Source organism: Girardinichthys multiradiatus, chromosome 15, assembly GCF_021462225.1.
Source record: "Girardinichthys multiradiatus isolate DD_20200921_A chromosome 15, DD_fGirMul_XY1, whole genome shotgun sequence".
In the NCBI taxonomy this organism is placed as follows: Eukaryota; Metazoa; Chordata; class Actinopteri; order Cyprinodontiformes; family Goodeidae; genus Girardinichthys; species Girardinichthys multiradiatus.
Window position 1 is genome coordinate 21,677,366 of NC_061808.1, and position 139,166 is coordinate 21,816,531.

The window sequence follows — 139,166 nt, forward strand, 5'->3', positions numbered from 1 at the left end:
GGACCTTTGCACATTACATAAATCAAGAAGCATTAAAGGTCCAGCTCTGATGCATCTCATCTGTATGAAAAAGTTGGAGTTGAAGGAATTATGTCATTTTTAGTCCTTTTATTGACTGATTTAATGTCTGCTCTCTCTGCAACTGCAAACACGGCTGAATGACCATCCTTCATGTTTTTGTTTGTTTAAGTTAGAAATGTGCAGTGCCTTGTACAGTATTTATTACCCTTGAACTTTTTTACAAACACAAACATGGCTTTTAATTGGGATTTTAAGTGATGGATAAACACAAAGTAGTGCATAATTGTGCAGTGGAATGAAAATGGTACATGTTTTTTAACATTTCTAAAAAATCCAATACATTGTAGAACCTCCTTTTATTGAATAGCTACAAGTCTTTTGGGATGTGTCTAACATCTTTACACATCAAGAAACGTACAGTATTGCACGTTCTTTGCAAAATACCTCAAGCTCTGAAAACTGGATGGAGAACGTCTGTATACAGCAATCTTCAAGGACTTCCACAGATTCTCAGTTTAGGTCAGTACTTTGACTGGGTCATTTTAGCACATGAATATGCTTTGATATAAACAATATTTTTGTTGTATGTTTAGTCTCATTGTCCTGCAGGGGGTGAAACTCTGCTCTAGTCTAAAGTTTCTTTGCAGTCTTTAACAGCTTTTCTCCCAGGATTGCTCTCTAATCATCTCCATCCACCTTCCCATATACTCTGACAAGCATTCCCTGAAAAGCATCCCCACAGCATAATGATGTCACCACCATTTTACATGACAGAGATGGGCTTTCCTTAGCTGTGATTTCCTTTCACTTCACATTTCTGCCATTGGTTTGTGTCCAAATAAAATACACTGATGAAGAGGCAACTCAAGACGTTCGTCCTTCCACAGGAGCTGCTGGTCATCTTCTACACTGCCATAATTCCATCTGTCCTGTCTTCATCCATCTCAGTGTGGTTTGGCTCATACGCACACATGGACAGGTCCAGACTGCAACGAACAATCAGGTCTACAGAAAGAATCATCAGGGCTGACCTTCCATTCATCCAGGACTTATGCAGGTCTAGGGTCAGGAAAATGGCAGCTAAAATCTCTGCAGACCTCACAAACCCTGCACGTGATATTGGGCCTGAAGGTAAAAGCTATTTGCAAAAACCAGCCGCCACAGAGACTGTTTCTTCCACAAGGCTGTTTCTCTGACAGTCTGAGTACCAGAACAACACCGTATATATTGATTCTGATTCTGAAAATACCAGGGAAAACTTTTGAGATGCACTGTACATATATTAGCTTCCTTAAATATTTGGAAAAGTGATCAAATTAAGCTTATGTACCTGTTTTCTAAATATCCAATCAGCTCCTCAAAGGCAAAAATATGACAACATCAAACAGGGCAGTTATGGATATTTGGAAGAAACATCATTTTCTTTTTTCTTTTTTTTACAAATTTTAATCTGAATTTCCTGGCAGGCACACAGATTAGTATCAAAAGATGTTCCATTTAAAAATGTACAAATAACAACAAACAATAAGTTTAACGGTGAGATCCAATCCTGTCCTCAGCTCTAACCATCTATTGATGGAAGAAACCTGGATAATGTCTAACGTCTCTTTGATAATACTATTGCCATCACTAAATTAAGTTGAATTGAATTAAACTGGCACACTGGGGTTGCATGATGGTGCAGTTGGTAGCACTGTTGCATTACAGCAAGAAGGTCCTGGGTTCAACTCCTGGCCGGGGTCTCTCTGCATGGAGGTTGCATGTTCTCCCTGTGCATGCATGGATTCTTTCCGGGTACTCTGGCTTCCTCCCACAGTCCAAAAACATGACTGTTAGGTAAATTGGTCTTTCTAAATTCCCCTTAAGTGTGAAGGAGTGTGTGTGTGTGTGGTTGTTTTTCCTGTGTGTCTCTGTGTTGCCCTGCGATGGATTGGCGACCTGTCCAAGGTGTACCTGCCTCTCGCCCGTAGATTGCTGGAGATAGGCACCAGCTTCCCTGCGACCCACTATGGAAAAAGTGGTAAAGAAGATGAATAAATGAATTAAACTGTGCTAAGGATCGTTTTTAAAGAAGAAGCTGGGGGTTAGTAAATTCAGGCACCAGGAGTGGCCCTTAGGCAATAATCTAATAACGACAAAAAAATTAAGGCAAAATAATTTATTTTTAGACAGAGTTTCTGTAGCAACTGAAAACTGTCTAAATCACACATCCTGTACATCTAAAATGGAGACTAAAAATGGGCACAACATTTTTCTCATCTAAATATCTTTTACACAAGTGTAGGTTCACAGGTAGAATGCCCGACAAGTTCATCCGTTCAAGCAGGCAACATTTGAACCAGTTCTCTACAAGCTCATCGTTGTGCAGCTGAATAAACAAACCTTGGCCTGTCAGTCCAGGGCCACTGACTAGATTATCTACAGATCGTCCTGTTGATATGAAACCACTTCAGAAACACGACTGCAAATTGACGTGCTGCAGAACCACAGGGCGCTGTCCAATGAGTAAAGTGCTGAAGTGCTTAAAAACACCAAGCAGCATCCGAGGAGCTGTCTGTTTCAGTGTGATGCTGAAAGGCTCTCCGAGTCTAATGAAACCAGTTTTTCTTCAACACAGTCAGCTACAGAAGCCTTTGTTATTGGAAACAAAGACCTGTGAGATGGTAACATGATACCGACCACGCAGAGAGCTGCAGTGTTTACCGTCACAGCTGAATGAAAGAGCTTGATCTTGTGTTCTTAACAACCCCCCAATCAAACAGTGTTAGGTAACAAATACGTAACAAAAGGTATCATTCTAAATAACAAAAATAAAATTCTGTCCTGACTGCAATGTATTTTATACAGATTTTGTAGCGTAGGCCAACATAAAGTAGTGATTCAATGTAAAATGAAGGGAAAATTGCACCTGGTTTTTAAAACTAAAAACAACAAAACATCTAAGAAATATTGCTGGCATATGCATTCAACCCTCTTAAGTGAATACTATGTAGCAGCACCTTTCACTGCAATTATACATGGACTCAGTTTCTGGCTACGTTTCTACCAGATGGTTCATATTTCGAGACTGTCTGGAATATTCTAACACAATAATGTGATTTGATCTAAATAATCTCATCATAGCCCTCGCCATATCTGTAAGGTTATTGTCCTGCTAGAAGGGGAATCCAATCCCCCGCCCAGTCTTTTAAAGCGTTTAGGTTTTCATATTTAGCTCAGTCAGTTTTTCATAGGGTAATGTGCAGCTATTTCCACCACCCATATCACTTTGCTTGTAGGCCAATATCGTTTTTTTGCTCTCATCTGACCAGATCATCATTTTCCACAAGTTTGCTGTGTTCACAAGACGTTCTTTTTTGCCAGTTTTCTCCATTTGGTTGAACTGGATTTTATTTAGTGGTTTCAGCGTGCAGGAGGCCAAATACAAATGCACGGTAGGTTCCTCCAGATTTCAATCTGCAGAAAATTTCAAGACCATGTATCCTTTTTCCTTCCACTTGAGTATCTCTGGCATTTGCTGTGTTGTGATTTTGAATGTTGTATAAAAGTGGGAGAAGCTCAGATTTATAAGGTCATTGCATTAGATCATATGTGAGGTATCTGTCACTGACATGCGTACAAATCAGACTGCTGCTGTGGGGCTGGTTGAGTATATATGCATTGGTGGAAACCTAATGTGTCTGGGAGGATGGTGCTGGAGGAGGTGGGGGTTCCGTTACATCATAACCCATCCTAACGATTCCTTATTTTCTCCCTGTCTGGGCCCTCACCCGCACAATCAGACCAGATTAGGTAACAGCAAAACTAAGAGTGGATGCAGCAGAAATTAGATATTTAAGATGATTCAAATTCTGTTTTGTTTTTTTGTTGTTGTTTTTTTTAACAGAGGCCTGTAGAGGTTTAGGAGGGGCGCTTCTCCTCCTACTGTCTCCGTGTTGTTTTTCTACCTGATGGTCAGCAGTTCGTGCAGCAGATAGGCAGCAGCAGCCAGCAGAGCGCCTCCGGTCACATAAAGAGTCTTCCTCCACCAAGAGTCCGAGCCCAGCGCCGACATCATCCCGCCGTGGTCCTGCAGAGGCTGGGCGACCATGTAGCCGTAAAACGAGAGCTGCTCATCGAAGCTCCGGTTCCGGCCGAGATCAACCACACACGACCCCGTCCAGGCGAAGCCGAGGCGCCAGTACATGCTCTGTGTCCCCCGCCGCTTTCCGCCTCGTTTTGGCAGGTCGGGTCTGCATCAGCGGGGGCTTCATGGGTGCCGACTGAGGCGGGGGCAAAACAGCGGAAAGAGCCGGGGGGACACAAGCATCCCGTCCTAGGTTTATCCTCCAGCTGCCGGGGAGGACATAGTCTGAAGACCGTCCCGAGTTCTCTGATTTGACCCCCCTTCTTCTCTACTTTCTGTCAAGGCGCTTCAGCTGACACACGATTTTCCTGTTTTACGTCTTCAAAATAAAAGCTTTTTCAATCTCAAACTACAGACGTACACATAAAGAAGACATTGCCTTGCAAAAGTATTCGCACTACAGGAAACTTTTCACATGTTGGCAAATTACAACCATAATGTAGTGGAAGCATCATGCTGTGGGATCCCTTTCTTTAGCGGGGATGGGGAAGCTGTTCATGGGAAGATAGATGGAGCTAAATACACAGAAGACTACCTGTTAAATGAGTAAAATAATTACTCTGGTCAGATTAGATCAAAATATAACTTTTTGGCCTACATACAAGATGTAGAGGAAGAAAAAAAGAAACCTTATATCACGCTGAACACACCATCTCCACATAGCGACAGTAGCATCATGGTGTGGGGATATTTTGTCTACAGCTGATGGGGAGATGGGTGTAGCTACATACTAAGTAATTTTGCAAGAAAAGATTTTAGATGCTGCAAAAGGCTTGAAACCTATTTTATTTAAATCAAAGCATATTTATGTGTTAGAACAGCCCAGTTAAATTATTTCAGAATCTTTGACAAGACTAGAAAATTGCTGTTTACACACGCACTCCATCAAAGTGAACTTGAGCTATTTTGTTAGAAGAATGGGTGCAATATTCAGTCTATGGATGTGCCAAGTGTTTTTCCTTAAATTTGTTAGGGTTTACAGTCCATCACCACCTTATTTTTTTTTTTTTAATACAGAACCGCAATACCAAAAAATCCAAACAACCTTCTTTCGAATATCGCAAAGTAGACAATGAGTTACATCTCTTATTTTGAAGGACACGTAACTTACAACTTACTGCTTCCGCCATCTGCAAGCTTTGGGCTCTGAGTTATGTCACTAGAACTGTCTGTACCAACAAATCAGGGAATACAAGACGATAAAAACACGTTCACGCTGAAATAATTACACTTTTAACTTAAAACCTAACGCAGTATTGTTGGACCTTTGCTCTGTGTTTTTAGGTTTTCAACTGTTTCACGTGTCCTCTAGATTCACCAATAGGGGCCCTACCAAAGGCAGCACACTGCCCTGTCATTGAAGTTAGATAAACGGACTGCTTGGACCACTTTTATTCAAGCAGTTCTGGAAAATCCTTCTAACTCTTACAAGAGCATGTTTACCACGCCATGTTCAAGTGACAACACCGGAAATAGATTAAACCAATGAGGAAATAACAAAAGCCATTTTCACGTCCGTAGGTGCATTTCAACAAAACAAAATGTGTGAAAAATCAAATTCACTGATTCAGTTCAAAATGGGAAGCTTATATTACAAAGATTCATTACACACAGTGATATGTTTGATAATTATAGCAAACAAAAACCAATTTACATGAGACCAATAAATAGGTTAAGGGCTTCACTGCCAATTTCACAGTTCTTGAGCAAATAGTCATTGACACTCTCCACAAGGAGGGTAAGCCACAAAAAGTCACAGCTAAAGAAGATAGATGACTATATTCAAGAATATTAATGGAAAGTTGAGTGGAAGGAAAAGGTGTGATACAAAAGGGTGCCCAAGCAACTGGAATAACAGTGTCTGAGAGGACTAGAAGATTGTGAAGCAAAGCCCATTTAATAGTTTGGGGAAGGTTTAAAGGCCTGGGGTTAGGCTGGAGTCAGTGCATCAAGATTCACCACACACTGACGGATCCAGGACATGGGCTATAACTGTTGTATTTGCTTGTGTTAAGTCACTCCTGAACCAGAGATGACATCAGAAGTATTGTGTATTAGCTAAGGAGACTGTGGTGCAAAGTACTTTTTCCACATAAATTTCACATTTCATTGGAAATGGATGTGCACCTTGAAAGGACAAAGAACAGAGAAAGCAGTAGACCACTATTAAAGCCACCTAGATTTCCTCAGCAGTCTCACAGAAGTGTTGCACATTATAATTCAACAGACCCAACCAAGTAGTGAGTAGATACTTTACAGAACATGGACATATTTTTCAGTGGGCTGTTTGTTTTTGAAATCCATTTTTTGTTCATGTAATATTCTATTGTTCTGAGAAACTGAATCTTAAGTTTAAGCTTTAAGCTCTAACCATCAAATAACAGATATGACTGATATATATTATACTGTTATTAATCTAAACTTGGAACAAACACTAAATGTGTTAGTTTTTCCTTTGTTGTAACACATCTTCATAGTAATTATTATACTGTTGAAAAGCCTGTTTATTGCTCCTTAAAGGTCCTGCATTTGTAAGGAAAGTATGTTTGTTTGTTCAACTAGAGTTGAGTATGTAGGTTTGAACAGTGAAAAACTTGACAAATAAGGAAATGGAGAAGACTTTTCAACAGTACGATTTATTGGCAAGAACCAAAGAATCTACCAACCATTTTCTATTTGTTAAGTAAAGTATATCTTCCACTTTTTATATCAAATTGCTGGAATAAATGAACTTTTCAATATTCTAATCCACTGAGATGCACCTGTAATCACATCAAAACAAAATAAAATTTAAAAAAAGGACCAATTTCATTCAAATTAGTTACCGTCTGTTTATTTTACCCAACCTAAATAAGGGTGTGGGGTCAAACAAATAAGGATTCAATTTTACAACTTTGCAGAAAAAGAAAAACAAAGATGAACGCAAGCAATTTAATAATATCTTACATAATTTACATGTTACCTGAATGTATGTGCTTTTAGTAAGGCCCACTGAAGCACACCTTCCATTGAATCACATAACAGACATCTGCAGGTAAATGCACAGACATATTGCAACAATTTAGGGATTTATAAGCTGGCAGAGGGCAGATAGAATAAAGTAAAAATCTCGTAGAGCTCAGGGAAGTAGAGTTGGCATTTCCCCCAAATTGTTTGCAAAAGATGCTTTTAACAAAACTTTACAGCAAAAGCCAAACGTCAATGAAAAAAATAAAACCAACAGGTGCACTTTAATCCTTAGCACAAACATGAACCTAAATAGAAAATTTCCATATTTTTCTTTAAGAAAACCAAAACATAAAATTATAAAGCTATTTACAAAAGAGGAGGGAAGATGTGAGCCGTCAAACAAACTGTAAATTGTTATACACAGAACTAGTTTCTACTTTAAAGATGAGCTTTCCACTTCACGCGGAGTTAGATCAGGATCAAGACTTATCAGAAATGAAGAGTCTCCACACTGGGATATCTGAACATAAATCCATTCGAACAGCACAGAATCGCATTGATCCCTGAGGAATAGAACCCCACCCAGACGCACACACAGTACTTTTGATCAAGTTTTCCAATCCTATGGAGGTCCGCGTGGAATGGCTCCTCAGGGTGGTTCAAAGGATGTCAGGATCAGCACAATGAGTTTTTACTGAACGATCACACTTGCTCTCCCATCAGTTTCCTGCTCCACTGTTCCACTTTATGTCATGTCAGATTAATTGGCCTAATGGAGAAGGTTGTCTGCTCACTGGAGACTTTTCAGTTGCTGCCTGTTCAGCCCATGAATCCAGAATAATCAGAGAAGGGGAGGCTAAGACACACCTCTGAGAGGTCATAGTTGTGCTCATTTATGATGAAAAGACATCATGACAAGTTTCACTGCTAAAATTGTAATGTGTGTTCGAAAACATTGAACCCCTCCCAAAGTTTAAGATAATGGATTCTCATGGAAAGGCACACATGATGCTAAGACTGGCTGTAGGAGTTGCTCTGGTTCCCATTAGAGCTCTGATCACTCTCACTGTAGAAAGAAAACAGTAAGAAGCAGCTTATTTAAATATTGTTTATTTTTGTCATGAAACTTAATAGGGAAATATAAAAATAAATGTCATAGCATTCATGTATTTCACCCTGAAACTAATCCAGCCATACCTGTTTGGAGGTGGTTTGGGTTTGGGCATCTTGTTTAGAACAGCAGCAATCTCTTTCCTATCATCAAAATTTTTCCACTGGTCATAGAGCTTCAGAATGACGCGAATGATCTCCAGGATCTTAAACAAAACAAAGATTCACTTTTTTTTTTTTAAACAAAAAAATTTTTATGAGTGAATATTTAATCATACCTGTGAAAATCTGTATTTTATGCAAGACACATGTTGTAATATTTAACAAAGAAGAGCCTTCTACAAACAGGAATTATTGCCCGCTCCCCAAAACAATAAGAAACCAAGCTCAGATTAGCATTAGTTTATGGGGGAAAGAAATAAACCACCAAGGCTAATGATGTTTCAGAAGTCTGTATAAATATTATATTAATCCCCCCAAATCTATTGAAGGATGATCTGACAAAGATAACAATATACAGTGCCTTGAAAACATATATATACACCCTTTGAAATAGTTTACATGTTGTCATGTTACAACCCCAAACTATCACAATTATATGAGAGAGACTGCAAAGTGCAAGGAAAATTATGCATGGCTTAAAATTCTTTTTACACTTAAAAATCTAAAAAAACAAGGTGTGTTTATATTTTGTATGGGATTTGTATCGAGTCTGGCTGATCCAGTTTCTTGCAGAACCATCATTAAGTCCAATTACAGCTGCCAGTCTTTTGGGGTATGTCTCTACCAGCAAGAAAATGAAATCCAGCACCTAACACCTAGAGACTGGATAAATTTGTCAATTTTTCTTTGCAAAATCAGACTCGAGGACGACCATCTGTGACTAAACATCCCCACAGCATAATGCTGCCACCACCTCTGAAAGCATCTAACTGCACTGGACATTTTTTTTAGGAGTATCGTATTGAAATGGGTAACAAACGTCCTAGATTTTTATCTAAGATCAGTTTCTTAGACTTCACAATTACACGCTACCTTGTTCTGGACAATGATTACATGGTGCAGATGTGCCAAACTGCATATTTAATAGCTGTGTCTCAGATGTGTAAAATGATATGTAAAGAAAGCTAACCAAGTATGATCTTAAATCTACAAAGGGAATATCATTCTTACTTTGTCCATGTCCACAGAGAGCTCAGCAAACCACTGCCTGGCATCTTTTTGCTGCACAACACAGGCGACATGAAGACAGGCTTCAGGAGTAAAAAAGAAAAAAGTAATTAATTTGGATCCGACGTAGCCTATTACTAGTCTATAACCAGATTACAAAGGTGGACTAATAAGAAAAGGCAAGAGGGAAACACTGTTACCCAGGGCAATCATGAAGGGAGGGTAGAGCAGGCACAGATCTGTCCTGTAGGTGTCATTCACTATTCGCCTGGGGAAGGCATGACGGAGAAGACAGAGTGAGAACACCCAAAACAACTTAGGTGCAGGATAAACAGAACACAGAATCATACCAGGCCAGAGGCAGCAGCATGTCCTCCTGTCCCATATCCTGCACGTACTGCAGCAACGGTCTATAGGGGTGGTAGACAATCAGACAGCAATCCTGAAACACAGCAACCATCAGTTAGAGGACATCCAGATGATCAATTACAATGCCCTGCAAAAGCATTCATACCCCTTGATACGTTACACTTTGTCACGTTACAGCCACAAATTGTATTATACATTATAGTGTAACATGTAATTGTATTCAGCCACCCCAAGTCAATCAATACTTTTGTAAGGCGCCACAAGTCTTACAAAAGGGGCGGCCCTGCTTCTGTCAGTCTGCCCCAGAGTAGCTCTCACCACTGTCAGTGTATGAATGGGTGAATGACTGACTGTAGTGTAAAGCACTTTGGGGTCCCCAGACTAGATAAAGCGCTACACAAGTGCAAGCCACTTACCATTTACAAAAGGGAACAATGGCAAACATGCGAAAGAAGGTGCTTTGGTCAGATGAGAACAAAACTGAACTTTCTGGCCTACATACAAAAGCCATCACTGCACATTAGCCTGAACCCCACAGTGAAATACAGTGGTGGCAGAGTCATGCTGGAAGGCTTCAGCAGAGAGTTGGACAGAGCTACATACAGGACATTCCTAGAAGAAAACCTCCAAGCCTGTAGAAGGTTTTGAGAATGGGCAAGAAGTGCAGTCTCTAAATGTGCAAAGCTAGTCGAGACATAGCAAGAAAAAACTAGAAGCTAACTGGAGTGAAAAGTTAGTTCAACTAAGTATTACAAATGCACGCCACACTTTTCAGAATTTATTTTATTTAAACAAAAAAAAAGCCATGCACCACTTTCCTTGTGCTACTAAGAGTTTACAGTTTGAGGTTACAATGTGACAAAATGTTTAAAGGGTATGAATACTTCTGTGAGAGATTGTAATCAAACAAAAAACTGAGAGTTAAATAATCTACTTACCATCAACTCCAAAAGGTAGAATTCACACTCTAATATCTGGAAAGACATACAAACTAGATTGGAACAGTTTAAAAGAAAGCACATTCTGCAACCTACCTGTCTGAGAAATGGATAGTTCAGATCAAATTAGCTGCAAAACCTTAAGGAGTATCCATAGCTTGTGTTTGGACTTTGTATACATTCGGTACTTTAATGTGATTTAACAGATTCCAGTATTCTTATCTTCTTTAATTGTTGAAACAATTTCATGATGTTATTTCCATCATTTCCCTTTTTAGGACAGAAACCTTCTAGACTTGAGGACTATTCTCTTTAGCCCCAAACACCATCATCAATCTCTTTTACTATGTCTGTAAGGTGGACAAGAAAATATATGTTTGCGTGTCACAGGCCGTTGCTAACTCATTCTGCATTGTGTGAATCACTCCCTCCTTGTGTTGCTCCACCGTGGCCCGCTGTAATTTATAGCTGAGGCAGCAGTTTGTCAAAACAGTGCTGATGACGTTCTGAGAACTCAATAATGGCTAAAGAGAGGCGCCAAGCTTAATCAGTTTTTACCACAAGAGTGCCAACATTAGCTGTGGAATCTCACAGTACTGTAGCGACACTGTGACGCAGTGTAAGGGTTTCCTGGTAAGCTGCAAAAGCAGTACATTAATAAAACTGCAATGGAAGCCGCTGGATGCATAGCATAGCTCATCATCTGGCATTTGGTTAATTATGGGGTTCAATTTAGAGATTTTGATTATAACTTTGAATTCCCAGAATTAAAACTTCCTCTTTTGAGTCTATTTTCAACCCTGAATACGTTTACAAGCCACTTGGATATGAGCTTAAAACACACACCTGTATGCTGGTCAGCTACCATGAATTCTCAATAACTCAAAGCTCTGAAATCAAATTTAAAAAGTAAAAAAATCCCTTACATGATTCATTCTGTAAGGAAATTCCTTTGGAAAGGCGTAGGAAAATCTTGTTTTCACTGTTTGAGAAAAACTGGATGTTAACAAAAAGCCTCTGGTAAAGGAGGACTGCTCTATTCATTTCTATTGAATGTGTTCACTTACACACAGACGTCGCTGCTGAAATCAGCCTGGTGTTGGACACAACTCCGAATTCCTGAAGGAAGGTAGTAAATAATCCAGCTAAGCTCAGGCAAACCCATAACATCAGATAAAATGCAACTGGAAATAAGTAGAAGTCTGACAGAATAATGCACAAAATTAAAATGTTGCCTTTTACTTTATCACTGACAACGTGAGGTGGTAAAATGAGATAGCACACACCTTTTGCCTTAAAATGTTCTTACCTCCACTTTAGAGGCCAGGAAAACACAGGTAGGAGCCATGAGCACAGGATCTATACTTTTAAGAGAATACCTGGAATAAAAGAGGCACCGCATTACAAATGTTTCTGCCAGGCAGCAAAATTTAGAGAGCGAACATGGAGCAAAGATTTGGCTTGGACAAGAGCTGAAATGTAAGATGCAACAGAGGGGATGAAAAGGGAGGAGCATAAAGTTTCCATCTGCAAAAAGTCTGGTTTTCCTCTCGATGCTTACTAAAACTAAGTACACTCTATACTAATACTGATGGTGTACTTTAAATGCTGCCACTCACCTGAATGAGTTAAAAGGGGTGATTTTATATTACATGAAATCAACTGAGGGGATGTCTTAAGCCACTATAGACTAAGGCTGGACAATATTTCACAGATTTCTCTTTGAAATGCTCCTAATATCCTACAGAGGAGCTGCAGGCAACCATGCAAAGAGATAACATTCACTTCTAAATGCTGAAGATCTAAACGCCCAAATTATCAGGCTACCTGCAGAGTTTTAAGTCTGCACGGATAAACAATGTAAGCAGGTGCAAATAAAAAAGGAGATCCCTCAAAGGAGTATGGTAGGTCAAAACCACTTCTTCACATGCCTTTCTGCTAATTTGCATGTTTTATTCCACTGTTTGTCACATGTTCTAGATGCAGCCACATTCATGAAGTATAATGCAAACAATAAAATGTGGATGCCTCACACTGCAGTCGTAGCAGGCAGTAAATGAATCTCAAAAATGCCAAAAGTGTGTTTTTCATCCTATCTGAGGCATTTGTGAATACGATGAGCAACTCACTTAAGTTAATTTCAACAACACCCCAAATTTGAAATTAAAGTTTGAATCGTCATTTAGATTATATGCCAAATGTATTTTTACATGTAGTTTAGCTATACTGATTTATAAAGGAACTGAATAGGCTGCAACTCCTTTACAATGAAATATTAAAGCCACTGATTAAATATTACCCAAATAGAAACAAAGAGAGATGCTTCCAGTAGAAGAGGCTTATTAACCTGACATTAGCATAAATACTCACTTGTTGGACACACCATTAGCTACAAACACATATACACACTGCTTAAAATGTAATAAGAGGAGTGAAGAATGTTAAAATAAAAGCTACATAATGAATGTGCCTAATAATAGTATAGCAATTACATTTCAAATGTCACAAATTCAATCTTTGCAAGTCAAACATATTTTCAGCCAGACAAATGTCAGTAATCATGGTTTAAAGACAAGTGCTGGAGTTGGGAGTTTTCTCCGGCTGTGTAGAGCATAAAGTGATGCAGCGCTCCCACCTCCCCCCACCTGCTGCTGCACACTGCCAGCCTGCTTGCTGAAACAGAGCTGGCAAACTTTTGTAATGGCATACATTAGGACAAAATGTGGCTGTTTCAAAACATATCCGGTCACAAAAAACAAAGACAGTCATTGTGTTGAAACTAAAGAATACATTCCTTTAATTAAGCAACTCTTCCTGCAGTAGATCCGCACAAATGACACAAAATCCCAAACGTTGGAGACTAATTGAAGCATCTCAATGACAAATGAGAGAGGATACTAATATTTGACCTTAAATCACAATTTTGCATAATGTGTCCTTAAATCATACAGAACAATTTATAAATTAGGGTATGCTGTACACAACAGAGAACCTATGACAGGATGCCATCCAGGAGGAACACATTTTAATTCTCCAGTTACTAAAGAAAAACTAATGAATTAGAAAAAACAAAGCCTCGCAGTCCTATCATGACATTTTGGACAGAATATCTCTTAAAGGCACTTTCTTTACCAAGTTTAGGAGCTAGCAACAATAAAATATTACCAGACTCTAAAGTAGTGAACTAAAATCAGCTTACCTGGCATAGAAGCGTTTGAAGTACACTGTGGCAGTAGCAATAACCTGCTGTCTGAGCTTCAGGTGCTCACCCAAAGCCTGGATCACTAAAACACACAGCAGTCATTCATATTTTCTACTAAACAAGAACAACCATACCTCATCTATAGCTAAACTATGTACGATTGAAGTACTAAGAATCAACAGACATATTAAACACAGCGTATGGTGCCATGCATGACACATTTAGGGCTGTTGTTGAATTTAATTCAAAATACCGTTGGCGAAAAAAATCTGCATCTTCCAGTACTCCTCTTCTGTAAGGAACTTCAGGTCCTTCTGGCGCTCTTTCATCAGATCCTGTTTATCCAGCACCCACTGCAGACTTTTAGGAAACAAAATGCCATTTTAATAAACCACACAAACCAAGCCCCCCAGGCTGCCCAGCGGAAAAAATGCCAACTTCAATTAAAAAGACAAGGTTTATGGAAGGCTTGAATTTGTTACCTAAGTGTTTTTATTTATAACGCTATTTTTATACGCAGCAGTACCTAGAAACTAGTCCCCAGATGAGCCACAAACACAGCTAGGCCTCACAACAAAGACACGCAGTGACAAAATAAAGGCGCAACATGTCAAAAACTGCTGAAAAACTTACTAATGAGAACTCTGCCAGAAGTTTCCCGCCATGTCGCAAACGTTTGTGTAAAGGGAAATATTTTAATCGATAAAATCCCCCCAAAAAGGAGCGCATACAACTGCTAGCTCAGTTGGGAGTAACAGCAAACGTCTTCCGAATACATACTGGATACCGTTGACACTAGTTCCGGCCTTTTCTGCGTAATCTTGAAATTCTTGCACAATAAACTTGTGTTTTTCCGTTTAGCTTGATAGATTAAAAAAAATAATAAAACACGCTTTTGACAAATAGACAAATATGCAATCAGAGTAAACCTGACCATAGTTGTTATGCACCCATATGGTCATAAAAAGCATTTTTGATTATTTGGTTATAAAAATAGTGTTTTTTAGTAGGTTAAGGTTAAATGTAGCCATATTGTGTGGAAACACACAAAAGATGCCATGCAGTCCTTATTTGGAAAGCAAAGACAAATGTAACGTTGAAAATCTTTGTTGCCTTACATTTGACTCTAAAATACATTGTTATACAGAAGAGTTCAGGGACTCAAATCCTGTGGCTGCAACAGAAGACCAAATCACCATTGTGCTTGACAACTATCATCAGATCTTTGTGCCAGCATGCTGTTTTTGGTTTTTGCCAGATATCTTTACTTAAACTTGTCTGTTCAATGGATATTGTTCCAAAAGTCTTGTGCTTCATCCAGAAGCAACTTAACAAGCCTAAATCCTGATGTCTTATTTCCAAAAAGACTGAGTGCTCTCCTGGCATCTCCCCCCAACAAGCCATACTTATTAAGTCTTTTTTCAAACTGTACTGAGTTTAAAATAATTACTCAAGATTCAAATATCCAGTTAGTACAAGTTTCTAATTTTCCTTAAATTTCATAAAGACACTGAGATTTCTAAAGGATCTCATTGTATTTAAATGTACTTTAAACTTTATATGGGAGTATGCAGGATAATTTATCTTCCTGACAGTTCGTTTCTGTCATCAGTCTATAGGCTGCATGAATTATTTGACGTGAACTTGATAGATGCTTGTAGGAAGACTCAACCATGGGTTGGGAGAGGTTCAACATTCTTCTGTAGCGGTGAGGTAAGGACCATGAAAAGTATAAAGACCCCTTCACTGCAGGCTCAGAGGAGGAGAGTGTGACCATTTTTCAGTCTTCAGTTAAAGTTGCGTCCATTAAAGACCATTATCATGAGCCACAGCCCAGAGAGGATGTCCTCCTACCGTCGTTGTTTCGAGGGCACGTCCGTAAACCAACTTCGGGTGGCTAGTCCATCTCCCACCCGAAGGGAGACCCGCCATAGGTCAGCCAGCTTCAACAGGAATGTGGGGTGGAAGGTAACAGGCTGCAGGGCCCTCACCAACAAGCCTCGTCTGACCAGGTGGGTCAACATTTTTAGGTTTTCAGTTGTGCAAGTGCCAAATACAGTTAAAGGAAAACATTCACATCAGATTAAGTTAGGATAAAATACCCAACAGACATAGAACACTGACTGTGGTGGCTGCAGCATTATAGGAAGGTCACCCTTCAACAAACAACACTGTAGAAAGGTAAAACATCTTTCAGCAAGGAAATGAATACAATACAGTGACCTTTATCTATTCATCAGTGTCATCATAATTCAAAGCTCTTTGTGAATGGTCAACAAAGAAAGACATAATGCAGCTTGTTAGATCTAAACATGGCTAAACAGGTGCCAAGGGAAGAATCCTAACCCATTCAGCATTTCCACCAGCAGCAGTGCGAGTATGAACACATTGTGCATGGATGTGTCTACTAGACAAGAGGCGAATTTGGATCTGGATGCAGCTGCAGCGGAGAACCAGGCATTCAAGCTGACTCGTAGCAATGAGAGGCAGGAGATGGTGGTCCTCAATGACCGCCTTGCATCTTACATCGAAAAGGCAAGAGGAAATCTATACATGCAAAGAATAATCTTATACGTGTCCTCATGCTTTTTGTCTTGTATGTTAATTATGTATTTTAGCTTCTATATCTCTTGATTTTGTTTCGATAAAGTAGGTTTTTCGGTTTAATACATTTTCTTCAGTGGGACATTGCTTTTTTCTAAGCAGGTCTTTAACTCCTGGTTATGTTCCTTTAGGTTAGAACACTGGAGTCCAAGAACAAGATGCTGGAGGCTGACATCGAGGCCTTGAAAAGTGCCTATGAGAGAACAACAGGCCTCAGGCAGCTGTATGCATCACAGCTAAAGGAGTTGAACAGGGAAGCTGAGCAAATAAGAGAGCAGAGGGTAAGACAAAGGCTGCATCTAAACCCATTTCAAAATATTTACATCTCAGTTTATTTTTGGGCTTTTCATTGTCAGTTTCTCTGGTTTTATTCATTTTACTCAACTCCTTGTTGCGAATTGAAGAACAATTTCTCTATTGTACCTTTACAGGATGTGTCTTTGATAGCCAAGGAGGCAATGGCCTCTCAGCTGGATGTGCTGAAGTCTAAATATGATGAAGCTCTTGAGGCCAGGAAGCAGAATGAGCATCTCATTGAGGCTCTGCGTCCGGTAATAAATGAAGAAAGGATTCTTGGTTTATGTTCATGTTCAGCTTAGAGTAGAAGTGTGTTTTATTTCTCCCAACCACCCAAAACGATACATATCTGTTCATCCTAGGATGTGGACAAGGCCACTTCGGCCAGAATTAAACTGGAAAAGCAGCTGGAGAACCTGGAGGCTGAGCTGACCTTCCTGCAGAGAGTTCACAAAGAGGTAACAATACATCTGCTTGTTTATCAAACACCGCATGTATGAGTTAGTAGCTTGTGTTTGGCTTGCCTTTTATGTAGTAATGTAGGTCTAATGGGTCACAGATGATGTTGGTTAAATCAGAACTTTCATGATTAATAAAGTGAGTAAAAACACCACCATTATCAAGTTGAGATTCATGTGGACAGAGATATGGAGTGGAAGTGTTGAGAACATCAAACAACATTTTGGATGTTGAAAATGCATCAACGCAGCACCTTGCAAATTGTATCATCTAAACCTGTTCACATTTATCACATTACAATTACAATCCTGTTTTCTACTGGGATTATATGTGGACCAACACAATGCAGTGCCTATTAGGGAAATAGAAGGAAAATGCTTTTTGTTTTTTTATGTTTTTGAAAAATAAAAATCTAAAAATGTTTTCCATACATTTATGTTTATCCCCGTTTACTCTAAAGCCCATAAATAAAATCCAGTGTAACCAGTTACCTCCTAAAGCTTTAAACATCTTTAGCATTTTTCACTACATCCAAAAATAGAAAATGATTTTACAACTGCAAACCTACAAGACATGGCCGTCCACCGTCACTGACAGGCTAGCCAAGGAGAGCAAAAATCACATCTGCAACCAAGAGGCCCACGGTATCCCTGAAGGTTCTGCAGAGATCCACAGCTAGGGTTATGCACTACATGAATCTAGCCTTTATAGAAGAATGGCAAGAAGAAAATCACTGTTGAAAGAAAGCTGTGAGAAGTTCTGTTTAAAATCTGCAGAAAGCCAGATGCACATTACAGCTTCATGATTTTATTTGTTAAAATTAATTTATGGTTCTCTGTCCACATCTTAATTTTGCACTACATTTCGTTGGTCAGTCACATAAAATTCCAATAAAATTAAAAAATTAAAAATTAAAAAATAAAAACAAGCTCAAGAGATTGTAATACTTTTGCAAGGCACCGTCTATTTACCTAAACTTGGGGTCAGCAACCTTTCCAACCCTGAGAGGCATTTCTGCCTTTGGTCAAGCCAAACAAAACTTGTTTAAAGCCACAAATGCAACATGACTCTTCGAAACAAAATAGTTTATTTTTATAATACCTACTATAGGAAATTTGTCTAGATTTTTAAATTAAAAAAACACAGTTTTACTTTTGTATTTACATAAATTTTTTTCAATGGGACATACATTTTTTTAATAGAAACTGACTTCAAAAAAAGCACGTAGTTTACAACCTGACAAAAAAGATTATTCCTTCCATTGCAAGGATTAGATTCATTGTTTGTGGAAATGTTTTGCATATTTTGCACATAGTCGCCTAGAAAAAACTGCTAAAGCTAACATTTTAAGCACTTTTGCATTTTTAAACATGGCTCAATTATTTAGCATTTTTATCCAATGTTCCTAAGAGCCACAGTGTAGGGTCTAAAGAGACACATACGGCTCCGGGGTCGCGAGTGGCAGACCCTTAAATCGTTATTATAAAAAGAATCAAGAATAAACTGTGATTTAAGGTTTTTGTTTTGTACTCCACTGAAAGGAAATCGACGAGCTGATGCAGCAGATCTATTCAGCAGCCTCAAAGATGGATTTGAACTTCGACCTCCCAGACCTTTCCTCTGCTCTCACGCAGATTCAATCTCAGTATGACAGCATTGCTGCTAAGAATCTGCTGGTACTGTGGAACAGGAAAATCCTTTTTTAGTGACTTACAGTCGTCACTGTAGATAAATTTGAACAAAAGTGATTACCATGCAAGTTCAATCCACATACTGGTCGTCTGTTTTCATCCAGGAAATGGATGCATGGTACAGATCAATGTTTCAGGACATGAATGATACTTCATCCAAGCACGCTCAAAGGGTTCGGAGTCTGAGAGAGAAAATTGCTGCTTATAGAAAGAATGTGAGTATGATTAGTTTATCTATCTTGATGTGCACATAAATATTTTAGATCATTTTACCTACAAGAACTGCCAGGTCCTTACGCAATGTTCTTGTCAGACTACTGGTTTAGTCAAAATAACCCCTTACTCCCTCTGGTGATATCAGGGAATCTCCAAAATATGAGGAATACTCAACCTTGCTTGTTATGCTTGTACCCTCTGTTTATATGAAAGCTGCTGGCAAATGTAAAAAGTATAGCCCATGTAAATAATCTATTTTTGCTAATTTAGAAATGCTGTTAGCTTTATATCAATCCATAATTTGCAACAGAAAAAAATCCTTCTTCACTGTGTTAGGCCTTGAATTTGTGGACCGAGTTTGAATGGTAATGTGATTGGCTTATGAACAATAGGTCAACTTAAAATGCTGCATGTTTATCTCTGTGTGTGTTAAGATTCTGAGCAAAGAACGAGACTTGGAGTCACTAAGGGCAAGGAATGAGTCTTTGGAGGCTCACATCTGTGATACCAAGGAGAAACAAATGAAGTTAGAGGAAGAATTAGAGGTAACTGAGTAATACTACTTTGGCAGAAGTAAAAATAAAAACACATCAAAATATTACATTCTCATGTAAAGAAGTTGATTTCTTAACTAAGATCCATCCCAACAGGAGCACAAGGAGGCAATTAAACAAGATCTGAAGCTGACCAAGCAGAAGACTGCTCTGCTGATGAGGGAATATCAGGAGCTTCTCAATGCCAAAATGGCAATGGAGATTGAGATCGCCACCTACAGGTGAACAAAGCTTTACCAGACGGTTCAGTCACGCAAAGATAAATTGCGTGAACTGAACAAAGATCACATCAATTGTGTAGCACTGTTTCCAAAAGGATTGCACTGTTTGTTTAACAGAAAGCTGATTGATGGCGAAGACAGCCGTCTGAGCACCATGGTTGGGAAGTTATTCCTGACCGGTTACCCTCATCTCACTAACAGCAACCCCCCTGACCCTTTAGCATCACTCACACCCCCTACAGGGTCTTTGAAAATTAAAGGCCCCAAAGACACACGCACAATCAATGCTGAAACAGCTTCAGCTGCTGTATCTACAGGCAACCCAACTGATGCCAATGTACAGCAGCAGGCAACAGAGGAGTCTGAGAGGAAGACTCTCCTTATCAGGTAAACTGTGACTTTGGCCCTCAGTAAATGTAGACTAATTAATCAATCAATCATCTTTCTCATCCACATTTCTTCTTTTTTCCTAGAACAATTAAAACAGATGAGGACACCTATGTGAGCGACACACAGAAGTGCACCATAACCATTTCTGGAGCTGCAGAGGACACAGATGAAGAATAAAGACCTCAGTGTATACTCTCCTCAGGTCATAAGCTGCAAAATAATGTTCCCAAACTTTTCAATTACATTTTGAAAATCCTAGAAACCTGCACTGTATTCAACAAGGAATACCATACATTTTTATGACATCTGACCTTTTATACACTGACTCTAGGTGCTTTAATGTCTGCTTTGAACTATCCCTAAGCTTATCTGCTTATTTAGTCTTCTAGTGTGTTCTGAACTTGGTTTTGAAGATAACAAAATAAACAGCAAGCAAAAGTATTTCTTTATTATTTCAACTTTTTAAGTGACATGTAAACATTTGATTGGTTATGAAAAGACCCTTGGTTCAAACATGCTTAAGCCTTAGAAATAAGTTCAAACAATTGATTTGTTAATCATGCTGTTCATATGTACAATGTAGTGCAACCTTGAAATCCCACAGAAATCTACTTCAGTACATGATACATTCCTCCTCTATACCACTTTCCATGCTGTGCATTACTTAATAGTTATAAAGAAAGACAAAGAAGTACAAAGTGCAGTTAGACATGACATATTAGCACCTCCCTGGGAATAATATATATTAAAAAACTGATTTAAAGAAAGATAATCAACAGAGATTTCCTTCAAAATGTTGATTGGCAACATGATGAAGCTACAGTGAGGGAGTCAGCTTCTAATGTAAAGGTTTGGGTTCATCCCCCACTCCCCCCGCCAGGCTGTACACTGCAAGGCTGACTTCATGGGCCAGAGCATCTGCGTTCTCCTGAAGCACAAAAACAAATCGTAGTTATTCAGAATACTCCAGTTCTCTGCAATGACACAAAGAAAACAAGTCTAAAATGGAGTATTTCTTACCTGGGTGTCTGCCTCTGCATAGACTCTCACCACATCCTCGGTTCCGGAGGGTCTCACAAAGGAGCGAGCCTGTTTGTACTTCTTCACTAAGTCATCGATGGCGTCCTGCAGCCCTGCTGGGGTCACGGCCCGTCTCTCTGCATCGGTGGTCTCAATCACTCTGCGGTCGGATACCTTACAGAAAACAATAAAAATAAAATAAAAAGATACATAAAACACATGGAAACCTAAAGTGAGAAACCAGTGCTGTGTTTAATAAAAAATTGTTTATGAATCTCTATACAGAGTATATGCAAAACAAATCACTGGGCCACAAAAAGATTCATTTGGTTTTTTTGTTTGAGCCTTCAGAGGTGGGCTTCCTGGTGTGCTTCAGATCATTGTACTGATCTGTAACCCGCATAAGAGTAAGGCCACAAACTCATGTCCAGACATTCTTCTTCAGAGACCAGAATTCATGGTTCCATCCACATCAAGCCATCCAGGTCCCCACTATTGTGGGCTCTTTTGTGACCTCATGGATTTGTCGTCGACAAGCTCTAAGAGTATTTTTGGAAGGTCGCTCACTCCTGCAAAGGTGCACCTCTGTTCCACGTTTTCTCCATTTGAAGATAATGGCTCTTACTGTGATTTACTAGACTTCTAAAGCCTTAGAAATGGCTTTGTAACCATTTCCAGATTGATGACTTAGTTTTCATCTGTTCTTCAATTTGTTTCAGACTGGGTCATGATGTGTGGCTTTTTAAAATCTTCCAGCCTGCTTAAGTAATTTCTTGATTCTACCTTTTGTCAGTAATCAGACCTGAGTGTGGCTAGTAAAACATGTTAAACTGACAGTTAAAGCTCATGATTTAACTGTCAGGGGGGGCCATACATAGGCATGGCTGGTTTGGACAACATTTTCCCTTACTAAATGAATCTTAATTACAGTGTTACACAGGTTATCTCATAAAACTCTTACTCTCCGCTTTATCCAGGACCAGGTCGCGTGGACAGCATACTCAGAAGAGACGCCCATACGTCCCTCTTCCCAGACACCTCCTCCAGCTCCTCTGGGGTTGGCCCAAGGCGTTCCCACTATCCAGCACCCCCGATAGGGACGCTAAGAAGGCCGGATACTCCGCACTACCACTCGGCCCGTAGGCCGAAACAACAGTCAGAGACCTGTCCCCAATCCGAAGGCGCAGGGATACAACCCTCTCATCCACCGTGGTAAACCCCAACACGAGACGGCTGAGCTGGGGGGCAACAAGCAAACCCACCCCAGCCCGCCGGCGCTCCCCGTGGGCCACTCCAGAGTAGAAGAAAGTCCAGCCCCTCTCGAGGAGATGGGTTCCAGAGCCCATGCTCTGTGTGGAGGTGAGCCCGACTATTTCTAGTTGATATCTCTCGACCTCCCGCACAAGCTCAGGGTCCTTCCCCCCAGCGAGGTGACATTCCACGTCCCTAGAGCCAGCCTAAGCATCCGGGGATTGAGCCACCGAGGTCTCCACCTTCATCTTCCGCCCAATCCTCTTTGCACCGGTCCCTCGTGGTTCCCCCTGCAGGTGGTGGGTCCACTGGGGGATGGCCTTGCGTCTCTCCTTCGGGCTTGGCCTGGCCAGGTCCCGCGAGGAGCAACCCAGCCACCAGGTGCTCCATGACGGGTCCCTACCCCAGGCCTGTCTCAAGGGTGGGACCCCGGCTCCGCCACAACGAGTGACGTCACGTGCCTCGATCGTATAGTCTTCATGAGGGTGTCTTGAAGCGCTCTTTGTCTGACCCATCACCTAGAGCCTGTTTGGCATGGGAGACCCTACCACGGGCATCTAAGCCCCAGACAACATAGCCTCTAGGATCATTTGAGCACTCAAACCCCTCCACCACGTTAAGGTGGCAGTTCAAGGGGCATCTCATAATAGAATTAGCTTTTTAAGCATTTGTGTTGATCTATCACAATAAACCCAAATGAAATACATTATAGGTTGCTGCTCTTACAAGTCAAATTGTGAAAAAATTCAAGCAGTATGAATACCTTTGGAAGGCGCTGTATCCTTAACAGTTCATAGCTGCTTTGTTTGTTTACCTTGACTTTAAGCTGCCTGTTTGGCAGGTCACTGTAGATGGTGTTCCACTGCTGAACTGTCATCCCTTTGATGGCTAATATGGCTTCAATCAGCAGCATGTCAGAAATGGCATCTCCTACAGTCTAAAGAAAACACATTACTAAAGACACCCTTAAGTCTTTGATAACAGAGCCTGAGTCTTTGCTTTTTTTTAATAAGAGGTCAGTATGGTGGTGAATGTGTACCTGGTTGATGATGTTGATGGTATTCTGCAGCAGGAAAGCTGCTTTCTTCCTCTCATCATTGATGTTTGTGTCGGCGGCAAGTTGCTGGATTTTCCCCTCAGCTCCCCTACTGAACAACACCTGATCACAATGTAAACACAGTTTAAGCTTAAACACCAATTGGAAACATTTTACAGTCGTGTGAAAAAAAAAGTAAACCATTCAAAAGTTTTACATTTTAGGATGTAATTAAAAAAATAATGTGATGTGAAAAGGACTTTTGCAGTAGTTCCACTGACAAATGATAATTTATAAAACCAGCTGCCATTCTTTCCAGAAATAGACATCCTAGTTGGTTTTCCCTGACATCACACTGCTATAAGCTGATAACTCTTAGCAAGAGGACATTTCCTGAACTCTGTTTGAAACAGCATGGAAGCACAGTTTAGGTTTTCCTAAAGGCAGCCGTCCAAATTCACAAGAGTTCTGCAATAATGTCCAGATGAATAAGACTATAGAAACAAAAAACACATCAGTGAAAACCAACACTATACAGTCATAGCATGTTTTCTGAGGTTAAGGTATCAGAACGTGTTTTGCTAACCTTGACCGCTTTTATACACAAGTATCAACGGCTTTCAGTTATACCATCCTGATGCATAAAAATGAATTCAAAAAGATCAAACCTTTCTCACATGATTGTAGCTGCAGATTCATGAGACCAAACATGCAGAAAATTGAGGTTTAAACTGCTGCTTCCAATCAGACCTGTGTAGAATGTGCATCAATACTTACAGTCCCATGGCCGTTTGCCTCAAAGTAGACACCAATATCAAATTCTTGAGCTGCATGATGTAGGTGCTTCACTCCAGTCTTAGTACACCTCACGATTACCTAAATGACATAGAAATAAAATCTAATAAAACTAGCTTTTTTTGTGTGAATGCTAGTTTTACTTCAAGCGTTTTCTCACTTTCATGGTGTTCTCCAGGTAGTATGTTGAGCTTCCATTTGCATAAGCAGTTTGCACCACCGCTATCTTCAAGTCAAGACCAGCCTGTGTGTGTAAAGAGGTATTAAACAAGAGTGCAACTTTTTCTGTTGTTGTTTTTTTATACAATTTGGGAACAGACCTCATTGAGAAGCTCTTTCAGAAAGCTGCTGATGAGAGTAGCTATCTTGTCTCCATCGAGCAGGTGGAAGTGACCCTTAGAGTCGGTGTAGTAATAAACTATACGGTCAGCATCACCATCGAAGGAACAGCAGCGATCTCCAGGGTTGATCTTAATGCCTAAAAACAGGGGACACAGTCATGTGAGATACAGTGCTTGATGTGTTACAGGACTACATGTGCCTTGCAAAAGCATACCTACCAATCTATAAAACTACAAATTTTAATGTGTTTTATTGTAATTTTATGTGCCTGACCCACCAACAGCAGCTGAAGTGCAAACATGGGTTTTAGGTAATAATCAGAAAAGTGCTGGACACATTTGTATTCAGCTCTTTGAGTCATGCACTACAGCTGCAAGTCTTTTGGAGAGTCTCCAAGATTCCCAGCTACGCCAGATTTTGGTCTAGACTTTGAATGGGCGCCAAGTGTGATGTGCAATGTTAGTTTTCCTTTTTTGTATTGCTGTCAATTAAAGTTCTGTTTCTTACGCTAATTCTCTGCTGGATGCAAAACAAATTGGCCCTTGGGAATATTAAAGTTTATGTTGATTTGAACTGGTTGCATTTGATTTTATTTAGGGACATTGGTGAAATGAGAAATAAATCCAAACATGTGACCTAGAAAAAACATTACAGTGATGACAGAAACTTCTTTTGTTTTCAGTGATGTTTTTGGGTGTTTTTATGCTTTTATTGTTTTGTGCTTCGGTCTCTTTATTTGGATGTTTTAAAGCTCTTTATAAATCAATTAATGTAAAAAATGAATGAACTGAAATGGTTGTTGTATGATAAAATGAGCCAATGTTCGAGAGGTATAATACCTTTTGCAAAGCAATGTAAACATGTAGATTAGCTGTTGCTTTTAATTTGTGTATCTTGAGGCTGTACCTATTGGAAGTTTCTGCTGCACTTTGACAAAGTCGGCTCCGCACTGGTGGTTCAGCTTTCCTCTGCTGCCATCGTTGAAGATGGAAAGCTGAAGGTCTTTTTTCAAGTGACTCTCCAACTCGCGTACCTTTATGGCCCCAATGCCATTAGCACCATCAACACGAAGGTGCTTCTGGTCATCCGTACGATTAGACGCCTGCCACAAAGCGAAACAAAAAAAAAAAAAAAAAGTGGTGTAAAAAACAAGAGTGGAGGTATGAAACATGTCCACAACACGACCCATTTTCTTACATTTTTGGCGAGCTGAGAGAAAGCTTGGCTGAGTTTACTGTAGTATCCTTCCAGTGTTGCCTCTCCGTATTTCCCCTGTGTGTTTTGACAGCAAACCATGTAGTGCAGCTGTGGGGTGGTCACCAGACCATAGTCTGACAGGACAGAGAGACAGCATCAGAAGAGAAATAAATAGAAAGATGATGTAAAAACTGTAGAAATAGATATCTGACTCCACCTTTGCTGTGACCACCAAGGGCTTTAATTCCATCCAACACTGCTTGTGAAAGGCTGGCACTGCTGCTCCTACAGTCAGAGAAAATATTCATGAGGACACGAATGTGCTGGATTGATTTAATCTTTTTCATCATACCTGGTATCTTTTCCCACAAATACGTTGGCCTCATGGCTCATATCAATGGCCTCCTTCTCTACAATATCCTTCAGAGTTGTGAGTAACTCCTCCTGCTCGGTGTTGGCCAGCTGGGTGCCATAGCCTTCCCATGACGACGTCAACATCTCCCCCATGGGGTCAATAAGCTTCACCCCATTGTCCTCCTACAAACCAAGCGCAGATGTAAAGGCAGTGAAAAGCAGAACATTAAGAACAGTAATGTCAGTGTTTCTGAACCACTGGCTGACCTCCGGGTTGTGTGACGCCGTCACCATGACCCCAATGGTGGCTTTGGTCTTTTTGGAGCGGAGTGTGGCCAGCAAGCCCATCCTGAACATGATGTGGTCCAGCTGGTTGGCATTGGTCCTAAAGCCAGCCGTACCATACTGCAGAACCAACCCCGCTGGCTTAGGGTGCAGACCGGACTGCTGGGATACCTCTTTAAAATGGGCCATCTGTGAAAAGCTTCAAAAACAGATTGACAAAGTGTTTAGTAATTTACAGGGGAAACTATATAATACATTCTTAATTAAACTTGAACCTAATTTCCAGATTTTTTTGGATTTAAACAATATTGATTAAAATATTTATTCACAGTTTAAATCTCAAACTGACTAGTACTTCATGCCGGGGTTTAATTTTCTGCTCTTAGATTTTTGACAATAAGGTTACAGACGCTGGACCAAAAGATTATTTGTGTTATTTCAATCGGTTGTATTCAGGAGAAATATGAAGTTAAACATGTTAAACATTATTTGTGAAGGCAGTAAGTAAATATCTGAAGTAAAGTGTGGCAAAAATGGTGGCTACAATGTCTTAAGCTGAATAAAGTTTAGTAAGGGTACTTAAAACATCCGCAGAAAGCTGCCGACTGACTTGACCCCACCAGCTATATGACAGGGCAAGGTATACACCATCGATGGTAGACAGACAGCTGCAGGATGAGTTAATCGCTAACCAACTCAAAAATGAATATTACAACCAATCTGCTGGTGTGTTGATTTCAGATAAACCCTTAACTCGTGTTAAAAAAAAACAGCTCAACGTCGGGAACACAATTTACGCAATAAATTGTAATTAATACACTTACTGTTTGTGATTTTCAGAGCTGCATTTAAAACCTTGTAGTACTCAATGGAAGACTTCCTGGTTCCTCTGGTTCCTCTGGTTCCTCCTTCTCAGCGTGACAACGTGGCTGCAGACAGCGCATCTGCGGAAATCCCGTCTTCAACGCTTCCGCTTAGAGGGCTGCCATTTTGGTCAGGGCAAATCGTGCCCGGCAATGCAAAAATATGGTAGAGACAGACAGGCAGAAGGAGAGAGAGAGGGAGAAAAAATAGAATAGAATAGAATAGAATTATCAATTATTATCCTACAGTATCCCACAAAAGGTAAATGGAAGCATACAGGTATCCACAACCGTAAAAACAATATATACAGTACAGACCAAACGTTTGGACACACCTTTTCATTCAAAGAGTTTTCTTTATTTTCATGACTATGAATATTGTAGCTTCACACTGAAGGCATCAAAACTATGAATTAACACATGTGGAATTATATACTGAACAAAAAAGTGTGAAACAACTGAAAATATGTCTTATATTCAAGGTTCTTCAAAGTAGCCACCTTTTGCTTTGATTACTGCTCCGCACACTCTTGGCATTCTGTTGATGAGCTTCAAGAGGTAGTCACCTGAAATGGTTTTCCAAAAGTCTTGAAGGAGTTCCCAGAGATGCTTAGCACTTGTTGGCCCTTTTGCCTTCACTCTGTGGTCCAGCTCACCCCAAACCATCTCGATTGGGTTCAGGTCCGGTGATTGTGGAGGCCAGGTCATCTGGCGCAGCACCCCATCACTCTCCTTCTTGGTCAAATAGCCCTTACACGGCCTGGAGGTGTGTTTGGGGTCATTGTCCTGTTGAAAAATAAATGATGGTCCAACAAAACGCAAACCGAATGGAATAGCATGCCACTGCAAGATGCTGTGGTAGCCATGCTGGTTCAGTATGCCTTCAATTTTGAATAAATCCCCAACAGTGTCACCAGCAAAGCAGCCCCACACCATCACACCTCCTCCTCCATGCTTCACGGCTGGAACCAGGCATGTAGAGTCCATCCGTTCACCTCTTCTGCGCCGCACAAAGACACGGTGGTTGGAACCAAAGATCTCAAACTTGGACTCATCAGACCAAAGCACAGATTTCCACTGGTCTAATGTCCATTCCTTGTGTTCTTTAGCCCAAACAAGTCTCTTCTGCTTGTTGCCTGTCCTCAGCAGTGGTTTCCTAGCAGCTATTTTACCATGAAGGCCTGAGTCACACAGTCTCCTCTTAACAGTTGTTCTAGAGATGTGTCTGCTGCTAGAACTCTGTGTGGCATTGACCTGTTCTCTAATCAGAGCTGCTGTTAACCTGCAATTTCTGAGGCTGGTGACTCGGATGAACTTATCGTCCACAGCAGAGGTGACTCTCGGTCTTCCTTTCCTGGGGCGGTCCTCATGTGAGCCAGTTTCTTTGTAGCGCTTGATGGTTTTTGCAACTGTACTTGGAGACACTTTGAAAGTTTTTCCAATTGTTCGGACTGACTGACCTTCATTTCTTAAAGTAATGATTTCCACTCGTTTTTCTTTACTTAGCTGCTTTTTTCTTGCCATAATACAAATTCTAACAGTCTATTCAGTAGGACTATCAGCTGTGTACTGTGTCCACCTCCTGCACAACACAACTGATGGTCCCAACCCCATTTATAAGGCTTGAAATCCCACTTATTAAACCTGACAGGGCACACCTGTGAAGTGAAAACCATTTCAGGTGACTACCTCTTGAAGCTCATCAACAGAATGCCAAGATTGTGCGTAGCAGTAATCAAAGCAAAAGGTGGCTACTTTGAAGAACCTAGAATATAAGACATATTTTCAGTTGTTTCACACGTTTTTGTTCAGTATATAATTCCACATGTTAATTCATAGTCTTGATGCCTTCAGTGTGAAGCTACAATATTCATAGTCATGAAAATAAAGAAAACTCTTTGAATGAGAAGGGGTGTCCAAACATTTGGTCTGTACTGTATATAAAAAAAGTAAGAGCAGCGTAGAATAAAAAAAAAAATGCAACTAAGAGGTAGTAGTAGATGATAGATAGATAGATAGATAGATAGGTAGATAGATAGATAGATAGATAGATAGATAGATAGATAGATAGATAGATAGATAGATAGATAGATAGATAGATAGATAGATAGATAGATAGATAGATAGATAGATAGATAGATAGATAGATAGATAGATAGATAGATAGATAGATAGATAGATAGATAGATAGATAGATAGATAGATAGATAGATAGATAGATAGATAGATAGATAGATAGATAGATAGATAGATAGATAGATAGATAGATAGATAGATAGATAGATAGATAGATAGATAGATAGATAGATAGATAGATAGATAGATAGATAGATAGATAGATAGATAGATAGATAGATAGATAGATAGATAGATAGATAGATAGATAGATAGATAGATAGATAGATAGATAGATAGATAGATAGATAGATAGATAGATAGATAGATAGATAGATAGATAGATAGATAGATAGATAGATAGATAGATAGATAGATAGATAGATAGATAGATAGATAGATAGATAGATAGATAGATAGATAGATGGATGGATGGATGGATGGACAGGTTATTCTTTTTTAAATTGCATCTGACGTTTTAATTGCTTCTTCCTGTATCTTATGAGTAGTTTTATGCCAGTGACTCCATCCACTAGCAGAAATAAATTCACGTCCTGCAAATATTTATATTAGGCCTACTCATATTTCAATCATTTTGTTTACCTTCCTAGGGCTAAAAAAGCCTATACCAGGACAAGAGAGGTAAGATATAAGTAGGCTTTCGGTACCTTTATTGAGGATTATTTGTGTACATTTGCTACTGTCTGTGTTTTCTGTTGTAAAAATAGTTCTTGAAATATGCTTTGGTTAAAAAATAGTGCAAATGTGTGCGATGCCGTAATGTAACAAAAACAGATGTCATGGGTTTAAAGTTTCTCTTTGCGCAGAGTTGATGTGCAAACCCCTTTAAGATATCTTCGTGGGATGCGACGTGTGCTGCAAAAACCGCATAAAGGAGCCCGCTGAGGGAGGAGCTACTCGATGGATTGGCTAAATTGGCCGAGTAAGTAAACAGACGAAAGAGGGGAGGGGGAAAAAGGAAATTCCTCTTCTCCCCCTTCCTGTTCGGAAAATCTTGCGCTGCGCAGCGTTGGCGACACCACCGGGAGCTGTGCGCTTATTTTCTATCCGTGTGAGGAGCACTGGAGGCGAAGGATTTTGAGCAGATCGTCGGACAGTGCGGCCTTCTCCTCCTAATATAGAAAACTGGATGCTGGAGGAAATGCGTCTCACGGGGTGCTGATTTGCTTTTTGCAGTTTTTACAAACTCATATTTGTTTTTGCACGACCCAAGAGGCCCCGCTTACACTGCATCTTTCTGCAGACCTATTTTTTTAATAACTGCTGTAGGCTAAGAAACGAGCTTTCAGTGTCCGCTGAGTGTTACATAACCGAGTGGCTTTAGCTGTCCAAGGTGCTGAACCGAGCAGCCGAACCTCAAAACGGGGACGAGCTGTGAAGAAAACAGTCTTGCGTGAGTCTAATGTCATAGCCCACGTTTTATCGACCCGACCTACTGATTTTTAGCGCAAAGATACAGGTCATCTGCTGTTTGATCTCATTTCATTTGCCTTTTTTCCGCCCACAGAAGGTCAAAGGCCTGTAGAGCGCTGGATCCCACCTCGGTGAACAGAAGGGAAAAAAACACTGGGTGTTGGTGTTCATATTTTTTCTTCCCATCGTTCCTCGGGGAGAAATTAGTTTCTGCGGTGGTTGATTGAGCGGAGAGGGAAAATGTCGGGGCAGACGCTCACGGATCGCATTGCCGCTGCGCAGTACCAGCTAACGGGATCGGATATGGCCCGGGCTGTCTGCAAAGCCACCACTCACGAAGTCATGGCGCCCAAGAAGAAGCACCTGGAATGTAAGTACAGTCCTTTTTTCTCCATTGTCTCTTAATTTTTTCACATATAGAAGTCCTTTCCGCTAACATGCTTTATGCAGCCTTGCAGACATACAGTCCCAGACCACATGCCACCACCGCCATTATGAACAGCTATTTGATGATTCCTTCATTCTAATTGGGTGTGGTGCCATAAGAAAATGATGTAGCCATGGTGATGACCCCTTTGGTGACCCTTTGTGCCAGCCTCAAGTGAAAATGATGGACATCCAAGATCCACTATGGTGGACGGAGGTCATATTTTAAGATAGACTGACAGGTCCAATGAAATTCACTTTTTGTGGTATAATTCAAAGCCCTTCATGCTAACATACTTTGAGAAGGCAATATCATGATATCTGGACGAAAAAAATTAAAACAAAAATGTTTACCATGATCTATGGCTTTTGTTTAAGACAGAAAAGGAACAATTATTCTTATTGTTGCTAAAATAATATAAAATATCGATCTTTAGGCTTAAATGATGTTATCTATGGGCTTCTTTTAGTAATTGTGGCAAATGCAAACAAATCAACTGTAATGTAGGGCCAAAATGCACCAGAAGCCAGATGACACATTTAAGCACATTGATCTATGTTTTATTAGAAACGTCTCATTGCAGAAGAGCAGACTCCCAGTACGAACTGAAGGAGATCAGAGTGAACCAGGAACATGTGTTGGTAGAACTTTTTGCTGTGCTCCATTTACCTCAGAAATCATAACTCGGATCTAGGAATGAGAGTCGACCAAATTTAGCCGTGTCCCAGTTTCAAGATCAAAAAACAATGGGATTTCCTTATTGATATGTGCAGTGACCAGGCTAAACAATACCAGAAAATATTAATGTTTTCTATGTGTGTTTTTCTTCGAAACACTGTTTCTGTTCTTTAAATACAATTTTGTAGCACTGAGTGAGTGAAAGACTTCATGAAGTAAAAATAATCTGAAGTGCAGATATATAATTTTTTTACTGTAGCTATCTTGGCAAGGCAGTCATATTGGATTTTAAAGTCATGGTTGGTGGGAAACCTCCATCTTTCTCATTTAAAAACTCAAAAAGTCTACATCCTATTGTAAAATTGTTCTAAAATCTTTGTCAATGTGGCGGATGTTGGAAAACCTAGTATTAAATAAGTATTAACTAAGGTGTTATTTCTCATGAAGTCTAAGAACTACTGCCTTGTAACATTTTTGTGTTGTTTTAAGATTGATACATGAATGTGAAACAGAGAAAAAAACACCTGCTAAATTAAGTAGAATGTTTCAAACGTGGATTTTGCTAAATATGTATAACAAGCTGATATTAGCTTGTTCAATAATCAGGCTATCTGTTTAGACAAAGCTTGCAGTCAACTGCTCAACAGGCTTTACGCTTGTAGTCTGCCAGCTGTAGTTTTGAAATAGTCACCTTGATCAAAGTTATGGGTGGTGCTCCTTTTGTTTCCACATTATGGCTGTCAGAACCTACTTTCAAATAGCTGAAGGTATCTTTGTGTGGGAAAAGTGTGGTAGACTTCTTTTACTAAGCTGACTTTCAGTGTGCAGCGCATATGTGAGGCAGGCGAATGCTGCATGACTCAATGCTCCATACATCAGAGAAAACTCAGATCTTAGGGGTTTAAAACCAGCACTTTAAACCCATTGGTACGCCTTGATTGCAGTAACCAGCCCTTGCTGGTTAGATGCAGTAAAAAACAATGTACCAAACAAGTTAGTTTCTCAGTTAGTTTTGGCCCTAGAAACATGGCAGAAAATTAAAAGAAAAATCACAAACAGTTTTATTGACACATCTAGAGTTGACATCAGGGACCACCTTTAGATAAGTCATCATTAGTCACCATCATGAATCAAGTCAAAGCAGTGATGTGGCAATGCATACAGATCACTGATGATCTGGTGTTTATCTTCACGTCTCCCTCTGTTTCTATCAGTAACTTGTCAACACCAGGCAGCTTCTGATCTGTCGTCTCATTCCGGGGCCTTATATCTTGTGATCCGCTCCCCTACTGAATAATTTAATAATGAGCCAATGACTGCTTTGCATTATTTACTGGGCCAAAGGTGATGAGACTGAAGCTAGAAGGCATCAGAGACCAGTGCTTCTTCTTTCATTGTTCTACCACTGTATGTTCTCCAGTGAAAAGTGGACTTTTTAACAGTTTACTGAACTGTCTGTGTTACACATCTGTTTCTTTCTTCATCTTTTGCATATTATGTATGATTTAACTCCATCCTAAACACAAACGTTACATTTTATATATATATATATATATATAAATATATTTTCAACCATTGAGTTTATTTCAAGGCTATTTTTAGTGCAACTCAGCAGACAACTTGAATATAGGCCACTGTGCTCTTTATCCAGTTTTGGGATGGGGTGACACACTCATCTCAAAACACAGAAAAATGGTCCGATGGGAACAAAAATGAGCATTGAAATAACTGATGATCTGGTGTAAAGACACAGATTCAACCCACTTCAGCTGACTGTTATTCATTATATTCTATATAAAGCATAAAGTCAGATGGCTTAGCGTTACTGTTTTCTGACGTATGCTTAGCGACCCTTGGAATGGGCATGCTGAAGGGTCGTTAGGAGCCATAGACAGTGGCTGCCATGGCAACTGATTGAGACTTTCAGGGTGTGCCATAATGATGACAGAGGCAGAGCTCTCACACAGATGGTATTGTGCTTTGATCAGACACACACAAAAATCTGCAATAATGGTTAATATTATTGAGCAGTCTGAGTTTTGGCACAGGAAACAAGCGATTTGGTCATAGTGTGAGAAAAAAATTAGAAAAATAAAACAGTTTTGTGAAGAAATCTGAGGGTTTCAAATTGGACAGTGACATTCAGATCTGTGTTCTAAAAAATAATGAGGGAGAAACAAAGACGGGGCACCTTTGATGTGTTTTAAACAATGACTTCAGTGCAGAAACAGAATTAAGGGATGGTTTCCCAAATTGACATGGGACTGAATTTCAATATTTATTTTTTTGGTCACAACAAGGGATTGGTGCATACTTAATGGTATAAACTGATAAGTAAATATTACCAAATTCATAAATTTTCATCCCACTGCCTTTAATGGGGGAGACTAATGTTGGACTACTAACAGTTTGAATTCTGAATGGAAATCAGTGTAAAGTAATTATATTACATGATAGTTAGCTTTTTGAAAGTCTGACCAGAACTAAGTGTTTTCCTGGGATTAGCTGTAGCCAAAAACAAAGAAAATTCTGGTAGAAAAATGTTTGAAAATGCTGTCATATGAGACCAGGTCAATTTTTTATTTTCTGTTTTACAAGTTTACTACCAGCTGGATATGCTTTAGAAAAAGTAAAAATGACTTAGTTAATTATAAATATTGCAGAAACCTGTTGAAGAAACCTAAAAATCAATAAATATTCCCTGCTTTCCTTTTGTTTTCATGTACAGCACTTTGAATTGTCTTGCGACTGAAATGTGCTATACAAATAAACTTGCCTTGCCTTGTCTGTGACAACAGTAAAAATCTCATCCTTGGAATTTTTAAAATGCTTGCTTTATGTTGCTTCATGTCTTTAGGAGTCAGATTTAATTTAATTTAATGTGACTAATAACACCTCCTAAATATCCTTAAGTAACAGGTTGATTACAAAATGTGGCTCTTATATGGCTACCTACATTTTAGGTGCATTTCCTTGCTGACTGCACAAACTAGTTACATTATAGCTGTTAAGAGTCCATTTTTAATTCAAGACAGTATTGTGTGTGAAGATGCTAATTTAAATGAATAGTTTTTTTAAAGGGAGATTCTATTAAAAGGGTTTAAGCAGTTATCTTACCTGCAGTGAATGGTCCTTAGAGCACTTTATGGGAATGGTATTTTATTTTAATTGTCCCAGGTTTGCAGTGGCTGGTATTTACACAGAAACCAATGATTATTTACGCGGGAAATTGAGGTAGGAGAGGCTTTGGGTCTACTTCCTGTGTAAACAATCCTAATCCTAAATAATCCACACAAATACAACAGTAACTTAAAGGTTCATGAAATAGAATGTGCATAAGCGAATTTTTAAATAGGAGGTATTAATCAGTAGAGGTGCTTTGAGCGTGTCCCCTCTCAGAATAGCTGCTAGCTTCAGCTTTTGGGACCAACTAACATGGATTTATAATAAATCAAGACAGTATGAGATATTAACTGTGAGTAAGATATTAAAAGCTATAGCCTTTAAAAAAAACTATCCCTGAGAACAGGACATACAGGTCCTTCTCAAAATATTAGCATATTGTGATAAAGTTCATTATTTTCCATAATGTCAAGAAAATTTAACATTCATATATTTTAGATTCATTGCACACTAACTGAAATATTTCAGGTCTTTTATTGTCTTAATATGGATGATTTTGGCATACAGCTCATGAAAACCCAAAATTCCTATCTCACAAAATTAGCATATTTCATCCGACCAATAAAAGAAAAGTGTTTTTAATACAAACAACGTCAACCTTCAAATAATCATGTACAGTTATGCACTCAATACTTGGTCGGGAATCCTTTTGCAGAAATGACTGCTTCAATGCGGCGTGGCATGGAGGCAATCAGCCTGTGGCACTGCTGAGGTCTTATGGAGGCCCAGGATGCTTCGATAGCGGCCTTTAGCTCATCCAGAGTGTTGGGTCTTGAGTCTCTCAACGTTCTCTTCACAATATCCCACAGATTCTCTATGGGGTTCAGGTCAGGAGAGTTGGCAGGCCAATTGAGCACAGTGATACCATGGTCAATAAACCATTTACCAGTGGTTTTGGCACTGTGAGCAGGTGCCAGGTCGTGCTGAAAAATGAAATCTTCATCTCCATAAAGCTTTTCAGCAGATGGAAGCATGAAGTGCTCCAAAATCTCCTGATAGCTAGCTGCATTGACCCTGCCCTTGATAAAACACAGTGGACCAACACCAGCAGCTGACACGGCACCCCAGACCATCACTGACTGTGGGTACTTGACACTGGACTTCTGGCATTTTGGCATTTCCTTCATCATGACATTATGGAAAATAATGAACTTTATCACAATATGCTAATATTTTGAGAAGGACCTGTAGAGCCGCTCCAAAGCTGTTTATGGGGCTTCATCATCATCATGACTATTATTATGAATTATTATTCCCTTTATATTATCCATGTTCAAAGGTTTATAAACTATACAGATAAAACATAAACCGTATTATAGTCTACAACTGCCATACAACATTAGATACACAATAAATTGTGTTACCCGACTTTAGAACCAGATTTTGCTTAGATCAAATTTAGTTCACATAATGTATACAGGGGTTGGACAATGAAACTGAAACACCTGTCATTTTAGTTTGGGAGGTTTCATGGCTAAATTGGACCAGCCTGGTAGCCAGTCTTCATTGATTGCACATTGCACCAGTAAGAGCAGAGAGTGAAGGTTCAATTAGCAGGGTAAGAGCACAGTTTTGCTCAAAATATTGAAATGCACACAACATTATGGGTGACATACCAGAGTTCAAAAGAGGACAAAATGTTGGTGCACGTCTTGCTGGCGCATCTGTGACCAACACAGCAAGTCTTTGTGATGTATCAAGAGCCACGGTATCCAGGGTAATGTCAGCATACCACCAAGAAGGACGAACCACATCCAACAGGATTAACTGTGGACGCAAGAGGAAGCTGTCTGAAAGGGATGTTCGGGTGCTGACCTGGAATGTATCCAAACAACATAAAACCATGGATGCCCAAATCACGGCAGAATTAAAGGTGCACCTCAACTCTCCTGTTTCCACCAGAACTGTCCGTTGGGAGCTCCACAGGGTCAATATACACGGCCGGGCTGCTATAGCCAAACCTTTGGTCACTCATGCCAATGCCAAACGTTGGTTTCAATGGTGCAAGGAGCGCAAATCTTGGGCTGTGGACAATGTGAAACATGTATTGTTCTCTGATGAGTCCACCTTTACTGTTTTCCCCACATCCGGGAGAGTTACGGTGTGGAGAAGCCCCAAAGAAGCGTACCAGCCAGACTGTTGCATGCCCAGAGTGAAGCATGGGGGTGGATCAGTGATGGTTTGGGCTGCCATATCATGGCATTCCCTTGGCCCAATACTTGTGCTAGATGGGCGCGTCACTGCCAAGGACTACCAAACCATTCTTGATGACCATGTGCATCCAATGGTTCAAATATTGTATCCTGAAGGCGGTGCCGTGTATCAGGATGACAATGCACCAATACACACAGCACGACTGGTGAAAGATTGGTTTGATGAACATGAAAGTGAAGTTGAACATCTCCCATGGCCTGCACAGTCACCAGATCTAAATATTATTGAGCCACTTTGGGGTGTTTTGGAGGAGCGAGTCAGGAAACGTTTTCCACCACCAGTATCACGTAGTGACCTGGCCACTATCCTGCAAGAAGAATGGCTTAAAATCCCTCTGACCACTGTGCAGGACTTGTATATGTCATTCCCAAGACGAATTGACACTGCATTGGCCGCAAAAGGAGACCCTACACCATACTAATAAATTATTGTGGTCTAAAACCAGATGTTTCAGTTTCATCGTCCAACCCCTGTATATTAATAGTGTATTAGGTAATTTGTGCATGTTTAAAAGTAATTTCATATATATATTCTTCAGTCCTTACAAAAATAAGTCTGAAGCTTCCAGAGTTTGAAGTTGATGATGTCTGGGTTTTAGGTGAAATTATCCAACAAATTGCCATTTGATTTTGGCTTCTTTTTGCTCAAAATATTACCCAGATAATTTAAGAGAAATTATTTCTCCTTATGTTCACATAGTTTTTAGTAGTTAATCCTTATTTCTGCAGTTTTTATGTAGAAATGTTTACAAACAAATTATGTGCAACATCTTGAATATTAAGAATTAAACGTGTTTTGCAAAGTTAATATTTGTTAATCAAATCTAAAGAATTTACATTTGTAAACCTGACTTCCTTGACAGTCCTGGTGTTTTGGCGGCCGCCTAATAGGTGTAGGGAACCTAGTAGCTGCAGAGTTTGCTTATATGTTGGACCGGCTCAGTGTCAACAGTATTTTCTGGAATTTTCTGGGTACAACTGGAGTGATTTGTTGTGTAACACACAACATAATTATCACAGCTAGTCTCAGACACAGACACACACTTTCCCAGCATGAGGCCTCAGTTCATTCTTAGCACCCTTCTGTAGGTTGTGGATTACCGTAAGAGCCTTTATTTAGCACTGCCAATCCTCATTACGCATGTATATACACACAAACACACACGCTGTTTGTGTGCCAGTGTGTGTTTGCTTTAGGAGGTGACACCACAGCAGCAAGCATGGATTAGTGTGTGTGATATTGCCCATCAGGCAACACGTTTCACACCTGTTAGCAGATATATATGTAGATCCATCTGCACAGGGAAGAGGAGCTGAGGATCACATAAAATGGCTGTGTGGTGCTGGATTCACAGTGCTTGTAGAAATACCAAACTTCTGCAACATGACGTTAGATAATAACATTTCACCATTGTGGACCATGTCAGGACATATGTTTTATTAAAAAAAACAAAACAAACTTGAGCAGAGGGAGGGACAGAAATAAAACATAAGGGAAGAATGATGGATGTAAACAAATAAATGTGTAACAATGGAAATACTAAAGCATACAAAACTGTGGCAAAGAAGCCTTGCAAAAAGAAAGGAGTTAAAAAAGATCTAACTTTGCTGCAGTCTTTATCCTCACATAAAACATCAGGCATCGTTAAGAGCATTATCATCTGGTCAAGATGTTCAGAAGGTTTGGAGTCTAATTAGTTCCAAAAAGAGCACAAGGTCAATGATTAGGATATCAAAATAAAGCCAGATCTAATATTCAAATTCCACTGAATTCAGATTTTTCCAAATAACGCTCTTTAGCACCGACCTGCAGGTAAAAGTCTAAGCATTTTTTGTCCAGGACGTGTGGGTTCTGCAGAGATTTTAGCTGACCTTTTCCTGAATGGAAGGCAGGTCAGCCCTGATGATTCTTTTTGCAGCCCTAATTGCTCGTTATATTTTGGACCTGTCCTGTTTTGTGGTTGAGCCAAACCAGACAGGGATGGATGTGCACAGGACTGACTGAATAATGGCTGTGTAGAAAATGACCAGCATCCCCTGTGGAAGGTTGTACTTCTTGAGTTTCCAAAGGAAGTACAGTCTCTCCTGCGTCTTCTTCTGAATAGTGTCTATGTGTAAGGACCAGCTCAGGTCCTGAGAGAGGGAGGTGCCTAGGAACCAAAAGGGATCCACTGCAGACACCGTGTTTTAAAGATGGTGAATGAAAGGAGTATGGGGAGCAGTTCTCTGGAAGTCCACAGTCATATTCACAGTCTTCAATGGGTTATAAAGATGGGGGCCAGTTGGTCAGTGCAGGCTCTTAGGCATGAGGGGGAGACATTGTCAGGTCCTGGAGCTTTTCAGGGCTTTCTGATGCTAAAAGAGTCATCTCCCTCAGAGATCCTAATTCCAGGTAGTAAGTCTGAGGGGAGGAGGGTGCTTGGTGCATGGAGAACTTTTGTGTCAGAGTCAGATGTGGTCGAGTTGGTGGGAGGTGTGAACAGCTTCTTTTTAAACCTGCAGTAGAAACTGTTGCAGTGCTTAGTCAGTTTATTTCTTGCCTTCTTATACAGGGCTCTGCCCCATTTGCTGTAAGTTTCTTTCTTGGTCTGACGGAGCTTATTCAAAGGTGAAGTGAACCATGGTTTAGTGTTGTTGTAGGTGTGAAAGGTCTTGGTCTGCACACACGTCCAAAAACTGATGCAATAAGTCACAGTTTCATCAAGTATGTTCAGGTCAGTGGCTGAAGCTTCAAAAACACTCCAATCTGTGAAGTCAAAGCAGGCCTGTCACATTTGCTTTGACTGCTTCATACTCTTTCTAGCAGTCCTAAAAACAGTCTTAGAGGTTTTCAGTTTTTGCCTGTAACCTCCAATGAAATTAAGCTGACTGTGATCAGTCCCAAGGCAGCAGTGCAGTTTAGTGACAGGAGACTGCTCTTCTGCAGCTGTGGCTGATCTGCTTCACGTTTTGACTTATTTTGCTTTTACAAAAGCCTGTCTGGGACCAAAAACCATACCCTATTTAAAGCCTCTTGAATCCCCTTCCCTCCCTGATTCTATTGCTCAGTTTGAACTTCAGCAAGTCATCTTCTCCATGTCTAGATGAGTAATTGCATCGAGTTGCTGACATGTGATTGACTGATCCATGATTGAACACACGTCTAATAAATTGGCCATTGATGGTATAGTTGGTCTCAATTTCCATCTCAATTAGACACTGATAATTTACTGCCCACTGACACTCCTAACAACATGCATATGAAGAGTGACACTCAGTAATTCATGTTTTAATAAATTTGCCCCATTATTGGTGAGGTTTGAGATGACATATGGTATGCAGCTTCTTAAAAGAGACAAAACAGCCAGACAGACATATGGAAGTAGAGACAGAAAAACAAACAAGAGGATTAAAGAAACAAAGAAAGCAGCACTCTGACATGTGACAAATCACCTTTTCTGAATTATGTATATTACAGGATAATTCAGAAACACTTGACAAATGTGGCATGAAGCATGCATTAAAGGTATTATTTATTCATATAAAATATTAAATAAGCTAAATATTTTAATGTTCTGTTACTGGTATTGATTTCTAAAAAGGAAAGGTACCACTATGCATACTCATACAGAGAGCAAATCTGAAAATATTGGCGGTTATCACCACTAATGGAATGAGAGGAAGCTTGTTCTACTCATTAGGTCTCAAATACTTGAAGAGCATGCAGTTGAACTACTTACAAGATACAGGAAGACACAATTAAAACTTCAGATCTATCTATCTATCTATCTATCTATCTATCTATCTATCTATCTATCTATCTATCTATCTATCTATCTATCTATCTATCTATCTATCTATCTATCTATCTATCTATCTATCTATCTATCTATCTATCTATCTATCTATCTATCTATCTATCTATCTATCTATCTGTCTGTCTGTCTGTCTGTCTGTCTGTCTGTCTGTCTGTCTGTCTGTCTGTCTGTCTGTCTGTCTGTCTGTCTGTCTGTCTGTCTGTCTGTCTGTCTGTCTGTCTGTCTGTCTGTCTGTCTGTCTGTCTGTCTGTCTGTCTGTCTGTCTGTCTGTCTATCTATCTATCTATCTATCTATCTATCTATCTATCTATCTATCTATCTATCTATCTATCTATCTATCTATCTATCTATCTATCTATCTATCTATCTATCTATCTATCTATCTATCTATCTATCTATCTATCTATCTATCTATCTATCTATCTATCTATCTATCTATCTATCTATCTATCTATCTATCTATCTATCTATGTATCTATCTATCTATCTATCTATGTATCTATCTATCTATGTATCTATCTATCTATCTATCTATCTATCTATCTATCTATCTATCTATCTATCTATCTATCTATCTATCTATCTATCTATCTATCTATCTATCTATCTATCTATCTATCTATCTATCTATCTATCTATCTATCTATCTATCTATCTATCTATCTATCTATCTATCTATCTATCTATCTATCTATCTATCTATCTATCTATCTATCTATCTATCTATCTATCTATCTATCTATCTATCTATCCATCCATCCATCCATCCATCCATCCATCCATCCATCCATCCATCCATCCATCCATCCATCCATCCATCTATCTATCTATCTATCTATCTATCTATCTATCTATCTATTCATATAAGAAAATGATCAATACTACTTTATGAAATGCACAATCCAAATATGAAATGTAAAAATGATAAATAAAACTGGATTGACATATTTATTTATTTTGAAATTTAAGAAATTTACATTTTCTTTTAATGAAATGATGAAACATTTAAGTATTTCATTTTATGACTTATTTTAAATAAATGCTGTAAATGTTTCATGCCATACCCTTGGAGCAAATCAGGAATTTATTTTAGAGACAAATGTTGCACAGGAAAGTTGAAACTGTTTAATGCTGACATAATTGCATATACAATAAATTTTAAAACATAACAAACAGAAGCTAAAATGCTTTAAAATTCTTTATTTATTAGATTATTGACAAATTAATTTAATCATAAAATAAAAAAAATGTTTTATTTGTTTATCATAATGTTAATTAAATGAAGAACTAAAAATATTTGTTGTAGCATTTTTTGCCTTGAGATCTTTTCAAACTTAATATGCATAAAAGTTTGAGGTATTTACTTACTACAGCTAGGATCCTATTTATTTTCAGGATTCTTGTCAATCTGAGAGTTACACACCCACACTCACTACTGCTCCTCAGCAGTTTGTACCCAATGTAGTTACTTTTGCATACTTCTCTGTTTGGTTTAGTGTCTGATGTTACATCCGAAGGCAAAGGACATGACAAAGCATTTATTCATTTCTCTGCACTGTCAGTGTGTTTCTTTCTGCATGTGTGTGAGAATTTTGCCGACGATATCTCTTTGGCCTAAAATTGTGAGTGTCCAGAGCAGCTCTGCAGTAAAGAACACTCATTAAAGTTTAATTAAAGCACTTTAATTAAAGAACAAATTGTGCAGACATTTGTCCTAGGATATATACACTACTTTTAAATAACATGCACATAGCTGAAATTAGAAAGTATAAAATGTGAGTTTTTTTTAACAGATTCTTTAAAAATATATCTTTATCCTTGTGACTATGTTGCAGACCTGGTGTCAGCCACCAACACCACCAATGTAAACATCCCTCAGATGGCTGACACGCTGTTTGAGCGATCCACGAATGCCAGCTGGGTGGTCGTCTTCAAGGCCCTCGTCACTACTCATCACATATGCGTCCATGGTAATGAGGTTAGTAGGCTTCATTTTGATGTGAAGTTCTGAATGTTGAGGATGGTTTTTCCACTATAGAACTGATCATTTATGATTCTGTCCTAAAATGTGTATCTCATAAAAGGGTTGTAACATTGTATACAGCTCATAAGATGAGATGAAACATGAAATTGGGTTCACAAGAATGAGCAATATTTTGGGAAAAATTAACTCGCATAAGGTTTCAAATTGTGGTTCAAGAAGTTCAGATAATGAACAGCAGGCAGTACTCCTTAGATTAGCACCAGTAGGAAGCTTTGCCAACTTTAGCGATGGTAGTGATTAATACTTAACCATTTGCAGTATTCTCAATATGATTACAAATCATTTGTATCTAATCTCTCATTCTGCTACGATGGCATCAAAAATGCTGCCAGATAAACAAATATTAAGTCATCTTATAAGTCTTCTTTAAAACTAATGTGACTAAGAGCTAGGGCGGCCCAGCTGACTCTGTCAACACAATAGAGCAACTCGAGAACTTCAAAATAAGAGACTTAAACATAGATGCAACCAGATATCAGGCTTAAAGAATCAACTTTCACATCTGAGACTTAATAATAACTTACAGGTATTTGAACAGGTGAAGTCACATGTTGACAGCAACTAGATAGAGGTTTACAAGACAGATTTCACGTTGACAAGAAATATTGTGATGTTTTAATATTGCGGGATCCTTTGCCTCATAAAGCTTGTAAGTTGTATAAATGACATTATAAAGTAAAGATCATGTTCAACCACAGTTTGTGTGAGCATTTGAGAGGTTACTGCATCCATGTTTGATTATAACAAGATATATTTTGCTTTTGATGTGTTTTTCAGAGGTTCATTCAGTATTTGGCTTCCAGGACCTCCTTGTTCAACCTCAGTAATTTCATTGACAAAACTGGCTCTCATGGTAAGGCTAGCGAACTGTAAAACTAAAAAATATGAATCTAAATTAATATGAATTTAAATATTCTGAGTATTTTTTCAGTCTTTATGTTTTTGTTCAGATTAGCATGAAGGGGGTATACGAAATAAAGCCGAGCCCCAACATTTAAATAGGAGCATGCAACTGAGATTATTTTCATTTGGGATGTCCAAGACTTTTTGCTGACAATTTTGAGTAATTTAAAATGAAGTATAAATGAAATAATATATTGAGTTGCAAACCCAAGATGCTTCAGACATTCACAGCGATTTTGTTCCAATTGGAGTTTCTGCAAAACAGTCCTTAATATTGTACCACAACAAGTAGTTAATCAGGTTTTCTGACAATGCATTGCCTAAAATGCGCATTGCTGTGTAATTTTCTTCCAAAGATCTGTCGACACACATACTATTACAGTCTTCAGGACCTCAATAAGCTAATGTCTTCCCCCACTGACAATGTTTTCATGTGAATTAGTTTAATGGAGGGCAAATGCAATGTTTACTTTCTATTTAATTTGACTTGTAAACATATTTAATGACAGTAAACTCAGTGTTGTAAAAACCAGTGATTGGTATTTCAGCTCTTACCCACACAGACAGCTGCCTGAGCACAGCTAGCAGAATGGGTCACATGACACAGACAAAGAGGAGCACTCTTTCAGTTCGGAAACCATGTAGACTGTTTGGTTAAACTCAGATTTTCTGAATTAACTGAATAATAAAGACAATATTTTGTTTGTTTTGCAAGCCATTCACACAGAAATATGCCATGATATCTGAAAACTGGCTGTGCAAAACATGGACACACATCTCACTGGGGGTGCGACTGTTATAAAATCACAATCTACAAACAACAAGGATTGGGAGTTGAGGTTAGCCAGGGGTTCTCATACTGATCATCTGAAATGCCTGAATGGGTCCCCAAATAAGACACGTGGGATCAATTCATGCAGGTTACCAACAAGCCATGTTAGCTTCTCAGATGCTTGTCATTTTCCGAGTCATGCATCTCCAGAATCTACCACTTTAAGATATCTTAAGCTCTAGTTAGACCAGAATGTGATTTATTGCTAATAGAAAACGTAAGACATCTAAAAACACAGGGATGCTCTATTAAATGTCTCACATTTTAAAGCCTTTGGTATCAATGAGAGAGCAAATTATTGTCCTGTTGTTTTTCAAGCCTACCATTTCTTTATGGTTTTCAAGTTAGCTTTTTTAAAAGAAAGAAATAACAATTTATAGCCTTGGTCTAAATCCCATTTGACCTAAAGCATTCATGTTTCCTAAATCACAAAGAGACCATTTAAAACATATTCATTTGGCACAATGAACCCCTTTGTGTCTTGCAGAGAAGATAATGATGACAAATGTTTATAAAGTATTAAAATAGTTGTTTTTTGTTGTCTAAAAAATAAAAATGAAAAAATAACAAAGCTTGCCACCTCTGTGCTTTTTGATTTGAATGTGTGTTTAGGCTATGACATGTCTACATTCATCAGGCGATATGCACGGTACCTGAATGAGAAAGCCTTCGCCTACCGCCAAATGGCTTTTGACTTCACCAGGGTCAAGAAAGGGTATGTTTATACAATACCTCAAGCTCCACAACCGATTCTAGTGCTGTAGTTTCATCTCTGAAGTAATCATTTCAGTTTAAACAACGGTGGTACAACTATGCTCCTAGCACTAAGGTTCTCAGCTATGATACAAGTAGCACTGCTGGTATTTGGGAGGATTTTAGTGGTTCTCAAAATACATTTTCTCTTAGTTCTCCTAGTAAACACAGAGCTAATTAACTGTGATGTAGAACTAATATGCCACAGATGTAAACGGCAAACAAAAATGTATTTCCCCATCAAACACAAACCACAAACACAAAAGAGCAGTTCAGTGGAGAATATTTCAAGAACTGCAACTTTAAAAAGAAGCAGAAAACAGAACTGTGAAAAAGTTCTGCTGGTTGTTTATTTGTTTCTGAAGTCAGGACATAGATGTGGGAGCAACTTCAAAATACATTTCAGTTGCAAGTTGAAAATACACCTGTATATGCTAATTATATATATTTAATTTCATTTTATATTTTCAAACACTAAGGAACATATTCTCTAACCAAGGTTGGTAGTGCTCTATTAATTAGAAAGGTAGTGAGATATAAAGGCTTTTGCTAAACATGGGGCAGTTATATTGGATTTTGAGGAATGTGTGTTTATTCAGCTTGGAACTTGAACATTTAGAATTCTGAGTGAAAATACAGTAAATTAAAGAACCAATAATTAATGTAATTACTTTTATTTGTATCTTTATGAAAACAAAAAAGTTGTTTACATTTTCTGTCTGTACGGTGGTACTTGGAAAGCTTATTATTCACTGAATGCTTTTTATAAAAGGCTTGAGATCCACTCTTTTAGCACAGCTCTGTTTTCTATGAAATAATCTTCATTGTATCTTCTTAGTGCTGAGGGAGTGATGAGAACCATGACCACTGAGAAGCTGCTGAAAGGCATGCCTGTTCTGCAGACTCAGATCGACACACTCCTGGAGTTTGATGTGTGTATTTATACTTTGATGTGCAAACCTGCTGTAGATCCCACAAAGTTTTCATTGTATTGACCTGAACCTGCCTTGTTTCAGGTTCATCCGAAGGAGCTAAACAATGGCATCATCAATGCTGCCTTCCTGCTTCTCTTCAAAGATCTGGTGAAGCTGTTTGCATCCTATAACGACGGAATCATCAACCTGTTAGGTCAGCATTCAATGAATAATGAAGAAATTGTTTAGGTAAAGTAATTATAAAGTAATTTGTGAAGCTTGCCTTTGCTTCTAGAAAAATTCTTCAAGATGAAAAAAAGTGATTGCAAAGAGGCGTTGGAGATTTATAAGAGGTTCCTGACCAGGGTGACAAAAATTGGGGAATTCATGAAGTTGGCTGAGGTAAGTTCAAACTATCCTCTGCAGCATCACTGTCATACTGAAACTACTTTGGGCTTTTGTGTCTTATTATGTCTTTACTTTAACAGACAGTGGGAGTGGACAAAAACGACATTCCTGACATCAACTATGTGAGTTACTTTACTTACTAAGCCATGCATTTTTGTGTACTTTATTGTTTTCCTCCTTGGAAGGATAAGGATCAAGAACATTATGCACATGAACGCCCTCAGTCCTGATTTACACCCACACACAAACACATACAGAAGCCTGTGCCTCACCTCACTATCTCCTCATCCAGTGTCTCCACCCAGGGGTGGTGGCGGATCTAGCCGACTCAGATGATGAAGACTGCCCCTTTAGACCCCTTGAGGACCCGGTAACCACAGAAACAAAAGGGTGCCCTGACTGAGTGCCTGTTTAACTACAGGATGAAGTGTCGGCATGTCAATCCTTATTTGACTTGATTTAACAAATGTTTGTTAACATGTTCAAACTTGCATGTGTGGCAGTAAGACCTTGCAAAACTTTGCCTTTTTCTTTGTGCTTTATATACTCGAGGATGCTCTTCAGCAGCTATGTTGAAAACCGAACTCATCAATAACTTCAGTTTTTATTTCTTTTGTCAGGCTCCCAGCAGTATCCTGGAGTCTCTGGAAACACACATGAATGGTCTGGAGGATGTAAAAGGTGGAAAGAAAGGGTAAGGCATTAATAAAGAAATGTTTTGATCAGAACGAATGAAAGAGTTCAAAATCCAAAGTTATTGTGGTTGATATCTTTAAATTCTCCTCCGAATTTTTTTTTTTCTACCATGAGCGGTCTACACTCACTGACAAACACAGTTAAGCTTTAGGAGCCTAGAAGGAAGGGTCTGATTTATATTCAGTTTATATGCAGACCAGTGATAGGGTATGTTATTTAATTGATAGTGTTAACCTTGAGGGTTCCCGAGAGGCCAGGCGACTGTGTAGTTATTGTACATGTCGTAAAGGGTACACGTTACATGTTGGATAATGCTGATACATGCTAAGATCATGGCCTTGTGCAAAGCTACAGTGCAACCACTAGCAACATCTGTCAAGTGATAGTAAAGATATTCAATGCCAAGGTTCCTAAATGGTAAAAGTGCCAAGGAACTTGGGCTGCCTTTAGTGTCCCTGATATTTAGTGTCAGGCTCAAAGTCCTGGCGCCCTCGTTTGCCACAAAAACCTCCTTTAGTGATACTTAGACAACATTTTGGTATTATTTTACAGGTTAAATCTAATCAAATTAACAGTAATATTGGGCTGATGACTATCAACACCCAAAACATGTGCTGTTTAAACTAATTAATCTGTGGTTAATCTCAGCCTTTCAGAAGAGAAGTGCTGTGAAGAAAATTGGGAGAATATACAGAATGAACTGAAGTGGATGGCATTGAAACAAGAGCAATATGCTAGATGCACTCATTGTCAAGGCTAGGGTTATCAATTTAAGTAAAAGAAAAACATGTTCACTGAAGGTAGTTGCATAGTAAGTGAAAAATGTATTGGGAATCACCAGAACTACAAATGAACCACCTTTTTCTGCGACTGTCGCTAAGTTTAAAATGCAAGGCAGCCATATTGAGTTTGAGACTCTCCTGCTTCAAATTCTGACCTCTAGAGTACCTTCTGCTAATTTATTCAAGGTAAAACTTAAAAACGGAACACCTAATTAAACCACATTCTTCAATCAGTCATGTAGTACAGATGGACATTGATGTTTTGTTGTTTTTATGATGTAAAACAAAAAAACTAGAAAAATCTAATTCCTGTAGTTTTTCTGCCTGTCAACATTGTGGTAGTCGGAAAACTGGGTGCTTATTGAGGTAGTAGTTGTAATAAAAAGTTCTGTCAGACACTATTGAGGAAATCGTGCTTTAGTTTATACCCTGTGGCAGCTGCTTGAAAGTGAATAGCTGGTATGGGAGTTACACTCAGACCTCTCCTTTGAGAGCTTAATTGTTTTCACAGTAAATGTGTGGTACGCCTCACAAGTCCCCAGATATTTTTCAACCTAAAAACCTGGGAGAAACTGCGGGGAGTATTCATATATTGGAAATAACAGTCATACAGAGGTTCATACTTACTCCTAAAGACTGGTTTTGAATGGTTTATTTAGCTGCACTTTAATTTGACTTTAACTAAAAATTGACATGAATGATTTGAAGCCTGTATGAAACTAAGTGAATTGTTGGTAGAAACCAGTATTTCTTTTATTTCCTTTAACTTCTGCCTTTTTTATTCTTATTTGTGTTGATTTGGAAACACCAGTGAAGGGTGAGCACATATTATTGTTTTGTCAGATGCTTAATAAATGCTTGTAGACTATCCATGTATTTACTATATACTATATACTTACTGTTCCCAATCCACCTAAAGGTACATCTTTACATTCTTCACGTGTGGATTATGTTGCTGTACAATACCCTATAAGCAACTTAAGCTTGTTTTCAACTTCTTAAGTCAAGAAACCCCAAACATTAGATTAACACAAAAACAATATCAGTAATGTATAGAAAAAAGATGTGTTCTCAAGTTTTTTTTTGTTTTTTTCTGATGTAAAAGGGTTTTTGTGAGAAGCTCTCTAGAAAATTATCTGTTGTTAGATGGCTTTTTAAATCAGTCTTTAGCTTTAAGAAGTTGATGCCCACAACTAAATTCACATGTGAAGATGTGTGCCCTGGTGCTGTGAATACATGTGTGATCTTTGAGGAGCACACATGTTGATAAGTTGTTATCCACCTGTACTGTCATATGAAATGTGAATCAATGTGTGAAGAGGATTTCTTTCCAAAGTGAATTTGACTAAAAGGGGAAAAAAATAAAATTTTTGCATCCAAGGCGCAGCTTTTCACTCTGGAAATTAACTCTTCATAGGATCACATTTAATGTAATCTGTTTCGGGTATCTGTTAGGTTTCCTGGAAAAAATATTGCCATCTATCTTTCTGTTTGTTTCAAGTAGAACTTAGCTCAAACAAACTACTCACAACTGCTCTATCTCTCCCACTTTCAGGTCTCCAACGAAGGTGAGGAATCCTTTTAAATTAATACTTCATATGTTTTGGTTTGCTCTTTCTGTCTGATGCACCAATTGAAAGTTTTTTTTTCTATACTTCAGGGGTCTCCAACAAACAATGTGTCTCCAACATCGACTCCAGCCAAATCTTCAAACGCCGTTCCCACACTGCAGCCGCCTCCTGGGGACGGTGCTGCTGCTGCTGCTCCTGAACCAGCTGAAGAGTAAGATAAAATGCTGTTCATTCTAACAGACAAGCAAAGAAAAAGAAGAATACAGGTCCTTCTCAAAAAATTAGCATATTGTGATAAAGTTAATTATTTTCTATAATGTAATGATGAAAATTTAACATTCATATATTTTAGATTCATTGCACACTAACTGAAATATTTCAGGTCTTTTATTGTCTTAATACGGATGATTTTTGCATACAGCTCATGAAAACCCAAAATTCCTATCTCACAAAATTAGCATATTTCATCCGACCAATAAAAGAAAAGTGTTTTTAATACAAACAACGTCATCCTTCAAATAATCATGTACAGTTATGCACTCAATACTTGGTCGGGAATCCTTTTGCAGAAATGACTGCTTCAATGCAGCGTGGCATGGAGGCAATCAGCCTGTGGCACTGCTGAGGTCTTATGGAGGCCCAGGATGCTTCGATAGCGGCCTTTAGCTCATCCAGAGTGTTGGGTCTTGAGTCTCTCAACGTTCTCTTCACAATATCCCACAGATTCTCTATGGGGTTCAGGTCAGGAGAGTTGGCAGGCCAATTGAGCACAGTGATACCATGGTCAGTAAACCATTTACCAGTGGTTTTGGCACTGTGAGCAGGTGCCAGGTCGTGCTGAAAAATGAAATCTTCATCTCCATAAAGCTTTTCAGCAGATGGAAGCATGAAGTGCTCCAAAATCTCCTGATAGCTAGCTGCATTGACCCTGCCCTTGATAAAACACAGTGGACCAACACCAGCAGCTGACATGGCACCCCAGACCATTACTGACTGTGGGTACTTGACACTGGACTTCTGGCATTTTGGCATTTCCTTCTCCCCAGTCTTCCTCCAGACTCTGGCACCTTGATTTCCGAATGACATGCAGAATTTTCTTTCATCTGAAAAAAGTACTTTGGACCACTGAGCAACAGTCCAGTGCTGCTTCTCTGTAGCCCAGGTCTGGGGAATGCGGCACCTGTAGCCCATTTCCTGCACACGCCTGTGCACGGTGGCTCTGGATGTTTCTACTCCAGACTCAGTCCACTGCTTCCGCAGGTCCCCCAAGGTCTGGAATCGGCCCTTCTCCACAATCTTCCTCAGGGTCCGGTCACCTCTTCTCGTTGTGCAGCGTTTTCTGTCACACTTTTTCCTTCCCACAGACTTCCCACTGAGGTGCCTTGATACAGCACTCTGGGAACAGCCTATTTGTTCAGAAATTTCTTTCTGTGTCTTACCCTCTTGCTTGAGGGTGTCAATAGTGGCCTTCTGGACAGCAGTCAGGTCGGCAGTCTTACCCATGATTGGGGTTTTGAGTGATGAACCAGGCTGGGAGTTTTAAAGGCCTCAGGAATCTTTTGCTGGTGTTTAGAGTTAACTCATTGATTCAGATGATTAGGTTCATAGCTCGTTTAGAGACCCTTTTAATGATATGCTAATTTTGTGAGATAGGAATTTTGGGTTTTCATGAGGTGTATGCCAAAATCATCTGTATTAAGACAATAAAAGACCTGAAATATTTCAGTTAGTGTGCAATGAATCTAAAATATATGAATGTAAAATTTTCATCATGACATTATGGAAAATAATGAACTTTATCACAATATGCTAATATTTTGAGAAGGACCTGTAGTTTCTTTTTAGAGGTACAAACCATATTTAGATTGCAGTGTAAGATTACAATTACTGAAGGGACTTTTTAAATTCCTCTTCTCTGACATACAAGCTTAAGGTCATTTTTGTAAAAATTAAACTGAATTGTAAACGTGATTTCATCCCCTTAGAGATTTTTGCTGTTTATGCTTTACTGTCACACCTCTATGTTACAGATCATCAAACAAAGTTTAATGACAAAGATAACCTGAGTAAATACAAAATGCAGTTTTGGAATGATTTCATTTTACTAACAAAAAAAAAAAAAAAAACTATCCAAATCAACCTAGCCCTACATGGAAATGTAATGTATATCATGATAAGCTGATTAACCACATTTTTTGCTGCCAGACCTGTAGGAACAAGACATGTTTTAAACAGAACCTGTCTGACAACATGTTGTTGCCTAGTTGTGTGTCGTCATGTCAGGAGAACTTGAACTAGGTTAAAACAAATCTCAGAAACCAACAAATCATAAATTGATCTAAAGATTAGAAATAGAGTTATTGTCATCTATCAGTCTGGAGAGGCTTATAAAGCCATTTCTAAGGGATTGGGAGTCCAGCAAACCACAGTGAGAGTAATAATCCACAAATGGAAAACAAAAACCAAAACACAGGTGAACCTTGCCAGGAGAGGCCAGCCTACTAAAATCATTCCAAGACAAATTGTGGACTCATCCAGGAAGCCACAGAAGAACCTGGAATAACATCAAAATCACAGCAGGCATCACTTGCTTCAGTTAAGGTCAGTGTCTATGATGTAAGAAAGAGAAAAAAATGGTATCCATAGGAGATTTCCAAGGAGATAACTACTGCTAACCAAAATGAAAAGAAAGACCAGTCTCACACTTGCCATAAAAAAACCCATTATAAAATACGCAAAGTCAAGTTCCTTGTTTGTGCTCACAAACTTGGCAATTAAAGTTGATTCTGATTCTTTAAAAATATATTCTCTTCACTGAAAGTCAAACTTTTTGGAAGATGTGCGTTCCATTACATTTAGTGTAAAACTAACACAGCATTTCAGAAAAATAACATGGTAGTAGTGTAATGTACAGCTGCTTTCAGCTTTCAAAAATACTTTTTTGTTTTTGACTTATGTTATTTTTGGCTGATATTAAAGTCTGTTTGATGATCTGAAACATTCAAAGGTGACAAAAGCAAAACCAAAGAAACCCGTAAGAGGGCAAATACTTTTTCATGGGACTATTCAGTTGAACAAAAATGAGCAAAATGTGCAATGAGCAAAAACTTCAGACTGACAGAAATCTTTCTTTTTAAAATAGTTAAGTTTTTATGGTGGCCATTTGGAAGCTGTCATGACCAGTGATCAGATCAAATTATTAATAAGTTAATAAACAAAATTACGTGCTTCATAGTTTCAGTGATTTCATAATTCCTCCACAAAAAAGTGATAACAAGGATAGAACAGCTGATATCAATATGTCATTCCGATGGAAATCAGAAGAACAGAATGATTGTTTTAAAAGGATGTAGTGCCTGAAATCCTTCCTCATTTTTCAGTCATTACCTCCAAGGAAACACATACTATCATCCTCACTTTACATCAAAAAGGTTTCACAAGGAAGGATATTGCTAATATTAAGATCAGGCCCTAATTAATTAATTATCAAATCATCAAGAACTTCAAGGTGAGAGGTTCAGTTGCTGAGAAAACAGCTTGAGGGCACTCAGAAAGTTCAGCTGATGCTAGAAACGTTTTCCTAAATGGAAGAGATGAGGGTGGCCAAACGAGCAGAGCTAGATCAGGAATGGCAGCAGGTGCACAGTAAGGCACAGACTTGTGAATCATGGTGTTAAGAAGGGCAAGAATGAACTCAAAACCTCTCCAAGAGAGAAAATCAAGAGCAGACGACCATTCTCCAGGAGGTATGAGCAACATGTTGTGAGTGTAAAGTGATAACTGAATGGCTCAGGGTCCAAAACATTTAATAATCCTGATCTTAATCCCATCCATAACCAGTGTTAAATCCTCAAAAAGCAGCTGGACAAAAACTTGTTACAAATTCAAAAAGACTGAGAAAGGAAGAATGGGTCGCCATCTGTTAGGATTTTGACCAGAAGCTAATTCAGGATGCCAGGATAAATTGCAAAATTCTTGTAAAAGACAAATTGACTGTCTGCATAAACTCGATGTACAGTATTTTTCCATAAAAGCCTTTAAAATGAATTATTTTTTCCCCACTAAACTACAATATAAAATAGACATCTAAGAGAAACAACAAACATTAAAGCAGCAAAGTTTGTGAAAACAAACATTCTGTCAGCTTGAAGTTTTGACCATTGTTATATTTTACATTTGTTTATTTTCCTCACTAGGCTGTACACTGCATTACATTTTCATTTCTTGGTTTATTTCAGTTTCAAATCAAGGTCATATGTGCAGTTAAGGCAGTTAAAGAATAAAATTTGGATCACCTACAAGCCAATGATTCTGATGTTTTTGCTGTTCTTTAGTTCTTTGTTGGACCTGGACCCTCTGGCCTCCACAGGACCCCCGGCACCATCAGCCACACCAACATCCTGGGGAGGTAAGAAGCTCCTTTCAGTTGAATCAGCTCCAACAACTGGGCTGAATGTGCTGCAATTTGGACACAATAACTGGAACTTGCAGAAAACCAAGTAATCTGTGTGTCTTGGCAAAATTAAAATGGGCAACTTCACAGCAGCTGCTAATAAAGAAATATATGAAAATTGGAAGAAATTGTTTTGGCATCTGATTTAGGAGCCTTTCACAAGGAGTTCAGTCTAATGAAATGAATGTTTTTTTTTCCTATTCCATAATTTTGCCTCCATAGATCTGCTTGGATCCGGTAAGTGTCGCCACCCTCTGTGTTTAACCTTTAATTTCTTGCCAAGGATCGTGTAGTATTAAATAATCTCCCAGATTATTTTGATGTTACCAACCTTTTTTCCTTGAAAACACTAATATAGAGTCAACGTGACATTGACTCAATACTAGTGTTTGAATTTAAATTGAATATTAAACTAGACCTAAGTGCAGTACTGATGTCAGATGGTTACCTCCCTGTTTGTCTCCTCAAGCTGCTCTTTTTAGTCTGAGTACTCTCTTTTTTTCTCTTTGCCTTCTCTCTCCCCTCCCTCCACATACTCCATTGTCTGTTTTTGGTTTAAAATGGGGGCTACTTTTATTTTTTGGCTATTTCTTTTTTTTTATTTTAACTGGGTGGTCCGGACACATTTGTACTTTGTTTTGTTATTTGAATCAAAATTATACAAAATGGTTTAATTTTAATTGGAACCTTCCTTCAATTTATTTTATTTTGTGCCACTCTGGTGACTCCTCTGGTTATTTTGGTTGCTCTCTCTGGGTTTATTTTGCTGCCTTTTTTGGGGGATTTGAAACACACCTACCCCATTGGCAGAAATGGGTGATTCCTTGCTATCTGAAACCCCACTTGCCGCAGAGGCCGCCCCCTCCCCTGCAGCGGCAGCACCCACTCCTGCAGCGGCAGAGCCCGGCGTCTCTCTAGCTCCTCCCACTAGCACAGCAGCCGCCACTTCCCCTGGTGCCACCAATATGGATCTATTGGGAGGTCAGTGGGCTTCCAGAAAATTCTCTGCTAAGGAATACCTCTGGGAAGCTCAACCCTGAAACCCATCTCAGCGCAAAAACACAGACACAGATACAGTACATTCTGAATCACCTTAAGCATGTACTGTACAGTGAAAGTATTTGCCCTCTTTCAGATTTTTTTTTATATAACTTCAATGTTTCCAGAAATCAAACAAGTTTTAATATCAAAGATAATCTGAGAAAATTATCATTGTAGTTTTTTAATTATGATTTGATTCGTTAGAAGAAAATGTCACCCAGTTAATTTTTGGTCCTGTGTTAAGCATTTGCCCAAAAACCTAAAAACCGGTTCGATCACGCCTTGTGGACAACTGTTATCAAGCTTTTGTGATAACTGGCCATATGTTTTTTTACATTGCTGAGAAGAAATTTTTAAACTTTTTCTTCTTTGCAAAATTGTTTTAATCCTATTATAGGGGGTTTACTGGGATTTTTAAAAATGGTTTTGTAACTTCTTCCAGACTGATAAATGTCAGGACATTGTTTCTAATCTTTTCTTGAATCTGTTTAGATCAGGGTATGATTCATTGCTTTATTCAATATTTTAGCTTACTTCATGTTGTCTGATGGGTTCTATTTAAGAAATTTCTTGATGCAGTAATCAGGCCTGTGTATGGCTGCTGAAACTGAATGCAAAGAAGACATTAATATATCATGGTTAATTAATGATTTAACATGGGGTGCAATTACCTTCTTCTTTTTATTAATACATAAAATCATGTTTTTAAAGTTGTAATTATTTAAAATGTGTTTAAGGATCTGAAAACATTGAAGAAAAAAAAGGTCTGTTAGCGGATAAATACATTTTCACGGCACTGAAGGTTGAGAAACATATTTGCACGATACAAACAAATCATCCAAAACAGTCACTACTATTTTCACTGATGCACGTTCCTCTCACTATAAGCTATTGTTTGCCTTTTTATTATGTGCTCCTTAATTATTTAATTTAGCCACATATGATAATAAATAAATAAATATATAAATAAGGATGTTGAGAAAGGGTGTAGATGAACAAATCATGTACAAATCATTTTGATTCTACACATTCTACACAGACCCCACATAAGAAATAATTAAAATAAAACGTTTTAAATGTGGAATTATTTTAAACATTTGCTTATTTTTACTTTCAAGACATTGACAACAGTTGCATTTATTATATTAATACTCTATTGCATTTAAAGTTTGTAACATTTCTATTAGCAAAGCTCAGTTTGGCAATGTTAGGCTAATCGTTAGCAAGTAGCAGCTACATCCGGCTAACTTTTGCATGCTTCCCTCAGCGTTTTTGATACTAGTAAGTGGAAAAAAAAATGTAGGAGCTCAGACATCAAAGGTTTCTTTTAAACCCAACCTGCAAATCTGCTTTTTTTTTTTTTTGCCAATTTATATCTTATTAAATCATTCACACATATGTTCTCATATCTTCCTTTTACCAATTACTGTAGTGCATGCCACATTTGTTTTAGAGGCACATGAAAATTTTTAAATCAAACTGGTTTTTAGTGTAACTGGAATTGCATTGCAAAATTTAAGCAACAGTGAAAAGTTTCAATTCAGAAACCTGAACGTCTGAAGCTGGTTAAATGTGTTAAAGGTATCTTTAAGTAACCTGCCTTAACTAATTTTAGAATAGAAATAATACAGTATCAAAAAGTGATTAATTAATTGTTCTATAATCTTCTACATTTAGAGTCTACATTTATATTTTTCAATAAATATTAACTTGTTTTCCAATCTATACAACAATTTCATTTAATTTCTCTGTATTATTACCACATATCAATCTTTCTTCAGAAATACTTTACACACTTACAGCTGGCTTGCATATAAACATCCTGCCAAATTCATTGTCACGTGCATCTTGTTTGATGAGCTGGCATGCTTTTCTTTTATTCTATTGAAAGCAATGCCATGAAACCCTACAATGTGGCCACAGCTATAAATGGCACCTGTAGCATTGTATAAATGGCTTATTCTGATCTTTGTGCAGTAGATTAATCTTTGTGTACTGCCTCCTGTCTGTATACCCATTTATCCATTCACCTGTCAGTCACTGATGTTATGTACCACTGCTTTTTAAACTGTTGAATGAAAAAAACAGGTGGTAATTCATTTTCTTATGCAAATGCTCTAAGCTTTATCTTTATCTTTATCTTCTTAATACTGTCTTTACTGTATCTCTTTTTCCTCTTCTTCTTTCATTTATATCTCATCATCTTGCCATCTGTTGGCGTTTCCATCCTTGGCTTTTTGTGAACGTCAGATGCCTTTGCTACACCTGCTCCTTCCACTGAGTCCACTGCTGCAGCAGCTGAGGGTGGGGCTGCTGCTTCGTCCACCCCATCCACTAACTCTGGAGCTGGTGGGTGACTGTAAATCTGAGCGTGTCTGATCTGCTTGTGCGTGAATGAGCTAAAGTTGGTATATATATAGATAACCTAATCAGTTTTTTTTTATCTGTTCTTTTTATGATTATGAGGATTCCTTATTTATTCCTATAGTCTGCACAATCTTTCAGGAGGATGCCATGTTTTTTTATAACAATGACATGTTTCATCATCTCCATGGAGACCAAAATCTCAATGGTTCATGGTTCTTGCCAAGAAGAGTCATACCCAGCGATTTAAATGAAGCTATAAATACCCTTTTCATGTCTGGATTATATCTGGTAAATGCTTCCAGAAAGCACACCTGGAAGATATTTACCTGTAACTACACAACTGCTTTTTTTCCACAAATGTTCATTCGTCCATTGGATAACAAATCAGATTATTCATTGCTGCAAGTCAACCCATGAGCGGCATGATGGGAAGGTACTGCTGGGTTTTGCTTTTGAACCTCTCCGTAGCAACTTCTCTGAATAAAACTGGATGAAACTACTGGTGTTAGCAGCTGACATTTTTTTAACAGCGATGTTTTGTTTTTCTTGGCCTAGGGGTTAAGGGCAAAACGTAGTCGGGTGTGGCCTATTTGACTCAAAGCGCCGAACTTTGCCGAGCTCAGTTTTTACGACTGCGTATGTGGCGTCACACAACAAACTGCTCGGTGGGAAAAGTTTCCACATTGAACTGTTTTATATGTGACACAGTAGTCCATTGCTCCCGCCACAAAAAAGTCCAAACTTCACCTAAGCGAATATATTGCTGATTGTCATTTGTTGGATTGATGAATAAACGTTAGAAAAATGCTATATATCGCCCAACCTTACTGTATATGTGTCAACAAAACTTCAGACAGATGTAGGGTTATCTATACAGTTGATTCTTACAAGAAAACAATAAAGGAAAGACCAGGTTTTTGCCTTACAGCAACAATATTTGACAGGATGATATATTTTTAAATCAAGGACAACAGTTTGGTATGTCTCTTGTATTTTCATACAATGAGGTGCTCTGCAATATTTCTTTAACTCATGAAAGGACACTTTCCTGGTTTTACACTTTTGATGTCCTTTGTCCTGGGGGATTATGTGCTGCGAAAGCAGTCGCTTTTTGCTTGAGTTATTTGCATTTGTTTTCCATCACTGAAGCTCTTTTTAACTGTAAATATTCCCACCGACAGCTGGAGTGTGTTGGATTTCTGTATATTTTGTTGTCCTCTCATTCCCCACATGCTTTCTTATTTCCTATACATTTATGGGAACTGCACTATTTTCATCACCATTATGTGAGACAGAGAATAGTGCAAAGAATATCAAAGTTTTACAAAATAAAAGCAATATTGGTCAAATATCAAATACAAAGTGTTATGAAATGAGGCAATATCAACACTTTTAATTACCTTAAACTTTGACCCAGTGTCACCATCCTTAAAAATATCTGTTTTGTATTAAGTTCATTGTCTAACATTCCCTCTTCCTCTCCATGTGTTAAATTCCTTAATCCCAAAGACCCTTTTGCACCGTCAGATGACAATGCCAATGCTACGTCTTCAGGTCTAGATCTTTTTGGGATGATGACAGTGGAGAACAATAGCTCACTGGACGCCTGTTTTAGCTCTATGGAGACTCACCCCTCCCCTTCCCCATCCCCTTCACCGCTCTTCATCTCCACTTCCACCACCATCACCACCACTGCAACCATTACAGGCTCCAACATCACCAGCCCTGCGACGGACCTTTTTGGTGGTAAAAATGAGGCATATGAGTGGTTTTGTGTTTAACATATTCCTGATCTAACTTATCTGAAGCTGCTCAGAAATAATCACCCTCTATTGTCTTGTATTCCCTTATGTTTTATGGGTTTTTATGCATTCAGTACTTCAAAGGTTTGAAAGGTTTAGATACACTCAATAGAAGCATGAATGTCATATAAATGTTTGAGCCTTTAAGACTGCATTTAAACTCTTTTTAGGGTAGAAAGCTCATACAACTTCAATAAATTCAAAAACAGTAATTCAATGCATAAGATCTAAATTTGATTGAGTTTCTCCAACTCTCACATGGTCATATTTATACATGCAAGCTCAAGTTGCAAGAAGCTACATACTTACTGTAGCTGTCAACAAACTTCTAGCATAATTCTAGATGGATAATTTTACTACTCCTCTCCACAAAGATGGTAGGGTTTATCCTTCATGCTTTATTCATTCCAAAACCAGTTTTGAATTTGGAATTGGTCTTCTTTCTTCACTGGTTTGCCCATTTTTTACAACATGCCAGTACCACTTTTGGCAAGTTAGAGCCTCAGCATGATATTGCCACCACTATGCCTGACAGTTAGTTATAGTTTTCTCAGTGTGTAAAGCCTTACATGGACTTCACCAAACAGTCTTCTGTCTTTGTGGCCAAATTGTGCCGTCTGAGCATTAAACCTTTCTCTAGAAATCATTTGGCTTGGCCATACAGGCTGCTGCTAATTTTAGTCAAGCTTGAAGGTGTTTATTCCAATAAATGGACTTCCTTCATGGTCAGCACCCTCTCAGTCCATGTTGATGTTAAACTTTCTTCACTGTGGACAGTGAAACAGTGTTCAAGCACCTGGCTTCCGATCATGGCAGGTTTGAGTTTTGGTGTTTTCTGGCTTGGCTCCAAACATCTTAACCTATTTCATTTCATCTGATGGGAGAGTTTTGGTCAGATTGTTGAAACTTGGTCAAACCTGTGTGTTCCCCATGACCCCAAACACACTGAAACTGATTTTTGGAATGGACAGTGGCTTCTCTAGAACCTAATCGTTACCTAAGCTTTTGTGCAAACTTGTGTGCTATGATGAAAAGCAAATAAACTCAACAAATTCTGCCAAGAAGAGTAGTCAATTAGCTGGCCAGAATTAAGGCACAATCTTGATGGTGACAAAAAGTGTGCGATCAGGGTGCAACTTGGTAGAGGACACATCCTATGTGAATCTGAGAAAATGTACCTTAAATTCAAAGTTTTGCACCAATTCTGGTTTTTGAAATTCATTAAAGTTTGCCTCATGATCATTCCACCATGAAAAAAGATTGAGTCAAATTCATCGAAATTAATATGACATTCAAGCCCATGACGAGTGTCTTTAAACTGCTCTGTATGTTTGCAACTCTGCTGTTTTTGAGCCTAATCAACAGGTTAAGGAATTATTTAAAATTTGTGTTTTTTTTTCTGTTTTGTTTGGGTGCGCATGCCTTCATAGATATGTTTGACTCCATGCCAGACTCAAGTCTCTCCAAAACGGACCCCATACCCAGCACTGACTTGTTTTCAGCAGGTACCCCTCTGTACCCGGTTTACAATCTTGCGTGCACCTTCCTTTTCTCCCAATCTCTCATGTTGTGTTTGCTTTCAGCTTTGTCCTTGGCTTTGACCAGGGAAGAGAAAAAGTAGCTGAAATTACTCTCCTATAGGTCAGCTAAAAGCCATTGAGCTGTTTGAAGCATTTGCTTTTGTTTCTTGCCTAATTTCCTGTTCCAGCATGTACTCCGTGCACTGCAACTGCAACTGACTGCATTGTAATAAATGACAGTGATTGCTCTAAGTGCATTTGTGAGACTGTGTGTTGAGGTCTAAATGTCATCTCCACCTTGCCTTCTCCAGCCGATTTGTTCAGCTTCCCTGCACCCATCCTCTCCTCTGCACCACCACCCAAAATTGACACAGGAGGCATCATGAGCTTGTTTGGTGGTGGGTAACACAAACGACTGTCTGCCCTCAATCTGTCTCCATGGTTCTTGAAAACAACATCAACAAAGAGAAGGGTGTAAAGTGAAATCCTGATGTTTTCCTTCTGTGGTTACAGCTACAGAATTTGCATCTGTTGCCTATATTTATATGCCTCTGTTTATGAATTTGAGTCACATTTCTAGTTTTTTCAGTATCACATGCACAACGTGGTTGACTGAGGTTGCAGGACATTTGTGTACTGATTTATACTGACCTTTTTAAATGAAAAAGAAGTTAAGATGCTTTGATTTGGGTGCATGTGTGTTTTGATTTGTGCTGCAGCATTATTTTTAACTTAAACTGTTTTGTCTGAAATTAGCAGCGTTGAAGCAGAAGGCTGATTATTACCCTTGTTTACCCTCATGCTGCGCTGGAAATGGCTGAACGTATTTCGGCCCGGCATGGCATGATGTGGTCATGTTTCGGATGACCTGCGACAGAGTCCACGGGAGGGGACGCCCCAGTTGCCGCTGCACCAGCTTCTGCTGCTCCAGGTTCTGAGCTCATGTCAGGTAAATCGTCACGTGTTATGCATCAATCTGCATGTGTACTTCCAACAGCCAACCTGTTGCACCATTTCACAGGTTTAATGCACAGAGCATAGAACAATTTGGATTCAAGCTGGGAGTTTATCAATGACCTTTTCTTTACTGTGGAGGAAAAGTACAATTTTTAATGTTCCTGAGAGCTGCTTTTGAGTGGGTGTGTTTCTTCTTTATAATCTGCAAATTTTTGTCTCATATTTGCATGATGCCTTGTCATTGTGAGTCCGATATCCTCACATCATCCAAGAGCATTATGTTGATAAACTCCTTTTTAGAAACGCCACAGAGGCGTAAAACTGGATGCTTCATAGTATTTGTCACTGTTTCTATTAACTTTGATTTTTGACTTTAAATGGTGTCCATATATTGTTGTTGTCATCACTGAATACACATACGGTACCTTGCAAAAGTCCTGATCAAGCTACAACAACAAACTGCAAAGTATTTGAATAGGATTTTATGCGAGGTGGACTTTCCCATTCCAGCAACAAAATGACACTACAGTCCCTACAATTGAATGATTTAGATCAGAGCATAGTCATCTTTTATAAGGGCCTAGTCAAAGTCCAGTCTAAAATTCAATTCTGTTGCAAGACTTGGAAATTGATGTTCACCGACCCTATCCATCCAATTTTACTCACATTGTTTTATTTTCTAAAGAACGGACAAAAAGTTTAGTTAGTAGATGAACAGAGCTACTGGAGACATACCCCAAAATACTGCAGTTGTAATGGCAGCTGAAATGTGTCGTTCCACATGGCAGATCACAAATACATGCCAGATTTTTATTTGTATAGAATCTTAAAAACAAGCATCATTTTGTTTTCTTCACTTCACAATTATGACCCACTTTGTGATGGTTTATCACATAAAATCTTGTTTCTAATGTGACAACCCAGTGAGCCCTAGACCAAATTTCAACGTTGAAACTAAAGCTAGACCTTGCCGTGAGAAAATGTTCTGTTGTCCCACAAGAATCGTAATTTCCAGGTAGAACTACTGCAGAAAGCACCATTGTGAGAGAGTTGTTTGTAACACAAAGAGGTTGCAGCACTGATAGAATGTCATATAGGCTGTGGAAAAACACTTTTACTTTTGAAGGAATATCTAACAAAGTTCTTTGAACCATTAAAACTTTGTTTAGATGTATTTTCAACTGAAAATGCTCACAGGGAAGATGTGCAAAGTTCAAGCGGTGTGATACTTTTGCAAGGCATCTAATTTGCACACTACTGATTTGGTTGTTCCTGTCTGAGAATAGTAAATTCCTTCAATGTAACCGCTAAAAATTTTCCTATTCATTTTGATTTATGTTCATGTCATTTAGTGCCACTGTTCCCATTTACCTAAGATTTGCAATGCTGCTTTACTGCTGCTTAATGGCTAAACTATTTCACTTTTCCTCTTCCTATTTAAAAACCTCTACTAGTCTCTTTATCATGCGCTATTTCAAAAGCTCAATATTTCTTTCTCACTTTGGCATCTACCTTTATTGCTATCCTCTCTTTTTCCTCTCGCTTCTCCGCTGCTCTCTTTCTCCATCTGGCTCTTGGGCTGGCTTATTTCTTGCTTCCTGCCTTATGATTGGGTGAGTTGCCTTGCTCTTTAACATGCTAAATTCCCACAGTGCACTGCATTGCACTGGCGCAGCTCCACTGCATTGTTCCTTCCAGCACCAGATGTTGGATGCTGACAAAGACTGTCTGTGTAAAACTACAGCAATATTTATTGTGTTTAACATGTAACCTACCTTTATTCAAGCTGCAATGCTAGAATAAAGGCAGTAAAATAATTAATTATTTACACGTATGATTATCAACTAAAAATGTTTTGAATTTGCAAAGAAATCTCATATTTAGGTTTGCATGTATTCATGTGCTCTTAATATTTCCTTGCAGATCATATAGAACCTCTTTGTCATCATCTGAATTCACTATAATTGTCCATCCCAGTGTTTAGCATTGATCATCCCAACTGCTCTGTTGTCATAGAGATGTTTTGGTTGTCATAGTAATCGCTAGTAATAAGGAGATGTGCTACAGCGCTGTGGTAGAGTGTGAGGATAGCTCACACAGGATGCTAATATCTCCCTTCATCTCCATCCTGTCCTTCCTTTCTTCTGTCCCCTCCCTGCTGTAGTATTTGATGGGCTAGGCGACATAATGAAGCCCACTGTGACCCCTCAGGCAGGGGATGTTGACACCTCCATGGCTAACATGGCAAGTAGTAAGTAGTCATATGGGATAAGTGCAGACTCAAAGATGATACAGAATGAAGAAAATTTTGTATTTTTAGAGAACAAACTTGTATACCCTCTGGAATAAAACATATGCAGTACAATGAATATGAAATCACAGTCAGAATTATATAAGACAAAGAGATTATTACCCTACATAGTGCTTCACAGGCATTATAGGGATTTTTTATAGACTGTTAGACAAGCGATGCTGAAAAAGAACCTTGTTTCGCACAGTCCACCTGTCATACATTTTGCCTGAGCAGCCATCAATGAAAAAAGCCTGTCTCCTATATGATAAAGCATTTTTTTACTATATGTGAAAATATAGAAGCAAATTAGATAAACTGAGTAATAGATAGCTTTATACTTTCTCCATCAGTAACCAGTTTATCATGAATTCCAATGTTTTAGTTTCTTTATATTGTTTGCTATATTGTTAGCTTTCCATCTTAGTTAAGATTTAGTTGTTCAGGTTTTAAATTCCAAACTAATCACCATCCAGCTGGATAAATTGAACCTTTACCCATTTGAAACCATGTTTGTCTCTACCTACTTCTGTTTCATATGCGTAAACAAACCATTTCATACCCATGTTCTTAAATCATTATGTATTAGTTTGTTTCTATAGCTAGCAATTTTTTGTGTTGGGTTATGGAAATAAAGAATCATAAACATGCTCAAATGTGTTGCTAAATTTAATTTAACTGTATATTGTTTGCTGAAGATTTTATATTGCACCCTATTTCCATTCATTGTGGTTCTCATCCCCATTTGGACCAGTAGACTCTTTTGAAATATGAGAAAATATGATCTAAGCAGTGGAACTGTGACTGACTTCCTGTGGTTAGATAGTAATTAGAGTGACAGCTTTTCTAATTCTAAACTTTCAACAGATAATAGAAAATTATTTCAAATGATCAGAAGTGATATTAGATATGAAACATCCCCTAGGATGGTATATGGATTGAGACATGGTCTGTAAGAAGCATCTTGTGACAGACAGCCCCTTTGTTTTACAGAAAAACAGTCATTATTTCGGATAAAAAAAAAATAAAGAAAATGCAAACATATTTCAGGCTCACTTAAATTTCTTTCTATTTTGCATCAAAGGGCCAGATTTTATTGTTATCTTAGTCTTAATTTGAGTTTCCTCCAGCTTTTGTGGGATATTTCAAAGTTGTTCATCTTGTTAATGTTTAGCTACTTTTTAACTCATTTCTATACACTTCTCGCACCTGACCATTAGACATTAACTGTTGCTACAACCAAACAGAAATAAATATCTCTATAAGAGATAAATTGTATTTTAATTTTTCTTTTTTTTTAATTTAACCTTTATTTATACAGGTTGTGTCATAGACATCCAATATCTCATTTACAAAAAGTACGTATTTGAAAGAACAAAAAAAAAACAACAAAAAGAAGAAAAACGTTACAAACACTGAAACCATGAATGCAGATTCTTTAAGCAATAGGAAAAAAATATACAGCGCAGATCTGACACAAGACTTGACAAAGTAATTGTCCTTTAGTTCATCTGCTATTGTGAGCCAAGTTTTCCTCTTTAGGTTATAGCTGGAAACTATCTTCTTGTTGCTAAAATATATTTGTGAACTGTAATATCTTGGCTACTTACACAGATTCTGCTAATGAAATATTTCTAGTGCTTAAATAGAAGGCAACTAGACTTCTTCTGTTATTTCTTAAATTTGTTTGGCTCTCATCCAAAAGATTTCTTCAGTTCTGAAACAGTGACCTATTAGTAGTCTAACAGCCCTAATAGTGACCTCAACGGCCCTAATGGTGACCTTAACCATCCTTTTAGTGACCCTATCATCCCAGCCCATGTTTAGAACTGAAAAGGCCATTTGGATGACACATAAAAGGTATTCAAGAAACAAGAGAAGTCCAGGTCTTTTATATTGAAACACTTATGACTGTGATAACCTGGATGACCAAGAATCTACACCAACGCCCATGAAATTGGGAGCAATTGTGTTTTTGTCATGTATAAAAGCGTAAAAACATGATGGAACATTTTATGTCTGAATCACAAAGCTTAACAAAAGCTGGAGACATGTTGCTCAATCTTAGTGGACTCTAAGAAAATCAGATTATTTGAAAACAAGACTAGAAGGCATTTGCACTATGTTGTATAATTTTTCATTATTGGAAATGAAAGCTCTTTCTCTCTCCTTCTCTAAGACCTCACAATGGGAACAGCAGCAGCTCCTCAGGTAGCTCCCCCCAGTTGGGGTGCACCCATGGTAAATGTTGTCTTTGTCTTATTGCATGGAGTGGACCCGCATGGCAGACAGGGCACACCTGTAGCAGCAATCTAAAAGCGTTGCCTTCATTTGGCTCTCCAGTATCCTGGTGTTACTTAGAGGGCATGTTAATATGGGATCCAGGATTAAAAGATGGCATGTTCCATACAGATTTAGAAAAGCAGAGCTGCTATTTTCACATGTTGCACAACAAATTCAGACATGTTTAATTTGTACTTTCGGTAAAAATACTGTTTATAACAGAAATGTGTACTGGAGAATGATGAAGAGACAAATGATATGAGTAAATTAAGAAGTTGTTGCTTGGAAACAACTTCTCATTCTCTTGAATAATATTATTTTTTTGCTCTTTAAAGCCTGATTGAAATCCGTAGTTAAATTCCCTTCATATAACTCAACTCTTTGTTGACACACTTGCTTTTTTGGCAAACAGTAGCAGTAGCTTCTCCTCATCATGCATGTGTCAGTAAAGAGTAGCACTTTACACTTGAAGTCAGGGCTTTGTGATGCGGGTTTGTCTTTGTTTCTTGTGTGTGTCGTACAGTTTTGTGTGTTCTTAGCATCAATTTTGTGTCATAGAAAGCATCAAAAAATTCTGCACCCATCTTTACATGTGTTGGTTTTGCGGCATCTCATCTGTTTTATGTGTAATATGGTAACATCCAAACTCCTCATCTCCGCCCCCTCCCCTCCACACCTTTAGACCATTCCCATGGGTCCTGCTCCTTATATGGGGACTTACCCCAGCTTCACCATGGTAAGATGACCCCTCCGGTCCAGTCCAGTAATGTTCCATCTGGACATTACCGGATGTTGATGGACAATCAGCTACTTAGGTGTCCCTCCCTCCGCCATCAGATATCAGACATGCTGTGTAATTGCTTGTTTATCCCTCCGTTCTCTCTACGTAAGGCTGGAGCACCCGTTGCAGCAGCACCCATGATGCCCATGGCGAGACCAAGCTTTCCTACAGCAGGAGTGACCCCTGGAGCACCGGTAACTAGCTTCTAAGTGAGTTACCAATTACAAATCTGCAAAATGAGGGAAAATGCTAAAATCAGATGTGTTTGCAGATGTCTCCTGGAATGGCCCAAAGCCCAAGAAAGCCCCCACCACCCAGGAATGCTCTGGATGACCTGAATATCAAGGACTTCATGTAGACTGCCTGACCCAGTAACCCCAAGGTAGGTGATCTTGGTAATTTACATATATATATATATATATATATATATATATAGTACAGACCAAACGTTTGGACACACCTTCTCATTCAAAGAGTTTTCTTTATTTTCATGACTATGAATATTGTAGCTTCACACTGAAGGCATCAAAACTATGAATTATCACATGTGGAATTATATACTGAACAAAAAAGTGTGAAACAACTGAAAATATGTCTTATATTCTAGGTTCTTCAAAGTAGCCACCTTTTGCTTTGATTACTGCTCCACACACTCTTGGCATTCTGTTGATGAACTTCAAGAAGTAGTCACCTGAAATGGTTTTCCAACAGTCTTGAAGGAGTTCCCAGAGATGCTTAGCACTTGTTGGCCCTTTTGCCTTCACTCTGCGGTCCAGCTCACCCCAAACCATCTCGATTGGGTTCAGGTCCAGTGACTGTGGAGGCCAGGTCATCTGGCGCAGCACCCCATCACTCTCCTTCTTGGTCAAATAGCCCTTACACAGCCTGGAGGTGTGTTTGGGGTCATTGTCCTGTTGAAAAATAAATGATGGTCCAACTAAACACAAACCGGATGGAATAGCATGCCGCTGCAAGATGCTGTGGTAGCCATGCTGGTTCAGTATGCCTTCAATTTTGAATAAATCCCCAACAGTGTCTCCAGCAAAGCACCCCCACACCATCACACCTCCTCGTCCATGCTTCACGGTGGGAACCAGGCATGTAGAGTCCATCCGTTCACCTGTTCTGCGCCACACAAAGAGACGGTGGTTGGAACCAAAGATCTCAAACTTGGACTCATCAGACCAAAGCACAGATTTCCACTGGTCTAATGTCCGTTCCTTGTGTTCTTTAGCCCAAACAAGTCTCTTCTGCTTGTTGCCTGTCCTCAGCAGTGGTTTCCTAGCAGCTATTTTACCATGAAGGCCTGATTCACACAGTCTCCTCTTAACAGTTGTTCTAGAGATGTGTCTGCTGCTAGAACTCTGTGTGGCATTGACCTGTTCTCTAATCAGAGCTGCTGTTAACCTGCGATTTCTGAGGCTGGTGACTCGGATGAACTTATCGTCTGCAGCAGAGGTGACTCTTGGTCTTCCTTTCCTGGGGCGGTCCTCATGTGAGCCAGTTTCTTTGTAGCGCTTGATGGTTTTTGCAACTGTACTTGGGGACACTTTCAAAGTTTTTCCAATTGTTCGGACTGACTGACCGTCATTTCTTAAAGTAATGACGGTCAGTCATTTTTCTTTACTTAGCTGCTTTTTTCTTGACACAATACAACTTCTAACAGTCTATTCAGTAGGACTATCAGCTGTGTACTGTATCCACCTCCTGCACAACACAACTGATGGTCCCAACCCCATTTATAAGGCTTGAAATCCCACTTATTAAACCTGACAGGGCACACCTGTGAAGTGAAAACCATTTCAGGTAACTAGAATGCCAAGAGTGTGTAGAGCAGTAATCAAAGCAAAAGGTGGCTACTTTGAAGAACCTAGAATATAAGACATATTTTCAGTTGTTTCACACTTTTTTGTTCAGTATATAATTCCACATGTGTTAATAGTTTTGATGCCTTCAGTGTGAAGCTACAATATTCATAGTCATGAAAATAAAGAAAACTCTTTGAATGAGAAGTGTCCAAACGTTTGGTATATGTATTCATAAAAAGTACTTTGCTGTTGCTATGTTAGAAATGTGTTTACTTGAGCTTCAGATAATGGGTTTAGGATCACATTCTTAGCAGCCACAGGTGCTGTTGTTGCATTAAAAAGGCTTCCATCAGCTAGAGCACAACATCACGTTGTCTGGAGCCAGGAAAGTTTGGTTTTCATATAAATCAGATTTAATCTTTTAAATCACTTATCAGTCAGAATGGTTAAGGTGTAATAAATAAATAAATAATTTGTCAATAAATGCACCAAAAAAACTGAAATGAAGAGTTTTAGAGAATTATTACTCTATGAAATGTGTCTCATACAAAAATAAGTAGATCTGAAAATGAAATTATGAATTAAATACAAAGGTAGCGATGGCATCGGGACAAGTTATTACAGTAAACAAATATATAAATATCAATTTATGCCACATTGTATTACAAAATTCTTTTATATTTTTGCATTTTTTGCAATACTTGCCTGTGAAAGAATAACACCAAGATGCAAACAATTTTTTTCTTTGCATTAAACATGCCAAAAGATGAAACTGGTTTACTGTTGTTCACTTTAGGAATTAATATCAATAAGTTCTTGTTACCTTATTCGCTACATTTGCTTTGTCAAAGTTTATGTATAATACATAATCGGTTCTAAAAAGCATTTTAAAACAATATTGTGAACTTTGGTTGAAACTGTGATATGTAAGTTATTTAGTTAACTTAGTTTCTGTTTTGTGGTTAACCTGGTATTATTTTCATGTTACAGTCCTGACTTCCTTTTTCCTACTGCCACTCTAGGTTTGTCATTGTGTCTGGAGCTCTGTGGATATGGATGTCTGCACCCTTCCTCCCAGCCCCTTCTTCAGCCAGCCAGCCATCATCTCTTCGATCTTTACCCTCTAACCTCCCACCAGCCTTGATTCTTGTAACAAACCCGCCCTCCTTATCTAATGTTGTAGCACAACTGTGAATGTGAACCCTAGATACAGAAAATTGGTTTCAGTGTGTGTGGGTGTGTGTGTAATTCAGTGTTAACCTTTACTTATTATACTATGGAAAAATAAATTACCAAAAAAAATCAATAAATGTGTATGTAGATTCATTCAGCATATCAGATGACTTGAAATGGTGGAAATATGTTGGTTTCTATTTGCATCACCCAGATGAGAACTGTGTTTAAAGTTAAATGTGGACTGTGTTCAGTGTAGTTTCACTCGCCAACCCCTCAGTCACTCTTCTCTGCCCCTGATGTCCAAACCAGTACTGAGCGATGTTTTATGTTGTTATGAACTTGCTTGTACTTATGTTAGCTTGGGGATTCATTCTCCCAAAAACGGCTCCCAAAAACTGCAAAACAAAAGCACCATAACTGAACTTGCACTGTTCATCCAGACTTATAATTGAACACATCAGCTTTATGTTTTTGTCTGTTTCCTTTGTTTTAACATTCTATAAAACCTGCAAAGAAATTGTGAACTGTTCAAATTGACTTATGCATTTTAGACTACTTTAAATGAGAGATTTTACATATTTTCTGTAATCTTTATTGTTAAAAAGGTATATATATATACATATATATATATCTATATTAGTTATTTAAAGAAAAAGAGCAATCGCAAAATGTCCCCAGTTTCTTTGTTCAAACTTCTACATAAAAAGAGATGGTGTTGAATGACATGTGTTTTGTGGCGCCCCTTGCTGGTGTGAAGTGATACTGCATTATAGCATGCAACAGGCCAATCTGGGATGCATTTTATTAATCTCAGTGATCTTATTCATTTGTCTTGGTTTTAACACAAGTGTACGTTAAAGTCAAGGACACAGTTTGTGTGATAACAAAGGGGTCTTAGCTGTTTTTGGGTCATTTCTGATGACCCAGCAGTCAGTACATTTGGTCATAGGCAGCCTCTGGATCTTACAGGCTTAATGTAAAACACTCAAGTGTTCACTGGATGTTTCTCTTTGTTACTTATTTTAAAAAGGTGACTGTATTTCAATCCATTGTGGCATTAAGTGGCATTAACTATTGAAAGAAAAATAAAAGACAAGAATGACATATTAAAAAGATTGTGGATAAGTAATGTTTGTTTAGTGTATGAAGGCTGTTTGTTCATTCTTTATCTTTTTTGTTATGATGAATGGTATCGTCCACTCACCCCACCTGCATGTGAGTCTGAATTAGATGCAATAAAAGACAAATAACACATCAAAACAACATTTGTTGTTAGTCACTCCTTGCTTGGTTTTTAACATTTTCTTCATTGAAGTAATAATGTCATCATCCAGCAAGAAATCATATGTTATAGGTGCAGACAATCCAAAGTTCCCAAGGATCCTAATCAAATTCCCTAGAAGAAAATTATCAAAGTTTTATGCAAGAAAAATCTCATTTTTGGCCTGTGCCCAAATGTGTCTTCATTTTCTTCAAGACTGCATCTAAAATAGTAAAACTATGACAGAATAAGAAAATATTGGATTGATGTTTGCAGCATGCCAGTATAAAATAATATTCACCGTGGCTCCGTGTAAAAACTTATGCCGTACTTGTGGAACAAACGCTGCCTGGCGTACAACTACGTTAGACAGGAAGTGTGAGTTCAAAATAAAAGCATGCAGCTCAAAAACAGGAAGTTAACGACCTCATTCAGAAACTTCAAACAAAAAATGGAACACTTTCTAATATGCTGTCCCAAATAAGCTTATGGTTATTTACAATGTTACTGTTCACATATCAATAGTGAAAGGAATAAATGCAGGAGTGAGATACAGCTATAGCGTAGATTAACACTGTTTTATATCACATTCCCTTAATATTTAATAATATAAAAAGTTTATTTCTTTCAGTAATCTAATTCACTAAGATAAACACATTATATAAATTAATTAAACAACCTTTCTGTTAATTATGATGATTTTCTGCTTACAGCTAATGAAAACATGATTAGAATATTACATTGGACCAATAAAAAAACATTTTAATACAGAAATGTGAGCTTAATGAAAAGTATGTTTAATACACGCTTAATGGTTGTCATTTTCAAAAGGTACTTTTGATCTGACAAACGAGTCTCTTCGGATCTCATATTTTAATTTATTGAATGTAACTGTACATTCAAAGACCAGGAGTCCATTTATTTCTCAGCACTGGGACTTATTTCTGTGAGAGATAAGGAGAAGTCACCCAAGCTCTAAGAGAAAAATTTAAAGGTATCAATAATTAAACCACATTTTTTATTATATAAGTAACAAAGTGAACTGACAAAAACAAAGACAAAAAACCCCCAGATAATCTATTTCTACTGATAAGAGTTTAAAGGTTAGCATAATAAATAAACCACACACATTCCAAATGATAAACCTTTTGCTTTTTGTTGGGAGTTCCTGGAAATATCGCTGCGAATCTATTTAAACCTAAATATAAGAATATGTCCAGTCTGAGCCAGAATTTGATGTAGTGGTTGCAAAACAACTGAACCAACCAGAACTGCCCACACACCAAGGATTCCAACAAATGCAGAAACGTAACAAGAGTAAAAGATGTCACTTCTGACTACAAAAGAGAAAAGAGTTATTTATTTAAGTTGATATAATTTTTATCATCTGCCAGGGCAGGACCTAAGGAGGTTAATTTTGTCACCTTGAAAACGGTATCACCCTTTGCTGACGAATATATCATTACATTTGCTTCACGTCTGTCTTCTCATAACCACTGACCTTTTCATCCTTATCTAACCTTAACGTTTGCATATTTGTACTGAACCCTGTCTAACATTTGTGAAAATCTGAAATTGAACATCTTTGTGACCACAGATGTATAAATATATGATTTAACAGCAGGTCACATGCCGAAATCAGGGATTTTTTTGTTGTTTTGGTCGATGATTCAGTCTATATTGTTTCTTTTTGCCGTTTGATTCTTGTTGGGTCAAATAAAACTTTACTAAAAAGCAGATCTAGAAAATCAAAGATTAATTTTCTTCCATTTATCCACCAGTTGCCTTCAAAGGATGAGCACTACAGAAGAGAATTTTCCCCATAACACATCGTATATACCACAATGTTCTAAATTACTTATAACCCTGGCAGATCTAGATTTAAAAGTACAAGTTCACCAACATGTTACCTCTGCTCAAGGTCACCTTACATAGTTTAACCTTACATAGTTTAACGTAGTTTAATATTAAAATACACAGCAAAAATAAGTACAAAATAGGATTTAAATAAGACAGTGCAGTTGCAATCACAGTGCGTAGGCAACTTTAAACGGATGAGTTTTGAGTTTGGATTTGAAATGTGGCAATGAGTCTGTGTTACGTAGATCAGGTGGGAGTGAGTTGCAGAGCTGGGAGCAGAGCGGCTGAATGCTCTGCTCCCCATAGTAAGAAGACGGGGAAGGGGGAACACTGAGATGAATAGAAGAAAAGGATCTGAGGATACTGCCAGGTGTAGTAATGTGAAGGAGGTCCGAAAGACAAGGAGGGGCGAGGTTGTGGTCAGCTTTGAAGGTAAGGAGAAGTATTTTGTAGATCATGCGATAGGGGATAGGAAGCCAATGAAGCTGTTGTAGAACAGGTATGAAATGATGGATTGAGGGGGTCTGTGTGATGATACGGGCGGCTGACATTTGAACCAGTTGTAATTTATGGAGGGTTTTCTGTGGTATCTAAACGAGAGGTGACCAGACTCTGGACCAGAGCAGCAGTGGAGTGGGGAGTGAGAGAAGGACGGTGATGATTAATATTCTGAAGATGGAAGTAGGCTCACCGAGTGATATTATTGACATGCGAAGCGAAGGAGAGGGTGCTATCGAGGATGACACCCAGACTCTTGACCTGAGGGAGGGAAAGATGGAGGAGTTATTAAACAGAATGGAGAAGTTATGAAGTTTACTTAGTACTGATTTAGCTCCAATTAAAAGAAGTTCAGTTTTATTGCAGGTTAATTTAAGAAAGTTTAAGGTGAACCAGTGTTTTATTTCAATAAGACAATCAGTGAGGGATGAAGGTAGAAGTGTAAAGTTAGGTTTGGTTGAGAGATAGAGCAGGGTGTCATCCACATAGCAGTGAAACTGAATATAATGATTCAATTTAAAATTAAATCAAAATAAAAAAAAATATTTTAGTTCACAACTGATACTCATTTTGGATAGTTTTATTATCTTTTGAGAGATGTCTGTCACATTTCCTATGAGAAACAAACTACTTGATTGTATAACCCCGCAGAATATGTACCTGAACGTTCAGCCAGACACTGAGTGTTTAAAAGATTCATTAAAGCAAATAACCTGGCGAGAGTCAGGAAACGTCTACAGGTAAACTGGAAACTATGTAAAGGGAGTGAACAGGTGAGTGGGTGTAACAGAGTCAAGGTTCTCATAAAGACTTAAAAAGGAAAGCCACTTTCTTTGTTCCTTAACCTAAATATGCTTATAAATAAAAACTAAAATCCCAGCTAATAATAGGAGTGATGCGTACTCTGCTTGTCTGCATATGCTTCTAAACATGGTTTGTTTCGTAGCCCTCATTGATGACATACTTTGCTTTTATGACAGACAGCGCATTAATTCCCATCAGTTGCTGCGTGCGTAGCTTCCAGCAAGACACACCATGGAGCAACTCAATTTTACTATGCTCAGCACCAGCACCTTTTCTACAGAACTCCAAACTATCCCCTCCTGGAAACCAGGTGGTCTGATCCCTGTGATGGTGTACACCTTCTGCTTTCTTCTGGGAGTTCCTGGAAACATCGCAGTGATTCTTGTCAAGCCTAACTTTCAGAATCTGTCCAGTCTGAGCCAGAGTTTGGTGTTGAATCTGGCTGTGTCTGACCTGCTCTGTCTGCTGACCTTTCCAATATGGATATACAGTATTTTCTATGGATGGATATTCCCACTGGTGGTATGTAAGCTTCTAAAATACCTTGTGAACTGCGGCATTTATAGCAGCCTGCTGACTGTAACTGCATTGAGTGTCCAACGCTACATGGTCGTGGTTCGCCGACAGAGGTGCAATCATGTGCAAAAAAGAGTGCTGCTGGTTCTGCTCTGGGTGGTTGCTATCATCCTTTCCTTTCCTATTTTGGTGGTTCAGCAGCTGAAAACATATCAGCAATCAACACATTGCAAACCTGAGTTTACTTCTGAGACACAGTGGGTAGTTTTGTTGCTAATGGAAAACCTATTGTTATTTGTTTCTTTTTCTCTCATGGTTTTTGCATATATTCGCTTGTACAGGAAGGTAAACCAGGCAGCTTTTTTCAACCATCCACAGACAACCCGATTGATGACCAGCATCATTGTGAGCTTCTTTGTCCTGTGGATTCCATTTTTTACGATAAACATGCTGGGTGTGGCAGCTATATGTCTCAAAAATATTGACTTGTTAAACTTTTGTATAGACCTTTGGGACTTTGCCATTTCACTTACATTTGTAAATAGCTGGCTGAATCCCCTGATGTATGCTTTTGCTTATCATAAAATGTGCACTGTCTGCCAACAAAATGTACCAAACTCTGGAAATTGACAAGAAAATGCTATTGCTACAGCTGCAGAGCCTTGATAATGCAATTCCATATTTTGATTGCAATATCTGCTTCTAATGCCATTTATCTTACAAATGTCAATTTTACATTATGGCCTTTTCAAGTCTTTTCCTTATAGTCATTTTTGTTTTTTTCCTCATTGACTGCAAATTCCCTATATTTCTGTTTTGATTTTTTTTAGAACTGAAACTGACCCAGAAATTGATATTTCATCTGCAGTCATATTCAGTAAATTAGAATGAATTCTGATGAGAACCGTTTGTCAGGGTAAAAGTACCTTTTGAAAATAACAGCTGATAAGCAGGGATTAAACATTATTTCATTTAAGGCCACATTTCTGTATAAAACATGGTTTTTATTGGTGTGATGCAAAATTCTTATCTTAACTGTGTTTTTATTAACTGCCAGCGATCATCATAAGTAACTAAAGGCTTCATAATTGTGATTAACCTATCCATGTTTCACTTAGTGAACTGAGTTACTGAAATGAATTAACTTTTCAATTATATTCAATTTTATTGAATATGTCTGTGTAATGATATATATTGTGTTCACTTTTTTGAACAAATTTGCTGGGTTAGCCTTAACAGAAAGAAATGACAATCGTTGATTTTCCTTCTTCAAGATCTTTGCTCCACTGAGTCAATTGTGACATGTATGTACTGGGCCTTGTGTACAAACAATATTGGTGGAAATCTGAAATATTGAGGTTTATCATTTGGAATGTGTGTGGTATTGCTTCTCAAAAAAAAAAAATCTCAACATTTTGGACCACTTATTGAACTTAGAAACAGATATTGTTTAATTGCAAGAAATACAACACCCCAGGCATTCAGTTCATTAGAATTTCTAAACCTCCAAACCTGTGAATCAGATGGTTAAAAAGTAGACTGATGAGTCAAAGCAGATGTAACAGGCCTGCTTTGACTGCACAAATTGAACACAATTGCACCACTGAGGTGGTGACATCATATATTAGTTTCTGTAAGGACATGTGTGTGCAGAAAAAGACCTACTGCACATACAATAACAAAAACCTTGGCTCACTTCTCATGTGAGGTAGTTGCGCAGAGATAAGGAAGAGGCTCATAGCACTGGGGAATCTATTTTTTAACCGTGCGAAGCTAAAGAAAAGCTTCTCACATTTAGAAGCTGTTTGGAATGGCTTGAAAAATCTGACTGCCTACAGGAGAACGTCCCCTGACCCTGAGCAAAATCCTTGCCTGGCAAATCAGTTGAATGGCTTCTACTGCAGGTACGAAAAGCAGCAGTTCACACTTCAACCCAACTTCTCCACATCCCATTCAGATACAAATGCCATACACCCACCAACCCTCTACCTTCAGACACCCCTACCTGCATCTCAGAAGAAGATCTAATTGGCTTTTTCAGCACCTGAAAACAAAGAAGGCCTCAGGACCTGATAATGTCTCCCCATCATGCCTGAGAGCCTGTGCTGACCAACTGGCACCCATCTTCAGATCTTCATCATCTTTAGATCCTCAACAAGTCACTGGAGCTGTGTGAGGTTCCCTCCTGCTTAAAATGCAGCACCTGAAGGACATCACAGGCCCCCGGGTAGACCCCCTGCAGTTTGCCTACCGTGCAAACAGGTCGCCAGATGATGCAGTCAACTTGGGACTACACTTCATCCTGCAACACCTCGACCACCCAGGGACATACGTCTGGATCCTGGGTGTGGACTTCGGCTTGGCCTTCAACACCAAGACATCCTCCACTAGAAGCTCCTCCAGCTCAAAGTCCCTGCCTCCAGCTGTCAGTGGATCAACAGCTTCCTGAAGGACCGGCAGCAGCAGGTGAGACTGGGGAGCATCTTCTCCTGAATACTCTATAAACTGTGATAAATCCACTGTTCTACCCATCAATACTGATTTTATAAATACATCAATGTCATTGCGGACAGGCAATATAAAATATCTGGGCATTAACATTTCCACCAGGCTTTCAGAAAAATTTCAGCATAATCATAAAATCAAATCAACAGAGGATAACCTCACTCAGTGGAGATAATTACTTGTTTCAATTATTGGTAGATTGATATAGTTAGAGTGATGGTTCTCCTTAAAATTAACTACATCTTTTCCAACAATCCCAACTAAACCTCCCCAATCTTGATTTAATAAACTAAACTCTTGCATTTAGATTGTTTTATGGAAAGACAATCCACCACAAATATGTTTAAAAATCTTGCAAAAATCTAAAGATAAGCCAACAGATTACAACACATCCTGAAATTGACATGGCAAAGGTCACAGGATAAGGGATGGCTTGATATTAAAAGAACATTTTGCAAAGGAATTCAAATGCATGATATTCAATTTATTAGTTCTATTATTGGGTGGCATAGTTCCTTTAAAATGTTAATTTTAAAACTTATCTGACAACTTGGTGGGAATTCAAAATGCAGGAATTTTCTGTCTTCCCATCTAAAGTGACACCCATGTGGAACAATCCTGATATTTTACAATGCTCTGTCTGTTCTGGGTGGGTAGTTTGGGGTGGGACTAGATATCCTTGTGCCCCGTGTACCTATCACAGGTTTCTCCTATGGTACGCAGGGATGTGCGGGGCGCGCGCAACGCGTCCGCCCCCCGGCGGCCCCGGGTCCCGCGTGGACGCTCCCTCTGTGTTCCCCCTATGTTTTCTGATTGTCGGTCCTTTCAGCTTTTTCGGCTGTGGTGGGTGCATCTCTATCTAATTATGGCCCTGGGGGTTAAATCGTGTGCATGCTCCACTTGCTCAATGTTGATGGGTCGCTACAGTGTCCTCGCAAACCTACTGTTCATTGTAGCCAACACATTATTTTCCCTTTCTTTCCCTTTCATGTGCATGGGTGCATGCATACACGCACAGCTTACCCATAAATTACGGCCCTTTTCATCCTCAGACTGATTCAATTCAATGATGGCTGTGGGCAGGAAGGATCTCCTGTAGTGCTCCGTTTTACAGCACATCTGAGGAAGTCTCTGACTGAAGACACTGTTGTTGTAGGACAGTCTCATGAAGAGGATGCTCAGGGTTCTCCATAATGTTCTTCATTTTATGAAGAATCCTTCTTTGCACAATGATCTCCAGAGGTTCCAGAGGGGAGCATCAGCATCTTCTGATATGGTTGAAGAAAAACATGTAGAAGCAGAAGGGTCTAAGGCTGTGGTGGAAGATAAAACATTTGAGGTGTTACTGGACAGCTGTGGGTCCTGTGGGTCAAAGGAGGGTGGGATGTCTGTTTGGCTGTGAGCAGGAGAGGAGGATGCTGAGATTGTTTCTAAACTGAACCTACTGAAGAATGTGTTCAGTTCATTGGCTCTGTCCAGACCTCCATTGGTCTGATCATCCTTGTGTTTGAAGCCTGTGATCTTCTTCATCCCTGATCACACATCTCTGATATCGTTTTTCTGGAGCTTGTGCTCCAGTTTCTTCTTGCACACCTCCTTGCTATCACTTATATTGATTTTAAGTTGCTTCTGTATACTCCTCAACAATTCTCTGTCTCCCTCTCTGAATGCTCTTTTTGTCTTGTTAAGCAGGTCCTTCAGGTCACTGGTGATCCAGGGTTTGTTATTTAGGAAGTGTTGTAACTATGAATCTGAATATATTATTTAATATTTAATATTAATATTTAAATATTTTATCAAATAATATTTCGGTCTGTTAAGGGTTGTCCTGTGAATACCAGCCCAGTAAGGCGGTGGCATTAGGACAAAATCAAAAAGGGTGAGCCAAGCTCTGATATTATTGAACAGCAAAACTCTGCACACACATGGAATGAATTCACACAATTTCTTGAACAAAAATAAGTCAACTCAAAGTCAAACATATTTCAGTCAACAAACTCTTTACTATGCTAAAACAATCCAACTAAACTACCAAGCAGAATTAAAGAATAGGAAAGACTGATGGGCTATGTACAATATAAGCAATTGATTAAAGATGTTTGAAACCATGACCGAAAAAGTGATGCAACATTACCATACAATGTTTATGTTTGAGAACCAAGGATTATCTTGAAGAATCTGGAAGTGAAGTTAAGTTAGTCTTGGAACTAACTTAGGCAGTAATCAGCATACCTTTAGACAACCCTTCACAATGCAAGATCAGATAAAATATTATTTTAACAAAATGTTTTAAAGAATGATCTGCTGAATAAAACCAACCATCTGGATGCCTAATTCTCAACGATATCTCATTAGCTGCCTTTATTTATTAAAATAATATTTAAAGAAATATTATTAAGGAAATTGTAAAATATTTAAGGAAATATTTTGGAAAAGAGCCACTTGCCGTTGAAGTGGTTGCATAACCTTCCTTGGGTCAAGCATGTTCTCAACTCTCTGCCATCCAGCACTACCTGTCCGTCTACTTTTTACACTGTTTATGGTTACCAGCCATTGGTGTTCACTGTCCAGGAGAGCCAGGACCCCGTCAGCCCATGCGGCTGCTCATAGATGCATGAGCATTTATGGTAAAGAGCTGGAAAGGCTCCCATGAGGATGTCCACAGTCTACTCCAGGGCATCCAACAGTCGTCGCATCCCAGCCATTTGTTATCAGGTGGGCCAGAAGGTATGGTTATCCACCAAGGATCTTCCCCTCCGAGTGGAGAGTTGTAAGCTAGCGCAGTGCTTTTTGGCCCTTTCCCCATTTCCAAAGTGGTGAACCCAGTGGCAGTGCAACTCCAACTACCCAGATCGATGAGAATCCATCCCACTTTCCATGTGTCAAGTCTTTTGTTGGGTCTCATTTCGACCCATCCTCCAGACCCCTCCACCCGCCTAACTAATTGATGGCGCTCCTGCTTACACAGTCAACCGCCTCCTCTGGTCCTGGAGATGGGGACATGGTCTGCTTCCTGGAAGGCATCCAGGAAGCATCCAATATAGATGCCTGAGCCTCCTCAACTGGCTCCTCTAGATGTGGAGGAGCAGCGGCTCTACTCCGAGTCCCTCCCGGATGGCCGAGCTCCTCACCCTATCTCTAAGGGAGTTCCCGGCCACCCTACGGAGGAAGCTAATTTCAGCCGCTTGTATCCAGGATCTCGTTCTTTTGTTCATGACCCAAAGTTCATGGCCATAGGTGAGGGTAGGAATGTAGACCGACCGGTAAATCGAGAGTTTCGCTTTTCGGCTCAGCTCTCTCTTCACAACAACGGACCGGCACAGCATCCCCATTACTGCGGCATCCGCACCAATCCGTCTGTCAATCTCCCGCTCCATTCTTCCCTCACTCACGAACAAGACCCGAGATACTTAAACTCCTCCACAGGAGACAGGAACTCCCCTCCAACCTGAAGAGGACAAGCCACCCTTTTCCGGTCGAGAACCATGGCCTCGGACTTGGAGGAGCTGATTTTCATCCCAGCCACTTCACACTCGGCTGCGAACCGCCCCAGTGCATGCTGTAGGTCTTGGCTAGAGGGGGCCAGCAGGACCATGTCTTCCGCAAAAAGAAGAGACGAAATCCTCTGGTCCCCAAACCAGAGCCCCTCCGGAAATTGGCTGTGCCTAGAAATCCTGTCCATAAAAGTTATGAACAGGATCGGTGACAAAGGGCAGCCCTGCCGGAGTCCAACATGCACTGGGAACAGGTCCGACTTAGTACCGGCAATGCGAACCAAACTCCTGCTTCGCTCGTACAGAGACCAAATGGCCCCTAATAAAGGGCCCCCGATTCCATATTCCTGGAGCAACCCCCACAGGGCATCACAAGGGACACAGTCAAATGCCTTCTCCAGGTCCTCAAAAAGGGGGACACTGAGAATAAACCTACTGGCAGACCCACCTAGCATGTTTTAGGCGCATGCCCAAAAAATCAAGGGGGACGACTCTCTGGAAGATCTCAGCAATTACATAAATTAGAATGGCCAGAATTACAGAGAAATGCTCACGTTTCCCCTGGGAAAAGGAGACTTTGACAGCAAGCTGCTGTCACAACAACTGATAGGAGTGAGACAGCCAGAAATAATGGAATTCCCCTCCAAAACAGATTTGCTCCACTACAGAATGAAAACCAGGAAAATGATCCATCTTCTGAGAACAATAAAAGGTTTGAGAACAACCTTCATTCTAAACAGTCTTCTCCTAAATTGCCAGGGAAAAAGTGCCCCAAGAACCCTAATAGAGGGCAACACAGCTGTGGATGGGATTAAAAACTTCTGCAACAAGAAAAACACAGAAGTTATGATTGGTACCAGTAACGTGGTGTCCGATATCTCAGAGAATATTTTTGCAATCACAGAAAAGCGCCCGTCTCTAGAAAACCTTATTATACACTGTGGAGCCATGGATGACATGGCTAAGAAAAAAATCAGAAGGATTGAAGGAGGATTTCTTCTGAATATTGTTGGAGGTCTCAATATCAAGGTGTTCCTCACCCTTTGCACCGATTTTCTGTGGAGATGAGATTTTTTCCAGACTTCTGATGATTAATAAGTGGTTTAAAAAAACATGTGCTACTACATATATGAACTTCATCAACAACTTTAATATTTTTTGGGAAAAAAGACAACTCTTCAAGCAAGATGGTTTCTGTTTGAAAAAGCCGGGAGCCAGACGTCTCACATCTAATCTCTTCTATTCAGTAAATAATCCACCAGCAGCTTCGACCTTAAGCAGAAAACATGGAGTATCAACAACAATGATAACACTGCCTCCAACAGCTCCTGCAGAAACAATTGGCAGAGAAAGAGAGGTCATCACAAAAGGTCTCCCTGTCGAAATCCACAGGAGAAGTGGATCCCTCCGTTACACCCCTCTCCCCCCAAACCCAAACCCAGACCGACCCCCCCGTTAAACCACCCTCACCCCAGACCCCAACCCAGAACTCTCCCATCTCCCCACTGAGCCTTCCTTTTACTTTACTGGATTCTGATAACATGAAAGGAGCTTTTAAGATTGGGACCCAAGTGGCTCTGACATCTTCACCATTCAACACCCCCCATGGCTGAGGCCCTGCTACTAAACCAACATCTTCCAAATGCCGCAGAGCCCCACCACCTCCTAATCTATCTCCTCCTAATCAGGACCTTCAAATCACTTCTCTGTGATACAGTCTGGGCCCCAGTGGTAACTCTATCAGAAATGATCATGTCCAGGAAAAACGTGGGCCCCTAATAGGAGATAGTGTTAAAATCTCTGTGCTTATACGTGACAGAAAGAACAAAGCCAAAAGGATAAGAGACAGTTAAACAATAAAAAAAAAAGCCATAAACTGTCAGGTACAACCAGACACAGAGTTAATATCAACAACTAAGTCATATAAACTGGCTTTAATGAACATTAGTTCTCTGTCAGGAAAATCATTTTTAATCAATGACTTAATTACTGACCACGATCTTAATGTTATGTTTTTAACAGAAACATGGTTACATGAATTTAATGAAGCTCCCATTCTGATAGAGTCGACGTCTCCAAACTACAATTTTCTTTGTGAGAGCAGAGAGCAAAGAAAAGGTGGAGATGTGGCCACTTTGTTTAAAGATTTACTAAATTGTAAAAAAGTATTTCTGGGCAAATTTGACTCTTTTGAATATTTGGCTCTCCAGTTGAAGAGCCTGGAGTCCAAAACAAACTTTTTCAGTAATTTTTATGAGCTTTTATCTGTGATTTGTGTTGATTATGACTATTTAATTACTGTGGGAGACTTCAACATTCACATGGACAATCCTGAAGACAGAAGTGCGATAGATCTATGTGACACTCTTAGAAATGTTGGTTTGACTCAACAAGTTAAACAGCAAACGCACAAACAGGGACATATTTTGGACTTGATTATCACTAAGGTTCTAAACATTTCCAAGGTGTCTGTAACTGATGTTGCCCTATCTGACCACTTTTCTGTTATTTTTGAAAGCATCTTCTCTAATGGCTCAATTTGCCAAAGAGACATTATAAGAAAACGCATCTTTAAGGACAGTGCTGTTGAAACCTTTAACCAGATTTACTCTTCTACCTCCACTTTGCCCTGTAACACTGTAGATGAGCTGGTAGATAAGTTAAAGCTTGCCAGGCCCTCCCCTCTTACTTAAAGTTGCTAACATATGATTGGTCAGTGGCGGTACTCAGCGAAGGGGCAATTATCTTACCCTATATAAACTAAGAGCTCATTCTGGTTTTGGTTCTTATTAGTTTTAATTGAAATGAGATACGTCAGAATTATTAGCATTTTTCTTGGATATTTAAATAGAAAAATAAATATTTTAAAGAGGATAAAGAGGCTGATGTGAATATTTAAAGGATCATCGAATCACAGAACCAAATGCTGCTGATACCAACTCCCAAAGAATGCACTTCCGTTTTGTGGAGGTAGTTTGCACATTTTCTTAACTTGCTGTTGCTTTTGGTATTTGCGGCATTTTTTCTTTCCTTTGTTTTGTTGGTTATAGATTTAATTCAATTCAATTCAAATTCAATTCAAAAACTACTTTATTAATCCCAAAGGGAAATTAAATGTTGTTATAGCTCATATTATGTAGGTTTCTTCAAAGAGCCGTTGTAGATGCTGATGGCTGTGGGCAGGAAGGATCTCCTGTAGCGCTCCGTCTTACAGCAGATCTGAAGAAGCCTCTGACTGAAGACACTCTGTTGTTGTAGGACAGTCTCATGAAGAGGATGCTCAGAGTTCTCCATAATGTTCTTCATTTTATGAAGAATCCGTCTTTCCACGATGATCTCCAGAGGTTCCAGAGGAGTCCCCAGAACAGAGCCAGCCTTTTTTATCAGCTTGTTGAGCTTTTTTAAGTCCCTGGTTCTGATGCTGCTTCCCCAGGAGATGATGGTAGAAGAGATCACACTTTCCACAACAGACTTATAGAAGATTTTATGCTTTTCTCTATTTTTCTGTGATGCAACATTTTTTATTTTGCAGTGTTTCTCTGTTGCATTAGTTTTTATTTATTTATTATTATTTGTTTTTGTATTATTTTTCTCAGTTTTGACAGTAAGCTGACAGTAAAGGAGTAAGAGAAGGGGAAGACGTGCAGCAAAGGGCCAGTAGTTGAACTGGCAACGACTGCGTCGAGGACAGAGGCCTCTGAATATGGGTTTTACCCCTGCGCCACCGCAGTGCCCAAGGACTGTGTTTAAATTTAAATGTGACTGTGTCGAGTGCAACGTCACTCACTAACCCCTCAGTGACTCTTCTCTGCCCCTGATGTCGAAGCCCATACTTACCGATGTTATTTATTATTAACTTGCTTATACCCATGTTTGCCAGGGCTTCATCCTCCCTGACGCAGCATGATATAGCTAAAACGATTTCAACTGAATTAGCTGTTGGGGCTGACAATGATAACTGGGATTTAATTTGGTTTATATCCATAAACAAGGAAGATTAAATTAAAACCAAATTAATACACACACCGTTCCTCAAGTTAGCTTCTAGTGTTACATTACAACCTAGAACTTCTAAGTAATTTAAATGTTGAGTAACTGAATCAAAGTTGAAGAATTAACTAATTGTTATGTTTTATTGCAGATGCAACTTTATTTCACTCAAAATGTTTTGTTTTAAAAGAAAAACAGTATATCCAAGGTATCAGGAGTTCTAACATGGAATGTGGAAACAAAACGTATGAGCTCCCTTGTTTGTTCGGTACATTATCCCTCGGTTTTGTTGGAAACCGGCAAAGTTGTCTGTGCTTTGTTTGTTTATATGATGATCTTACAGTGAACGATAGCTCATTTCCAATGAAGGGTTGTGCTTTTTGTGGAAATTTCATGTAAATGAAATTTCATGGGACCTTTTAGAAGCAAGGTAAAGGTAAGTTTTTTTGCCCATCACAAGGGAAGGTACAGGGCTTTACAGAAACAATATCTGATATACAGCATACAAGAAAGGTTAGATAATGCTTTAAAGAATTAAGTAAAAATGAAATATTATATGTAAAAAGGAAGCTGTAAAATGCAGATTTAAAATGTATAAATAGCCAAAATTACTAAACTAAACTGCTTAAACAAGTTTTTGCTTTCATTGGAAAACTGAAGTAAGCTATATTCAAATATGTTCCTGAGGATAGGGAAATATCTGGGGTTTCTATGTAATTTCATTTCAAACGGAAAAGATTTTATTCCACCTCAAAAAAGCACCCATTTTTCAATTCATTTCATAGTTTGATGTTTGTTATTTGGCTCTCCTTTAAAGTAATTTTGTCAACATCAGCTTTTATGTTAGATGTACAAAATAAATAAGACACATGAAATGGAAATAATTCTTTGGAACTGTTTATGCAAAATAATGTAGCCAATAATAAAAAAGTGATGCACAGCAACATTCTCTCTTCATTTGCATGAGCATAGGAGTTCCTAATTGAGTTCCTCTTTGCATCTTTGACTTCAGGACATTCAGAGAACCAATTGATCAGAGCCCATCATTCCCAACAAGACTCAATATGGATCAACCCAATTTCACTACAGCCAATTTTAACTTCTCTTCTCCTGGATTCTGTCAACCCTCTTGGAACAGAAAAGGTCTGGTCTCTGCAGTGGTGTTTTCCTTTTGCTTTCTACTCGGAGTTCCTGGAAACATTGCTGTGATCCTACTCAAGCCTAACTGGAAGCATCTGTCCAGTCTGAGCCAGAGTTTGATGCTAAATCTAACTCTTTCAGACCTGATCTGTCTGCTGACCATTCCATTGTGGATTTACAACTTAATCTTTGGGTGGACATTCGGCCTTGTGGCCTGCAAGGTTTTAGCATACCTTGTGTACTGCACAGTTTATTGCAGCCAGCTGACAGTGACTGTGTTGAGCATCCAGCGCTACCTTGTTGTTGTGCGTGGATGGAGGTGTCATCAGGTACAAAAAAGTGTGCTGCTGGTTCTGCTTTGGCTGACTGCTGCTATTTTGTGCATCCATGCTGTGGTGACTGAACAGCTGGTGACAGATGACCAATGGATTCGTTGTAGACCCCATTATTCTTCTGAGACTGAGTGGGTGGCTGTGCTGGTAATAGAAAACCTGTATGGACTTGTTACATTTTCACTTATTGCTTTTTCATACATTTGCCTCTACAAGAAGGTAAACCGGGCAGCCTTTTTTAACAATCCACAGACAAACAGGCTAGTCATTGGTATAATTGTAAGCAATTGTATTTTGTTTGCTCCATTACATGTGATAAATGTGCTGGGCGTGTTAGCTATAAGTATTAAAAATTACAATCTATTGAAGTTTTGTATAGATAACTGGAACACAGCCAAGTGCCTTACATTTGTAAATAGCTCCCTAAATCCATTTTTGTATGTTTTTATGTCTACCACAATTTGCCCTTTTTGTCTGAATAAGGAACTGTTGCAGCAAGATGAGATAATTCCCCAAACACCAGATGTTGCTACGATTGCAGAACTTTGATGACAATAGCAATAACTGGGATTTAATCTGGTTTATATCCATATACCAGGAAGATTCAATTAAAGCCAAATGAAATGAATCCAGACATTATTCCTCAAGTTAGCTTCTAGTGCTTTAGTTCTATGTTACAACCTAGAACTTCTACGTAATTAAAATTTTTGTTAATTGACTTAATTGTGATGGTTTACAACACGAGATGCAACTTTATTTCACTCAACATGTTTTGTTTCCAAATAAAACTAGTGTATCCAAAGTATAACGACTTTTAACGTAAAATTTGAAAATGTAACGTATGAGCTCCCTTGTTTGTTCATTACATTTTCCTGCTGTATTGTTGGAAACAGGCAAAGTTGTCTGTGCTTTGCTCATTTATATGAACTTTCATGACAACAGCGAAACATATCCCTTTTTACCAAAGAGCAAAAGATTTGTCTCCTTTGCTTCAAACTGATGTCATATGCTCTACTAATTTCTGCCATTGCTTGAACCAAGAAGGTTGGTTTTGTCACTTTAACAGAGATGTATTTTTCTGTTCATGTAAAATAAATTTTTTTACATCACAGTATCACAGTATTTGTCAGTATTTCTTAGTTTGCCAAAGTGACATTTAAACTGTTTTTTTTTTCCAATATGCCACTGTCCTCTTTTGGGTTTGCTGTCACATTTTTATGTTCTCTTCTCAGGCTCAATCACAATTTTTTTTGTGATTGAGCCTCACCTTTCTGAATCCTGTTGAAAAACTGTGGTGATCTGAAAGAAATGTTATGGTACCTTTGTAAGAAAAGATGAATAAACAATGGATTAACTCAACAAAAACAAAAAACTCAACAAAACATATATTCAAAATTATATACAGACCCATTCAAGGAAGAATATTATTGAAAAGTTCAGTTATTTTAGTAACTCAACACACTAAGTAAAAAACATCATATCAATTACAAACTGATGTTTTTAAGCATTGATTTATGTGAGTTATGATGAATTTCCACTAACAGATAACACAGATATGACATTTAAGATAAAGATTTTACATCACACCAATAAAAAAAAACATTTTTATACAGAAATGTAGGCTCAATGAGAAGTATGTATACCTACTTACAGTCTGTTATTTTTAAAACTTACTTTTAATCTTACGTGAGACTCATCGTAACGCATATTCTAGTTTATTAAATATGACAGCATTCAATTCACCACAGATTTAAAGTCAGTTACACACAGAAGCACAGGTCCAGGAGTACATTGGTTGTTAAAACATAAGCTCTGAACCAGTAGTAACCTCTATAGGATGAAAAGAGTACATATTGTATATGCTACTGGAACATTAAAGGGACAAACGTAAGTAGCAAATACACAACAGTACTGTAAGTCATAATTGTTCTGTATATGTAAACCCAACCGATCGCATTGAGTCGAGAACCTTGCAGCAATCTTTAATGCCCAGCATGTATGTGGCAACAGTGGAATGTAAAACTCCCTTTTAACAGGAAGAAACCTCCAGAAAAACCTTGCTCCACGTAAACAGCCAGCTGGAAGAAGTCCGGTGAATTAATTGTTGGTCTGTTTTGCCTGTAGTGGAGGTAGAATCCAGAGGGAGTTTCAGAACTGCAGCGGTGCTGGGTGGACAGGTAGTGCACCAGGGTGGAAGCCAGGGTGGTAGCCAGTCGTGGGAATCCAAAGATCCACAGGTAGTTTGCAATGACGGAGGTAGGTCCACAGGTGAGCATGAATGTCTGGGGCTGGGATGAGGTAAACTTTTGGAGGAAGAGAAACACAGGAATAGTTGTTGATGGAAGAAGGAACTTAGAAAAACTCAGGTAGGTTGCTCAGACTTGGTTCAAGGTATTCAAAATTGCTCAGAGATGGCTTGACATTACCAGTGACGGTTAACACTCAGTGACTGGCTTCCAGCTCCTTATACGCTGCCAGGAGAGTGAGTGTGATTGCTTCAGATGAGCTGCACCTGTGAAAAGGTGCCGAAGGAGGAGGCATGCTCAGCCCAGCAGCCGACTGCAGGGCCTTCTGGTGGAGAAGCTGGAGAACAGGAAGCAAATCAGACAGCATGCAGAACCAGCAACCATTTTCTGACAAGGACATACACACAAAAAACAGAAGCACAGGTCTAGGTGTACTTTCTATGTTAAAGAAGAAATAAAGAGAGAACATAAAATCATCAATAACTGTGGATACTAAACAATTGGAGTGCAGTATTATTAATTTAGCATCTGATTGACAGTAAAAACCTTTAATATAATTAGATGTCAATTCAGGCATGAAGGGGATAAACAACAGAGATAAGCACATTGTCTGTTTTCTACAGTGACTTTTTTGTCTCACAGTGACTTATTTCTGCATTTGCAATGCTCCAGTAAATATAGAACTATGTAGGAGGTGTTATTTCCTTTTAACACTTCATAACACATACTTCATACCCTAACAAAACTGAGAAAGCCCCCTCTTTATTCAAAACCACATTTGAACTACATTTTAAGCAAATGCATAGCGAACATCTCTGGGGTCTAAAAAGTAGCCTACTGTCACCATAGTTACCAGTGGCGTGCACAGACATTTTGGGGGGCAGGTGCTCAAGTGGCAAAAAAGGGCACCTTGTGCGGCACATGGAGCTGTCGGTTGCCTTTGTAGTGTGAGATTTATTACAGACACAACATGAACATAATTTATATGTATTACTAAGCAGCACCAAAACAAACTGTCCTGTGGGTTGAAGGGAAATGACCACCCAGGAAAAAAAAACTCAAAATAAGAATGCATTTGACAAAATTCTTAAGATTAATAAGGCAACAAAATTATCATAGACTGATTTAAAGTTAGATTACTGATTCACAACCTGAACTTCCTGAGTCAAATTTGAAACTTACATTATCCTTCTTTTTTTTTTCTTTTTACACACTGAGCACAACGTGTTTGTCTTGACTATGTCATTCTGTACTTTTATCACAAAATGTCTTCTGCACCAAATAACCTTATGTTGTAGCAAAGCAGGTTACACTGCCAAATTTACCAGGTAGGTCACACTAAATGAGTTATCTTCAGTAACCAGTGACCATTCTACAACGTAAATCAACTATACCCAGAAAATGAGTTATAAAATCTTTATAGTCAAAATGAAACCAACATCAGAGAATATGATCATAAGAAGAATCATCTATACTTCTGCATGTAGACAGTGTGATATATGACAGAAATTATTCTTAGAGAATAAAAATTAATGAGATTACAAGTCCGGAGAACTGATAAGATGTCTGCTATTTAGAAAATAAGATATTCCGATCACATCATTTTTACGCACACAGAAGTAGAAAATACAACTTAGCCTACATGCCCCACATTTACTGAACTTTATTAAAGGTATTTTAGTAGTGTATGAATTGTAATGTTAACCAGCTCATTTGGCGGTATTTGCAATAAAAAAAAACACGAATCAAACAGAAGTCATCATGGACCATAATAGCAAATGTAATACCAACATCTATGAGATAGATTTGAATTTATTTTTTTCTTCAAATTTAATCTAAGAGTTAAATCGTAGACATTCTCCTGGCGCATGGTGGCGGCCATAGAAGACATAGCGGGTAAAGGTATGCCATTGATTGGCTTGTTCTGTTTTCTACAAAGGATAAATGGGCACCACCTGGAGGTGGTGGAGGTGAAAATATGCAAATACTTATTCCTTGTGGCATGTGCATATTAGGAAGGTGTCACAGCTATAGAACAATAGGCCAAATGTAGCTTCTATGAAAAAACCCAAAAGATCAGAGATCTTTTGTGATTGTATTGTAATTGCATGTACAGCGCTTTGAGTGTCTCGTTGCTGAAAAGCGCTAAATAAATTACCTTACCTTACCTTACCTTACCTTGCCTTGCCTTGCCTTGCCTTGCCTTGCCTTGCCTTACCTTACCTTGCCTTGCCTTACCTTACCTTACCTTACCTTACCTTGCCTTATCTTACCTTACCTTACCTTACCTTGCCTTGCCTTACCTTACCTTACCTTACCTTGCCTTACCTTACCTTACCTTGCCTTGCCTTGCCTTGCCTTGCCTTACCTTGCCTTACCTTACCTTACCTTGCCTTGCCTTGCCTTGCCTTGCCTTGCCTTGCCTTGCTTTGCCTTGCCTTGCCTTACATTACAACGGAGAGGTGGTTGAATGAGGGAGAATGGTCTGGAGCCCAGGAGGACGGATCTTATACTGTTGCAGATTCAGAGAGTTTATCCAAGGAGACGGTGAGCGTTCTGGTGAAGGTTTAGGTCAGGACATGACAGTTGGATATCCAAATACTTGTTTATGGGAAACTGAGGTTACCTTGTGAGGTTTCTGTGGATTTCTGTGCAACATTTATTTTCTATTGTTTAGTAAAACACAGAGAGATAAGTTTTTGTTGTTAAGTGAATGGAAGATTTTTCCATTCAATAGTGAATGTGAATTCTACTTTTGTTAAATATACGTCAGAACTAAGGGGGGACGAATAAGTGAAGAGAAAAATAGAGAGAACATTAAATCAACTGAAGCGATAACTGTGGATAGTAAATAATTGGAGAGCAGTAGGAAAAAGTAGCAAAGTCCATACATTATTCACCTTACCATTCTATTATTAAATTAGCATTTGGTTGACAGCAAAAATAACATAATTGGATATAAAATCAGGCATGACGGGGATCAACAACAAAAATAAGCAGATTGTCTGTTTTCTACAGTGACTCACAATGACAAATTTCTGCATTTATAATAATGGAATAAATTTAGGACTACAGAGGAGGTGTTATTTCCCTTTATTCAGACACATCACATACTTCATATCCTGAGAAAGCTGAGAAAGGGTGGTCAGGATAATTATCAGTATCTGTCATAATCTGCCTGTGTTTAGGGTTTTGAGTTTGGGTTCTGTTAACTTCTTTGCAATGCAAAGTTCTTCACCTGCTTTTTTTCAGTTCATTTATGTTTCATTCATTCTGGTGCTTAGGTGTTTGTTTCTTCCCAGGATTCCTACATTAGATGTTTTAGTTTGTATTTTTGTAAATAATTTTTCTCCCTGTTCATGTTATTTTGGTAGTCTCATTGTTCACTTATTTCTGTCCACTCAGATGTTTTTGGTTATTTCCTTGTACTCCCAGCTCAGTTGTGTTAATTAGTCTCGGTACCTTAGTTGCCTTCAGTCTCTCTTCCACCAGCTGTTTCTGATTACCTTCTGATTGGCTCCCTTGGTTCATTGGTCCATTCTCCACTCTCCCTCATTATTTATATGCTCTCTGGTTGTCATTGTATCCCACTGGTTCCTCCGGAAAAGTACCCTGGCTACTACCCGCTCCATGTCCTTAGACCTCCTGTATTTTTTCTGTCCTGTCTAAGACTATCAGTTAATCATCTTATCATTAAAAAGCTTTAATCTACTTGCCATGCTGCTTCCTCGCTCTTGTCTGCACTTTGGTGCAGCAAACCCTCACTAGCCATGATAATATCTCTTCTTAGTGGTATTAGTTGTATGCTACCTATACTTTATGAGTAGTACATATAACGTGTATTAGTTCACAGTTGTACACCTACATATCAACATATCATACAACAATGGGAGGAGGAGCTATCCTACAGGAACATTAAAGTGACAAAGTTAAGTAGCAATTACACAACATAGTCGTCCCCCCTTAGTTCTGACGTTATTTAACAAAAGTAGAACTCACATTCACTATTGAATGGAAAAATCTTCCATTCACTTAAAAACAAAAACTTATCTCTCTGTGTTTTACTAAACAATAGAACATAAATGTTCCACAGAAATCCACAGAAACTTCACAAGGTAACCTCAGTTTCCCATAAACAAGTATTTGGATATCCAACTGTCAAGTCCTGACCTAAACCTTCACCAGAACGCTCACCGTCTCCTTGGATAAACTCTCTGAATCTGCAGCAGTATAAGATCCGTCCTCCTGGGCTCCAGACCATTCCCCCTCATTCAACCACCTCTCTGTCAACTAGGTAAGGTAAGGTAAGGTAAGGTAAGGCAAGGCAAGGCAAGGCAAGGCAAGGCAAGGCAAGGCAAGGCAAGGTAAGGTCAAGTCAGGTCAGGTCAGGTCAGGTCAGGTCAGGTCAGGTTTATTTATATAGCGCTTTTCAGCAACGAGACACTCAAAGCACTGTACATGCAATTACAATACAATCACAAAGAAAATAAACACAGATACAGACACAGAAAAACAAATCAAATGATAAAATCAAACAGAGGTAATTAAATAAATAAATAAATAAAGAGAATAGAATAGAATGATGGATAAGAAAATGAAAGGAAAATTGGACTGAAACCTTAACTAATAATGTTTAGATAACACAGTCAAAGGCCACTCTAAACAAATACGTTTTTAATCTTGATTTAAAGTAACTTAGCAGCTTTTACAGTTTACAGTCTATTCCAAATTAGTGGAGCATAAGAACTAAAAGCTGCTTCTCCATGTTTGGTTCTGGTTTTGGGTACGCAGAGTAGATTTGAGCGAGATGACCTGAGAGGTCTGGATGGTTGATACACTGACAACAAGTCTGTAATGTATTTTGGTGCTAAACCATTCAGTGATTTATAGACTAACAGAAGTATTTTAAAGTCTATTCTCTGAGCTACAGGGAGACAGTGCAGGGACTTTAGAACCGGGGTGATGTGCTCCACTTTCTTAGTTTTAGTGAGGACGCGGGCAGCAGCGTTCTGGATCAACTGCAGCTGTCTGATCGACTTTTTACCCAGACCTGTGAAGACATCGTTGCAGTAATCAATTCTACAAAAGATGAACGCATGAATTAGTTTTTCAAGGTCCTGCTGAGACATTAGTCCTTTAATCCTGGAGATGTTCTTTAGGTGATAGAAGGCCGACCTTGTTACTGTCTTTATGTGCCTCTGAAGGTTCAGGTCTGAGTCTATCACTACACTCAGATTTCAAGCCTGACTGGTGGTTTCTAGCTGTATTAACTGAAGCTGTGTGCTAACTTTTAAATGGTCTTCCTTTGGTCCAAAGATTATTACTTCAGTTTTGTTTTGATTCAGCTGAAGAAAATTTTGGCCCATCCATGCATTGATTTCTTCTAAGCATTTACCCGGCGCTTGAATGGGTTCATGGTCACCCGGTGACATCATAACGTATAGCTGTGTGTCGTCTGCATAGTTATGCTAACTTACGTTGTTGTTTATTAAAATCTGAGTTAGGGGGAGCATGTAGATATTGAGTAGGAGGGGCCCTAAGATGGACCCTTGGGGAACGCCACATGTGATTTTTGTGCTTTCTGATGTAAAGTTACCTACTGACACGAAAAAGTCCCTTTCCTTCAAGTAGGATTTAAACCAGTTGAGTGCTGTACCAGAAAGGCTGACCCAGTTTTCCAGGCGCTCTAATAAAATGGAGTGATCAACAGTGTCGAATGCTGCACTAAGGTCCAATAATACCAGCACTGTGGTTCTTCCACAGTCTGCATTTATACGGATGTCATTAAACACCTTGACAAGAGCAGTCTCTGTACTGTGGTGAGGAGGAAGCCTGACTGGAAGACATCAAAGCAGTTGGTCGTTGTTAGGAAGTTGTTTAACTGCTGAAATTCAGCTTTTTCAATAATCTTACTGATGAAGTGGAGGTTTGATATAGGCCTGTAGTTCTGTAGTAGCAGCTTGTCCAAGTTGCTCTTTTTCAATAGAGGTTTGATCATTTCTGTTTTCAGGGCCTGGTAGAAAACACCTGATAAAAGGGACGTGTTTATTATTTGTCTTAAATCAGATGTTATTACAGGCAAAGCTTTCTTAAGGAAAGCTGTGGGTAAAACATCGAGACAGCAGGAATTCTGTTACTGTAATCTCTCGTCCAACCTCAGAGTTACTTACCTGGTCTTCTTTTCTGTACAGTTTGGTGCCTCCAGTCCCGGTTCCAGTTCGACATCACATCCTGAAAATAATAAACTTGTTAAACTTTTTCTCCTGTCTCCTGAGTGTCTTCCTGCATGTGGGTCAAAACTATTAGAACGATGACACATATAAGATTATCATCTGTTTCAACAATGTATGACATGGCCTGTTTTAGTGATCACAGTGGCTGGCATTCACTTTGCTCCTTTGGTGTAGTTTTGAACAAAAAAAATTATCTCCGGCTGCAAAAGTGCGAAGCTTTGTTTTTTGCTCGTCCATCCACTTGTGCTGTTTGGTGATGTTGCGCAAGCTCTTGTGTCCTGAAAGGCCTCAGGAGGTCGAGTCAAGTGCAGATTTGTCTCGTCGTCATGGCAGATAACACTTTAGTAGTAGTATGCAGTGTATTCCGATATGATGAAGAAAGTGATCAGCCATCGGTTGAGAGAATGTGTTTTTAGATGCTGAAGGTGCTTGCTTTAGGGTCTGTATTAACTTTTCTGCCAGCCCGTTTGTTGCAGGGCAATATAGTGCAGACCTCATGTGCTGTATACCATTCTCTTCCATGAAGATCTTAAAATATTCAGATACTAATTGTAGACCATTATCACTCACAAGCTGTTGTGGCAGAACGAAACGGCTAAAGATGGACCTTAACTCTTCAATGGTTCCCTCAGAGGTAGTGGTTTTCATGGGTACAACCTCAGGACATTTACTGTGGCCGTCAAACAATCACTAGAAGCATGTGGTTCTCAGCTGGCCCTGCAAATCTATGTGGACTTATTGCCAAGGTTCTTCAGGTCAGTTCCATGTGTGTAACGGGGCTAGCTGTGGGAAATGTCTGACTTTTTGACATGCAAAATATGACCTTGCTTTCTCCTCAATGACAGCATCTAGAGCTAGCCACCAGAGGCAGCTGCATGCAATTTATTTCATTCTCACCACACCACAGTGTTCAGAATGAAGCTTGCCCAGCACTTCCTGTAGTGCTGGTGGAATAATGACACGATATCCCCACACCAGACATCCAGACTGAACTGAAAGTTAATTCCTTCTTTCCAAGTAGGGCCTCAAATTTGGTGCCATTTCTCTTCTCCTCCCAGTCAAGATGATTTCCATAACCTCTGACAAGTCAGGATCAGTACGCGTGTATTTCCTTACGTGTGTGGAGGTTACTGGAGCAACAAGTACATCCTTGAAATAGAGGACCTCAGCTTGAATTGATTCTTGTGTCACAGCCAATGGGAGTCTTGAGAGCACATCTGCAAAACTGTGCTTGTCATACTAACTGTACTTCATGTCATATTAATGAGCAGACAGCAACAAGGCCCATTGCTACATACGACTGGCGGAAAGCAATGGGATCCCAGTATGAGAATTGAAAATGGAGTTTAAGGATCAGTGGTCCATGAGTAATGTGAATTTCCATCTAAAAAGATACTGTTCAAACGTCTTTACCCCGAATACTTTTTCCACTCAATCTGTACGTAATTATTTCTGCTTTACAGAGCGTTCGTAATGCAAAGGTGATTGGCCTCTCATCGCCAAATGGCACGATGTGGGACACTTTCCGTCCCCATACCATATGGTTAGGCGTCACATGCCAGCTGTCACAACTGACCAGGACTCTGGGAAGATAGAGGGCATACACACAAAAAACACAGAAGCACGGGTCCACTTTCTATGTTAAAGAAGAAAGTAAAGACATGAGGCTATCAATAGCCCTTGTTGTCCTTTCATTCAGAAGAGAAACACAACTAATCATATAAGTTCTGAGCCAGTAGTAAACTTTATTGGATAAAAAAAGTACACACTGTATATTGGTGCCAGTATAACTCCTCCACTTGCTTTTTATTTTGAAGAGAGACAAGGATAATCACAGAAAGACAAAGTCGAGTGTATCATCAGCAGGAAGACGACATAAAGTTATTGGCAGCAGTAGCTTAGCCGATGCCTTCCTACAGGAAGGTGTCACAAGTAAACAGAAACACAAGGCCAGATGTAATTTCTACAAAGAAAAAATAGAGAGACCATAAAATCAATTTCACCAATAACTGTGAATACTAAATAATTAAAGAGCAGCAGGAAAATGTAGTAGAGTCCATACACTATTCAATTTACCAATCTATCGAAGAGGATAAACAACAAAAATAAGCTTATTGTTTTCTACAGGGACTTTATTGTCTCACAGTGACAACTTTCTATATTTGTAATGCTGGACTGAATATAGATCTATGGAGGAGGTGTTATTTCCTTTTACCCACACAAAACACAAACTTCATATGAGAAAGGTCAGTATTGAAAGTAAATCACCCTGTTTATTTAGAACCACATGGGAACTAGATTTTAAGCAAATAGCCCACATGTATACAGTCTAAAAGGTATCTACACAGATATAGCCCCCTGTCACCATATTTAGAGTATCTGCTTTAAGGTAAATGTGTTGATATGGAGTTTTGACAAAAATTCAAACTGAAAGACTCACCTCCACCCCCCGGCCATCCTATGACTCCACCATGCGTCTCTCCTCCATCCAATCAGCATCAGATCTGCATGTGTCTTCAATCAATCATCCCCCGAGGCTTCGCTTTTAAGGACCTCCAGTCATGGATTCCCCACTCTTCAGCTGAGCTTCGACCCTCACCCTCACCTTCTTAGGCCTTCACTCCACCACCAGTATCGGATCCCAAAGGAGGGAAGACTCATCTAATTCTAAACCTAAGACATTCATTCAAGCTCATGTCATTCTCAGCATTCATGTATTCCTCTGGGGTCCGAGCGCCAAAGATATTTTGATAAAATAAACTTTTATCAATAAACTTCTCTAATCGCCATCTTTGTGTTTCTTATTGTGAGTCTTCTCAGGTTGAATTGTATAAAGTACAGTCATATTCAACAAATTAGAATATGAGTTCCAATGAGACTCGCTTGTCACCTTAAAAATACCTTTTGAAAATAACAACCTTTAAGCAGGTAATAAACGTTCAATCATTGTTAGATTTCTGTATTAAAAATATAATTTTTTTTGTGGCCTGATGTAATAATCTAATCCTAAAGGTTGTATTTTCATTAGTTGTAAGAGGAAAATCATCATAATCAACATAAATAAAGGCTTGAAAACAGCCTGTGTGTAATTACTCTATATAATTTTTCACTTAGTGACTTGATAAACTGCAAAAAATACTTTTCAATAAAATTATAATTTATTGAATATGACTATAGTATCTGACTATTGTATCAAGATCATAAATCCATTTTTATTTTCAGATAGATTTTTACTTGTAATTTAACAGCCTTGAGAATCCATTCAAAATTATGTTTCCAACTATTTACCAAAAATGTAAATGATTTAATCTGATAATAAAAGTTACAGACATTATTGATTAACTTCATATTTTTTAAAGGACTTTTCAGCTTCCGTAGTTTATAACTATGGTTTAAAAATATATCTGGTAAAATACCTCAATGCCCACAATTATTTCCTGCACAGTGATGCAACCAATGAAAGGCAATGGTCTATGACAGCTCATTTGCAGCAGAGTCACTCTCATATTTCCTCTTTAACTACCCAGTTTACTTGAGAGACTCGACATTTGCCAGCATCAGCAGCACATAACCCAGGGTTGCAGGGAGACAAAGAATGGAACAACCTAATTACACTGTGGTCACCTTTAACTTGTCTTTTTCAGGATATCTACCACATCCTTACTGGTCTTACAATGGTCTCATTCCTGCAGTGGTGCTGTCATTCTGCTTTGTCCTGGGAGTTCCTGGAAACATTGCTGTGATTCTTCTCAAGCTTAAATGGCAGAAGATCTCCAGTCTGAGTCAGAGTTTGATGCTGAACCTGGCCATTTCTGACCTGCTCTGCCTGCTGACCCTCCCACCAACAATTTACTCGTCACTCTTTGATTGGACATTTGGCTTGGTGGCCTGTAAGCTTCTGAGTTATCTACTGTACTGCAGTGTTTGTTGCAGCCAGTTGACAGTGACAGTGTTAGGCATTCAGCGTTACCTACAAGTGGTTCGCCAGCAGAGGTGGCATCAGGAACAAAAAAGACTGCTGCTGGTTCTGCTCTGGTTGGTTGCTGTTATCCTGTCCATTCCTGTTTTGTTTGTTCGACAGGTGACAACAGATCAGCAGTGGACCATCTGTGAACCACAGTACTCCTCTGAGGCACAATGGGTGGTAGTGCTGCTGGAAGAGACACTGTTTGAATTTTTTTCATTATTTATTGTGGTATTTGGATACATTCACCTTCAAAGGAAAATTAATCAAGCAGCTTTTTTCAACAATCCACAAACAACTCGACTGATAACTAGTATTATTGTAAGCAATTTTCTTCTGGGGGCTCCATATATTGTCATAAATGTACTCGGTGTGGCAGCTATTTCTGTCAAAAACAAGGGCTTGTTAAAGTTTTGTTCAAATACATGGAATACTGTCAGAGCACTTACAGTTTTAATGAGGTGTGTGAATCCTCTCTTGTACGCCTTCAATTCCCGAAAATGTTCAACAGTATCTTAGAAATCCCCACAAGATGTCAGCAAAACTGCAGAACCTTGATGGTGTTTAACTTGAGATTGTGATTCACGTTTTTGCTATTGTGTTTTGAATGTGGACTTCAGCTCGGCTTTCAACACCATCAACCCAGACATCCTCTGCCAGAAGCTCATCCAGCTCAAAGTCCTGGCCTCCACCTGTCAGTGGACCACCAGCTTCTCCCCCACAAGAACCATTAGCACCGGCGCCCCCCTGGGGTGTGTTCTCTCCCCAATCCTCTTCTCCCTCTACACAAATAACTGCATCTCAGTGGACCTGTCTGTGAAACTCCTGAAGTTTGCAGATGACACCACTGTTATTGGTCTGATCCAGGACAGTGATGAGTCTGCAGACAGACAGTAGGTGGATCGGCTGGTGCACTGGTGTGGTCAGAACCACCTGGAACTTAACCCACTCAAGACTGTGGAGATGATGGTGGACATTCAAAGAAAACCACCCCCACATACCCCCCTTACGAAGTCCACAAGGTCCGGGTACTAGGAAATGCAATTTCTCGAAACCTGAGATGGTCCACAGCATAGACAATGTTCGGAAGAAAATATATTCTTTATTATTGAGCAAAGTGTACTGGAGTCAAATTTCTTGTAAGCTAATTCTGATTCTGGTTTAAAGATAATACTGGATAATCCATCTGTTAAGGACTTGAAATCTTGTGTGGACTCAAATATTGCACGTTTTACACTGTTGGGAATATATACACGTTCTGCCTTATATTCTTGCTGAGCTATATCTTGTAACCAGAGATAACACGTTTCTCTGCAAATAGACCAAACAGAATCTTGCTGAATCAAGGAGATGTGTTGCAGTGCATGTAGGCACATAGACTAGATTTTGCAGTGTCACTGTATTCCAAATGAAGTGTAGTTTAGCTCCTGGATGTGTTTTTATCCCTCATGATATATTTTTCTTTTTTCAATGTTCGTTCATAAATGTTAAATTGACAAAATAGAAATGTTTACAGAACCTACACTTACTACATGTTGCTGAAAACATTTTTCTTTTGGAAAAATCAGCTGCTGTCAATGACCCAAATATGAGGCAATCATTAATGTTTAATACTGCGTTTCTGTCTGTGAACATCTAAGTCATTAATAAAGCCAGTCCAACTAACGTTTTATGACTCCTACCTTGGTGATTATGATGTTTAAGAAGTTAATGTGAATATAATTTCCACATTTAAATATTTATCATATTTTTAAAATGATGCAGACAAAGTGTTTTAGAGTTGAGTCAAACAAAATAAAACATATTATGAATTGATAATAATCTGCCATTATATGTCAGAATACATCATGCAAGGTTAAAATTGTCCCACATAGATTAGAAACAAATAGACCCGCAGTCAGATTGAATAAATTTGAATATTATTGAAAAATTCATTTATTTCAGTAACTCGGTTCACTAAGTGAAATACATTGCACAGATTAAATAGACACATAATTGTGTTTTCTAAACTTCTATTTCTGTAAATTATAATGATTTTCCGCTTAAAGTTGATTAAACTGTCATGATCAGCCTGTGTTTTGAATTTTGAGTTCTTTTTATTTCTTGTAGGAGCCAAAGTACTTAAGATAGTGTTTGGGATGCTACATGCTCATATTTTATTTATCTTGTTTTTACAGATTGGTTAACCACAATCAGAGCCTTTGTTCAAGGTCTGGAGCCCAGAATAGCTGTATTCAGTTACAAGATACTGTTCATTTCTTGTTTATTCTAGTTAATGTTTACATTCATTACTTTATTTAGAGACTATATTAAGAATATCAGTCGGAAATAATGTTTTTTATTTCGTTTTGGAATTCTTATTTATTATTTAATATAACTCCTTTAACTGCTTGAAGGACTGGTAGATACTTTGTTTGTGTAGACCGGAGGATTTTGGCGGTGGGAAGGGCGGAAGTGAAGACAGGCTAGAAGCTATACAGTTTTCTTACTGTAGCTTTACATTTATTGGGGTAGTATCAGCCAACTTAAGTTTTTTAGTTATCAGTCATGGTCGAAGCACTCCTGTAAGAAAATTGTTCTGTGGAAACTGAATAAATGTTCGTTTGTTATCCTTTACATCGGAGTACCGTGGAGGTTTGATTGAAAGCAACGTAGCCGCTACAGCGCGAGTAACGTAAAACAACTTCCGGTTGGATCTTCAGACCTGACATTTCTCTTCACTGCCATGTTCTGCAAATGGTGCATTTTAGTTCATTCAGGTTTGTTAGATTCATTCTGTTGTTTAGGTGTTTGTTACTTCCCTGGTTAGATAATTCTGTTTATATTTTCCGTATAGATCTGGTTCCCCCTTGTTAATGTTCTTTAGTTAGTCTCATTGTTTACTTGCTTCAGTTCATTTATATATTTTTTTCTGTTACCCCCTTGTCACTCTCCCTCAGTATTCTTTAGGCTCCCTTCCGCCAGCTGCCCCTAAATCTCTCCCTAAATATCCTCCTCTGTTCATTGGTCCATTCTCCACTTCCCTCAGTATTTATCCTCTCTGGTATTCATTGTTTGCCCCTGGTTCCTTCTGATTTCTACCTGATGTCCACCCTGGAAACTACCCTACTGACTTTCTTGTAGCACATCTCTGTGTTCCTGCCAGTATACCTGCCTAAGTTCCGTACTGTAAGTTGCCTGTTTTTTTCCATTAAAGCATTAACTATGTGGCGCCCGTCCTCCTGTATGCACGTTGGTCCTGCTTCACCTCCACACACCCTGACATTAACATTAAATAATTAAATCGAGCTAATAAAAACCTTTTTAAATGCAGAGATGTGGGCCTAGTGAAAAGCATGTTTAATACCTTCTTAAAGGTTTCTTTTCCTCCCAAAGGTACAAAATGAGCATCATTGGAATGCATTTTCTAATTTATTTAATGTTACTGTAAAATTATCAACCTGACTAAGAGGGAGACCACATCTTCCATTGGTCATCTTCTCAATGAAGGCATAGTCCAGCGAATCATCTATTTTCTAAACATTTTCAGTAAAAAGTAACTTTTCTGTCATGTTTGATTGAACATTTGAACTACATTGAATACATAAAAGTAAAAACTGATAAATACAAACAGAATATTTTCTGAATTACATTTTAAGAAAATAAAGGTAAAACGGACAGAAGCATAATTCTGACTGTGCTATTTCAAATCCAATCTAATCTGAACACTAAGAAAGTGTTAGTGTTTTTTTTGTTGACATGTTTGGGGTGGTGGGGGTCTTAATGAATGGATGATTTGAATTTCAGCTGCATCTCTTCTGCTCCCTAACACAAGAACATGTTGATTTGTAGGAAGTAATGCACACCACTATTGAATATTTCTACTTTTTCTTCCGGTTTCAATCTACAGCTTTTTTACTGCAGAAGAAAGTAAAAAAAGTGTAGATCAGGAAAAAAATCCTCTCTTTTCTTTGTTTCTCATCTCACATTTTGGGAAAATTAATTGACTTTCTCATTTACATAAATGTTTACCTTAGTGTATCCATCTGTTAAACGATCAGGATTAAGGATTAGGATTTCTCAGGATTCTTCATAAAATGAAGAACATTTTATTTGTTCTTTGAACAACAATTATGGAGAACCCCGAGCATCATCTTCATGAGACTGTGGTACAACAACAGAATGTCTTCAGTCAGAGGCTTCTTCAGATCTGCTGTAAGACAGACTGCTGCAGGAGATCCTCCCTGCCCACAGCCATCAGCATCTACAATGGCTCTTTGAAGAAACATGCATAATATGAGCTTTATCAATCCCTTTGGGATTAATAAAGTATTTCTGAATTTGAATTACCAGTAGACAAATATAAATTCCTGTTATATTTTATCAATGTTTGAGTCAACACTGAAGCACCACAGTCTGCATCATGCTTAAAATGTGCTTTACAATAAATATCTGAATAAAATTCAGGTAAATTCCTCAGAATGAACAGACACAGAAAGCATATTGATCCAACCAATGACAGAACGCCACGTGACAGATCCCAGCTCATTTGCATCACATTTTATAAACCGTTTATTTGACCACCCACTTCACATTTATTTAAAGCACTCAAAGCACATCTTGTGTAACAAGATGAAACATGGAACAACTTAATTTCACTGTAGCCCCTGCTAACATCTCTTTGAGATATCTTCCTCAACCGTTCTGGTATTGAATACTTCTGGTCCCTGTTGTGGTGCTTTCCTTTTGCTTTCTGCTGGGTGTTCTTTGAAACATCACTGCTACTTTTCTCAAGCTTAACTACAGAATATGTCTGGTTTGACCCAGAGTTTGATGCCGAATCTGGCCATTTATGACCTGCTCTGTCTGCTGACCCCTAATCTTTGGATTAGCTCTTTGCTCTTCGGCTGGACATTTGGCCTGGCAGCCTGTAGGCTTTTATTCTGTTTACAGTACTGTCACATTTCTGGCAGCCTGCTGACCATGACTATGTTGAGCATCCAGCATTACGTTTAATGTATTGGCTGTTGGGCCAGTACATTTATACAAAAGTTTGTATAAACACATGTAAATTTACTGCAGCTGTAACATTTAAGGTTACATCAATCTACACCTTTATGCCTTCTAAAATTATTTACCAGAAAAACGGACCATTGCAGCAGAAATCCTCAAACAGCAGATATCAGGGTAATGTTTGAGCCTTGAAAGTGCTAAGGTTGAGATCTTATTTAGACTCGCGTAAAAGTAAAGGATTTTTCTCTTTTTGCTGTAGTGTTTGTGTTTTTAAGGAATAATTGCAATGTAAAAACCGGAAGTGCTCCATAAAGGAAAGTGTTTCTAAGGATATTCAACCAGTTTTGATATCATATGCAAAAGAAAGGCAACTGCTACTCAACCAGAGTCTGTAAGCCTCTACTCACAGCAAAATAGTTATGTTAGCTTATGTGACCTGTGCAAAAAGAACGTAAAAAAAAAAGTGACACGAAGTCACTGGGAAGCACGCATATTCAAAATGTTCCTGTTGTGTTAGGATTTTTAATACTTTTATATTGTTTATCACTTGTGTCTGCTCTAAGTGCTTTCTTCCCCCACATGCCATAGACAAAGAAATAAGAGAGAAGGGTGAGTTATGCTATTATCAGCAACATCTAGGGACTGGCACCAATCCTCACTCCATTCTCTCTGCTTAAAAACAAGACACATGAACCCTAACCTTACACACACACACACACACACACACACACACTGAATGTTTGTTGAACTATGTGTGAACCAGCATGTTATAAATAAAGAGAAAGGGGTGCTAATGCTTTGTAGATTTGCACTGCAAAGTGTGAGCTACCCTTGCCGCAAGTAAAACTGACTCTGTGTCGTTCCTTACCTCTGAGTTGATTAAATAATACCTATCATGTTGTTTCTGTTCAGTTTGATAGGATGAAAATAAAGATTGATTTTTCTGATTTATTTTTTTACATCATTTCTTACGTTCTCCATCAAAAAAAATTGAATTGGAGCAAAACGGAAACTGGTTTAACCATATTGCCAGTTTGTGAGGGTTTAAAATATGTTACTGTAATTCTAAATTCAGGAATTAATTTTATTTTTATTGTTACTGGAGTTAACTGTCATTTTAGGTCATAAAATTTACAGTTTTAATAAGAAATAACATTCATCTGAAAAAAAAAATTGTTTTTGAAGAGTTATAGTTGGCATGGTGCTTTAACAAAACAAAACAAAAATTTGTTGTGACAAAAAGGTATTGATATAATCACAGGATCAAAGCTTACATTTGTAAAAGTTATCCCCAAAACGTGACTTATGAAAGCTGTATGTGAATGCCTAAAATGTCACTTTCATAGAAAAAAAACAACAAAAAATTCTCCTTAGCGTGTCTGTATGCACGGTTTCCCCTCCAGTCAATGCTCTATGTTTTGGTTTAATTTCTGCATAATTAGAACTGTTATGTAATCAAATGTGTTGATATGATGTAGCTCATATCAACACATTTGGTTTCAAATTGCTTGAAATGCTCCAGCATTCTTTCAATCCCTAATGTATTCCAGGACATTTCCATCTTTATCTACCTAGATGATTTGGATATTTTCAAGGATGTTGAGCACTGTCACCATGCACATCCGTGCCTCCATCGCCTTCAGAAAAATGCAGAAACATCACAAATGCACTCAAATGAATTTGGGTCAGAACAAACATGACCTACTTATTGTATGTTTAAGAACTTGGATTTAATCATATCAAAGGTTTTACTCAACTTATGCTTAACATGTTTATCTTAAAAGTAATTAGCGGATTTTTATTTTATTGGCTTAAAATAAATCATTTACTTTTGCTTTGTGATTAAGTTGATCAAATTCTTACACTTTCTGTACTGGCATTTAGAACAAAGCTCCAGTTATAAGAACACATGAATTTAATTAACATACTGAGCTAATCAAATTGAATTTCCCAAATGAATAAATATAGAAATTCAAAATGAAAAACTCATCTGATACAACTCGACATTCCTTACATTTTTCCATATATGCTGAACATCTCCGTTGACCAGCAGAGGGTGCCAATTCGCCATTTGACAGTAACTCAGTAACTAAGTGGATAAGCTTAATGTTTAAAATTAGAACCATGTCATTATTAATGCACAAGCTGTATGTGATCAAAAAAGAATTTTAGATTTACACTCAGATTTACTGAGATCGGCATAGAAACACGTGTGTGTTTATCCGCCACACAAAACTGCACCTTTACATTTTTGTGGGTTTACTTTGTGAATTTGTAGCATGGAGAAATACACTGAAGAACATGTAAAGAACTGGTTTGGGATTCTAAGCAAGCTTAGTCAAACTTCTGTTTTTAATAAACCCTTCTCTATGATCAGAGCAAAAAAAAAAAAAATCTGTCTTAGGGAAACAAAACATGTTTTGTTTTTTTCTCTTAACATGAACTAATTTTGGATATGTAAGAAACAAATCCAGTTTTTACATACTGGTCTATAGGTTGGACAGCATTTAATAGTGTGTATACACCTTTTTTTCTTCACACTAATAGTGCTTTAACTAAAAAAAGATTTTTTCTTTTCTCTGTTTTCTCCTCTAATAATATAGCAATGTATATAAATGACAGCAATACTGCAGAGAAACTGGGTGTGAATAATACAGTAGCAAATAGGTGAAGTTGACTTTTTCCCCATTATGCACTTCAGTCAACTGAACACAAGTAACCTTTCCAGTGATGTTGCTTAAGTGTAGCTGTAAAGATTCAAATAAATCTGATTCAGTAATTCAGTTTGTTTATATAGCAACGACTCACTACAAATGTCATCTTAAGGCACTTTACAAAACAAACAGATCCATTTTATACAAGGAAATACACAGTAAATCCAATCAGACAGACAGATTCAAAGTCAACTACACATATTCTAATTCATTCATAGTTGTTAAGCACTGCAGTCAAGTTCAGTTTATTATGCAAACTGATAAAAAAGCGTTATATCTAAAGATACCAAACTAATTGCATCAAGCCACTGACTTTGCAGCAGTACCACTTCCTGAACAAGTATTTGGTGACAGACAGGAAGATGATTACATAGAGTTGGTTACTTTGAAGCAATCCCGCATACGTGTGCTGACAGTGGAAAAGAAAACTGGCTTTTTACAGGTGGTAAACCTCCCAGCACACCCTGGCTCAAGGTGAGTGGTCATCTGCAGCTATCAACTAAGGGGTTTGAGAACAGAGCAGACACACAAAAAAAACACAGAAGCACTGGTTCAGAAGTACTTTCTATGTTAGTGAAGAAGAGATAAAAGCAGCAGTTGCTCTGTTGGTTGCTTAATCTAGGAGAGACACAGATGAGCTAGTTGTTTGTGATAAAAAACAAAGTTGCAGAAACAACTACTTTTGTTGCTTTGTCTAGGAAAGAGACAGGTTTAAACACAGAAAGAGAGGATCGACTGTTTACTTCTAAAGGACAAGAGCATGAAGGTATTAGTCACACAATTCTCAGCCGATGCCCCCTTCCAGGAAGGTGTCATAACTAAACAGAGATGTCAGGCCAGGTTTAACATCTATGAAGAACATAAAGTTAAATGCAGTAATAGCTGTAGATGATGCAAAATTGGAGAGCAGTAGGAGAAAGTAGCTGAGAGGAACAGTGGTCAGCATTTCTTCCATTAATTCAATTCAATTCAGTTTTATTTATATAGCGCCAATTCACAACACACGTTGTCTCAAGGCACTTCACAACAGTCAGGTACATACATTCCAATTAATCCTAACCATTGAACAGTGCAGTCGGAGTTAGCTTTTTATTCAAATTGGATAAAAAGTTTTTCTATCTAAGGAAACCCGGCAGATTGCTTCCAGTCAGTGACTTGCAGCATTCCCTCCTCCCGGATGAGCATGTAGAGACAGTGGACAGTCACTGGTGTTGACTTTGCAGCCATCCCTCATACTATAGACTAAGTCTATAGTAGCATAATATATGGAGCTATCTCTGGATAACCTAAGGCACTCCAACTTTAAGCTTTATCAAAAATGCAGGTTTTAAGCCTAGTCTTAAAACTCTAGGAACCTGCAGTAAACTTGCAGGTCTTTTTACTGTCAGAGCACTATTATTTGTGAATAATCGCTTGCATGAGAATGAGAGTATTCCCCAAAAGAATGAGAGTATCCCTCAAACACCAGATGTTGCCACAGTTGCAAAACCTCAATCCAATAATCAGACTTAAATGAATGGATTTTCAAATATAGAGTTTTTCTTATTTTTTTTATTCTTGTATCTGTCAAAGCAAGCTATGATGAATACAGGATTATAAATAGAAAAATTGTCAAATAGCCAAGTTATCAATAGATGAATAATGAAACATAAATATTATGTTTGGGGCCATTAAGTGACTCAAAATGTTGTCCTGCTGTTTTTTTTAGACCCAGAAATGAAAAGATGTATTTTTATTGCGAGGACTAGTTTACTTTCTATGATGTGTACTGAACCTTTTTCAAAGGATACAAGGTTAAATTACTCAAGACAAGAACTGTAGTGTCATTTTAGTTAAACAGCTAGTTTTTTAGGTTATGTAGGGACACCTGCAGTTTTCATGTAAATGATTTAATAAGAGGATTCTTGTAAAAGCTATTGCATATTTTAGGTTTATGTGGTGTTAACTAAATGTACATTTTAGGAAGTATAATTTTCACTTTCTTTGTGATCTTTATATATGGAGACTCATGGTTTTTCAGCATGAAGACTGGAAATGAAATGAAAAGTTAACTAGCCACTTTCTGAAAATAAAGAAGTTGAAATATGTAAAAAAAAACAAAAAAAAAAAACAGAACTGTAAGCCAGAGAAGAGGCATGTTTCAGTTTTAGTAGTTTGCATTTTCATTTTCACAGGAAAAGAAAAAGTTATGGAAGCAAATGTGTCCCAATATTCAAATTAAAATGGAATAATAAAATGAAAAATAAATAACTCAAACTGCGGGCTGCATGGTGGCGCAGTTGGTAGCGCTGTTGCCTTGCAGCAAGAAGGTCCTAGGTTCAATTCCCAGCCTGGGGTCTTTCTGTGTGGAGTTTGTATGTTCTCCCCATGCATGCGTGGGTTCTCACCAGGTACTCCGGCTTCCTCCCACAGTCCAAAGACATGCCTGTTAGGTTAATTGGTCTCTCTAAAATGCCCTTAGGTGTATGAATGAGTGTGTGTATGGTTGTTTGTGTGTTGCCCTGCGATGGACTGGCAACCTGTCCAGGGTGTACCCTGCCTCTTGCCCATAGACTACTGGAGATAGGCACCAGCTCCCCCACGACCATTTTCAAAAGATGAAATGCTTTTTCATGGCTGCATTTTTTGACTCATGAATAAAATGAATAGATTATCCAAACTGCATTTTCATATTATTCTTCAAGACTGCTTATTCTGTTACTTTATTAAAATGATAAATAAAATAACATTTAACATTTCATTTTCAAAACATGACCCAGCAAAGAGTGACCAAAATTAATTTTGAAATGTCAAATCTGAAAATTAAAATGTATTTACAGAAATGCTTTTTCATTACAGTCATAGCTGCATTTTTTGACTCATAAATGAAATTGCTAATAGATCTTTTAAACTGCGTTTTCATTTTATTCTTCAAGAATGCTCATTGTGTAACACAACTAAAGAAAAAACTAAGAGGAAGATGCTTTTTTGTTTTCATGCCTGCGCCCGCAAAAAGTGTTCCATAAATCAATTTGACTTTGCAATTCCTACTGGCGCAGGAGAGTGACGTCAGTGGCAACTCTTCTTCTCCTGCCCCTGACGGCACCATTACGCATCTTGAACATTAGCGGTGTGCATTGCTCCCAAGACGAAATGAGAGCGCCAAGATTGTGTTCAGAGACATGTCAAAATCTGTACCAGAGCTGCTAAGGGAAGCTGCAGCTGCCCTGGAAGGCCAACAAGATTTAATAATATGTCTCTGCAGACCGGAAACCACAGTTTCAGTCCTGCACGTTCAGACATGCAGTCCTAGACTGCTTGTTTTTGCGACTGAAATAAAAATTTCCCATTTTAAAAAAATTCAAATAAATATAAAGAATTTCCCTTTGGGTATCAATAGGCTACTCCTGACTTCAATTTAGCCTGAGGTCTTTTTCAGCAACAGCTATTAAAGCTAATTAAAGCACTGATTGTAATAGTATAGAGATTTAGTGCACACAGTTTGAAAGTTTATTACATTAAACTACTAAAAAGTAATAAATCCTTTATGCCAATACTGAAATATGTATTATTATCATCTGAGCCAGATGAAAGAGATGCTGTTGAGGAAGGTGTAGCTGTTGGTGTGTTTGACATGGAAGAGAAGGGGAGTGAACCAATACTCAGATTTGGCTAGTCTTCTCAGAGCCCATCTAGGACAACAGAAGGCCAAGGAGGACTATGGGACCAGAGAAGCTGCTAGGCAAGAACAGAAATTTGAAGAACTGGAAAAACAGTTCAGCTTGTTTAGAAGTGACTCAATCTCAGACCACTTCCTCAGTGCGGCATACACAACTACCAGATCCTGGAGTAGCAGCTTCCCCGCAACACAGTCTATCAGGTGACCTTCTCTATGCACATTCTCCGGCACCTAAATTACAAACACTTAGTGAAGAGGATGACATTGAACACTTTCTCATTACTTTTGAAAGAATGGCTTCTGCCTGCAGGTGGCCTAGAACTGACTGGACTTTTCACTTAATACCTCTGCTAACAGGCAAGGCTAGAAGTGCCTTTGTACGTATGGATGTTGATTTGTCTATGATCTATGACCTTTTGTTAACTATTTTTGACAGTATTTAATAGACGTTTTTCCAATTTTTGAACACCTTTTGTCCTTGCTTAAGTCTGGTCCACCACAATAATCTATTTCTAAAACATTGCAGAGCGCTTTTCAGCCACCTGGAAATCAAACTGAATAATGAAGTAACTCACCTGGTTTTTAGAGAAATACGTTTTGTATGTAAAATGTATTGTGCCATTTAATGGCCACAATTTCCCCTTTGTCATCTCTAAGTTCCTTTTTGACTGCTAACTTTACTTCCATAACTTCATGTTAACCAACATCAATTGATCAGAGAACAACTTTGCCAGCAAGGTTCAGCATGGAGCAAATCACTTCCACTGAGGTCACTACTAACTGCTCCTCTTCGCCGCAGCCTTCCTGGGATTCCAGTGCTCTCGGACCTGCAGTGATGTTGTCTCCCTGTTTTCTCAGTGATTTTTCTCAAGCTTGACTGGCAGAATATGTCCCGTCTGAGTCAGAGTTTGTTACTGAATCTGGCCATTTCTGACCTGCTCTGTCTGCTGACCCTTCCACTCTGGATTTACTCCTTACTGTTTGGCTGGAAATTTGACCGGTGGCCTGTAAACGTTTAGCATGCCTTGTGTACTGCAGTGTTTATGGCAGACTGCTGACTGTGACTGGTTTGAGCATCCAGCGCTACCTTGTTGTGGTGCGCCAGAGATGGTGCCATCAGGTACGAAGGGGAATGCTGCTGTTTATGCTTTGGCTCACTGCTGTTATCCTGTCCATCCCTGGCTTGGTAAATCAGAATCTGCAGTTGTGTTATTTTCGCGTGCTTGCCTTCAGAAAAAGATTTGCCAGGCAGCCTTTTTCAGCGATCAACAGACAACCCAACCAGTATCATCGTTACTAGTTTTGTTCAGTGGGCTCAATATCATTCCATAAATATGCTGGTAGTGGCAGCTATATGTCTAAAAAATTACAAATTGTTAAACTTCTGTGAAGAGACTTCAATAACTTTTAAGGCAGTGACATTTTTAAATAGCTGTTTGAATCCACTCTTGTATGCTTTTACTCATAAGAAAATGTTTGCAAAAGAATAGACTTGTTGCAGCACAAGCTTCATAGAGATCAGCATAATTGCGCAACTGTAATAATAATAGTAAAAATACATTTTGACATCACTGCTGTAAGCAAAACAGAAAAGGTTTATGTATTGGGAAAAGGATATTTGTGTTACCTTTTATGTACAGTGTCAGGTAAAATGTTTAAGAGCAGGTTCTGGAGCATTATGTGTTGTTAATCACTTGTTCAGATGAGCTCAGATGAGCTTTTTCCGCAAACAAAAGATCCTCATTAAAATTCTTCCAGGGAAGTGTGAATTTTTGTTCAACAGAGTTATTAAAACATCTGTTGTATACTTACTGAGAGCATTTATTTTGTCACCCAGACAGAATTATTGGTGTATTTCAATGACAATTATAATAATAAAGCATTTTTAATTGTTTTTAACTTATCGTTTCCTATATAATTTTATTTATATATTTTTTCTGCAGTGTGCTTGAGATATAATCTTCTATTTTTCATTTGTTGGTTTTAAAAAGGAAATGCAAGCGTTAGCTGTAATGCTCCTCTTGTGAAAGTAAATCTGTTGGGCTTCTTCCTGGTACTCAGAAAATGGAGTGCTACTCTGCCGGACAGGACACGGTAAAAAAAAAAAGGAAATGCATTCAGCTAGGTTCACTTCTGGCATCTAAACTACTGTCTGATATGAGATTTTTAACATCCCTATTTCCCCCCAGGTCAATTTAGTGTCAGTTCTACTTTCAGCTTAGAATGAATGCTGATTATAGTGAGGTGCATGGCCTGAAGGCCTAATAATAGCGGACTGTGCTTGAGAAAGCTAGACAGGTAAATAATAGGTGATTTCAAATAATTATTATGTCACACTTTGTAATTAATATACTGTTCATAAATGACTGAATTATTAGAATAATTTTGAACATATTATGGTTGCAATTATAATTCTCACATAAGGTATTTCAAAATATTTTGATGAATATAACAATCTCTTAAAGCTTGACAGTGTCTCTCCCCTGTCCTGGGACAACGACAACTGACCCGTTTTTAACCCCCTGTCAGTGGACCTGTGCCAATGAGCAACTATTCAGTTTAATTCTGCTTTAAAATTTTCATGATAACAACTAAGAAAACAACCTCATATTTTTAATAAGACTTTGATAAACAATATAAAATGGATAAAAAATTTCATACACAATGTTTAAAAACTACACAAAATATCACCTGCCTATACTGAATTCCTGACAAATTCTTTGGTCAAACTGTAAATGTTGATCATAGAAAGCACTGGCTAGCTATGTATAGTTAGCACATAGCTCATGCTAGCTATGAGTAGTTAACACTTAGGGCCTGATCTTCAAAATATTTGCGTGTACCAAACCGCACGCAAACCTCTTTGTGTCAGCAAAGCTGATCTACAAACGAGGTGGTAATCGGATTGCGTTTGCAAAATCAGCGGATCTGTGGGTGCAAACTTTTTAGCATGTCTGCCTTCATGAATATGCAAAACATATGATAATGATCCAAACACGCAAATTAATGGGAGGAGGATATTCTTATGTCATCCCTTACCACCCGGAATGCGATTTTCAAAACCTGAAACGGTTTGTGGGTGCTATTTTTGTGTGGATGTACTACATTTGAAATGGCGGTGCTAACTGGGACGCAGAAACATCTGCTGTCACTTTGGCCAGAAGGAGGCATAGATAGAATGACAGATGACAGGAAGAGAGACACTTCTGTACATGTGCCAACACATTTGGGTTATCAAAAATAAAAATATTAAAAATAGATGAGAATAGAGGATTCTATGTAGGATTATCTCAGCTCTGATTTGGAGCTAATCACAAACAAAAGCCATGATATTTCTCCTATGGTAAAACTCCTTGCAACACTTCATTCAACATCATTCCAGTGAAACATCGCTGTCAGTGATCATCTGCTGTACGCGCACAAACCTAATCATGGCAAAATGCACACAAAACTGATCAAGCATCCACAACCTGTAATAGCACATCATGCAAAAGACCCACTGTGCTTTGATGCTGATAATATAATTAACTGTTTCAGTGCTATTATGAGCCCTGAAACCTGACTGAAACTCTTCAAACAGATCATTGCTGTGTAAATGCTCACACACTTGATTAGCAACTGTTTTCTCAAGAATTTTAGATAAGAACGGAAGATTGGATATAGGTCTGTAATTTAGTAAATCATCTTGATCAAGCGAAGGTTTCTTTAGTAAAGGTTTAATTACAGCTACTTTAAAAGCCTGTGGTACATATCCATTTTCTAAGGATAGATTAAACATATCTAAAATGGGGCTGGTAATCAAAGGGAACAATCTTTAAAAAATTTGGTTGGGATCGGGTCTAACTTACAAGTTGAAGGTTTAGATGAAGCTAATATTTTTGAGAACTCAGGAAGTTGTGTCTGTTGTGTCAACAGTCTAAATCCAGACTGACAAAGAAAAATATATTATGTTGCATTCATGGTTTGGAGTTTGCACCTATAGAAAGCATGCCATTTAGGAAAGAGGCAGACTATGGAGAAGTGAGCTTGAAGTGAGCTTTAATGAGACGTGAAAACCTTTGCCAGTCCAAAATTTGTTTTAGATGCTGATTTTTATTTCTTTCATTTTGACCTGTTTTGCGGTTATAAACCAAGTTCATTTTCTGCTTCCTCAACACAAATCTGGCTGTTGTGCAATATTTGGAAGAGAAGAGATATGTTGAAAGAAGGACAAAAGTCCAGTTTAAAGTTTGTCACAAGCCATGATGGGACGCATCAAGCATATTCAAGAATATGTTCTGGTCAGATAAGAAGAAAATAAAACTATTTGGCCTACTTGCAAAATGCTATGTGTGGAGTAAAACTAACATTCCATAGAATCCTGAGCTCACCATCACCATGGTGAAACATGGTGGTGGCAGCATCATGCTGTGGGGATACGTCTCTGGCTTTAGCAGGGGAAGTAATGCTGGTCAGAGTTGATGGAAAGATGTATGGATCTAAATATAGGACACTCCTGAAAGAAAACCTGTTACAGGCTACAAAATACCTGAGACTGTGCCAGAGGTTCACCCTACATCAGAACAACGATCTCAGACCTACAGCCATTGTAGCCATTTAATCTCGCCCACAATGGGTGAGATTAAAGAATATTTATGTGTTATGATGAACTCTGAAACCTGATTTAAACCTAATGCCTTGGACCTTCACCCCTGTTCATCAGAACCGTTCACATAAGAAGAGGTGGTCTCTGGGCAGACAAAATCAGTGTAGGATGAAACAACCTAAATATTGCTTATTCCATGGTGTTTTGCTTTTGTTTGTGGTGTTAAAAGTTAGATCACCTAAGCTCAGCAGGCTACCAGTTAAGCAAATATGAACATCTATTGAGCCTTTAGTTGTGTTTAAAAATTACAACAAACTTTTTTTTAATGAGTGATTTAAACACAGAACGGCCATAACGTGCCACCAGTGCTCATATTTCAAGCACATGTGAAACCAAAAGGGTTGCTAAATAAGCTGTTTTCCTTTGTTGGCTAAAACTATTAACTGCAACTGCTAATGCTAACGCAATCAAGGTCAATTTTTTATATCCAATTCGTCGTCATCTTGCGAGAGTTCATAGACATTCCTCCTCACCATTTTAGTAATCCATCACTCCATGTGATGGCTAGGGATAGGGTCAGTCTTAAGTTCTCGGAACCCAAGCCTAACTTATTTTAACCACATATAAAGTTGTACAACATTGGACTCTATCCCCAGACAGGGTCCCCTAATTAGAGTACAATACATATTTATCTTCTTGGGCACACATTTATCAATATGCTGGACTTTGACATGCACCACAAATCTAATTGGTGATATGCTAACACTGTGGGCAGGGTTGCTTCTGTACTCATGAGCTCACTGGAATGTATAACAAAGGTGTCTGTGAAGTTTGTTTCCAGGTGTGTATCTAATTGCAAAAGATCTATTGATAACAGAGAAAAATTCATTAGTGCTCTGTTTCTTGGCTCTAAGAAGATTGTATAATATAAAAATGAAAAACCATAAAACTTACAATTACTGACACACAAACTAATCAGTTCAATATCACTTCAAATACAGTTAATATTTATTAAATGACTAATATAAATTTAAACATTGTTATTAACCAGTAAATTCCTAATACGTGGTTAAACACAGTTAATCACAAAATGTAAATTTTAACAAACGCCTTGGTCAAAATGTGTTTATTTATTTATTATAAATTAATTTATATTAATTAATTAATTGTTCTTCCCATCCCTGCCATAATCCTTTTCATGTGGTCAGTGGCGTGCACAGACATATTGGGGGGCAGGTGCTCAAGTGGAAAAAAAGGGCATCTTGTGCGGCACATGGAGCTGTCGGTTCCCTTTGTAGTGTGAGATTTATTACAGACACAACATGAACATAATTTATATGTATTACTAAGCAGCACCAAAACAAACTGTCCTGTGGGTTGAAGGGAAATGACCACCCAGGTAAAAAAAAAAACTCAAAACAAGAATGCATTTGACAAAATTCTTAAGATTAATAAGGCAACAAACTTATCATAGACTGATTTAAAGTTAGATTACCGATTCACAACCTGAACTTCCTGAGTCAAATTTGAAACTTACGTTATCCTTAATTTTTTTCTTTTTACACACTGAGCACAACGTGTTTGTCTTGACTATATCATTCTGTTCTTTTATCACAAAATGTCTTCTGCACCAAATAACCTTATGTTGTAGCAAAGCAGGTTACACTGCCAAATTTACCAGGTAGGTCACACTAAATGAGTTATCTTCAGTAACCAGTGACCATTCTACAACGTAAATCAACTATACCCAGAAAATGAGTTATAAAATCTTTATAGTCAAAATGAAACCAACATCAGAGAATATAATCATAAGAAGATCATCTATACTTCTGCATGTAGCCAGTGTGATATATGACAAAAATTATCCTTAGAGAATAAAAATTAATGAGATTACAAGTCCTGAGAACTGATAAGATGTCTGCTATTTAGAAAATAAGATATTCTGATCACATCATCATATTTACACACACAGAAGTAGAAAATACAACTTAGAGGGGAGGAGAGAAGAGGTAAGCTGGACCAGCGCAGGTCCAACTCTCCACTCTGCACGCAGCCCGTCTCCGTTGAGAGACACGAGGCGGGACACGTGTGTGTTTTGGTGAAGGGGGGGCACTGGTATTATAGGCCTTTAAATGCAGAAATTTTACCTTGAGCCCCACACTATACACTGTAAAAAAAAAAAAAAGATTTCAGGAGGGCTCTTTTTTCTCCAAAGGATAAAAGGGCAGGTGCTCTAGCACCACCTAGCGTCTATCTGTGCACGTCCCTGCATGTGGTTATACTACAAGTTTGCATGGGGATTGCAGTGCAGTTCGCCGAAAATGAGATATTATGATCATTTTGACATGATCTCATCATTCAACAGATCAGTGTTTGGGCCGGGTTTCAGAATTTAATAAAAACTCCTACACCGCTGAATAATTATGAAATCACAATTTCTCCTTAAGAGCTTCTGGCTACAATAAAATTTGTTTAGCCACCCATCAATTTCTTGCGGCTTTTTGGACAGTGGGAGAAGCCAGAGCACCTGGAGAGAACCCACACAATCACAGGAATAACTCGATGCAAAAAACATCTTTTGCCTGAATGTAAACCCATGGAGCAAAGCACCAGGGTCTGTATTTTCAAAGATTCTCAGAGTCCTCTCAGAGAGCTCCTATTTTAGCCTACAAATTTTTGGGGCAAGCAGTCTTGCCAGAAACTGATGTGGTTGACCCCATTGCTACGTGTGATGCTGTCTTCTAAGACAGCATCATATTTTTTCTTAAAATGACGTCACTAGAAGCCAATTTTAGTCCTTGCAAAATGCTATGTGTGGAGTAAAACTAACATTCCATAGAATCCTGAGCTCACCATCACCATGGTGAAACATGGTGGTGGCAGCATCATGCTGTGGGGATGCATCTCTGGCTTTAGCAGGGGAAGTAATGCTGGTCAGAGTTGATGGAAAGATGTATGGATCTAAATATAGGACACTCCTGAAAGAAAACCTGTTACAGGCTACAAAATACCTGAGACTGTGCCAGAGGTCCACCCTACATCAGAACAACAATCTCAGACCTACAGCCAGAGCTACAATGGAATGGGTGATATTAAAAAATATTTATGTGATAGAATAGCTAGCCTGAACAAGGTCAACAACTAAAGTAAATAGAGAATCTGTTGCAAGACTTGACATTCATAGATTGAGCTTGTGCTACTTTGCAAATAAGTATGGGTAAAAATGTCACTCCATAGCTTTGCAACAATGGTAGAGACATAACCAAACCCACAGCTGTAAGTGCTAATACTGGCTCAGGGGATCTGAATAAAGGTGTGCTTTGTTTTAACAAAAATGAGAAAAGATTAAATGGCTATTAATATTTTTACAAGGCTCTGTAATACTTTGTACTAAACCATTAATAGTAATAAAATAGGAAAATGCCTGACCCATTAAGTGTCAAAAACTTGTCAGGATTTTGTTGGAGTTAAATGTAAATTCTGAACAGTGGATCGTTTCCTGTGGAGGCATCTGCCTTTTCCTTGCAAACAATCATTCTAATCCAAGACTAATCAGGACGAGTTTAAGGTCTATTGGTGGTTGAACTCCACCTTGTCATGTCTAAAATATATTCTAACTTAACAGAAAGAGGAACACAGGCAGCAGCAAACAGAATCACACCTTTCATAAGCCAATTAGATAGCATAATCAGAAATGAGGGCTAGAGTCCATTGATCAAGTTGTCAGTTTCTATTGTGCAAACACAATCTAACCAAGCATTTCTAGAACGCATAACAAAATATGAAAACTTAACCTAGGATATACTGCCCCTTTTTAGTGGTTGGGGCTTTTCAATTCCTCTTTAAAATACCACCTTATTTCCGTGACAGCTCATTTACCACAGTTAACTGTTGAATGCATAACCTTTCCAGCCAACTGCACCATGGATAATTTTTCCACCACAGCCCCTTCTAATCTTTCTTCTCAAGGACTTCTACCTCATCGTGCCTGGATATCTAATGGGCTGATCCCTGCGATGGTGCTGTCCCTCTGCTTTCTGCTTGGAGTTCCTGGAAATATCGCTGTGATTATTTTAAAGCCCAACTGGCAGAACATGTCCCACGTGAGCCAGAGTTTGATGCTGAATCTGGCTATTTCTGACCTGCTCTCTCTACTGACTCTACCCCTGTGGATTTATGCTCTGCTTAAAACCTGGAACTTTGGATTGGTGGCCTGTAAGCTTCTAGGTTACATTGTGTACTGTAACCTTTATGGCAGCCTGCTGACTGTGACGATGTTGAGTGTACAGCGCTACTTTGTGGTGGTGCACCAATGGAGGTGCAGTCAGGTACAAAAAAGACTGGTTCTGCTCTGGCTTGTCGCTATGATCCTGTCCATCCCTGCTTTGGTGACTGAACAGCTGCAAACTAACCAGCAGTGGAGATACTGCTACCCTCAGTTTTCATCTAAGGCTCAGGGAGTGGCAATGCTGCTGTCAGAGATCACATCTGGATTTGTTTGCCTTTCTGTGGTGGCCTATTGCTACATTCGCCTCCACAGGAAGGTTTGCCAGGCAGCCTTTTTCAACAATCCACAGACGACCAGGCTGCTAACCAGTATCATTGTAAGCAACTTTGCTCTGTGGTCACCTGTTCATAGCATAAATGTTTTGGTTTTGGGAGCTATATGCTTTAAAAATAATAGCCTGTTAAAATATTGTGTAGACATATGGGACATTGTCAAGGGACTTGCATTTTTAAATAATTGCCTTAATCCACTGCTGTATGCCTTTACTTCTCAGAAAATATGCACAGTTTGCCAAAACCAAGGAAATACGCAAATACCATAGCAAAAACTTTCATTTACAATTAAAAACATAATTTATTTTTTAAAGATTTTTGCAGTACAAGTGGCCTTTATTTTTCCAGTATTCTTTTTCTCAAAATAAGCAGATAGGAAATGGGGGGCAGGGAAGGGAAAGACATATGGCAAATGTTCAGGGCTCGAACCCAGGGAGGCCGCATCGAGGACTGAAGCCTCTGTATGTGGGTCATGCACTTAACCCCTACACCACCAGTGCCGCGGCTAAAACTGTATTCTTGGTTTAGAGAAAAGAACAAAGCAGTGTTGTTATATTTCTGTTAATTCACTTCATTTATCAAAAACGGAAAAAAAAGAAATTTTTATATATATTTTTTAATTTTAGGAAATATAAGCTAAAATCACCAGCTACAACTTCTCATTTTAATTATTCTTCAGTGAATTTTTTTTTTCTTCTGGATTTTCCTTACTTATTTTTTCTTGTCTTTGTAATTTTACCTTGCACCATTCAGTTTTCTCTTTTGCTCTTATTAGTTTTTTTTTTTTTACATTGAACTTGACTTGATATGTATTGAGGTGTATGATATATTTAGTTAACATTTGCATTGGTAAAAACCTAGTTATGGACTAAAGTTAGTTTCAGAACATTTGTTAGAGTAAGAACATACAGGAGCAAACTAGGATTCATTTCCATCCAGCAGTTACTTCGGGCCCATGTCTCTTTTGGCCTGTTCTCGTCTAACAGTACATTCCTTCTCCAAGCAAGGATTGCTTGTCTATTACATTTTTGCATTTGTACCTGCCATAATGCTCCTTAAGAATTTTAACACAAAATCAAAATCTAAAATAAATTTACTACACTGGAGAGATTCTGTACTAAAAAACAGGAACAGAATTATGTTTGGGCACTTTTTGTGCATATTAAAAAGGTCTATAACATATGTTGTGCATGTGTGACACCTAAAAATAAAACTTTTCTAGGATTTGCTTTTGTCATGTCTTTCTTTGTTTTGTTCACAAAATAAACCCTGTTTAAATGAGGATGATTGGTTAAGTTATGCAAACAGAAAGACTAAAAAACTATGGATTTGGAAACTATGTGATTTTGGTTGATTAAGAAGCTTAATGTATTATTTTAGACAGATGTTTAAAGCACACATCTTCAAACTTAGGGTCTATGATAATAGCTTGAGGCTGCTTGGTGGTGCAGTTGGTAGCACTGTTGCCTTGCACCAAGAAGGTCCTGGGTTTGACTCCTGGCCAGGAGTCTTTCTGCATGGAGTTTGCATATTCTTTCCATGCATGCCCTGGTTTTCTCTGGGTACTTTGGTTTCCTCCCACAGTTCAAAAACATGATAGTTATGTTAATTGGTCTCTCTAAATTGCCCTTCGGTATGAATGGTTGTGTGCATGGTTGTTTGTCCGGTGTGCCTCTGTGTTTCCCTGCAATGGACTGGAGACCTGCCCACACTGTTCCCTGCCTATTGCCCGTAGACTGCTGCAGATAGGCACCAGCTCCTCCACAACACTGTACGGAAGAAGCAGGTATAGAACATGGATGGATGGAAAGCACCTCGAGATAGCTTAGAATTAGGTCTGTTGTCAATGGCGTGTGGCAAAAAGTGTCTTAAAGACAATATTTATTTATATATTACATATACATATATTATTATTTGAATACACACACAAAAACACACTCCAGGACTATTAAAAGATAGTCTTCAACTTTTTATTCCTGTTTGTTCTACTATAATTAATGTTGAGTTGTTCTCTCTTGCAGTGGTACTTAATACACATGTGTTGAAGTGGCATTTGTCTTGATAGGGAAAACATTAAATGGTGCAGTTAAATGTCATAGTGTTCTGTGATCTATTAATACCACAGGCTGTGGTATTTCACAGCAGGCTGTGGTGTTTCGGGGAGGGGGGGTGGGTGGGTTGCCTCATCGCTAAAATACGCTGGCTTGGAACCAGCTTTTCATGGTTAATGGTTTGCTTCTGGAGAAGAGGTGGTCTTATCCTGCAGGCCTCTACAAGTACTACCTTCACAGATGCTGGTTGTGAATAAGAGACATTCGGAGCCCATGGAAGGTATGTGAATTGTTCAATGTTACCCTGGCAGATTGCAAGAAAAATAGGAACTGCACAAAAGTAAAAAAAAAAAAGTAATTGAAAAAAACCTAAACTGGTCAGCTTGAATGTGCACTGAAAGCAGCCAGAAATTGGTTACATCCAACTCCATTTGATCAGATCAGTTCTCACATGAATGTCATCCTTGGTGAACTTCTCCTTCTTCTTTTTCTTCTTCCTTGGAAATTTCTTCAATTCTGGGACAGCAAAAATGCATTGTAGTCCTGCACAAAACACATACAATCATCTTCCTATTCTGAGGTGAAAGCAGCCAGGACCAACTCCACTGACTGCACATGTAAAAGAGCAATAGAAAACTTGTTCGCTATTTAACTGCCAAGTTAAAAATGTATTATCTGTAGCTTGTACACTTGTAACGTTTGCACAAACTGCAAAATTAAGTAATCTACTCTTATTATGGAATGATAGAGTATATGTAAGTATATGTAATAGTGGATTTGTAAGCCATCTGCAGTACTGGCACACCTCACATAGACCAGAGCTGAAAGCAGCAGGATATGATGTTTACAAGAGGTAAACATGCTAGAAAATCAATCTAAAGAAAAACATCAAAATCAAATATTAACAGATCCATACTGTGGCACAGACAGCTATGTTTGTTTCAGCATGTCCTTAGCATCGATTATGACTTTTAGATGATCAGAGTCAGATTCTGGCTCCAACATATAAGACCGAAACCCTTGATGCATGAACACTTACTCTTTTGGAGCTGTTGTCGTGAAATATTGAAGAGCAGTAGCCAAATGCATGGAGGAGGCAGACAGATAAAAATAAACAGCTTTACTTGTATTTCCTCTATTTACAACTGTTATGATTTGGGGTTGTTTGGTTTTTGGTTTCTGGGTTTTTCTTATATTTCTCTCACAGTTTTTGAATCATGCTTCTGTTTATTATTTTTCTGGTCATGTTTTAGTCTTGTTCATGTTTTGTCAAGTTTGGTTTTTGGTTCTGGTCATGGTTTAGTTTTTGTTTGTATTCATGAGTCTCTGTTCTTGCTCCAGCCACGTTCTGTTCTGTCTGTCAGTTATCGTTATTCGGTTCACCTGCTCTAAGCTAATCTGTCTCCTTGCTCCACCTGGTTTTCTCTCCATATATACACACCTGTTCAGTTAATCATGCCTTATTTGTTCAGATCATGCCTTGCCTATCTTGCCTGCCCATTTGTTAATTTGTTCCTGCCTCTTACTGAGAGTGATTTTTTCTTAATTAAATCTTTTTTGCACTTACCGACATGCTGCCTTCTAGTCTGCCTTCTGGGGTCCTCTATCTCGCAAGTCCTAACAAGTATTGAGTATTTTACAAAAAGACAAACATACAATAGTTACCCAAACAATAATTTCATAATTTTACTATCTAACCCTGAAAAGTAAATGTATGGGTTTGTGAATGGAACAACTCAAATAGGATAAAACAGGAACATAAACAAAGACTTTAAAGGGTCGAAGACGAGAGTGAGCAAAAACTTGTAACAGCTGCATGGACAACAGTTTTCATTTCCTAATTGGCTAAACAAATTGAGCTAAACTGGCAAATTACTGATATGACTGTGGGAATTTTGAGGCAGTTATGCTTACCTAATTAAAAGTTTCTGACTGCTGCTGCAACACTGGTAAATGCAGGACCTAACTTTGAATTTCAAGCAGTGGCTCTGTTCCTGTTGGAGTTTTCATTGCCAAAATCTGTGCCTAAAAAATTGTTATGTCCTTTGAAAAAACAGTCCAGAAAAAGAAAGTGAAAGGTAAAAAATGTTTACTCAATGACATCTATAGTTACAGGACAAACCTCAATTGGTAATTGAGGTATAGTCACTCTCCTTAAACTAAATTACAAGATGACCTTATTAGAAAAACGTCTTCTACAAAGAAATGAGGCTTCACATGCTATAGCTGAGATTGTAAACCTAAAATTAACAGGAAATTATTAATAATTAGTTGAAATAATAATACTAATATTAATACTACTACTAGTAGTACTACTACTAATAATAATAAGACCTCCTCAAAGTAGAGTCACTATGGAGAGTCACTGCGTCCTCTGCATTGAAAGGACTCAGTTGAAGGTGTGGGCATCTGATCAGAAAGCCTTCTGGGCCTTCTGGGAGATTTTCTGTATAGATCCCTCTGGGAGAGTTGGTTCAGTTTAAGTTATTAGGACTCAAAGACCATTCCAGAATACGTAAAAAAACGTTATTGTTTGTTAGAGAGAAGATATCTGTTTTCAGGTCAACTCTCAGGACATATTGTGAGAATTCGGACATTAGTTGAAATAAGGGAAATGTTCTGATGCTTTGTGAGCTGTTGCTGTTGTCTTAAAACTGAACTGAACAGGAGGAACCTGGCCCAGATACAAACCCAGGAACAGTGCTATATAGCTTCCACCTTGCAGTCCATCAAATAATGTATGTTTTTTATTTGTGGCAATCCATTTATATACACAGGTATATAGAGTCAGTCACACAATGCATCCCAGGCTGTAGCCTCAAAGCAACCCAATACCAGTTCTTCATTAGAGGTTGCGTTGGAGCAAGGGGTTTACTTTCTGTAAAGAAAAAAAGAAAATTGTGATCTTTGTGATCTGATTTACCCAGAGAAGATCTTGCTTTATAGATGTATGAATCTTTGACATTTGCATAAAACAAATACAACTTTTTGTTTTCTCTGGTAGAACAGCTAAAACACTACTGAAAATTTGGAAGCGTAGGAGAGAGCGGGGCATGATTAAAATCACCAGATATTACCACATACACATTAGGGTGTGATGTCTGTAGCTCAGCAACAACTAAGCTCATAACATCAGTGTCAGCAGCAGCAGTTGGTGATACCACTATCACCAAGTTTCAGCAATTTTGCCTCCTTCCTTGCATTAAAAGTGGGAGTCGCCTGCAATCCAGTTACCTCCATTCAATTCAATTCAGAAACATTTCATTCATCCCAGTGACTGAAGACACTGTTGTTGTACAACAGTCTCATGAAGAGGATGCTCAGGGTCCTCCACAATGTTTTTCATTCTGTGAAGAATCTTGAACAATTATCTCCAGAGGTTCCAGAGGAGTCCCCAGAACAGAGCCAGCCCTCTTTATCAGCTTGTTGAGCTTTTTTAAGTCCCTGGCTCTAATGCTGCTACCCCAGCAGATGATGGCAGAAGAGATCACACTCTCCACCACAGACTTATAGAAGATATGCAGCATCTTGCTGCAAACACTGAAGGACCTAAACTTCCTCTGCTCTGTCCCTTCTTGTAGATGGTTTCACAGTTGCATCTCCACTCTATTCTGTTGTCCAGGTGAACACCGAGGTATTTTTACTCCTCCACCACCTACACTTATTCTCCCATGATGTAAACAGTGTTTGACCTATTCTTGTTTTTCTTAAAATCTACAATCATCTTCACTGCTTTATTCATGTTCAAGATAAGATGACTGTTTCCATACCATGCCACAAAGCAGTCCACCAGCTCCCTGTACTCAGTACCAACTGCAGAATCATCTGAGTATTTCTGCAGATGACAGGAATCTGTCTGTACTGGAGGTCTGAGGTGTACAGAATGAAAAGAAATGGTGAGAATACAGTCCCCTGTGGTGCTCCTGTGCTGCTGACTACCTGGTTTGACACACAATCATTCAGTCTCACAAGGATGTGGAATTCTCTTCCATTGTCTTTATGCTGTACAAACTCCATTGACTCTTTTAAAAAGCAGCTGAAGACATTTTTATACAGACAAGCTTTTAATTAACATGTTATATTGTATTCTACTGTTTGATATTGTTGTACTTTTATTTTTTGTTTTTTGTTGTGAAGCACTTTGTGATTTTTATCTGTGATAAGTGCTATATAAATACATTTTACTTACTTTTACTTACTTACTTACAAACAAACTGTGGTGTGTTTTTCAGGTAGTCTTTGATCTAGGAGATTGTTGAAGCCTCCACCTGAGTCTTCTGGAGTTTCTGACAAAGCAAATCAGGTTGAATTGTATTAAATGCACTGGAGAAATTAAATAACAGATACTCACAGTCCCTTCCCAGTGCTGTCCAGATGACAGTGGATTTGTTGAAGCAGGTACATGATGGCATCTTCAAGTTCAACTCCACAGCTATAAGCAAACTGAAGGAGGTCCTGATAGTTTATTGATTGCTTACTGAGGTGGGCCAATAGGAGTCTCTCTAGGACCTTCATGATGTGGGATGTCAGGGCAACAGGTCTATTCTCATTGAGGACTGATAGGTGAGTTTTCTTTGATACTGGAACAAGACAGGAGGTCTTCCACAACACTGGAACCTTCTTCTAAGTCAGGCTAATGCTGCGTTCTGAGTGATTTACATGTTAACCCTATGTAAAGGAGTTTTCTGGAGCGAAGCCATGCAAAGATATGCGAAGGATGTGACGCAAACTATGGGATTGAAAAATGAGTTAAAAATCTGAACTTTTGTGTCAATTTGCATCGCAAATCAGTCAGTGCAGTCCCTGCAAAGAAAGAAGGGAAAACAATAACTACAATCCGCAAACACCACATATATAGGTCCTTCTCAAAATATTAGCATATTGTGATAAAGTTCATTATTTTCCATAATGTCATGATGAAAATTTACCATTCACATATTTTAGATTCATTGCACACTAACTGAAATATTTCAGGTCTTTTATTGTCTTAATACGGATGATTTTGGCATAAAGCTCATGAAAACCCAAAATTCCTATCTCACAAAATTAGCATATCATTAAAAGGGTCTCTAAACGAGCTATGAACCTAATCATCTGAATCAACGAGTTAACTCGAAACACCTGCAAAAGATTCCTGAGGCCTTTAAAACTCCCAGCCTGGTTCATCACTCAAAAACCCAATCGTGGGTAAGACTGCCGACCTGACTGCTGTCCAGAAGGCCACTATTGACACCCTCAAGCAAGAGGGTAAGACACAGAAAGAAATTTCTGAACAAATAGGCTGTTCCCAGAGTGCTGTATCAAGGCACCTCAGTGGGAAGTCTGTGGGAAGGAAAAAGTGTGGCAGAAAACGCTGCACAACGAGAAGAGGTGACCGGACCCTGAGGAAGATTGTGGAGAAGGGCCGATTCCAGACCTTGGGGGACCTGCGGAAGCAGTGGACTGAGTCTGGAGTAGAAACATCCAGAGCCACCGTGCACAGGCGTGTGCAGGAAATGGGCTACAGGTGCCGCATTCCCCAGACCTGGGCTACAGAGAAGCAGCACTGGACTGTTGCTCAGTGGTCCAAAGTACTTTTTTCGGATGAAAGCAAATTCTGCATGACATTCGGAAATCAAGGTGCCAGAGTCTGGAGGAAGACTGGGGAGAAGGAAATGCCAAAATGCCAGAAGTCCAGTGTCAAGTACCCACAGTCAGTGGTGGTCTGGGGTGCCGTGTCAGCTGCTGGTGTTGGTCCACTGTGTTTTATCAAGGGCAGGGTCAATGCGGGTAGCTTTCAGGAGATTTTGGAGCACTTCATGCTTCCATCTGCTGAAAAGCTTTATGGAGATGAAGATTTCATTTTTCAGCAAGACCTGGCACCTGCTCACAGTGCCAAAACCACTGGTAAATGGTTTACTGACCATGGTATCACTGTGCTCAATTGGCCTGCCAACTCTCCTGACCTGAATCCCATAGAGAATCTGTGGGATATTGTGAAGAGAACGTTGAGAGACTCAAGACCCAACACTCTGGATGAGCTAAAGGCCGCTATCGAAGCATCCTGGGCCTCCATAAGACCTCAGCAGTGCCACAGGCTGATTGCCTCCATGCCACGCCACATTGAAGCAGTCATTTCTGCAAAAGGATTCCCGACCAAGTATTGAGTGCATAACTGTACATGATTATTTGAAGGTTGATGTTTTTTGTATTAAAAACACTTTTATTTTATTGGTCGGATGAAATATGCTAATTTTGTGAGATAGGAATTTTGGGTTTTCATGAGCTGTATGCCAAAATCATCCGTATTAAGACAATAAAAGACCTGAAATATTTCAGTTAGTGTGCAATGAATCTAAAATATATGAATGTTAAATTTTCATCATGACATTATGGAAAATAATGAACTTTATCACAATATGCTAATATTTTGAGAAGGACCTGTAGGTCTTTAATTTAGTAAATCATCTTGATCAAGTGAAGGTTTCTTAAGTAAAGGTTTAATTACAGCTACTTTAAATGCCTGTGGTACATATCCATTTTCTAAGGATAGATTAAACATATCTAAAATGGGGCTGGTAATCAAAGGGAACAATCTTTAAAAAATTTGGTTGGGATCGGGTCTAATTTACAAGTTGAAGGTTTAGATGAAGCTAATATTTTTGAGAACTCAGGAAGTTGTGTCTGTTGTGTCAACAGTCTAAATCCAGACTGACAAAGAAAAATATATTATGTTGCATTCATGGTTTGGAGTTTGCACCTATTTTGCACCTGTTTTGCGGTTATAAACCAAGTTCATTTTCTGCTTCCTCAACACAAATCTGGCTGTTGTGCAATATTTGGAAGAGAAGAGATATGTTGAAAGAAGGACAAAAGTCCAGTTTAAAGTTTGTCACAAGCCATGAAGGGGATACAGCAAACATATTCAAGAATATGTTCTGGTCAGATAAGAAGAAAATAAAACTATTTGGCCTACTTGCAAAATGCTATGTGTGGAGTAAAACTAACATTCCATAGAATCCTGAGCTCACCATCACCATGGTGAAACATGGTGGTGGCAGCATCATGCTGTGGGGATGCATCTCTGGCTTTAGCAGGGGAAGTAATGCTGGTCAGAGTTGATGGAAAGATGTATGGATCTAAATATAGGACACTCCTGAAAGAAAACCTGTTACAGGCTACAAAATACCTGAGACTGTGCCAGAGGTTCACCCTACATCAGAACAACGATCTCAGACCTACAGCCATTGTAGCCATTTAATCTCGCCCACAATGGGTGAGATTAAAGAATATTTATGTGTTATGATGAACTCTGAAACCTGATTTAAACCTAATGCCTTGGACCTTCACCCCTGTTCATCAGAACCGTTCACATAAGAAGAGGTGGTCTCTGGGCAGACAAAATCAGTGTAGGATGAAACAACCTAAATATTGCTTATTCCATGGTGTTTTGCTTTTGTTTGTGGTGTTAAAAGTTAGATCACCTAAGCTCAGCAGGCTACCAGTTAAGCAAATATGAACATCTATTGAGCCTTTAGTTGTGTTTAAAAATTACAACAAACTTTTTTTTAATGAGTGATTTAAACACAGAACGGCCATAACGTGCCACCAGTGCTCATATTTCAAGCACATGTGAAACCAAAAGGGTTGCTAAATAAGCTGTTTTCCTTTGTTGGCTAAAACTATTAACTGCAACTGCTAATGCTAACGCAATCAAGGTCAATTTTTTATATCCAATTCGTCGTCATCTTGCGAGAGTTCATAGACATTCCTCCTCACCATTTTAGTAATCCATCACTCCATGTGATGGCTAGGGATAGGGTCAGTCTTACGTTCTCGGAACCCAAGCCTAGCTTATTTTAACCACATATAAAGTTGTACAACATTGGACTCTATCCCCAGACAGGGTCCCCTAATTAGAGTACAATACATATTTATCTTCTTGGGTACACATTTATCAATATGCTGGACTTAGACATGCACCACAAATCTAATTGGTGATATGCTAACACTGTGGGCAGGGTTGCTTCTGTACACATGAGCTCACTGGAATGTATAACAAAGGTGTCTGTGAAGTTTGTTTCCAGGTGTGTATCTAATTGCAAAAGATCTATTGATAACAGAGAAAAATTCATTAGTGCTCTGTTTCTTGGCTCTAAGAAGATTGTATAATATAAAAATGAAAAACCATAAAACTTACAATTACTGACACACAAACTAATCAGTTCAATATCACTTCAAATACAGTTAATATTTATTAAATGACTAATATAAATTTAAACATTGTTATTAACCAGTAAATTCCTAATACGTGGTTAAACACAGTTAATCACAAAATGTAAATTTTAACAAACGCCTTGGTCAAAATGTGTTTATTTATTTATTATAAATTAATTTATATTAATTAATTAATTGTTCTTCCCATCCCTGCCATAATCCTTTTCATGTGGTCAGTGGCGTGCACAGACATATTGGGGGGCAGGTGCTCAAGTGGAAAAAAAGGGCATCTTGTGCGGCACATGGAGCTGTCGGTTCCCTTTGTAGTGTGAGATTTATTACAGACACAACATGAACATAATTTATATGTATTACTAAGTAGCACCAAAACAAACTGTCCTGTGGGTTGAAGGGAAATGACCACCCAGGTAAAAAAAAAAACTCAAAACAAGAATGCATTTGACAAAATTCTTAAGATTAATAAGGCAACAAAATTATCATAGACTGATTTAAAGTTAGATTACTGATTCACAACCTGAACTTCCTGAGTCAAATTTGAAACTTACGTTATCCTTAATTTTTTTCTTTTTACACACTGAGCACAACGTGTTTGTCTTGACTATATCATTCTGTACTTTTATCACAAAATGTCTTCTGCACCAAATAACCTTATGTTGTAGCAAAGCAGGTTACACTGCCAAATTTACCAGGTAGGTCACACTAAATGAGTTATCTTCAGTAACCAGTGACCATTCTACAACGTAAATCAACTATACCCAGAAAATGAGTTATAAAATCTTTATAGTCAAAATGAAACCAACATCAGAGAATATAATCATAAGAAGATCATCTATACTTCTGCATGTAGCCAGTGTGATATATGACAAAAATTATCCTTAGAGAATAAAAATTTATGAGATTACAAGTCCTGAGAACTGATAAGATGTCTGCTATTTAGAAAATAAGATATTCTGATCACATCAACATTTTTACACACAGAGAAGTAGGAAATACAACTTAGAGGGGAGGAGAGAAGAGGTAAGCTGGACCAGCGCAGGTCCAACTCTCCACTCTGCACGCAGCCCGTCTCCGTTGAGAGACACGAGGCGGGACACGTGTGTGTTTTGGTGAAGGGGGGGCACTGGTATTATAGGCCTTTAAATGCAGAAATTTTACCTTGAGCCCCACACTATACACTGTAAACAAAAAAAAAGATTTCAGGAGGGCTCTTTTTTCTCCAAAGGATAAAAGGGCAGGTGCTCTAGCACCACCTAGCGTCTATCTGTGCACGTCCCTGCATGTGGTTATACTACAAGTTTGCATGGGGATTGCAGTGCAGTTCACCGAAAATGAGATATTATGATCATTTTGACATGATCTCATCATTCAACAGATCAGTGTTTGGGCCGGGTTTCAGAATTTAATAAAAACTTCTACACCGCTGAATAATTATGAAATCACAATTTCTCCTTAAGAGCTTCTGGCTACAATAAAATTTGTTTAGCCACCCATCAATTTCTTGCGGCTTTTTGGACAGTGGGAGAAGCCAGAGCACCTGGAGAGAACCCACACAATCACAGGAATAACTCGATGCAAAAAACATATTTTGCCTGAATGTAAACCCATGGAGCAAAGCACCAGGGTCTGTATTTTCAAAGATTCTCAGAGTCCTCTCAGAGAGCTCCTATTTTAGCCTACAAATTTTTGGGGCAAGCAGTCTTGCCAGAAACTGATGTGGTTGACCCCATTGCTAAGTGTGATGCTGTCTTCTAAGACAGCATCATATTTTTTCTTAAAATGACGTCACTAGAAGCCAATTTTAGTCCTAGGATTTTATGTGAATACGGGCCCTGCGCGGATTATGGTGCCACCATATCTTATCAACAGAGGAAAGAGCAGGGAAACTAAGGACCAATGTTTGTTCCGTCTTGATATTCTACTGCTTTAAACTATTTTGGACAGACGCTTCCTACAGTGTATCACTGGTTGTTCTGAGGTTGTCCTGCCATACTTGTCAAATTCTCTAGTTTCTTGTAAACTGTATGAGTTTTGTGATATAGAGAGAAACTTTCAACCTTATTAGCCAGCGTAGCAGAACGGATTTTACTGTGCTTTTTCTTCTGGATTTCAGTTTCTCTAAGTTCAAGTTTGACCTGTTCATATTCTGCCTGACGTTTAGCATTTTTGGGATTAAGAGTTTTCAGAATTTAAATTTCAGTCCTGTATTTTGTAGCCTTGTGATGCTTTTTATATTTCCAAACTTGGTCCACTAACTTCTGAAAAACTGTCTTTTTTGTTTGTAAGCTTTCTGGTTTGTTTTGTTGTGAAATTTTTTGTTGGACTCTCTTAACCTGCTTTACCAGGCAGCTGTTTTGTTGCATCATAGTTTCTGTCTTATCTGTTGCTCTCCGGTAGTTTTCTTGCAATACAAGGGGATCATTTAGTTTCAAATTTAAGGTTACAACCTCATTGTGAAGAGCATTGTTGCTTTGCACTAGATTCTGAAGTTCTTTCTGTTTTGTCTCATATTTTTCCTCCAAAACCTTTTGAGCCTCCAGTTTAAGTTTTAGGTCATGAACTTGCTGTTTTAATTCTTGGTTTAATTTACGATCAGCTTCAATCTGTCTTTTGAGGTACTTATAATCTTCTACAAGGGCTTTTTTGTCTTCCGCCCTCATTGTCATTTTACTTACTTGTTTAGTGAAATATTCGTTCTCTTCCCGTATGTTGCTGGTTTTTTTAAGAAGATTGCAGACTCTGTTAATAAGCTTGCTCTTACCATTTCCCTGCTGGGAGGCAGATCTTGGAGTCTTTTCAAGCCAAAACATTTTGTAATTGTTTCAGCTTTCGATTAGCAAACACTGTAGATTAAAACGTTCGTAGCAAGTTCTGTCAGAAATGTCGCAAAGATGTGATCTCTGTCACAAAGTAGGCAAAGGCAAATCTTACAAGAGTCTCAAAAGAATTCTGCCTGTGAGATCAAAGGAAACTGTGACATCATCATCGACATCATACTCTAAGCATAGCTCCGCCCACACACTGCTCTCACAACATTCCAGCATCTCCTCTGACACTGCAATGTGTTAGCAGAGGACCAGATACCACAGAAGCTTCTAGTAATGTGTGATAAACTGTAAAATAAAATAAATAACCTTTTTCGCATTTATTTAATTACTACTATTAAAAATAAAAAATCAAAGACACGACATGATACAGTATTTGATTCTAGTTTAAACAGCAGAGGATAAAATAAAATTCTAATATATATAAAAATTTATTAATTCTACAATTAAATAAATTGAGAAGATAAGGGAAATTAACACTAATAACTAACAAAAAACAAAGACTTACATTTAACAAGCTTGCATAAACAATTGTTATGAACCATATCTTGTGGTTGTTATGACAACAAGAGAACACAAAATGCAAATAATAGTTGGGCTGATCTGCAGTAAATAGCTCTTCCTAGAGGGGGTGCCGGGCCACATGGGGTCTTTGCTAAGCTGATATAAGGAAGTGTCGACCTTTGTCTCATCAGATTGGTCTCAGCTCTGCTCAGTAATAAGTCTGATGTGGAAAAAACTGTCTCCCTTGTAAGGGTAAACTAATAAAGCTGATTGAATGGTTTTCAACGTTCTCTGTCTTTAGAAAATACATTTTTTCTTCAACAATTAAACTGTTATTTTTACCTGTTTAGGGGAGCCCTGGTCTTCATTAGGGGGTCAAAACCCCCATTTCCCCAGGAATTCACAGCTTGAGTAGTTCACAAGAGAGCAGTATAAATTAATCTGACATAAATAACTGTTGCATGAAACTTGTGCGTGCTTAGTTCATAGAAAACACTCACAGCATGCTAAGTGATGTAGACAATAATAGCACATTGATCTACATCATTGATCTACATCATTTCCGTCAGTGTCGTTTGTTTCTATTTCTTTTTTGGTTGATCTTTTTTTTTATCAAGCATTTACATTCGCTAGCATCAGTTGGTTAGGACACAACCTTACCAGCAAGACTCAGCATGGAGCAGCCTAATACCACTGTGATCACTTTTAACTTGTCTTCTTCGGGACTTCTTCCTTATCCCCACTGGAACTATAAAACTGTCATCCCTGTGGTGGTGCTGTCCTTGTGCTGTATTTTGGGAGTTCCCGGACACATTGGTGTGATTCTTCTCAAGCCTAACTGGCATCATCTTTCCAGCCTGAGCCAGATTTTAATGCTGAATCTAGCCATCTCTGATATGCTCTGCCTGCTGACCCTTCCGCTATGGATTTACAGTCTACTTTATGGCTGGATCTTCGGCCTGGTGGCCTGTAAGCTTCTAGCCTACCTTGTGTACTGTGGCATTTGGGGCAGCCAGGTAACTATGACTGCATTAAGCATCCAACGCTACCTAACAGCAAATATGAACATCTATTGAGCCTTTAGTTGTGTTTAAAAATTACAACAAACTTTTTTTAATGAGTGATTTAAACACAGAACGGCCATAACGTGCCACCAGTGCTCATATTTCAAGCACATGTGAAACCAAAAGGGTTGCTAAATAAGCTGTTTTCCTTTGTTGGCTAAAACTATTAACTGCAACTGCTAATGCTAACGCAATCAAGGTCAATTATTTATATCCAATTCGTCGTCATCTTGCGAGAGCCCATAGACATTCCTCCTCACCATTTTAGTAATCCATCACTCCATGTGATGGCTAGGGATAGGGTCAGTCTTAAGTTCTCGGAACCCAAGCCTAACTTATTTTAACCACATACAGGTCCTTCTCAAAATATTAGCATATTGTGATAAAGTTCATTATTTTCCATAATGTCATGATGAAATTCATATATTTTAGATTCATTGCACACTAACTGAAATATTTCAGGTCTTTTATTGTCTTAATACGGATGATTTTGGCATACAGCTCATGAAAACCCAAAATTCCTATCTCACAAAATTAGCATATCATTAAAAGGGTCTCTAAACGAGCTATGAACCTAATCATCTGAATCAACGAGTTAACTCTAAACACCTGCAAAAGATTCCTGAGGCCTTTAAAACTCCCAGCCTGGTTCATCACTCAAAACCCCAATCATGGGTGAGACTGCCGACCTGACTGCTGTCCAGAAGGCCACTATTGACACCCTCAAGCAAGAGGGTAAGACACAGAAAGAAATTTCTAACGAATAGGCTGTTCCCAGAGTGCTGTATCAAGGCACCTCAGTGGGAAGTCTGTGGGAAGGAAAAAGTGTGGCAGAAAACGCTGCACAACGAGAAGAGGTGACCGGACCCTGAGGAAGATTGTGGAGAAGGGCCGATTCCAGACCTTGGGGGACCTGCGGAAGCAGTGGACTGAGTCTGGAGTAGAAACATCCAGAGCCACCGTGCACAGGCGTGTGCAGGAAATGGGCTACTAGGTGCGGCATTCCCCAGGTCAAGCCACTTTTGAACCAGAAACAGCGGCAGAAGCGCCTGACCTGGGCTACAGAGAAGCAGCACTGGACTGTTGCTCAGTGGTCCAAAGTACTTTTTTCGGATGAAAGCAAATTCTGCATGTCATTCAGAAATCAAGGTGCCAGAGTCTGGAGGAAGACTGGGGAGAAGGAAATGCCAAAATGCCAGAAGTCCAGTGTCAAGTACCCACAGTCAGTGATGGTCTGGGGTGCCGTGTCAGCTGCTGGTGTTGGTCCACTGTGTTTTATCAAGGGCAGGGTCAATGCAGCTAGCTATCAGGAGATTTTGGAGCACTTCATGCTTCCATCTGCTGAAAAGCTTTATGGAGATGAAGATTTCATTTTTCAGCACGACCTGGCACCTGCTCACAGTGCCAAAACCACTGGTAAATGGTTTACTGACCATGGTATCACTGTGCTCAATTGGCCTGCCTAACTCTCCTGACCTGAACCCCATAGAGAATCTGTGGGATATTGTGAAGAGAACGTTAAGAGACTCAAGACCCAACACTCTGGATGAGCTAAAGGCCGCTATCGAAGCATCCTGGGCCTCCATAAGACCTCAGCAGTGCCACAGGCTGATTGCCTCCATGCCACGCCGCATTGAAGCAGTCATTTCTGCCAAAGGATTCCTGACCAAGTATTGAGTGCATAACTGTACATGATTATTTGAAGGTTGATGTTTTTTGTATTAAAAACACTTTTCTTTTATTGGTCGGATGAAATATGCTAATTTTGTGAGATAGGAAGTTTGGGTTTTCATGAGCTGTATGCCAAAATCATCCGTATTAAGACAATAAAGACCTGAAATATTTCAGTTAGTGTGCAATGAATCTAAAATATATGAATGTTAAATTTTCTTCATTACATTATAGAAAATAATGAACTTTATCACAATATGCTAATATTTTGAGAAGGACCTGTATAAAGTTGTACAACATTGGACTCTATCCCCAGACAGGGTCCCCTAATTAGAGTACAATACATATTTATCTTCTTGGGCACACATTTATCAATATGCTGGACTTAGACATGCACCACAAATCTAATTGGTGATATGCTAACACTGTGGGCAGGGTTGCTTCTGTACTCTTGAGCTCACTGGAATGTATAACAAAGGTGTCTGTGAAGTTTGTTTCCAGGTGTGTATCTAATTGCAAAAGATCTATTGATAACAGAGAAAAATTCATTAGTGCTCTGTTTCTTGGCTCTAAGAAGATTGTATAATATAAAAATGAAAAACCATAAAACTTACAATTACTGACACACAAACTAATCAGTTCAATATCACTTCAAATACAGTTAATATTTATTAAATGACTAATATAAATTTAAACATTGTTATTAACCAGTAAATTCCTAATACGTGGTTAAACACAGTTAATCACAAAATGTAAATTTTAACAAACGCCTTGGTCAAAATGTGTTTATTTATTTATTATAAATTAATTTATATTAATTAATTAATTGTTCTTCCCATCCCTGCCATAATCCTTTTCATGTGGTCAGTGGCGTGCACAGACATATTGGGGGGCAGGTGCTCAAGTGGAAAAAAAGGGCACCTTGTGCGGCACATGGAGCTGTCGGTTCCCTTTGTAGTGTGAGATTTATTACAGACACAACATGAACATAATTTATATGTATTACTAAGTAGCACCAAAACAAACTGTCCTGTGGGTTGAAGGGAAATGACCACCCAGGAAAAAAAAAAACTCAAAACAAGAATGCATTTGACAAAATTCTTAAGATTAATAAGGCAACAAAATTATCATAGACTGATTTAAAGTTAGATTACTGATTCATAACCTGAACTTCCTGAGTCAAATTTGAAACTTACGTTATCCTTAATTTTTTTCTTTTTACACACTGAGCACAACGTGTTTGTCTTGACTATATCATTCTGTACTTTTATCACAAAATGTCTTCTGCACCAAATAACCTTATGTTGTAGCAAAGCAGGTTACACTGCCAAATTTACTAGGTAGGTCTCACTAAATGAGTTATCTTCAGTAACCAGTGACCATTCTACAACGTAAATCAACTATACCCAGAAAATGAGTTATAAAATCTTTATAGTCAAAATGAAACCAACATCAGAGAATATAATCATAAGAAGATACTTCTGCATGTAGCCAGTGTGATATGACAAAAATTATCCTTAGAGAATAAGAATTAATGAAATTACAAGTCCTGAGAACTGATAAGATGTCTGCTATTTAGAAAATAAGATATTCTGATCACATCAACATTTTTACACACAGAGAAGTAGAAAATACAACTTAGAGGGGAGGAGAGAAGAGGTAAGCTGGACCAGCGCAGGTCCAACTCTCCACTCTGCACGCAGCCCGTCTCCGTTGAGAGACACGAGGCGGGACACGTGTGTGTTTTGGTGAAGGGGGGGCACTGGTATTATAGGCCTTTAAATGCAGAAATTTTACCTTGAGCCCCACACTATACACTGTAAACAAAAAAAAGATTTCAGGAGGGCTCTTTTTTCTCCAAAGGATAAAAGGGCAGGTGCTCTAGCACCACCTAGCGTCTATCTGTGCACGTCCCTGCATGTGGTTATACTACAAGTTTGCATGGGGATTGCAGTGCAGTTCACCGAAAATGAGATATTATGATCATTTTGACATGATCTCATCATTCAACAGATCAGTGTTTGGGCCGGGTTTCAGAATTTAATAAAAACTCCTACACCGCTGAATAATTATGAAATCACAATTTCTCCTTAAGAGCTTCTGGCTACAATAAAATTTGTTTAGCCACCCATCAATTTCTTGCGGCTTTTTGGACAGTGGGAGAAGCCAGAGCACCTGGAGAGAACCCACACAATCACAGGAATAACTCGATGCAAAAAACATCTTTTGCCTGAATGTAAACCCATGGAGCAAAGCACCAGGGTCTGTATTTTCAAAGATTCTCAGAGTCCTCTCAGAGAGCTCCTATTTTAGCCTACAAATTTTTGGGGCAAGCAGTCTTGCCAGAAACTGATGTGGTTGACCCCATTGCTAAGTGTGATGCTGTCTTCTAAGACAGCATCATATTTTTTCTTAAAATGACGTCACTAGAAGCCAATTTTAGTCCTAGGATTTTATGTGAATACGGGCCCTGCGCGGATTATGGTGCCACCATATCTTATCAACAGAGGAAAGAGCAGGGCAACTAAGGACCAATGTTTGTTCCGTCTTGATATTCTACTGCTTTAAACTATTTTGGACAGACGCTTCCTACAGTGTATCACTGGTTGTTCTGAGGTTGTCCTGCCATACTTGTCAAATTCTCTAGTTTCTTGTAAACTGTATGAGTTTTGTGATATAGAGAGAAACTTTCAACCTTATTAGCCAGCGTAGCAGAACGGATTTTACTGTGCTTTTTCTTCTGGATTTCAGTTTCTCTAAGTTCAAGTTTGACCTGTTCATATTCTGCCTGACGTTT

General features: G+C 38.6%; 9 protein-coding genes and 1 pseudogene across 32 annotated transcripts in view; 7 read left to right on the forward strand and 3 right to left on the reverse strand.

Moving 5' to 3' along the window:
- Positions 1-4,443, reverse strand: part of faxca (failed axon connections homolog, metaxin like GST domain containing a) — a 13,393-nt gene extending 8,950 nt beyond the window's left edge. Inside the window, exon 1 of the mRNA XM_047388591.1 lies at positions 3,969-4,443. Coding sequence (XP_047244547.1) covers positions 3,969-4,207 — 239 coding nt within the window. The 5' untranslated portion in view covers positions 4,208-4,443. The remainder of the gene's footprint in view (positions 1-3,968) is intronic.
- A 2,521-nt stretch (positions 4,444-6,964) lies between these two features.
- Positions 6,965-14,676, reverse strand: ccnc (cyclin C). The gene is made up of 12 exons (XM_047387022.1): positions 14,519-14,676; positions 14,139-14,245; positions 13,883-13,967; positions 11,993-12,062; positions 11,751-11,802; positions 11,610-11,665; positions 10,684-10,719; positions 9,727-9,818; positions 9,577-9,644; positions 9,380-9,459; positions 8,294-8,412; positions 6,965-8,162 (listed from the first exon to the last, which is right to left on the reverse strand). Exons 1-12 carry the CDS (start codon positions 14,548-14,550, stop codon positions 8,108-8,110), a joined length of 852 nt encoding a protein of 283 aa, XP_047242978.1. The 5' UTR covers positions 14,551-14,676; the 3' UTR covers positions 6,965-8,107.
- Positions 14,677-15,650: 974 nt separating this feature from the next.
- On the forward strand, positions 15,651-20,758 carry ngs (notochord granular surface). 2 transcript variants are annotated; one of them, XM_047387112.1, is made up of 11 exons: positions 15,651-15,897; positions 16,255-16,420; positions 16,621-16,770; positions 16,921-17,040; positions 17,149-17,244; positions 18,787-18,921; positions 19,041-19,151; positions 19,587-19,697; positions 19,803-19,927; positions 20,045-20,314; positions 20,401-20,758. In XM_047387112.1, the coding sequence occupies exons 1-11, from the start codon at positions 15,707-15,709 to the stop codon at positions 20,492-20,494; spliced, it is 1,569 nt and encodes a 522-aa protein (XP_047243068.1). In that variant the 5' UTR covers positions 15,651-15,706; the 3' UTR covers positions 20,495-20,758. The 2 variants fall into 2 exon arrangements, with proteins under 2 accessions (XP_047243068.1, XP_047243069.1); XM_047387113.1 differs by having other exon boundaries at positions 16,297-16,420.
- Positions 20,751-27,525, reverse strand: pgm3 (phosphoglucomutase 3). The gene is made up of 13 exons (XM_047387111.1): positions 27,422-27,525; positions 26,580-26,796; positions 26,311-26,495; positions 26,176-26,243; positions 25,959-26,092; positions 25,668-25,863; positions 24,740-24,897; positions 24,580-24,663; positions 24,402-24,500; positions 23,628-23,747; positions 23,403-23,525; positions 21,338-21,511; positions 20,751-21,245 (listed from the first exon to the last, which is right to left on the reverse strand). Exons 2-13 carry the CDS (start codon positions 26,784-26,786, stop codon positions 21,156-21,158), a joined length of 1,638 nt encoding a protein of 545 aa, XP_047243067.1. The 5' UTR covers positions 26,787-26,796; positions 27,422-27,525; the 3' UTR covers positions 20,751-21,155.
- Positions 27,526-30,476: 2,951 nt separating this feature from the next.
- On the forward strand, positions 30,477-70,723 carry LOC124881879 (clathrin coat assembly protein AP180-like). Of its 23 annotated transcripts, none has more exons than XM_047387745.1 (25): positions 30,477-30,989; positions 31,104-31,379; positions 43,143-43,285; positions 44,129-44,204; positions 45,699-45,801; positions 46,678-46,771; positions 46,856-46,967; positions 47,049-47,155; positions 47,242-47,283; positions 47,782-47,855; positions 49,451-49,456; positions 50,195-50,207; positions 50,300-50,421; positions 54,545-54,618; positions 54,886-54,900; positions 55,474-55,644; positions 57,955-58,053; positions 61,304-61,378; positions 61,705-61,791; positions 62,271-62,342; positions 64,515-64,601; positions 66,820-66,881; positions 67,815-67,898; positions 67,976-68,086; positions 70,535-70,723. In XM_047387745.1, the coding sequence occupies exons 2-24, from the start codon at positions 31,250-31,252 to the stop codon at positions 68,060-68,062; spliced, it is 1,935 nt and encodes a 644-aa protein (XP_047243701.1). In that variant the 5' UTR covers positions 30,477-30,989; positions 31,104-31,249; the 3' UTR covers positions 68,063-68,086; positions 70,535-70,723. The 23 variants fall into 23 exon arrangements, with proteins under 23 accessions (XP_047243701.1, XP_047243702.1, XP_047243704.1 ...); XM_047387748.1 differs by having other exon boundaries at positions 30,478-30,989; positions 66,820-66,851; XM_047387747.1 differs by having other exon boundaries at positions 30,478-30,989; positions 64,530-64,601.
- A 4,619-nt stretch (positions 70,724-75,342) lies between these two features.
- Positions 75,343-76,257, forward strand: LOC124881562 (C-C chemokine receptor type 4-like). Its single transcript, XM_047387172.1, has one exon. It carries the CDS (start codon positions 75,343-75,345, stop codon positions 76,255-76,257), a length of 915 nt encoding a protein of 304 aa, XP_047243128.1.
- Positions 76,258-85,616: 9,359 nt separating this feature from the next.
- Positions 85,617-88,241, forward strand: LOC124882368 (C-C chemokine receptor type 8-like). Its single transcript, XM_047388712.1, has 2 exons — positions 85,617-86,052; positions 86,629-88,241. Exon 2 carries the CDS (start codon positions 86,681-86,683, stop codon positions 87,635-87,637), a length of 957 nt encoding a protein of 318 aa, XP_047244668.1. The 5' UTR covers positions 85,617-86,052; positions 86,629-86,680; the 3' UTR covers positions 87,638-88,241.
- A 10,764-nt stretch (positions 88,242-99,005) lies between these two features.
- Positions 99,006-100,397, forward strand: LOC124882423 (C-X-C chemokine receptor type 4-like). Its single transcript, XM_047388813.1, has one exon. It carries the CDS (start codon positions 99,163-99,165, stop codon positions 100,048-100,050), a length of 888 nt encoding a protein of 295 aa, XP_047244769.1. The 5' UTR covers positions 99,006-99,162; the 3' UTR covers positions 100,051-100,397.
- An 11,340-nt stretch (positions 100,398-111,737) lies between these two features.
- On the forward strand, positions 111,738-113,468 carry LOC124882488 (annotated as a pseudogene).
- A 5,207-nt stretch (positions 113,469-118,675) lies between these two features.
- On the forward strand, positions 118,676-122,414 carry LOC124881504 (C-X-C chemokine receptor type 2-like). Its single transcript, XM_047387089.1, has one exon. It carries the CDS (start codon positions 119,404-119,406, stop codon positions 120,307-120,309), a length of 906 nt encoding a protein of 301 aa, XP_047243045.1. The 5' UTR covers positions 118,676-119,403; the 3' UTR covers positions 120,310-122,414.
- The last annotated feature ends 16,752 nt before the right edge of the window (positions 122,415-139,166 follow it).

Bases quoted from the DNA above. Each gene is read 5' to 3' on its own strand.
- ccnc (XM_047387022.1), bottom strand. From the start codon at position 14,550: ATGGCGGGAAACTTCTGGCAGAGTTCTCATTA. The intron at 12,063-13,882 runs GTAAGCTGATTT...CTTTTATTCCAG, and splicing joins TTCAAACGCTTCTATGCCAG to GTATTCTCTTAAAAGTATAG. The intron at 9,645-9,726 runs GTATGATTCTGT...TGCCTTCCCCAG, and splicing joins ATGCTGCTGCCTCTGGCCTG to GCGAATAGTGAATGACACCT.
- ngs (XM_047387112.1), top strand. From the start codon at position 15,707: ATGAGCCACAGCCCAGAGAGGATGTCCTCCTACCGTCGTTGTTTCGAG. The intron at 15,898-16,254 runs GTGGGTCAACAT...TTCCACCAGCAG, and splicing joins AACAAGCCTCGTCTGACCAG to CAGTGCGAGTATGAACACAT. The intron at 19,698-19,802 runs GTAACTGAGTAA...CCATCCCAACAG, and splicing joins AGTTAGAGGAAGAATTAGAG to GAGCACAAGGAGGCAATTAA.
- pgm3 (XM_047387111.1), bottom strand. From the start codon at position 26,786: ATGGCCCATTTTAAAGAGGTATCCCAGCAGTCCGGTCTGCACCCTAAG. The intron at 26,244-26,310 runs GTATGATGAAAA...CTCTGACTGTAG, and splicing joins TTTGTGGGAAAAGATACCAG to GAGCAGCAGTGCCAGCCTTT. The intron at 24,664-24,739 runs GTCTGTTCCCAA...TTACACACACAG, and splicing joins TGAAAGAGCTTCTCAATGAG to GCTGGTCTTGACTTGAAGAT.
- LOC124881879 (XM_047387745.1), top strand. From the start codon at position 31,250: ATGTCGGGGCAGACGCTCACGGATCGCATTGCCGCTGCGCAGTACCAG. The intron at 61,792-62,270 runs GTGGGTAACACA...GACCTGCGACAG, and splicing joins CATCATGAGCTTGTTTGGTG to AGTCCACGGGAGGGGACGCC. The intron at 66,882-67,814 runs GTAAATGTTGTC...TCTCTACGTAAG, and splicing joins CCAGTTGGGGTGCACCCATG to GCTGGAGCACCCGTTGCAGC.
- LOC124881562 (XM_047387172.1), top strand. From the start codon at position 75,343: ATGGAGCAACTCAATTTTACTATGCTCAGCACCAGCACCTTTTCTACA.
- LOC124882368 (XM_047388712.1), top strand. From the start codon at position 86,681: ATGGATCAACCCAATTTCACTACAGCCAATTTTAACTTCTCTTCTCCT.
- LOC124882423 (XM_047388813.1), top strand. From the start codon at position 99,163: ATGGAACAACCTAATTACACTGTGGTCACCTTTAACTTGTCTTTTTCA.
- LOC124881504 (XM_047387089.1), top strand. From the start codon at position 119,404: ATGGATAATTTTTCCACCACAGCCCCTTCTAATCTTTCTTCTCAAGGA.